Source organism: Pteronotus mesoamericanus, unplaced genomic scaffold (assembly GCF_021234165.1).
Source record: "Pteronotus mesoamericanus isolate MK-2021 breed Mesoamerican mustached bat unplaced genomic scaffold, CSHL_Meso_final contig_25, whole genome shotgun sequence".
Lineage (NCBI taxonomy): Eukaryota > Metazoa > Chordata > Mammalia > Chiroptera > Mormoopidae > Pteronotus > Pteronotus mesoamericanus.
This window is the reverse complement of record NW_026555105.1, coordinates 9,627,400-9,769,044: the sequence shown is the minus strand read 5'-3', so window position 1 is coordinate 9,769,044 and position 141,645 is coordinate 9,627,400. Positions and strand designations below refer to the sequence as shown.

At 53.4% G+C, this 141,645-nt stretch overlaps 1 protein-coding gene across 1 annotated transcript; it reads right to left on the bottom strand.

The window, feature by feature from the left end:
* Positions 1–32,117: 32,117 nt before the first annotated feature.
* On the bottom strand, positions 32,118–101,460 carry CDH22 (cadherin 22). The gene is made up of 11 exons (XM_054573655.1): positions 101,194–101,460; positions 91,697–91,991; positions 78,266–78,385; positions 69,797–69,964; positions 65,885–66,078; positions 62,850–63,103; positions 54,031–54,167; positions 42,822–42,943; positions 42,596–42,713; positions 36,134–36,385; positions 32,118–33,374 (listed from the first exon to the last, which is right to left on the bottom strand). The coding sequence occupies exons 1-11, from the start codon at positions 101,452–101,454 to the stop codon at positions 32,803–32,805; spliced, it is 2,493 nt and encodes an 830-aa protein (XP_054429630.1). The 5' UTR covers positions 101,455–101,460; the 3' UTR covers positions 32,118–32,802.
* Between the last annotated feature and the right edge of the window lie 40,185 nt (positions 101,461–141,645).

Sequence of the window (141,645 nt, the reverse complement as noted above, 5' to 3'; positions counted from 1 at the left end):
GGAGCGAAGGGCGGGGTTGGGTCTAGGGGTGGGGGCCACAGAGTCCGGGTCAGGACCACGTCCTGGGCGATACCCCACATCTTTAGTTACTCTCTAGCAGCCATGGCCAGGAACCGATCAGAAGGACCTCAGAGGGGCCGGGTCCCTGGAGGCACCCTGCTGGGCCGGGTGTAGATTCTTTAATTCCTGGAACGGAGGAGACAACCAGGGATGGGACCAGTGTGCTGGGGCCACTTGGAAAGCTTGGGGGAAAATACCACGTATCGACATGTTTGGAAGTACCTGTAGTTCGGTATTGTAACATCCTCTAGGGCAGGACTGGTGTGTTGCAGCTGAATCACAATCTTAGAGCAGGGCAAGGGGGTGGAGCAGCAGGTCCTAAAAGGCCTGGCATCCTTCTTCATCCCTTTTGGCCAGCAGTGTCTGGGTCCCCTCCCCAAAGACCCTGCCTGCCTAATGGCCTTTCAGCTGGTGAAGCAGGGCATGGCCCAGTGCTGATGGGCCCACAGGAGCTCACTGAGGCCAGAGGGGCACAGCCTCCCTGCCTCTCCTTCACCACCTCAGCCAGCTCTCAGGGGACCCGCGTCCACCCTGAGCACTGAGCTGGAAGTAGATGCGCGCAGCCAGCCGGTTGGGATGCAATTATTCAGCCCCCTGAACAAGGCCAGCCCTCGCCACAGGGAAACAAAGTTGGGGCTCTGCTGGGGTCACTGGGCAGGGTGAGCCCTCTCCAGCTCACTCTGGTCTTGTCCTGGGCTCCCCCGTGGGCTCCTCTTCCCAGGAAGAGGCGCAGTGACTTTGGGGTAATGATAAGGGCCAGACCACCAGGAGGGGTGGGGGGTGCTGGTGAGTGCGTGCAGCCCTGGGCTCGCCCAGAGGGGATGGGGTGGGAGCCAGACACAGACTCACTCTGGAAATGAGATTTGCCTTGTTATCTGCGTTCGCTCAGGCCAAGGTCTTGGGCATTAACTAATGCATCCAAGGAGTTAAGCAGTGGGGAGCTCCTGGAAGCAGGGGGCGGAGTAGGGGAGCTGAAACAGTCTGGATTGGGTAACCACCTGCTGGAATATGTGTGTGTGTGTGTGTGTGCGTGTGTGTGTGTGCATGTGTGTGTCCCTGGGTGGTTTGTATTTGTGCCTTTTTGTCTCCAGAAGTATGTGTGTGTTTTCCTGGTTAACGTGGATATCTTTTAAAAGAATGTGTGTGTGTTTTGCGTCCTGCTCCTGTGTTGATATTTCCCTTTAGAATGCGTGTGTGCACGTGCATGCGTACAATCACAGAGTCCTGATGGTTTTGTTTGACGTGGCCTCAGTCATGCCCCAGGCCCCTCAGATGCCTGCAGGCCTAGGCACAGGGGCAGAGCCAGGTGGGCAGGGACAGTCAGGGGCAGTCAGGGGCAAGCTGGGCCCTGGAGGTGGCATCAGCCTGGCAGGGAACAAAGGGGCAATCAATTGAGAGGCCACATGAGTACTGGCTGATTGAGGAAGAGAAATTAGCAAGGAGTCCCCTGGGGCCCTGCAGGAGGGTGGGGGGCAGTGGGGGCCCCTGGCATCTTGATTAGGAAGAAGTTGCAGCTGGGCTCACCTGAGCGGCAGGGGGGCCGACAGGGGAGGGGTGGAGGGTGAAGCCCAGGGATGGGTGGGGGGACAGACTGCAGCAGCGCTTGGGGCTGAGGGACCTGGAGTGATGACCTTGAAGGGAGGGGCTAGCGGTCCCAGGGAAGGAGGGGGTAGCCTCTACGGGGCAGATAACACCATCACCCTAGCAGCGCCCACCTGCCAGAGCTCACAGTGGGCCTGGAGACACGCTAAGCGTCCGCCACACCATCCTCACTACAGGGAGGCAGTTCTACCAGAGCCCTTCTTTTAACTCGTGTGCCACGATGCCACTTCCCGGCCCTCTGCTGCATTGCCAGCTGGGAGAAGTTACAGGGAGACAGATTGCAGGGACAGACAGAGAGGGATTTATGAATCAACCTGACCAGCAAAGCAGACTGACCTGGGAAGTAGTGAAATGCCCATCAGTAGAGGTATGCAAGGAGTGCTCACCGATGAAGGGCTTTCTTGCAGGATAGAAGGTTGGGTTCTGTTTTCTCCATCACTGTAAAACAGACTTGAGTCAGAACTCCTGGGTTGAAATTCTAGCCATACCACTTACTCATCGTGTGACGCTGGGCAGCTTGCTAGCCCTCTCTGTACTTCAGCTTTCTCATCTGCAAAATGGAAGGGTGCGAGAACTGAATGGGTGATACGTGTGAAGTACTTAGGACAGTGCCTGGCATATAGTAAGCACTCAGTAAAGTCTAACATGGTATAGGTCAGATGGGGCAGAGTGAAAATAGATGGAGGGTGGGGGGTGGGTCAGACAGACCTTGAAGAAGGGGAACTTGGGACGAACAGAAAGTAAGATGGAAACGCAGGGGCTGGCTCTGAGGCTTGAAGGGTTGACCAGGGGCTCAGCCTCCTCTGCTTCAGTCTAGACCTCACATCTGCCACCAGGATGGGTTCTCCTCCCTTCCCCCTGCTGTTCCTGCCTAGTCGCTCCTCCACCAGCCCATTTTACAATGGGCTCAATTTGACCAGGTTACCTCCTTTGTCCATAGCCTTCAATGACTCCCCATTGCCCACAGCAGTGGTTCTCCGAGGGCGCCAGGAGAGCCCAGGGGGCTGAGGGTAACCCAGGTGGTGTATAGCCTGGCGTCCCTTGGGACTTCCCAGTTCTCTTTCAATGCCAAGGAGGACATCTTGGTCTGGTGGCGGTTTGCCTTTCATAGCTCTAGCCTTGGGGAGATCAGACTTAGGTGCAGCCACCAGCACACAGCTGCCTCTGGTTAGAGTGCAGTAACACTGAGGTGTTTTAAAAGTAGATTTCTCCAACCTCTTCCTTCTTCTCAAACACCGTCTCCTCTTGGCTCAGTGCCGCGCTTTCTCGTTTGTGTCCCCATCGCCGGCCTCGTCTCCCCAGCTCCTGTTTGGGTTTTGCTCTGCATTTGGCCCTCTGAAGCTGGTGGGCCGTTGGGTTCTGCTGCAGGCCCCTCCTTGTCTGGGACTCTGTCCAGTCTCGTGGCCTTAAACACGGCCAGTGATTGTCCAGTGTATCCCTCCCGACTCAGAAATTTCCAGCTGCCTTCTTGGCACTTCCCCTTGGATGTCCAACAGAGCTCTCTACCTAAAAGTCCAAAATGGAGGTTGAGTTACTCCAGACCTTGACCTCCTCTCTTGTCTGCCATATCAGTGGGTGGTTGAACTTCGAGGAATTACCCCTGATTCCTCTCTCTTCCTTGCCTGAGCCATGCAATGTATCAGCCATGCCTGTCAACTTTACCTGCAAAACATAGCCTGAAATAGCCCCTTCCCTCCTCTGCTTCTCGCCCTGGTCCGAGCTAGCCCCACCCCACACCTGCGTGTGGCAGCTGCTGCTGTGCTGGCCTCGCTGTGTCCACCTTGCATGCTTACCATCCACCACACAGCAGCTGGAGGGGCTTTTAAAAACATGAATCAGATTATGTCACTCCACTGCTTAAGAGTCTCAAACGGCATTACCTGTGCTTACAGCAAATCCAAGCCCTTTGCTCTGGCTTACAAGGTCCTGGGTAACTGGGGTCTTCTTTTTTTTTTTTTCCTGTTTCTCCACTTCACCCCATAGGACTGTCCCCCTTGATTACTCTGTTCCAGTTACACTCAGCTCAGTTTTGTCCTATTCTCTCTCTTCTTTCCCCCTTGATCTTTGCATGTTTGGTACTTTCTCTTTCTTTAGCTGTTCCCTTGAAGGTCACCTGCTCACAGGGGCCTTACCTGACCATTCAATAGAAAAGTCACCCCCAGACATGACCGCACCTGCCTCTTCTATTAGCTTGTACTTAGCTTAGTAGTTAGTTCCTTTATTAGCTTAGTATTTATTGACTTAATAAATTACACTAATTTTTACAATCACTTTTGATTTATAATAGGTGTCACTGTTTTCCCATTTTAGACAGTGATATAAAGTTTCCTTTTAAGAATCAAGCCAAAAAAGATCTGATTAGAGACTTGTACCCAGAATGTATAAAGAACTCTTGTAACTCAACAATAAGAAGACAACACAATTAAAAATGGGTAAAGCTTTTGAATATAAATTTCTCCGAAGATGATATACAAAAAGCACATGAAAAGATGCTCAACATCAGTAGTCACTAGGGAAATGCAAATGAAGACCACAGTGAAATATCATTTCAAACCCGTTAATGACAGAATGGCTAAAATGAAAAAGGCAGACAATAACAAGTGTTAGCGAGGATGTGGAGAAACTGGAATCCTCATACGTTGCTGGTGGGATTGGAAAACAGTGCAGCTATGTCACAAGTAGTTTGGCAGTTCCTCAACAAGTTCAATATGGGGTTACCAGAAGACCCAGCAATCCCACGCCTAGGTATATACCCAAGAGGGAAACGTACACCCACACAAAAACTTGTATGTGGATGTTGAAACGTTATTCAAAATAGCTGAAAAGGGGAAACTTACATGTCCACTAAGTGAAGAACAGATAAACACAACATGGTATGGCTATACAATGGAATATTAGTCGGCAATAAAAAGGGACAAAGTAGTGATATACTTTACAACATGGCTGAATCTTAAAACCAGTGTGCTAATTGAAAAAAAAAAAGTCACAAAAGGCCAAACATTGTGTGATTCCATTCATATGAAATGCCCAGAATTGAGAAATCCATAGAAACAGAAAATACGGATTGGAAGGGGACGGGGGTGGGGGAATGGGAAGTGGTAGGTAATGGGCAAAGGAGTCTTTAAGGGGGATGAAAAAGTTCTAAACTTAGATAGTGGTGCTGGATGCACAACTCCACGCAGATGCTAAAAACCACTGCATCATACATTTTTAAAAGAAGGGTGGATTTTACGCTATGTGAATTATATCTCAATAAGGCTATTTATTAAAGAATAAATTTAAAAAAAAAGATACCTTAAAGAAAAAAAACTAAAGTAGTGCGGAGAAACATGAATCTCTGGCAAAATCATGGAAGAAGAATCTGAATGATTGAAGTTGGCTTATAGGCTTATTGGGATAAAGCCTAGACATCCTAGTTTAACATTCAAGGCTTACCTCCAGCTTTGTGCCTGCTCTTTTCCCTAATTCAGCCACACTGGGCTGCTCCCTTTCTCTGGAACACTTAGAAATCTTTCAAGCTCCCTTGTCTTTGCAGATCTTGACCTGTACCGGGATGTCCGTTCTCCTCTTCTCTACTCGGTTTAAGTCAGTCCAGCCACTATTGGTAGGATTGCTAGGTGAGGAGGCGTATGCCAGGCACCATCCATGGCGCTGGCAATGCAGGGCAGAGTCGCAAGACAGACCTGGCCTGGGCCCTGGGTGGGCTCCCAGATAGGCTGAGCGAGAGGCTGACTACCTGGCAACCACCAAGCTGGAAGAAGATTCTGGAATGCAGGGAGAGCTGGGACTGCAAGAATGCAGCAGAAAGACGTAACACAGTTTGTGGGACCCAGAGGGGACATAAGAGGACATTTCAGCTGAGGGGTTAACCAGGCAAAGACGAGGGGGAAGAGTGAGGTCGGCAGAGGGAACGGCGTGGGTGAAAGCCTCAAGACAGTGCCCAGCAGGCGGAGGAATCAACAGAAGGTGAATGTGGCTGCAATGCAGCCTGGGAGGTAGGGAGTGCGGAGAAATGATATGGGAGAGAAAGCCAGGTTTGATGATACGGGCCCTTGCAGGCCATGCCAAGGGACTCTGGATTTTTCCAGAATTCAATTACACCCCAAACTATACACAATGTTATGGTTATTTTTCTTCGAATCGCTGATCACTCCCATTGGCATACGTCCATCTGTTTATTTTTGTCCCTCCCCTACTAGAAAGGACACAGACCCTGTGCTGTTCACTGCTGTGTCCCCAACAACCTGAGCAGCGCCCAGCCCACTAGGCGTTCAATAAATACTTACCGAACACGTGAATTTACGCACCTGTCTCCTCGGCTTAACTGAGTCATTTAAAGCCAGGACACATTAATCATTGTGTTGTCGGGGCCTAGCAGAGAGCTTGGCATACACATACTGTTTAATAAATATTTAAAGAATAAGTGAATGAGTGAATGAATATCTTCCCCAATGGGCTACACGTTCCTGAAGGACAGTGACCATCCGATGTGTGTCCCCAGGGCCCAGCACATGACCCAGCCGGGGGAAGACAGTCAGTAAAGGTTTTCTGAACTAAACAAGAGTCTTCCCTGGGTGGGGGCTCCTGGCAGGCCTGCGGTGGAAGCTAAAACAAACATGTCTTCCACAATATTGCCTCCCAGGCAAGCAGGACAGGGAGATGCCCTGCCAGCAAAGGGCCTCAGGACGGAGGGCACCCACAGGATCAGCTTGGTGCGGTGGCCAGCAAGACAGAAATGCCCAGGAGGGCTTTCTGGGTGTCAGAGACCCTGTTCCTGTTCATCAGCGCCCATAGCCCCGCCCCCTGGCAACTGGCAGGCAGCTCCACCAATGAGGTGTGGGCGCAGCTGGGGGTGGTGGAGGGGTAGGACAGATGGTGGGAGACAAGGAAACCCCCATGTTCTCCTCCATCTGTTACATTTAATTGACTTCCCGCAGAAAGAAAAAAAATAAACCAGTTGCATGGATGAAATTGCTAATTAAAAGGCCCTCTGATTAGATAGACAAATATTTACCAATTATGCCTGACCCTGTCTGTCCCTCTTATGTCTGCAAACTCCCCCATCAGCACTGCAGCGGCATGACACCCAGCTGGTGGCTCTTCCACCAATCGCTGTCCTGGGCCTCAGACTGGCTGCGGGTGGAAAGGGTAGGGACAGGCAAATACCAGCAAATAGTCATTCAACAAACATTCAAAATGCCTATTGCTTGTTGAGGCTCGGAGCTGGGCCCCAGGGAGCCATGGCAGGATTTTTGCAGACAGTTCTTCAAGTTGTGTGCTGAATGAAGGCACATCCCTGGCAGAGTGGTGCTGTACTTGCCAACCTGGGACCCCTGGCGCCAGAGGAAGAGGGTTTTTCTTTGCATAACGGACCATTAGCTTGCCAAGCTGTATTTATGGGATTTTTGCCCACACACAACGGGTTGGTGGCAGCTCTACAGAGATTAATGTAATTCAGTTCCCCATCCAAAGGCTCTTGGCATAGCAGGGAAGAAAAATATGCCTACAAGGACTACACAGTCATTTAGTAAACATTTATTGAGCACCTAATGTTTGCCATGCTCTGAGCTGGAGGAGAGAGAGAGATAAGTCATATACATTTCCTGCCTTCCAGGAGCATAGACTACTTGGAAGAGACGAAGATACATATGTGGGTCTGCCCTTCCTTTTTCCTTTCCCTCCTTCCTTCCAAATAATTGTTAGGAGTACCTGGGAATAAGAGCTCTGGACTCACAGTGCTTGCATTGGATCCTGACTCTACCCTCCCTGGCTGTGTGAACTCGGACAAGTTATGGTCTCTCTCTATAGACCCGAGATGATAATGGTAACAGCATCTCAGGGTCATTACAATGATTACATAAGTTAATGCATGTAACTCATGTCTGACTCATAGTCAGTGCTCAGCAAAGGTTAGCTGTTGTTATTTCTTTTTAGTACCTATTATATGCCAGGCCCTTTCCTTTTGGAATGCCGAGCTGTACCAGTCCAGTTTCCTTGCTGTTTAGTACTGATGGTATGGAAAATGCACAGAGAGATCCATGAACTCACACAGACTCACTTACAATCAGGTTGTGCTCAAAGAAGTTTGCAGCAGCAGGTGTGGTTCTAGGATGAATGAGTCTTAGCTTAGGAGTCAGATGGGTTGGGGTTGTCCTCAGCCCAGGCTGGGGAAATGAAACAATTGCCTGGTAAGTTAGTGAGCTCTCTGTCACTAGAGGTATGCCAAAGTGTGAGGTTGCTAGAGGTGGGATCCAAGCAGTGGGAGGAAGGCAGGGCAAGTCCATCAGGTATCAGTTTGGGCTGCGACACGCCCCTCCTAGGACAGTGGGACCAGTGTCCCAGAATCAGCTGGGCAGACCCGTATAATCCTGGCATTTGTCAATGTCCCGGAAGTCTATTCCTCTAACAAAAGGACAGCCAAGCTTCCTGCCATGTCTGTCCATTCCCCAGGGCAAGGACTGAATGGTAGGACCATTGGTGGAGGCAAGAAAGTGGCAGCCTCCGACCTCTTTAGAAGGCCCAGGTTGCAGGGGGAGATAGTTGGGATGGCTCAGTCCCGGAAGGGTGACTTGGGCACCCACTGTTCTTGTGTAACCGCTCATCACTTACTGTCCCTCTCAGTTTCCCCACCTGTAAAATGGGAAGAGAATGGACCAGATAATATCAGTGCCCAGCCCTTATTTCCTTTTTCCTATTCCCAAATTACAGACAACATGCACTGAGCACTCACCACATGCCGAGCACTGGGCAAGGCTGTTGCATGTAGCATCTCATTTAACTCTCACAACAACCCAGGGGGCAGGCACTGTCATTGTCATGTCCACTTCACAGATAAGGAAACTGAGACCCTCAGAAGGAAAGTAAGTCATTCAAGTTCACCCAGCATGGAAATGACAGCGCCAGGTCTCAAATCCAAGTCTGGTTGTCTCTGAAACCTGGGATGCCAGCAACTCTGCCCCGCTGTGGGTCAGTCCCGCCAGGCTCTCTAGGGTAGCCCGCAGCCTGTGTGCATCCCTAGGACCACTCCCCCTGTCCCTCACTCCCTGTCCCCTTCCTGGGCTCATACCATGAAAACCCCATGCAGAGACTTTTCCTCTAGAGGGATATATATTATCTAAATTTGATAAGACAACTTAATTTCACTCCGTGTCTGTTACTGGCGATAAAACCAGGAGACTTTTATGACCCAGCATCCTCGGCAAGACTGTCAGGAACTTATTATACAAGGTCTAACTGGATTTCTCTCTGCAGATGGCTGGAAGCCATGGGCTGGAACGCAATTCAGCAACACATTTGGGGGAGTAAATGCAAAACGCTTGTTCCAAAGACTTAGATAAGGCAGCAGGCTTCCCCAAGAATCCGATCTGCTTTTCCTCGGCCCCGAAGGGTGATTTGGGAGGATTTGCTCTGTTAGGGGAGAAGGTGATGATGGGATCGCTCTCTCTTATTCCTTGATCCTCTTCTCCTCAGGGAAGGACTGGGGAGGTGCCTGAGACTTGGAGTTCAGAGCGGCAGCCCCTGGGGAGTCAGCCATTCACGGCAGAGGTGGGGGTGAGGAAGAGGGGCTGATGGGTGGTGAAGGGTGAGACCAAAGATATGAGAATTGCGTGCATGAAAAGAGGGGTGACAAACAAACAAAAGAGCGGGGAACAGGGCGGGGTTTCACTTGCTGCCTAGGAATCCCTCATGCTCCGGGGGGCCTGGCTCCTTCTTAAACATACCTCAGGGCTCGTGCTGACCCTCACACACAGGTCTAAACAGACCCCCACGCCTCAGATGCAGCCTGTCCACATATCTGGGCTCATGGATACCCTAGGACCTTGGGATTTGCTGTTAGCACACCCCGAATTCAGAGCTTACCTTGGATTCTGATATCTCTCAGGCTTGGGCTCATAGACAGACTTGGGGTTCAGCTCAGTCTTGATAATACCAAGTGTGAATCTGCAGACCCCAGAACCTAGGGCTTCACAACCAGGGACAGCCCTTGGCTTTGGGATCCCCAGCCTTGAGCCACCACCCAAGTGTGAGAGGTAACCTTCTGATTCGGGTGTCCCACCAAACAAGCTCATACGAGTCTTGGAGGTCCCTGCTGGGGACCAGCGCTCAGCCAGGTGCAGGGATGTGTGTTACTGGCAATGGCTGGGGAAGCCTCAGGTTGGCCCCTTGTACCCGGTCAGGGAGGCAGCTGACATAGTTTTATCTGACACAGGCCCCTCCGGTGCCTCTTATTTCTCCCTTTCAGTGGACTCAGGGCTCCATCAAGTGAAGTCTTGTCTCACCTTTTCAGCCTCCCTGCCTCTTCTTCCTTCTGGGACGCTCACCCTACCTGGGCCCTTCACCTCCTGGCATGGCTGTGGTCTCCTTGAACCTTCACCACAATCTTTCAAGCTCTTACACCCATTCTGCAGCTAGGGAAATGGAGGCACAGCGAGGTGAAGTCACTGGTCCAAAGGCACACAACCCAGGAAGGGGGGAGCTTTGTCTCTGCTGGAATCCTGCCCCAGGACCTGGAGTAGAGTTTGGGAGTGTCCTCAGGCTTTGGGGCTGGGCAGGGGGCTGTTGCCTGTGTGGGAGGCTAGTGGGGGCACTATTGTCACAGAGCCTCAGCTCGCAGTGTTTCCACACTGGCACAACCGTATTCTCAGTAGACAGGGGAATGGGGGGGTGGCATGGGCGTAGGGACACTGCAGTGAGATCCAGGTCACCGGTCACCGGGGCCAGCCACTGTTGGGGGTGGGGGCAGGAGCTGGCCTTCGCCAGGGCACAGAGATGAATGGGCTGGGTTCCCGCTGCAGGGTGTCAAAGGGCCAAGTGAGGTCCAGTTCCTGTGCGTGAGTCAGAAATCACCGCCACCCTGGACAAGCCAGGAGGGTGGACTACCCCACCTTGAGTGAAGGCCAGGAAATCCATCGGACGCCTGGAATAATAACAGCCTCAAGCAGGCTGTGCGGATGCAGCGGGCAGGTGAGAGCCCGCATAGGTCCCCATCCTCAGCTCTGCAGGTTCCCAGGGGACCAGGGTCTGGGGCTCAGCAGGAGCCTGGCTGCTGCTGGGAGCCCATGACTATTGGAACCAGGCCCTATCACTTCCCAGCTACGTGACCCCAGGCAAATCATTTCACCTCTCTGAGCCTCAGTTACAGGTGAACAGGTGCCATGTTGCTGATCCTCGGGGCTGGGAGGGTAGGAAGGCACACAGGGCATGCTCGTTCAGAAATGGAGCTTTGTATTTTAAAGGGGTTACCATGTGCACACCCCAAAAAGCAGGTCCCAAAAGGTGCCTCCAAGGGGATTATAGATCCCTCAGTGTAGAGTAATTTTATTTATTTTTTAAAAAAGAAACAAGTCATATAATCCTCAAAGGATTTTTCCCTCTTGGCTCTAAAAAAAAAAAAAAAAAATCTAATATCTTCATTTCCATTTCCCCTTTAAGGCTAATTTGTGGAAAATTAAAAAGGGGAACTCACAGAGGCTGGCATTTTAATTGGATCTCCCTAGGATTCCCTGATTAGCATCCTCCATTAAATCTTCCGCGCTCTGTGCTCCGTTTAGCCACGCTCCTGCTCTGGGCAGAGCCTGGGAGAGGTAGGGCCGCCGAGGGCCCAGGGGACTTCCGGTGCAGAGAAGGGAGCTTCAGGCTGGTGTCTCAGCCGCCCCGGAGGCTTTGGAGACAGAGTGGCTCAGCCTGGGATTTCGGCTCTGTTCCCTGGGTGGGTGACCTGTGCACAGCACCCTGCTGGCTGTACCCAGTCCTCGTCTGGTGACGGGGTTCACCCGAATGACATCACTGGGCACATACACAAGACTGATACTGGTGTTTCCTTCTTCAGCCCACCCCTAAGATGGGCGGACTTTCACAGAGTGGAAGAAGGCTGCCCCACCCCACCTGTATGCGCTGAGGACAGAGCTTTCTCCACATCCATCAACAAGCCATTCATAAACAAGGTTAAAAAGACAGGTCACTGCTTTTGGGGTAACAATGATGACAATGACATTGTCTTGAGTGCTTACTTCCTGTCAGACGTGTTACCTGTAGAATCTTATTTTATCCTCCTGACAACCCACGGCGGAAGGGACTGTAATTATCTGCCCATTTTATGGATGAAGGGACCGAAGCGGGGCAAGGTGAAGTTGCCACACAGCTCATGTAAATGGCAGAGCCAGAATTAGAATTCAGGAGGTCTGGACCTCGAGTCCCCTCAACCTGGCCTCAGTTTCCCAGTTTTGGATTAAAGTGCATTTCTTCCGGCCCTGGCTTCCCAGCGTGTCCCTCTCGGGCTCATATCCTGGCCCCCTGACAGCCAGCCTTCTCCAGTGGGTGAGAGGGAGCCCCGGGCAGGGCACTCCCCTGGCCCGGAGCCCCTGCCCAGAGATGGGTCTCCCTTCTCTGCGCCCGGCTAATTACTCAGCCCTGGGGAGGTGAGGGCGGCTGGGCGGGTTCCCGGCTTGCTCAGCGGGACACTGGCATAACACCCTCCCTTTCTGGGTCTGGGTTTCGCTGTCTACATGTGGACGTGGGTGAAGGCAGTAGGTCTTTAACTCTGAAGTGCAAGGGAAAGAGCCTCACAGCGGGTCTTAAGGACGCTAGCGTGGTTGCAGAGCTCCTGACCAGAGGAGTGGGCTCAGCCCAGCTGCCTGGCTTAACACCTGGCCCTGCTCTGAGCTGCTGGGGACAACTCTCGCTTCTCCTGTCCATTAAATGGGGAGAAGGTTCAAGTGCCTCCTTGAACCTTGAAATGATGGTTTCAAAGATTCAATATGGTACTTGGAATAGGAGCCCCTGGCATATTGTAAGTGCTCAGTAAGTGGCCTCAATGGTTAGGGAGCATTTTGCTTGCATTGTCTCTTCTAATTGTCAGAACAACTAGGTGAGGGAGGCCTGTGACTAGAGGAAACTGAGGCTCAGAGAGATGGAACTCCTTGCTTTGCGGAGCTGGCATTCATTCCTTCTTGGCATTCACTGAGTCCTTACCGTGCTCTGACCGCACTGCTAAGACAGGCAGTTCTCACCCTTAGGGCTTGTGTTCCAGCAACAGGAATTCCCACCCCTTGGCTCTTCCTGGGAGGGACCCCTCCCCGCCCACTTGTAGTAGCGGGGAGGAAATAAGAAGGCTCCCAATTAATGGATATCCTTGGGGTTTGGGTGCCTAATGAGCCCCCTTCTCCTCATAAACATCTCATGTAAATTTCTTTCATAATTACACCGAAAGCTATTTAACTATCTAATTTAATTTCTTTGCGAAAATAAATAGCTAACGTGGCCCTAGGTACTGGCATAAATACTTCAGGCAGAACTGTTGGAATTGCTGCTTGCATAGGCCTGACTGGCCGCAATATACACTTAGTAAGTGCACATTTATTGAACGTGTGTGTGTCCCCCCCTTTGGAAGAGGCAAGGATTCTGCTGACTCAGCTGGAGGAGAGGCAAGCGATGGTAGTAGTATGGGGTGAGGAGCGGGGGGAAATATGCTGGGTAGTTAATTATCCTTCTTTGTACATCCATAACTTTTTATTAAACAAATATGCAAATGCTGCCTAACCTGCTGCTTTCACCTGAGTCTACCTTGGGGACGTTAATCTTCAGCTGGCCATTGGGAGGAGACCTGTTGGCAAGATGGGCCGGGGCTGGGCCAGCCTCTCCTCTCCTGCCCCCTCATTTACTGGGGCGCCCCTGGTCCACAGGGACTGGAGTCAAGACTCAGATTAGCTTACCCAAGGCAGCAGACTGTGTCTTCACGTCACTGCTCAGTATTCGACTTCTCTTCCCCATGACCAGGGCCCAGCATCCGGCACCGCCCTCGTTTGTCTGGCTTCTGTCTACTTCTTCATTTCCTGTCCTTCTCCCTCTTGGCTACTATGCCTCAGCTGTCCTGGCCTCCAACCAAACATGCTTCACCTCAGGACCTTGACACTAGCTGTTTCTCAGCTTGGAATGCTCTATTCCCTTGACCAGTTCTTTCTGGTCATTCAGATTTAAGGTCAATGTGGCTACAGTGGTCGCTTTTGCTTTTATGCTACTCTGCTTAATTACATTTTTTTCATAGTATTAATCACTTTGATAGTTTTCTTTTACTTTTACTAGTCTTTTTTTTTTTTTTTGTAAAGATTTTATTTATTTATTTTTAGAGGGAAAGGGAGGGAGAACGAGAGGGAAACATCAACGTGTGATTGCCTCTCGCAATCCCCCCACTGGGGACCTGGCTTGCAACCCAGGCACGTGCCCTGACTAGGAATCGAACCAGCGGCCCTTTGCTTCACAGGCCAGCATTCAATCCACTGAGCCACACCAGCCAGGGCTGTTTATTAGTTTTATAAATTTATTTTTTCCCTTGCTGGAATGTGACTTTCAAGAGAGAACACCCTTGTGTTATTTATTTCTGTATCTCCAGTGCCTAGAACAACATGCATAGTTGGCCTTTGCTAGATGTACATGACCTGAATGAATTTACAAAAAAAAAAAAAAAAAAAAGAAGAATCTCCTCACTCCTCTCCTTGTCTCTAGCCAGCCGCTTCCACTTTCCACACCACTCAGGACAGTCTTTTAAAAACACAGATCTTACTGTGGACAACCTTCCATGGCTCCATAGTTCTTTGGAATAAAATGGAAGTTCTTTTACCTGCCCTTTTAAGGCACGGCCTCTGTTTAGCTCTCCATCTCTTCTCCATCCACCCAGCTCTCTTCTTCCCCGACACACACTGACCTTCACACAAAGCACCAGTGTTCCACGTGAGCCTTTGCACAGGTTGTTCCAGGTACCAAATTCTCTTCCATACCCCTCTTTGCTTGGCCACCTCTACCTTGTCACTTCTTGGAGGAGGTGACGCCTCCTCCATGAAGGCTTCCTGTTTATTGTGCTTTACCTTCCTGTGTTGATGTGCCTTTCACCCCACTCTTACTTTTTTGCTCTATCTCTAGATGAAGAGCTTCAGAAGGGCAGGGATGGTATTTAATGTTTCATTGTTCAGGCTACAGCTGTGGAACTGGGATATTAACCAGATTCTGGATTAAGAACATGGATTCTGGAGCCAGGCTTTCTGGCTTTATCCTCCAGCTCCACTATTTACTGGCTGAGCTAGATTCCCTCTATTATGGTGCCCAGTGAGGTGACAGAATCTTTTTTTTTTTTTTGCCTTTGTGTGGTAGCTTCCTCTTGGGTACGGGTGGGACCTCATTACTAGCTTCTAATATTGGGTTGGCCAAAAAGTTTTAGTTTTTTTCCATAAAATGAAAGACACATTTTTTAATTTTCATCAATGACTTTATTGATTTGGATAGTTTGAGTATATCGTCTATCTTCCATGTGATATAACGTTGATTGTTCTCAATTAATATCTTGATATGATCACTATCAGCTCCGACTGGTCAACCCAACTGTAGAGCATTGTCCAGGGAGAAATCTCCAGCACAAAACTTTGCAAGCCACTTTTGACGTGTTCGATCAGCCACAGCACCTTCTCCATGTACTGCACAAATCTTTTTTTGTGTTTCAGTTGCATTTTTACATTTCTTGAAATAATAAAGCATAATATGCCTAACATGTTGCTTATTTTCTTCCATCTTCATTATTTAAGTGGCTGCACAAAAATTCACCGATTTTGATAAGTTTTTTTTAGTTTTCTAATGCACATTGATATGACAGCTGTCACAATACAATCTAACAAAATCGTTTCAAATTAAGTTAAAGACAACTAAGTGCTACTAGAGCCATCTCATGGAGAAAAACCAAAGGAACTTTGTGGCCAACCCAATAAATACAATATAGCAGAAGTGACAGGGTGCTCCTTCTGGGAGTAGGTAAAACAAGACGGAGGCTTCCATCATGGGTACTCCCTCTCGCTTGCCGTCTGTGCTGTGACCTGCTTTGTGAGAGGTCCACATGGAAGAAATTGTGACTTCCAGCCCCAGGCAGTGAGGACCTGAAGCTCCCAGCTAAGCTGAGCCTGGCTTCCTGACCTACGGAAATGGGAGCTAATAAATGTTTAGTGCTTTAAGCCGCTAAACTTGGGGCTAATTTGTTACACAGCAGTAGAAAATGAAATACTAACTTGGTGATCATGGGCAAGTGATATGACCTTTCTGTGGCTCAGTTTCTGTACCTGTAAAAGGGGGATAATAATTATACCTATCTTGCCCTGGCCTGCGTGGCTCAGTTTGTTGGAGTGTTGTCCCGTAAACCAAAAGGTTGTGGGTTTGATTTCTGGTCAGGGCACATGCCTAGGTTGTGGGTTCAGTCCCCGGTTGGGGTGCTTAGGAGAGGCAACCAATCTGTTTCTCTTCCTCTCTCTCTCCTGCCCTTCCCCTCTCTCTAAAATCAATAAACATGTCCTTGGATGAGGATAAAAAAACAAATAATTATACCTATCTTGTAGGGTTGTTTTGGCGGATAAACGAGTTAGTACTTAGAACAGTGCCTAGCATATAATAAGTGCTGTGTAACTGTATCTATTATATTCTCAGCACATTGGGGGTACTTAACAAGAGTAGAAGAGCAATGAACACGGTAAGAATAATAGTTACTGATTATTGCTCTCTGGGTATGAAGTTTGGCTTCTCAAGATGGCACTCAAGACCTTAGGATCCCTCTGACTACTGCCAGCCCCAGGGCTGTGGTGCTGGCCACTGTGTTCAGCCCAACACATCTCCTCTCATTCTCCTAACTACCCTGTGGCTATATAGGGACTATTTTTTACACATGTAGAGACCTGGGTTCAGAGAGGTTAAGTAACTTGCTCAAGAGCACACAGCCAGGACTAGATTAAACTGGGATTTGAATCCAGGAGTGTCCAGCTTCTGGCTGAGCTTATTTGCAGTCCTCAGTGCCTCCATGGACCTGGCATGAAGTAGGAAGTGGGTACATGGTCCCCGAACGAGCGCCTGCCTGCCTGCCTGGATGAATATTGTCTCTGTCCCCCCACCCCTCCCATTTGTCAGGTGAAAAGCAGCAAAAAACCCTCACCCCTGCCAAGAGACTTGGGAGAAATGCTCACCCCAGAGGCCTGGCTCCAAGACGGGGGCCCGGGCATCAGCCCAGCGGCCCCGCTCCGTGGCTTGCTTTAGTAGAGGAGGGGGAGGCAGCGGGAGGGAGCCAGCAGGGAGAGCTGCCCATTAGCCCTAATTAGCAGCCGGTCTGGAAAAGAGCTTGGGCTGAAATTAAGATGCTGTCAGTGGGTCCCAGCTGGGTCGTATTGGAGTGGCAGCTGCAACATTTCCAGAGCCTGAGTTTGAAACACACATCTGGGAGGCCCTCTCTGCCTGATTCCACCTGGAACCAGTGGCCCCCGGGAGGCAACCAGATCATCTCTTAGCAAGGCAATGATCGCCGAGACCCCCGGCTATACCGGGGCTCTCGTGAAGCCGCCGCACCTTGGCTAACTCATGGGCCCTCCCACCCTCTGTCCTGGGAGATGACCCTCTACACCCATTTTGTGGAGGAAATAACAGTTTCTGTGAGGGTTTTAGTGGCATGCCCAAGGACGCACAGTCAGGAAGGGGCAGAGTCGGGGTGAGGGGCAGGGGCTCCTGAGCCAGCGACCTGAGTTCAAGCCTGTAGGGTGAGTAGGATAGAGAGGTCCAGAGGGACCCTGATTAAGGCTCGGGTTAGGGGAGACACTAAGAAGACAGGGGACAGTGCCTGATATCCAGGTCACCATTTCCATCCTCTCTTGCCACCCCCTGGGGTAAACAGAGGTGCCGGCGTGTCCCCCCGCCCCCCGCTTTGGGGGAAGAGACAAACTGTGCTAAGTAGTAGAGGTGGGGTGGCTTTGAGGGGAAGAACAGGAAAATCAACAGTCAGAAAGGGTCCCACCTGCCTCCAAATCTCCACTTCCTATTTTAAGGCACTAAGAATAAATCAGGATTTAAAGCCAAACTTTAAAAAAAATCACAAAAACCCTAAAGCTGCCTTCCAAGAAATCAATGGCTGTGATTTGTGCAGCAGATGTGCTGTAGGGGAAGCCCCAGCAGACATCAGGCTGGGCTGCAGGGCGGGAGGGGGGCCGGGCGGTGCCCGGGACCAGGGATGCCCAACCCCCACCCCGGAGAGTTGTCAATGTTGTCCTTTGTAATAGTAAGTACTGCGTTGAGGGCTTATTCTGAAATAGATAAGTACTGAGTGCTTTGTAGGGATTAACTCTTTAATCTCTACAATGAACTTTACAGGGATGGGCCCAGATCAGTCCTGGTGTTAGAGCTGAAGAAATAGGTGCAGAGAGTGAAGAACCTGTCCAGGATGCAGAGTGAGATTTCCAGTCCAGATCCTTTGGCCTCCTGAAACTCGTGTGTGCCTGGGTCACACGAGGCTGAAAGGGGTGGGTGGGGCTCAAAGACCCTTCCAGCTCGGAGCGGGTGCATGATTTTCACGTCAAAGCCTGACTTAGATCTTTCCCTCTGAGTATGTTTTGAAAGGGGAGGGGAGAGAGCAGGTGGGTTATGGCTGCCTGGAAGGCGTTGGGGGTGGGGTGGCTTCCTGCAGGGGGTGGCGCTTGGGCCTCACAGAGGACCCACACCTGACCAATTTCAGACTTTCCCTTGACCCTGGGACCTCTTTCATTCTTTTCGACCTAGACCAGGGGCTGGGAAACTAACAGCTCTGGGCCGGCCCTGTCTGTTTTTGTCACAATCTGCGCCCACTCATTTACAAAGCCAAAAACACTTACTGTCCCTTTACTGAAAAATTAGACAATAGAATCATCCCTTTTTAGATCTCAGAATTCTATAATATCAGAGCTGAAACTATCCATAGAGACATTCTGTCTGACAGATGCACAGAGAGGGGAAGGTTCTTGCCCAAAGACACACAGCAAATGGTGAAAGAATCAAAGGGAGAATCATCAGCTCTTGCAATGGACAGGTGCAGTGGCCAGGGGGGTCGACTCTAGGAAACCCCGGGAGTTAGCGTCAAGCCTGGTGCTTCCGAACTTGCGGTTCGCATGGCCCCAAGGACCCATAAATAGTATTAAATAACACTGAACTGACACAGTTAGACAGGTGACTCTTACTCAGTTGTCTTTCATTTTTCTGATTATGTGAAGGAGGAAGGGTGGGTTTGGTGCCAGTGGGTCTTTAACATCTCTCTCATACTGAGTCATCTTCCTCTGAAAGGGGTACAAGACCCAGAATGAAGCCTTCAGTATGCAAGGTTATCAGAACATGAATTGATATATACATTTTTTCTTTTTTTAAAAAAAGATTTTAGTTATTTATTTTCAGGGAGAGGGGAAGGAAAGGAGAAAGAGAAACATCAATGTACGAGAGACAGATCAATCTGTTGACCCCTGCACACCCCCAGCCGGGGACCTGGCTTCTGACCTGGCCCGAAGCCCAGGCATGTGCCCTGACTGGTAATCGAACCAGTGACCTTTTGGTTTGCATGAGACGTCCAATCTACTGAGCCACACCAGTCAGGGCAACATTTATTTTCCTGAGTGTGTTTCTTTCCATGTCACCATCTATGTCCTGTGTTACTGTTTTTCCGCTTAATGTGCTGATGTAAGTTTTGCTTTCAAAATAAAATTAAGTATAAAGGGGTTATTGGAAGAAAAATGTTCAGTAAATAATAGTCCAGGTGGTACCTGGATACAGCAGAAACCATGAATATGGTATCTAAATGGCTGACATTGGGAAAACAGATTGATTCAATAATATTTCTAGCCCTGGAGTTCCAAGATTCTGTGATTTAAGAGCAGAATCCTCTCAAAACAAGGATAGGGCTGCCATGCATGGTGGAGCAGGTTGGCCACTGCACAAGGTCGTCTAGCTCTCACCTGGATGAAAGCATCGCTTTTTTTTTTTTTTAAATCCTTACCTGAGGACAATTTTTCATTACTTTTAGAGAGAAAGGAAGGGAGAGAGAGAAACACTGATGAGAGGCAGAAGCATGGATCGGTTGCCTCCCATTTGCGCCCAGACCGGAGACCAAACCCACAACCCAGCCACGTGCTCTGATCGAGAATTGAACCTGCAACCTTCCCGTTACGGGATGACGCTCCAGCCAACTGAGACACCGGCCAGGGCGAAGGCATCACGCTTTCTAATTCGCATGAAGTTGTGCTTTGGGCAGGCTGCTCTCCACACAGGTCCCAGCGCCTTTTCCTTCTGGCTTGAGATATAAATTCCATGGGGCTGGGACATCCTTGGGGACAGCCAGGTGACTGGCTGAGGTCAGAGGTGAGATACTGCCGAGAGGGAGGCTACTCCCTGTTGCCACGCCGTCATCCCCGCCTGCGGTGAGGCTCTTCCCATCCTAACCTGCTGCGCGGCAATGCTGACCTTGGTGGCTTTGGGTGACCTGGGTTTGGAGGTGACCAACTGCCATGCATAGGAGCCAGGCTCTGGAGCCACATCAGCCTGGGCTCGGGTACTGACTCTGCCACATCCTCGCAATGTGACATTAGGCATCTTCCTTCACCTCTCTGAGCCTCAGTTTCCTCAGCCACAAAGTAGAACTCCTTGGTGATTGGACCTGACTCCCAGGGCTGTGCTGAGGGTGAAGATCAGGTGGTTCAGGGGAGTGAGCGGCACACAGTTGGTGTGGAATAAATGGCAGGTAGACTGAGTATTCCCCATCCGGAGGTGGCCCCCTGGGAGGTACTGGGTGGTCAGCCCCGCCAGAGGTCATGGCTGGGTCTCCAGAAAGCTGACTCCCCCAGCCACGTTCTCCTGCCTTGGCCTACCTCCCTGCCCGCCCTGCTGCCAGGCTGAGCTGGTGGCAACTGGCTTCCCCAACGGCAGGCCGCTCCTGACAGTTTTACGGGCAGATCACAGGCAATGAGCTTTCCCTCCAGGACCTGGGGACATTCTGGAAAATTGTATTTGGGTTGGAGAGTGAGAAGGGGAAAGTAGAGCCAGGAGGAGAGAGGCTCTCCCTGACCCTGCCCACCTCCAGCCCGGCCCCATGCCCCCTTCACGGGAGAGAATCAGGGGAAGCCAGCAGGCCCACATGGGGGCCCAGAGCGGCAGGGGAGGCGCAGCAGACAGGCTTCTCTTCTTTCTCCCGAAAAGGCAGTGTTACATTGTGCTGGACGCTGGTCTTGGAGGCTGTTTGCCTGGAATTACAAGTGGCACTAGCTATGCTCCCAAAGTCATCCTTTCTTCCTTCCACATATTCATCATGCAGGTATGCATGTGTGTGCGCATCCATCCATCCACCATCCATTCATCCATCCACTCGTCCATCCGTCTACCCACTCACTCACTCTCCCACCCAGCGCACAGCAATGGGGCTCTCTCCTTGGCCAGGCACTAGGTGAGGTTCTGACCACAGGACGGTAGGCTGGTGTGTCCTTGCCAAGAACATTTGCTCATTTATTCCTCTATTCAAAAGATGTTTCCTGAGCTCCTACTCTGTGCCAGGCACCATGGCTAGTGGAGATAGTGTGAGGACCGAAAGGGACACAGTCCCTACGCTCAAGGGGCATTGATAAGGATGCTGACCCAGGGCGTTGGGGGAGGCCACTGATGGGCATCCTGAGAATATGGGTGACGAACCTGCAAGGGCACCGGTGACGAGCCTGGACAGTGCCCTTTGGCTTGTCATTGATGAGCATGGTTGCCATCCTCAGGGTGTTGGTGCTAAGCGCTGATGTGTCCCCAAGGACATGGGTAATGGCCAGCGCTCGTGCTCCCAGGGCATGAAGGGCAGGCACTGGTGCTGAGCAGTAGTCTTGCTCTCGATGACACCAGTGATGGGCACTGGGAGGGACGGTCCTTTCCTTTTGCTGAAGATCTCAGTGCACGCTCCCTAATCGGCCTCCCTTCCCCCAATCAATTCAAGCTCCTGCAGGCAGACGGACCTCAGGATGACCCTGCAGCCCAGAATGTGATGTGATGGTGGCTGTCACACCCTCTGCCCCCAGAAAAGGGCTGGACCCCAGCTGGAGGCCAACTGACCTCCTTGTCTGGGATTCTCTCTGTGGCTCGGATGTCCTTTTCCATTAAAAACAAACAAACTTCTTCTTCTTCCTTTTTTTTTTTTTTTTTTTTTTTTAACAATTACAGAGAGAGAGAGGCAGAGTTGATTGCTACCCTGAGAAACTTAGGAATCATTTAGAGTAGAATAACATACTTAGAATAACTTCACTTTCTTTTGCCTTTTGGGAAGTTGGACTCCAAGTTATTTGAGATTAATTAGTTCATCAGAGAACCACAGAGTCTTCCTACCTCTCTTCTCTTTTTGGACAAGTTGGGACCATGTCATTTCCACCTTGCTTTCAAAATATCTGTTTCCTTATTTTTCCACCATTACTGCCCAGTTCATATAAGCAGGGTCCTCTGCAGGGCTCCTCTTTGGAGAATAGGTGGGCACATCTCTGGCTGCCGTTAGTTTACCCGGTTGGCTTTGTTGCCCAGATCTCAGTCTGGGCACAACCTCAGAGAAGGCTGAACCACCCCGAGCAAGTCTCTCCCATCCAAGCCCTGGCTCTCCGCAGCTGTCACATAGGAAGGGTCCAACCACTCCATCCACGAAAAGGCAGTGGCTCCCGGAGGCTTTTCTGTGAGGCTTGCAATTGATTCTGCAGATGTCGTCTTACCCATCCGCTCTGCGTTCCCAGGTGCAGCTCAGGCCCTCCGCCTCCCTTCCAGGAAGCCGTCCCAGACTGTGCCATCATTCTGGAAACACTGGTTCTGCTCAGAGAGGCAGTGAGAAGGGGACGCAAGAGGAGAGAAAGGAAGCCAGAGAGAGGAAGCGGAGGAGATAGGAAGGAAGAGAAAGACAGAAGCAGTGGGAGGCCTGGGGAGGGTTCGGCGTCTACCTGACTCCACGACACGCCTTACAAGTTCACCACCTGTGCAGGTGGGAAAAGGGCAGGTTCTGGAGCCAGACAGAATTGTGTTCAAATCTCAGCTCCAGCCTGTCCCTGCTGTGTGACCTTGGGCAAGTCACTTCACCTCTCTGAGCTTCAGGTCCCTCATCATTCAAATGGAGACGATAACCATTCCTACCTCACAAAGTTGTTACCATTGCAAATGAGGTCATGTATGCAACATGCTTAAAACTGGACCTGGTGCTTAGTAGGTGGTCTGGTAGCAGGTAGCTATTGCCTGGGCCCAAGACTTGATGAAGGGACTCCCAGCAGATCTTTGTCAGTGCCTTGGAGACTTCTATTCCTCCTTCCCATCCCCTGTCTCCACGTGCGGCAGCCAGCGCCCCCGGGGCTCGGGAAGGAGAGGCTGGAGAGCTCAGCTCTGGGAGAGCTGGGCTGGGAAACAGCTCCTTTTCAGAACATTGCGGGCCCTCGCTGCCTTCTCTCTGCCATTTCTCTCCTCTTCCAGGAAAAAGTTTGAAGTTGAATGGGTCCCGAGGTGGAATATTTTCCAAATGTCAGTGCAATCTGTGGTACATTACAGCTAAATGCGATCATCGCAGTGCCAGGCTCTGAATGTCAGCGCACCGGCCGTGATAGAGCTACAAGCAGGAGGTTGACAGGTGGGGCCCCCGCACCCTCTCTCCTGGGAAATTGCCCTGGCTCGTGAGGGAACTGCGCCATTGCTGGGTTTAGCGGGAGGGGTCTGTGGGCCTCTGTGGGGACACACAGCTGGCCGGTGAGGGGTTCTGTGTGTCCTGCGTGTGTGCATGTAGGTGTGCACCTGCTCCCGTGTTTCTGGGCCTGCACGCGTCTTCATCATCACTGCACACGCGGGTGTGCATGTGCTCAGACCCCCTGGGAGTGTGCTCGCTGAGTGCAGGTTGAGATCTGTGTGTGGCTGTTTATGTGTGTCCTCCATCTCCACATGTTGTCGTTTGTCTGTGTGTTCACACACATTGGTAGAGCTCCCAGAATGATGTACACACATTCGCAGTAACTGACGTGAGGCTGTGTTTATCTGTGTAGCTACAGATGCCATCCATCTCACGGTCTCCCTGTGCCTCTAGGTGTAGTGTGTGCAGGTGCGATTGTGTGGGGGTTTGTGTACTTGTGATTGTGTGTGTGTGTGTGTGCAATCCAGGACTTCAGCATGTGTGGGAGTGTCTTGGTTTGTAAGTCCCATCTCAACTACAAAAACAGAAGGGCAACCAGACTGGAAGGGGGGGCCCTGCCTCGCTGCCCTCCTGGTGGGGAGATTGTGATGGTCGCCTGTTCTGTGGGGCCTGTGATTGGCCAGCCGGGATGGGGATTAAATTGCCTCCAATTATCAGGGTGGGAATGGTGAGCCGTGAGGCCAGAGGGACGGTGTGTGCCTGCCAGGATCTGCCAAGCACAACGGGATTAAAAAGTCCTGGGCCTGCAGATGGCCCTGTGCGTGGGTCTGGTGTGTGCGCACGTGAAAGCCTGTGTCCGCGTGTTTTGTGTCTTTGCGTGAGGGTGTCCGGCCCGGGGACAATGCACAGGGGCAGATCTGCACCTTGTGTGGTGGTGGGGTTATACATGAGTCTCCGTGTGTCCACTGACGTGGCTGTCCTTGTGCCTGCGTGGGCGTGCGGGCATGTGTCTGCATGTCTGGAGAATGTGCGTGAGTTGTGGTCTGTGTCAGTACATGTCTCCATGGCTGTCAGCATGCGTATATATGTGTATGCATGTGTCTTTGTGTGTGTGCCTTCAGGTATAGGGGTGGGCCTTGGGGGTTTTCTCTAAATAGAGAGTGTGTGCATGTCGGGGGGTGTTAATGGTGAGGGTTTGAGGGAATCGGTGGGTATGGAGGAAAAGGGAGGAACCAATGCCCATCTTTACCCCGTCCCAGCTGGTGATCAGGGTCCTGAGACCTCCTCCCTCAGACTGTATAAGCTTCCACCAAGGGACGGAGGGACACATGCCACCCCAGGGAGGGAGGCTGGTGAGGGATCTGTGGTGGCAGCTGGTGCTGGGACTGAAATAGAGGATGTTATGGGCTGAGCTCTGTCCTTCTGAAATTCATGTTGAAGCCCTAACCTGCAATACTTCAGACCGAGACCTTATTGGGAGGTAGGGTTGCTGCAGACGCCGTTAGTTAAGATGAAGGCATGCTGGAGTTGGGCCCCTAGTCCAGTGTGACCGGTGTCCTAGAACGGGGAAATTTGGACAGAGAGGCAGACATAGAGGGAAGATGGCATGAAGAGACGCAGGGAGAAGATGGCCATTGACAAGTACAGAAGACAGGCCTGGAACGGGCCCTTCCCTCACAGCCCTCGGAAGGAGCCAACCCGGGGACCCCTGGATTTCAGACTTCTAGCCTCCAGGACTGTGAGATAATACATTTCTGTTGCTTAAACCACACAGCTTTGTTCCGGCAGCCCGAGCAGACTGGTGCAGGGAGTGTGGTGTGTTAAAGCACTTCTAGCTCCTTCCGCTCCCAGAAGGCCCATTGCACGGATGCCTGGGCTGTAATCAGTGGGCTGCGACATCTTCGCTGCGTCGGGTGGCATCTGCTCCGCTCCCTCCAACTTGAAGTGCTTGCTCTGCCCTCAAGACCTCAATCCGTCAGCCCCTCCTCTGGGCTAGACAACCCCGCCTTGGCCCCTTCTCCTGCCCCTCTCCTGTCCCTGAATCTTAACTTCCTCCAAACTGTCCTGGCAAGCCTGGGCTTTATCATCATTTCAAGAGTAAGCACATGTTCTCCCTTTTCTCCCTCTCCCCATCTGACTCTGTTCTGCATACAGCAGGCGCCCCCTAAAGGTCTTGGTGAGGGACCCCAGGCTCGCAGCCTCTGATCTGGGCTTGGGGTGGGGAAGAGGACCCACCCCCCACCCCTCCTTCCCTGCTGCCAAGTCCCCTCATCCATGACCTGACAGCTATCGTTTCTTTTGCTCTTACTCTATGCCGGCACTGAGCGAAAAGCTAGCTTGGGTCACTTTGTCCTGCAAACAAGCCCGTTGAGGTAGGCACTATTTTTAGCCCCATTTTTCAAAGGGGAAACTGAATCACAGAAAGGGGAAATAAGTAGTCTAAGATCACATCTCAAAATTCTTGAAAGTTTAATCAGGAAGAAACTTAAGGGTCAATTAGGTCGACCCCCTCACCTGCCCCCATTGTACACCTCCAGAAATGGAGGTCCTAGGGGCTCTATCCCCCCTACCTGCTCCTGAAGCTGCCTCAGCATCCATCCTTGACTCTCTGACCCCATCACTCTACTCTCCTTGGGCCTCCTTTGTTCTTATGATGTTAGCCACCCTGTCGATGAGGGTGACGAGCGAAGGCTTTTTGAGCTCCAGTCCTGAATTTCCATGTATTGTGCACGTGGCTGGCGGACCCCTCAAACTCAGCATGGCCCAAATCAAACTGACTTCCCATGGCCCCAGATTTGAGGTGGCTCCTGGGTTCCCTGGCTCATTACCAGCTTCACCATCCTTGTCACTCAAGTCTGGAAGCCTTTGACATTCTCTACCCACCATCCCCATATCCCGTCAATTGCCGACTCTTGCTGGGGCTTCCTCTTAAATATTTTGCAAATCCAGTGTTGCTGGCCCAGTCTAAGCCTGAACAACTCTCTCTCTCTCTCTCTGAGATTCCTGTGTCAGTTTCTCACATCAGTTTAGAATTAGGCTTGGCTGCTTGGGACAGAAAACCAAAATAACAGTGATTTCAACTGTTGGAAGTTTATTTCACTCTCATGTAAACCACGTGTGAATGTGGGCAGTTCAGGGCTCCATGAGACTGAAAGGAACCAAGTCTCTTCCCAGGTCACTGTTCGACCATCCACATGGTACAACCTTTACCCTCATGGTCCAAGGTGGCTGCTTGAGCTCCAGCCATCTCAGCTGTGTTCAACCAGCAAACAGGAGAAAGGAGCAGGAAAAGAGGCAAAAGACATAGGTCAACAGTCTTTTAAGGAGGTTTCCAAGAAGCTGCCACATGACAATTTTGCTTAGATTGTATTGGCTGGGACTCTGTCCAGGTAATACATAATTGTGGTAGAGGTTGGGAAATGTGGTCCTTGTAATACATGGCCATGTGCCCTCCTAAAATTTGGGGGTTCTCTGATTATAAAAGAAGGTGAGAATATGAACTTATCTCTTTACTGGTGTCTCTCCTCTCACTCTCTAATCTACCCTGGGCACAACAGCCAGCACGGTCTTTCCAAAATGCAAATCCACACATAAAGTTGCCAGATGTGACAAATAAAAATACAGGATTCCCAGTTAAATGTTCATTTCAGATAAATAATGACTTTGCGTTTCAGTACAAGTATGTCTGGGCAAAATTTAGGAGATACTCATGCTAAAACAATTATTCGTTATTTATCTGAAATTCAAATTTAACCAGGCACGCTGTATTTTATCTGTCAGCCCTATTCACATACCTTTCACAGTCCCTCATTTTCTTTGGAAAAGGTCCAAGTTCCTTGGAAGGGCTCACTGGGCCCTTGACAACCTGTCTTCCAACTGACCTGCCCCGGCTCAGTGTCTCCCGGACAAGCGCTGCTCTGCTATGGTGTCCCCGAGCCTTCAAGCCTTTGCTTGAGTTGTCTCAGCAGGCTGGGATGCCCTTCTCCACCTGAAAAGCCCCATGCATCCAGGAGGGACCACGGTCTCTGGATTCCTGTGCCATGGTAGGGGTGAGAGATCAGGTGAGGAATGAAATGACAAGCCCGAGCCTGCGCAGCGAACAAGGGGCAAGGTTGGAGTGGCCCCCTGGACTCCTGACTCCCTCCCCCAGGCTAGCCCACGTGGCCCAGGGCTGGGATCTATCTCCCCGGCCTACATTCTCCGCAGCCCACATCTGAGCGCGGCGCACCCGGCACACAGAGGGTTACGCCAGCCTTGGAGTGGGGAGCTGGAGCCCATGGAGTCCTTCCTGACAATAAAGCTAATGAATCTTCCTTGCCATTTTCTCTTGCACAATAACATTTAATCATCATTTGCACAGCAAATGAGAAGTTTGCAGCAGATGCAATTCTGCGTGAGTGGCGATTTCTGCGTGTGGGCACCGTTCCTGCTGTCCCCAGCACACCTGACAATCTGGGGCTGGGGCAGGCTGCACCCCGGGGGCCGTGCGTGCACGCCAGCGCCAGAGCTCTGACTGCGCACACGTGTGGGAGATAAGCTTCAGAGGCACGTGTCTGTTGGAGTACACGCTTATGTGTGGAGTTCTGCACATGTGACCTGGCTGTGGGTGAACCATGGGGGGGCCTGCCTGAAGGTGCACGTGGACGGAGGTGCTTAGGTGTGGAAGTACACACATAGACAAGCAGATGTACAGGGGTGTATGTCATTCATGTGTGTGCCAGCTTGGTACAGATCTGAGTGCTTGTTGGAGATGCCCGTTTGTTTAGATCCTTCTAAGTCATCATGTCTATTATGTACAGACAGGCCTCACATGTGCTCACATGTGCAAACACATCTATGGGCATCATGAACTTGAAATTAGAGTTTGTAATTGTTCCTGAGGCTACATATGCTTTCCTGTGCATGCATGAGTGTGTGTATACATTACAAATGTGTGCGTGGAGCTATGAGTTCATGTACACAAGCACATCTATGTGGGCACACGCATGTGTACTGTGTGCCTGTTTGGGAGTGTTTGGAACACATGCATGTTCACAAGTGCATGCCCAGATGGAAAATGTGTTGGCTCATGGAAACGTATCAGTGGACACACATGCACACACGTGTAAGAGAGCGCACCCCTATGGGAGGCATGCATATACTTGTGCAAATGCAAGCGTGCACGTGAGGGCCTGCCTCTGGTACAGGCATGGTGTGCAGGCGTGTGAGCACACTTGCAGACCTGCAGGGAGGGATATGCTCTGGTGCATGGCCGTGAGCATGCCTGTGTCTGCGCTGTGCACAAAGCAGGAACGTGCCTGAGGGAACACGTGTGCACGCACTGAGGCGTGACCCCTCTTGCCTCACGGCGAGGGCTGACAGGGTTACACTTTCCAAAGGCTCGGCGGCCAGTGACAGAGCTGGCCTGAGAGCGCTTGCTGGCAGGAGGTGAGTGGTGCTGCTGATTCGTGACCTGAGGGTGGGCGGCAGTGACGGCTGGCTGATGGATGCCGCCCCTTGAGACCGCAGCCAGCTCTCTCAGCGGCGTGGGCAGGAAGCGGGGGTTAGTTCTTGACCTGCGTGCTCCGCACTGGCTTCCCACTTCCATGGTGCATGCCCACGGCCACATGCAGGCACATGCACACGGGGACGCAACAGACACGCAGGCCCGGGCTTGGCCTGCGGCCCGGGCCCCACCTCCACCTTGCTCCTCAGTTCTGCCACCTGCCTGGAGGGCCTCCCCGGCTCACCAACGGCTTCTCTCTCTGTCCCACACTCGCGCAGAAACTCCACTCAGGAGCCGAGTCGTCCTGGGCCTGTGCAGACTCGTGTGGGGTGTCCTGGCCCTTACAAGCTTCATGCCCATGAGCAAGTCCTCATCTGTGAGCACTGGGTCCCTCATCTACAAAATAGGGCGCGTGGTCTGCCCGCTTAGATTAAACAAGGCAACTTGTGTAAAGCACTAAACACAATCACCATCAGCCCCACCCTCCACAGTTTTACCTGCTGAAAAATAATTATCGGCAGTGCTTAGAGCAGTGCCTGGCATGCAGTGAGCCCTGTGCAAATGTGCTGTCACCACCAACACCATTGTTACCATGTCATTGTCATTAGTATCGCTGGTTCTAAATTTTTGGCCAGCTATACATTAATTCTTGCTCATGACTCTGAATACTATTTTGTCCCATGATGATGGCGGTGATGGAGGTTTTTTTCTTTTCGCTTTCCCAGATGCCGCGTAAGGAGGGCAGGCATGGTTCAATGGGAGGAGGGTCTGTGTCCTCGGAGCTCCTGGGGAGAGCTGAGTGTGCCCAGGGGTGGCCGTGCTCTCTGCATAGCACAGGGAGGGGATTTGGAGCTTGTGGGGGAATTTGATGGACACCAACCAGACAGATGGCCAAAGTCTCTGTCTTCCACAAGACCCTTCTCTGTGACCCCAAACCATCAGAGAGGTAGACTGAGCCCGCAAAATGCTTGGCATCAGCGGGCAGCTTGTGGAACCCAGCGAAGGGGCTGGTCTCGCTGGATTTCACTGCTGGGTTGGTGAGGGCCCAGAGGAGAAGGCACGTGCAGGAGCTGGAGGCAAAGGGACCAGAGGAACATTATCTTTCCCTCTGTGTCTTACCCTGGGATTAGCAGAAAACGCGGAGATCCTTGAGGATGCCCGCAGGCTGTGGGACGTGGCAGTGAGCGGAGGAACAAGCTCTCCCAGGACACAGACAGTGACATCGGACATGCCCAGGCTACGTGTTCGGTGCTTGCCGTGTGCCAGACACTGTGTGTGCTGCTGAGGGTGCAGGCTCTGGGGGCCTGCATGCCCTGGCTCGATCCCGGGCAAGTTACTTAGTCTCTTCGTGCCTCAGTTTCCTCACCTTTAAAATAAGGGTCACCTCATTGGATTGTCGAAGGATTAAATGAGCAGTTCACGAGAAGTGCTTAGAGCAATGGCCGGCACGTGGGAAGCCCAGTGAGTGTCAGCGGTGATTTTGCAGTGTATCCTCACGACAGCCCTATGGAGGTGTTCTGAATGTGTGCATTTCTTGGATAAGAAAACAAAGACAGAGAGAGGGTTTGAAGCCACCTGTCTGAAGTCCACAGCTGGTAAATGGTTGAGCCCGAGGCTCAGGCGAAAAATCTGGATGAATAACGTTTTTTATTTCTGGCAAGATCTTTAATCCGGGGTGGCCTTGGGAAGGTCATCGCCCATGTGTGGGATTTGGACAAGATGTTCAAGTGTTCTGTGACTCTGTGTTTATATGTCCCTCTGGACACATAACCTGCCTGTGACCTCCTTTTTGGCAGGGTCAGAATCTGTCAAGGAGCAGGCACGTGTGGAAGGAACAGACTTGCAATCAGGCGTCCTCTGTTGTCCTAGCTCTGTCTCATGGGGCCAGTCGCTTTACTCCTCTAGGTCTTGATTTCTCCCTCTACAATGGAGATGTGATAGCCAAATTGTGGTTGGGATTCTGTATGTGAGAGCTGGGCACACATAGAGGGATGTGGGGCCCCCACATCGCCCCATCAGTCCCTGAGTTACCATACCCATTTGTAGCATTGAGCTATGGGAACCATGAGTTTAGGGTCCTGCACGGGACCAGGGTCCCAGTACCCCCCGACTTGAGCCTGCCACACAAACCTCATATCCCTAGCATTAACCACCCTCTGTGGACTTTAGGAGACATATTCAACTTGAACAAAGCACCAGTTTTTTGGGGGGGGGCCTGGCCTTCTTTCCCCAACCCCCCTTCAGCCGGCCTTTCCTGCCGCCCACCTCACCATTCCTCCACGCAGTGATCCAGCCCCTGCAACTGCACACCGCTCCGGAAGCCACCACATGCTTCTTGCTTGTCACCTGCCCCCAGCCTATGTGGACACTCTTCTCTCTGCTTGGCATGCTTTTGCTTGCTTGGCCATCTCATACATCTCTACTCATTCTTCAAGATCCAGCTGGAGTCACCTCCTCTGGGAAGCACTCCAGGAATTATTGAAGCTTTCTTCAGTGTTTCCAGGACCTTGTTCAGTTAATTCTGCGGCAGCTCTTACCAGATGCATTATAATTATTGACCACTTCTGCTCCCTGCCTCCTCGCCTTGCCCAGTTGGGCCTTGAGTTACTGGAAGGCAGGAAGGACTGACGATCTGTGTAACTTAGGTGGGTTATGGCTCCCTGAGCCTCAGGTTCCTCACCTGTGAACTGGGGCTGACAATATTTAATTTAGGTGAAATAGTACAGGCAAGGCACTCAGGACATAATGACCATCTCTGGATCTGTCACAGTGAACCCAGGCTAATGTGGAAGGAATGAATGAATGTTCCCTGGAAGGATAAAAAAATAAGGCTAATGAGTACTTATTGATCACTTTCAATATGTCAAGAAGGCAGTGAGAATAGAGCTTAACATTCATTATCTCCCTTAAGCCTCTTAACAATCCCTTAACGGAGGGACTGTCATCAGCCTAGTTCTACAGATGAGGAAACTGAGGCTTCAGTCGTTGAAGACCTTGATGAAGGATGCCCAGCTAGCATGAGCTGGGATTCACCAGCGATCAACGTGGAGACGATGAATCAGTTGAGAGTGGAGTGGGAAGACAAATAACCTGTATCTTATAACCCAATGGTTTTAGAGCTGGGGGCTTAGAGCTGACTTAGCCCCTGGGGCTCTTAATTTGGGGTCCATGAATGGGGAGGCTGATGGGTTCCAGGACCAGGCAGACTCTGCACTCAGTGGCTCCGGTCTCTCCATTTTCTGCCAACCCTCCCTCCTCATCCAAGTCCTGGAGCCGTCCAGCTTGTCTTCCTTGGCACTTCTGCCGCGTGTCCTATCCCAGCGTTGCCTGAGACTCTGGAAGGCTCCACAGTCCCTGGGAACGTCCCTGTTCCCTGTCAGGGCAGGAACAGGACTGGCAGTTGAGGTCATTTCCTCTTCCCTTGGAGATGCTGGGAAAAGGTGGAGGGCAACTGGGTCAAGGGAGACAGCTCAGACCTGGGAGGCAGACACGCCGGGCTTCTAATAACGACAAAGATAGTAATAGTATCAAAGGCTAACATTTATTGAACACCTACTATGTGCCAGGCACTGTCCTAACCCCTCGACCTGTGAACCCTTTTTATCCTCACAACTCTCCCAGGTAGGTTCTGTTATTAGCCTCGTTTGACAGTTGAGGAAACTGAAATCCAGAGAAGCAAGGTCATTGACTGGGTGTCCTTGGACAGGTCACAGCCACTTCTCTGGGTGGCTTTCTCCATCTGTTACCTGCAGGGCCCCACCTCACGGTTCCTGTGATGGCTAAGATTGTCTCTCTACAGTATCCCAGCACACAGTAGCTGCTTAGTAAATGAACAGCCCTTCTTTTCCTTTTAACTCTGAAGGGGGAATCCTGGGGGCTCTTTGCAGCATCCTCCCCCCAAGGGATTTTCCCCCCAAGCCAGGAGTGAATAACTGCCCCTTTTCCCCGCAGCAGCGACACCCAATTTCCCTTTCTAACCCAAATCCACGCAGTGCCTGGTCTCGCTGCTGTTTTAATGACGTTGGTCATCATCCCTGCACCTCTGGGCCGAAAGCTGCATCGCCCCTTCTTGGGGGGGCCTTCCGGGAGCCCTCCCCCCAAAAGTCCCCCTCCCGTCCGGCCACCCTGGGAGGGTAGGTGGGTTGGGGATGAGGGTGAGTGGGGGAAATGCTTTGTCCTTGGGCCCAGTAGGGTCCTGGATGGGGCGAGTGGCCGCGCCCGACGGCAGGGCGTGGGGCTAGGAGGCCTGGGCCTCGTCGTCTGCGCGGTGGCCTGCGTAGAGCGCGGCCAGGGGCCGGAAGCGCGGGCCCCAGCTGCTGAGATAGGTGAAATCCTGCTCGGAGCCCGACGAGCCGCTGTGCAGCGAGCTGAGCGAGGCGGCCGGCGAGTCCGCGCCTTCGAAGGCGTAGGTCTGGAAGGCGTCGTAGGGCGGCACCGACAGGTCCCCGTCCGCCAACGCCACCTTGCGGCTGATGAAGTCCCTGAACACCGAGAAGTCCGGCTCGGGGCTCGGTGGCCCCTGTGGGAGCGAGTGGCGCTCCGAGGGCAGGCGGGCCGGCGGGGGGCTGCCCACGCCCCCGCCCCCGCCTGGGCCGCCCCCGCCGCCCCCGCCCCCGCCCCCTTCGCCTCCCTTGAGCTCGCCAAAGTCGTAGAGGCTACGCAGTGCCGACATGTCGTAGGCCTCGGTGTCCTGCTCGCCTCCACCCTCGTCGTTGTATTTGATGACATTGTCTCGCATGTCCTCGTCCTCGTCGGAGCTCAGGTGGCTCTTGTGGTGGCGCCTGAGGGTGAGGATCAGCAGCACCAGCACTGCGTGGGAAAATGAGACAGGGCGAGTGAGGGCTGGGCCCCACCCACGTTTTCCTGCGTCCTCCCACCCCACGCCCAGTGGAGCCGGCCCAGCCTAGGAGAGGTAGTGAGCTCTCCATCTGGGAAGGTGTGCAAATTGGGGCCAAACCACCACCGTCACTGGGGGCACAGAGGGCAGCGTTCAGAAACTTCATGGGTGTTGAGGGCTGATCCCAGCCTCTGAGGTCTTCATCCTCAATTCCATCAAGAGATACACCCCTGAGGTCTGCAGGTAGTAGGGGGTTTGAAGGGAGCAGCTAAGGGCTGGAGGAGTGAGATATGACCCTGACCTTTTTGTGGCCCTTGCCCTCCTCTGGCCACTCCAGCAGTCCTGAACCCCCTCTTAGTCCTTGGAGCCTCCTGCAGGAGCCGCTCCCAGAGAGCTCCAGGCCAGGTTCAGTGCCATCACCTCCACGCTCCCTTGGTGAGCGGTTCCTTTCTCTATCACACCGCTTCTCAAACCTCGGCCCCTGGGTCAGCCGCATGGAGCACGTCCTGGGAGCTTGTTAGAAATGTGAATCCTCAGGTCCCACCCTAGATCTACAGGTTTGAGAGCCACCATTCCATCCTACCTCAGGCCCTGTCGTGTTAACACGGTGGCCTCCCCCCACCCCAAAATACACACTCTCCCCTACCCTCAAGGACCTGGGGCACGGTCCCTAGCTTGGTGGCTGGCGTGCAGCAAGCATGTGAAGCATGCTTGTTGAAGGAATGACCGAATGAAGAGTTGCGTGGAAACCTGGGTGAGCAAAAGGGTGGGTGAATGAATGAACCATCCCTTCCCGGCTTTCTTCCCTGGACGTCCAGCACTCCACATGCTCTGCCTCCTCCCACCGCTCTGAGCACTCGGTCGTCTAAGTAGGCTTTTCCTCTCCTCTCCGACTCCTTAACCTCAGCTGTCCCAGGTCTCGGTCCTTGGACCTTCACCCACAATCCCTCGCTTGGTGCTCTCCTTCACTCTCATGACTTTGAGCTCCAGGGAGAGGCTGACGACCCCTCTATTGCAACCTCCCCGCCCCTCCGGACAGCTCTCCTGAAATCTAGATGGTACATCCAGTTTCCTACGCAACAAGTCCTCTCTGGGTTGACCAAGAGGGTCTCATATTTAACATGTCCAAATTGGAGCTAATAATCTTTCCCCCTTCCCCACCCCGTCTGCTCCATCTCGGTGACGGCAACCCCAACTTTCCAGGTACTCAGGGCTTCTAGTCTCTTTCACTCACTGATGAGTCCCAGGGCCTAGAACAGTTTAGCAAAGAGGGGGAACTCAATGGATGGATAAATAAGGAACAGATGAATGAAGGGGAGAAATAAATGGATAGGTGGGTGGGTGAGTGGACAGTGTGCTGGGTACTATGCCAGGCCCTGGATTCTTCCTGCTGCTCCAAGCAGCTCCGGCGGGGCCAGCGGCCAGGGCCAGCTGCTAGGGCCATGGGGCAGGGCGCTGGCTCATGGTCTAACAAGGTGGCTCATGACAGGGCAGGGGTGGGGGCCAAGGACAGGTCCGGAGGGAGGGGAGGTGTCATGAGAGAAGTGGGGAAGATGGATGAACGGCTTTCGGAGCCGGAGGCGGGGAGCTGCGGAGGGGATGCCCATGAGAGCAGATGGTAGGGAGCGCAGGCGGTAGGCGACAGATGTGCCAGGCCTGATCAGCGATTCCGCCCGTCACCTTTAGAGCACTGATGTGCACTCTCTTCGTTTGTGGGCAATTAGGCAGAAATTTGTTTGCACTGCCTCGGAAAATGAAACCGCTGTAAAGTGCACCCTCTGGAAAAAGGGTTTCTGAGCCGTGGGCTGGGAGGGGAGAGAAGAGGGGGGGCAGGGCCTCCCAGCTAGAAGGAGCCTGCCCAGGGCCTCCGCAGGGACCTGAGGCGGTGCACCTTGGCCACAAGCAGGTCCTCAGGGGGCTGGGTGGTGGTAGGCAATGAGGAGTAGGGGGCAGCTGACACCTCACAGGGAACCGAGCAAGGCTGGCATCTGCAGCATGGACATCCCTCAACTTCCTCTAGTTCTGGCTGTTCTGTGAAGTCTAGTAGTTAAGCCTGAGATGAAGCCTTTTTGCTACCAGGGTGAGAGGTGGCATTATGCCACTTGAGTTCAGTTTAGCTCCTGGAACTTGACCTCTTCACTGGAACACGTTGGGCGTTCAATTGGCTGCTGGCGGACTCTAAATTCTTAAGATTTGCCCCAGCTGCTTCACTATTTTGCTCCCAGCGTAGGTTCAGAGCAGGCGCGATACAGCAGCCGGGAGCACAGGGTGTGAAGACCTGATTTCAGGGCTTTATGCAAACCACTTGACCGCTCTGAGCCTCGGTTTCCTCATCTGAAGAATGGGGATGGTCCTCCTGGCTGAGTGGTTGTGAGGTTTACAAGAGCCTTTTATTACAAGTCCTACACAGAGAAGAAAGTAGGACGATAGACATGGGAGAAGTTTTCAAAATAGGCTTGGTTTTAAAAAATTAGAGAGAGCCTGGACTGTGCAGAGGGTGGGGCAACATGATTTAGTCTCAGGTGGGGGTCGACACTCTTTGGGGTTGGTGGGGGTCTGCTCCTGAGAAGACTTCTCACGGGCGCTGCAGGTTAGGGCCTGGGGATCCTTCGAGCCGGCGTTTCCTTGTATGGAGAGAGACACTGAGGTTCCATAGGGACGACTAGGAAAGGAAATCCAGGGCCCCAGGATGGGGCTCATCGAGGAGGGGGGTGGCTCTCAGGGGACTCACCAACCAGAATGAGGACACAGACCAAGAGAGCGATGAGGGCGCCGGGGCTGAGCGAGGCGGCCATGACAAAGGCCGTGGTGTTGCAGGACTGGATGGCGCCGGAGCTGTCGCAGCCACAGATGCGGATGGTGAGGGTGCCCGTGCTGCTCAGCGTGGGCGGCCCGCTGTCCACCACCAGGATGGGTAGGAAGAACACATCCTGCTCCTGCCGGTTGAAGCCCAGGTGCTGCGTGTGCACCGCGGCTGTGTTGTCTGCCCCAGAAACAGGGAGAGGCGTGTGACTTGGGGTCCGGGGTCACCTTCCCGGCCCCCTCCTGTTTCCACCTCGGGATTTGCCTCCCTGTGCCGCAAGCTACAGCCTCCCAGCTGACCAATGGGCCTATTCCCCGATCTCCCAAAATTCCGTTACCACCTGACTCTAACTTCTGCTGCCAACCGCCGGAGGAGCCTGATTCCTGCTATGGAGCCCACAATTCTGTCCTTAGCTGTCCCAAGATACTCCCTGCTGTCTCAAGATTCTATTTTTTTATTCAAGCTATTCCAAGATTCCATCCCGAGCTGGGCCAAGGTCCTGTCCCTGGCTACGTCTTTTTTTTTTTTTTTTTTTTTTTTTTTTTTTTTTGGCCGTTTGTCTCAACAGCCTGTTTTTGTTCCAGATTCCACCCACGCTGCCCAATGCATCCTGACCCTGGAGACCAGTGGCCCTTGGGTTGTGGCTTGCTGAGCTCTGACAAGTCCTGGGTCACCGGAAGACTGGGGATGCTGGCTGGTGCCTGCCTTTGGCCAAAAAAGCTTTTTGTCAGGAGTCTAAAAGACTGAACCTAGAGCGCCGGGGCATGGCCCCCAGGGCCTGGTGAGGGGGTCCTATCGTGCCAAGGTTTCCTCACCCACCTCTTTCCTTTTTTAAAACCCACGTGGCCAGAGAGGATGGTGAACTAACATACATACTCACTGCCCTGCTGTAGCCTGTGGTTAGGAATGTCAGGCCGGACTCGGGGGTTGGGTGTCTGGTCTTGGAACAAGGGCGTATGCGGTGGGTGGTGCCCACTTGTCCCGGCCTTCCTGCCTCCTCTACACCTCTCCAGTATAGGCGGGGCCATCCCTGAGACTCGATCATTTCAATGGCTGCCAACATGGTTGAACAGAAGTGCTCAGAGTCCAGCTGGCCACTGTCCCCACCCTTCACAGCCAACTGCACGAGAGAGGCCCTGTCTCCCTGAATCCTCCTCCCTGCCCTTGAGGTCTTGCAGCTGGTCTCGCTGACCTCCGACTCGGGCAGCCTGGGACCTTTCCCCAGCTTTGGGGCGCCAGTTTACCCAGCCTCTCCTCTGCAGCACTCAATTCAGGGCCCCAGCCCTGGCCTTCTCCATAAAGGACACAATGCAAGAAAAAGAGCCCTTGGAGGGCTGTCTGTGACCTTGAGCACATCTAGGAAGTGGATTAGAGGTCCAGCTAAAACGAGATTGGCCATGGGTGGAAGCTCACGTGGTTCACTCACGAGGGTTCGTAATATTATTCTATCCACTTTGACACCCATTTGAAAATTTCCATAAAAATGTTAAAAATAATGCCAAGTGGACAATTTACGAGCTTGGGAAACTCAGCTTCTCTGGACATCAGTTTCCTAATCTGTGGCTGAGGAAAATAGAATCACGTAGGTGTGAGGATTAAATGGTAAAATTCATGCATAACCCTCAGAATACTTCCCGGCACATAAAAATTCACCGTAAGTGCTGGTTGTTCTTTTCTTTATGCCCCTCCCCGGTGCCTGGTGCTGCACCATATGCCTGCTCTCCGTCTAGGCTGCCCTGTCCTTTATTCGCGGAGTTCCTGCTATCTGGAACACTTTCTCCACTTCCTTGCCTGGGCAAATTCCTCATCCGTCATGCTCCAGCTAAATGTCACCTCCTTTCTGTGGCCTCCTTTCTCCGCTTCCCTGGGAAGGGAGGATTTATGGCTTCCCTCTCCTTGCTCTGACTATGCCGGCGCCATGCACACTTCTGTTACAGTGCTTGTCAGGTTGTGTTACGTTAGCGTGAGCCCGTCTCTTCCCTGGCATGGAGCCAGACTTGACGAACGATGCTTGAATGAACCACAACTTTGGGGGTAACTTTTGCGGTCCTTGGCGAGCTCCTCGAGCTCTGGCTGAACTCTAGCCCTCCTGTCAAAGGCTGAATCAGCCCCAGCTGTGAAAACATCTGCCTTCCCCTGGGGAGGAAAGCAGACCCAAGAGCGAGATGGGGAAGGGAGGGAATGGTGTGGGGCTCCTTTGCAGGTACTCACGCCTTCTATGTATCAAGGACCGTGTGGATACTTTAAATACATACTAATGTTTAATCCTTCCAACCAAGAGTTCTGACATCCGTCCCCATTTTATATATGTGGAAGTTGGTGACGTATCTGAACTTATTCAGTGAATTGTTCACATAGCTACCTTTTCTATCCACCCCAATCATCCATTCATGCATCCATCCATCCATCCATCCATCCATCCATCCATCCAGTAAATCTTTATTGAGTAACTACTATGAGGGGAGATCCCCCCAAACCCAGGATTTATCTATAAAAAATTGTGTATTTATTCTTACACGTTTAAACTTCAGTCACCTTCAAAGTGCTCTCCATTCGATGCAATATGCCTATTAAGATGTTTTTTCCACTGCTCAAAACAATTTTTTAACTCATGGGTTTTGATGCCTTTTAGTGCTGCTGCCATTTTTGTTACACCTCTTTCACATAGTCAAAATGTTTCCCTTTGAGGACTTTATTCATTGGGAAACAAACAAAAAATCACTTGGGGTGAGACTGGGTGAATGTGGATGGTGGGGCATGAGGGTCATGCAGTGTTTGGTTAAAAACTGCTGAACACTCAGCGTGGCATGGGCAGCCGTACTCATAAATCACCCATCATGAAACGGGCAAATGCACTGAGTCCTTCAAAAAAAAATTCACTGAAGCTGAATGCAGCCTCTCACAACAACGCCAGCTGGTACACTGATACAGGTAGGTTCTTAGAACACTCACCCGGGGGGGCAGCCTGTGCTACAGGGGGCCTGCCCTCCGGAAGGTAATTCCAGTTTTTGGAATCCCACCTTGTATGTGCCAGGCACCATGCCCATCACTTGGGGGGAAACCATGGAGAGCTAAACCAACAGTGCTGGATCTGAGTTTGTATTCTAATGTGAGACACCAGTATTAATCAAATAGACCCCAAATTTAGTCTATAATGACAAACCATGGTGGGGGCTAATGAGGAAAAGTATAGGAAATGCACCTAACAGAGGACCTGACCCAGTCTGGAAGGTCAGGAGGATCTTCTTGGAAGCAGCAATATTATTGCTGAGCGCTGAATGAAGAGCCCACACAAAGGCTCTGAGGTTGAAGAAACACAATACACTCAAGGAGCCCAAAGCAGTTCTTTGGGGCTGGACGAATGAGAGTGATGGCTAAAGTGAGTCACGATGAGGCTGGAGGGGGAGGCAGGGGCCCATCATGGAAAGTATTAGAGGGCATAGTAGAGAATTTGAATTATTTTCTTAAAAGCAATGGGAGCCGGGGCTGGTGTGGCTCAGTAGACTGAGTGTTGGCCTGTGAACTAAAGGTTCGCAGGTTTGATTCCCAGTCAGGGCCCATGCCTGGATTGTGGGCCAGGTCCCCAGTAGGGGGCGTGCAAGAGGCAACCACACACTGATGTTTCTCTCCCTCCCTTTCTCTCTCCTGTCCTCTCTCTCTAAAAATGAAGAAATAAAATTTTTAAAAAAGAGAGAGAAAACTGAGGCTTGGAGAGAAAGACAAGTCTAAGGTGACCCAGCTCAAAGTCCACTTCACTGTGAGTTCCAAGTGGGCAGAGATTGTATCTATTGTATCTATTGTATCCCTGCCCTTGCTGAGCCTATGTTCTAGACAAGGGAGCTTCCCATGAAAATGCAAGAGTGGATGCAGAAGACCAGTTAGGAAGCTATTGTGTGTTTTAGGTGTGAAATAATAGGGGTAATGGAGGTACAGAGAATTCGATTTGAAAAATGAGTGGCTGGCTCTGGCTCAGCCTCAAATTTCCAAGTAAGAACAGAGGAGAGAAGAATATCTGTTTGTCAGGGTTGCTGTCTTTGGCCATGCAGCCATATGTTTTGAGAGCTTTGGTCCCTGCCACTCCTTCACCACATAAGAGGGAATCCCTGGGCATCATCCCTGAACCCCTTCCCTGAGCTGCTCTCCTGGGCAGTGGTTGGTGTCAGCTGGGGAAGCCGCTGGCCAGCTCAGACCCTGCTCCAACCTCCTAGGTGGGATCTGTGCCCAGCGCCGCATGCATCCATCTGGCCTGACATATATCAGTGTCAATTCCTGGCTGCAAAAGCAATATTTATAAATCACGTTTCCAAACTGGCTACAAATTTGTATAAAGAAACAGATGGGTTGGGGTAGCCGTTTGTCTCCCCAGATATTTATATGGTGAGGAGGAGGGGGCTTGGCACACCAGGGAAGGGCCGTGGGGATGGGAGGAAGGGACCTTTCACGGCGGCGTTGACCTCAGCATGCTGCTGCCACCCTTGCTCCTCCCAGGGTTCATACCTGGTGGTCCCACCAGACGGAAGCTCTGGTGGCCTCTGGTTGAAGAGAGGCATTTGGGGCAGAAGCTCAGGCCCCGTGGGTTGAAAAGACTCATGAATTTGGAAAGGTCAAGCCAGGGCTATCCATGTCTCCCGAGGCCAGCTCCGGATACCACCGGAATAATGAGGAGACCGGGCTATCCTGGTTGTTTAAATATTGAAATACTTCCAAAAAGATTTAAAGAGCTGTGACCCTGAGCCCCCCAAGTCCTTCCCTGATGCCTCAGCCTCTTCCCCAGGTGCTGGTGGGCCAGGGGCTCGAGAGTCCTGCTCTGGGCTATTTACGATCAGTGTCTTTTCGGAAGTGTACTAGGTGTTAAACGTTTTCAATGACTCCTGGTGGGTCTGGCTTCAGAGGCCATGGAGGCCTCTCTCCCTTTGCAGAGGAGGGGTGTAAAGGTCTTGGGGGTGATCCCAGACCTATCCAGGGTCAGGACATCTCCTCCTTGTCCCCTTGCTCACTCCCTCCAACCGTGCAGGTGGCTCGTTCCCACCTCGGGGACTTTGCTGCTTTGTCCCCCTGGAGCATTCTTTGTCCAGCCATCGGCATGGCTCACTTCCTCATTTCCTTCAGGTCCCTACCCACTACCGACCCCTTCAGGTGGTCATCTCAGGCCATTGTATCTAAATTAGCTTCTACTCTTACCCTTGTTTGTTTAACACACTTTATTGAACACCTACTATGTGCCAGTCATTGCTGGAGGCACCCTGGGGGCCAAGCACTGAATAAAACAAAGTCCAGACCTGTGGCTGGCACATTATTCCTCCTACTCCCACAGCCACTCACCATCCCCAACATATTATTTATTTGGATCCTTTCCCCTCGCCGGAATGTAAATCCCAGAGGACAGGGATTCTGTTTTGTTTGCCACTGTTATTATCATGGCCTAGAACAGTGCCTGGCACAACTGCTCAATAAACAGTTGCTGAAGGAAGGCAATAACATATTCTAGGCACTAACAATACACCCTGCTGTCCTCTGTCTCCCTGGGGCCATGTAGCCACCTAGGGTGGCAGGCGTTTTCAGCCCCATTTCATAGATGGTGAACACTGAGGCTTAGAGATGCGCTAACCTTGCAGAGGTGCATAGAGAGCGACCCTCTGAGCTGGGACAGGGTCCCAGTTCCTTCACTCCCAGCCCACTGACCACCCCCTGCCCCCAGTCTATTCCTCAAAGGTCCAGACTTCAAGTTCTTGGAGAGCATGCCAGGGCCTGTCTCACAACGACATCAGCTCAGGCTGGGTGGGGCCATTTCCTTTCAAGGTAGGAAGTAGACTGGGCCTGAAACAGGCACGGGTTTGGATCCCAGCCTCACCAAGGACTCCCTATAGGGCTCTGGGCGGGTTCCTTATACTCTTACAGTCTCAATTTCATCACCTGGAAAATGGAGGGACGGGTAAGAAAACCATACCCCAGGGTGGCCATGAGGATGCAAAAAGCAACTGAGATAAAGTACCTTTTAAACTAAAGGGTGTGTGTGTGTGTGTGTGTGTGTGTGTGTGTGTGTGTGTCTCATTTCAACCTTCACTTAGGCCAGGGGCTCTTTCTGCCCTGGCCTCTGGCTCCCCCTCCCGGCTCCTCAGGGTTTGCCTCTCCATAGCTTTCCATCTACTTTTCTCTACCCTTGAGATGCCCCCTCTCTACTGGGCCAATGCACCCTCTGCTTGTTCTTCAGGGTTGGCCAGCGGGCTGGGTAACTGCTCCAGCTTGGCCGGGACTTCCTGTGTGATCTTAGGCCCAACACTAGCCTGCTGGGTGTCTCAGTCCCCAGCAATAATGCGGGAAGAGGAGGGCAGTTAAGTTAGGCTCCTCCCTCCATGCACCCTAGGATGTAGGGGCTCAGAGGTAACTCACCTTGAATGTCGAGCAGAGAGAAATGAGGGTTGCTGGGAGCTTCAGGCACCAGGCGGAAGTAGAAGCGGTGCCCACCCTGGGGCTCGTCTCTGTCCACCACGCTGATGGTCTGGATGAGCTAAGGGTGAGGAGGGGGCAGGTGGCTGATGTGACGGCCTGGGCCTGGGTAGAGGAGCCCCGGGCCAGTCCTGGCAGCACCCCACAGTCCCCAGCCCCTGGGTGATACCTGGCCAGGCTTGGCGTCCTCACACACGGCTGCCTCGTAGGGTGTGGCCAGCTCTGGGGGATTGTCGTTCACATCCAGGATTCGGATCCTTAGGGATGCCCGGGACAGCTGGGCATGATTGTCTGCAGCAAGAGCACAGGAGGAGGGTGAGAGGCGTCTGGTGTGAGACCTGGACAACCGCCCACCTCCTGCTGGACAAGGTCAGGCAGTGCGGTCACACCTAGAGATGCGTGGGTCGACCAAGCGGGTGCCAGGACCAGGACTGCAGACGGCTGGCACAGTGGGCTATCTATCATCACTGTCACCGTCGCCCCCAGCATTGCTATCACCATCACCACTGTTCGATTATCACCGTGGCCATCACCATTATTGTCCTTGGCATTATCATCACCGCTGCCGTTCGCATATGGCACCACTGACATTGGCATCACAACCTTCACCGCCACAGTCACCGGTGCCACCCACTGCCAGCACCGGCACCAGCACCATCTCCACCACGACTATGGTCATTCGTACCCCTCCGCCGTCACTCTTCCCACGGCCACCATTAAATCATTGCCGCCGCCGCCATTCGTATCATCATTGCCGCCTCTGCCACCACCACCACCCCTGTCCCTCTGACCACCCACAATGCCATCACCACGCCTGTTACCATCACTGGTAGGTCATCGCCGTCACTGCCATCACCGCCGGAATCATGGCTGCCGCCGCCACCGTTGTCACCTTTACCGTCATCGCAGACTCTAAGGCCAGCACTACCACCCCCCTCTCCGCCAACACCATCGCCACCTGTGTCACTGTCACATCACCGCCCCCACTCCCACCTCCAGCGGCACTGTCATCGCTGCTGCCGGCTCCGTCCCATCGCCACAGGGTGCAGAGAACGCGCCGGGAGCATTCGCGCCCTTTATTTCAGGCACCCTTGTAGAATTTGGGACAATTTATCCCTCCACATTGAAGAAGAGAAATGAAAGCACGGAAAAGGTTAAAGACTTGGCCAGCTGGCCACTGAACTCCCAAATTTCTGCTCTTTTAAGATCCACATCACAAGTCCACCGGAGGTGGGTCTTGGCCTGGGTCCTCGGCAAAACCACGCAGTCCCCGCTCCTCCAACTGTGATGTGTTTGAGGTCAAGGCCTCTGCTGCCCATTACTCCCTGGGTCCTCAATATTATGGGATATGGCACAAGCATTAGGTTCAAATACATTTGTTGCACAAATGGACGAAGCCGGGAAGGATTGAGATGAATTCCAGGCAGGGCTCTGTCCCTGACCCAGCGTTTGATCTTGAGGAAGACCTTTCCCTCTCTGATATTAGCGTCCACACCCGGCAAATGAGCAGAGCATAGTGATTAAGATCTAGAACTCTGGAGCCAAGTGGCTCCGATCCCAATTCCGTCACTTAGTAGCCGTGTGATCCATGCCAAATCCCTTGTCTTCTCTGTGCCTCAGTTTTCTCACTGGCAAAAGTGGGTTAGTCGTAATGGGTTGGTTGAGAGGATGGACTGAGTTACTATCTCGAAAGCCCTTGAAACTGCACATGCAACACTCAGCAAGGGCTACATAAGCATTTGTTGAATAAACAAACACCCTTCTAAGGGCTGTTCAGCAGTGACATCAAAGTGACTAGGATGTTGGGACACCTCACCCCAACCTCTCCTCTCTGAGCAACCCCCAGAATGTTGGCCCTTTCTAGCTGTGCCCCCAGACCTCTGGGTCTCACGGGTGCCTGGTCCTCAGCTGTCTCAGCCATGAGTTCATTACTGACATGCTCTTCAAGGACATCCTCTCGAGAGGAAACTACCCCCTTACAAGCAGTGGTTCGATGGCTGGGTGGCAGAGAACTATTCTGGGGACAGCCTGGGAGCTTCCAGGCAGCCAGGAACCCCATGAATTTGGGGAAGGGGCTGGCTGGCTGCCTCATCCTCTGAACGCAGGGCATCAGCTGCTTACTTGTTGATGGACAGGAATGGAGACTGGGAGGTGGTGCAGCCACCTCCTGGGGCGTCCAGGAAAGGAGGGGGTGGCAGGGTAAGTCTTCAATTAATTCAGACCCGACCCCTCTCTGGAGCTCCCCTTAGCCAGGGGCACCTTATCTTCTCAGCTCACCCAGATCTGCCGCTTCAGCGATTAGAGGGGGCCTTTCCAGGGGCGAGAGATGGGAGTCGTGACTGGGCATGCTGGGGAAGCCGTTATTTTTAAGAGTGTGGTGCTGGAGAACTTTGACAGACGGTGGGTGCTTTCTGGCGTTGGGAAGGGTGAGGCCCGCTGCCAGAGACAGGCACCTCCCTCCTTGGTGAAGCCAAGGGGGCGTGGCCAGGGCCCGAATGCCCTTCCTGGGCACCCTCCCCTGCAGTGGGGTGGAGCAGGGGCTAGCGGGAGAGGCAGAGTGCTGTGTGTGCGCAGAAAGGAGACCACAGGACAAGTCCTTCCCTCAGCGGGCTGCCACCCTGCTGGAGGGCTGGGTCCCCAACCGGAGAGATCCTCCTTTTTGGCACCATTTCTTTGGGTTCTGTTGGGTATTTCCTACGTCTTTTATAAACATTAATTCTAGCTTTCCTGGGATATAATTGTCATAGAACATGGTGTAAGTTTAAGGTGTACACAACATGTGACGATCTGATACATGTATATATTGTGAAATGTTACACAGTAAGGTTAGCTAACACGTCCTTTATCCCACTCAATTACCGTTTTGCTGTTGTTCTGCCTTCTCTTTTGAAGTGTCTCAGGTCACCTCTTGGGAAAGCCCCGAACCCTTGGGCATGAGCGAGGGCCTCAGATCTAAGAGGTGGGGCAGCTGGGTAAGCCCCAGAGAGGTGAACCTCTGCATCGCCAAAGTTACCATCTGCAAAGCTCACCCCAGGGACCCCTGAGCTGGGGGCTGGCCTGGAACCTCCCAAGCTTGTGGGCCGGCCCAAGTCAGGATCCAGTGGCCTTGACGTCGCGGCAGTCTCCGGCCAGGCTGCATATTGCAGCCTCCGGGGAAGCCTTCAAAGCCCACAGATGCCCAAAGCTTGGTCGCTGATGTTTTGTTTTGTTTTTTAACAGCTCCAGGAATCTAATGTGTAGCAAAGGTTGCCAAACACTACCCTGGGGTGACTGGCAGGTGGGGAGTCCAGACTGATGTCTCACCTCTAATCAACTTCCTCCAAACCCATCCTGATCACAGATAGCATCATTTGTAAGAATGGATAATAATAATTCATGCTTTTACCACTTTAAATGTTTCCGGTATAAAACAAGGAATCCATCCATTAATTCATCTTCACCTCTGCGCAGGACTTTCCAGTTTATAACAAACTTCCTGATCGGTGACCTCATTTTATCCAAGAAACAACCTGTTAAGGAGGTCTTGTTAAACCCATTATGGAGATGAGAAAACTGAGGCCCAGAAGCAAGTGGGACTTTGGCTAAGGCCCCAGACAAGTCAACGGCAGAGCGGGGTTGTGTTCTAGGCTTCCTGACTTTGAGTTTAGTGCTTGGTCTAGCTGCCCGGGTATTTGTCCGTCCAGCAGCAACCACCGCTTGGACCCAGGCGCACGCTGACCTCAGGCAGGGCCCAGCAGCAGGTGCCCTCTCTGGGGGCCAGATCCCCCATGATTCCAACCCCCACCCCCACCGGCATCTCAGTTCAGCTGACTGACATGCAAATTAGTTTAATTATTTCTTCTTCTAAAATAAATTATATTTTGCAGTAGCTGCAATATGTTGTGTCAGGCAAAATTACATTCAATATTTTTAAACTAATTGATGCAGCCTTGAGGAAGGCTGATTGACAGCCCAGAGCCGAGCAGGCCTGTAGCCTTAGCGATTCCTAAATTAAAATTAAACATGCTTCGGCCCGGTGCTTCTTCCCCATGCTGGCTCGCCATTAATCTGGGAGGTGGCAGGTGGTGCCTGGGGGAGGGGGCTGAGGGGCTGAGCAGGTCAGTGGGTGCTCCAGGAAGAGACCAGACTTGGGGCAGAGAACGGCCGTGCAGTGTGGGCAGATCTCTTCCACTTTGGGCCCCAGAGTTCCTTGGGGCCCCATAGACATAGTTCCTTATGTCTAACAGATGGAGGGTTGGAGGGAGCAATTTGGAGCTGAGACTTCTGGTTTGCACTGACAATTACGGATTGAGCACCCTCTTTGTACCAAGGACACAACAGGGAACAAGACCAACATGGTCTCTCAGTCTAGTGGCACAGACAGACGTTACTGCAGACTATGAAAAAAGTTGAGAGATAAAAAAGTTCAGAAGCTGTGAGGGCATGGAGCAGGGGGTTCCGCCCTGGCGGGGTGCAGGGATGTTTTCTCTGGAGTAAGTGACCTTTAGGCTAAGATCCAACTAGGAAGTAAAGGAAATAATGTGAAACCATTGTTAAACCAATCAAGTGAAGTGGGTGGGAGGGACGGTGCCCCAGGGAGTGGAAACAGCATGTGCAAAGGCCCTGTGGTGGGAGGAAGCTACAGCTAATGCACTGGATCCTTTCTGAGAGAGACCCCGACCCCCAGGCTGATACTCACCTCGTAGCTGAACTAAACTGAGTTTGAAGGGCTTGGGGCCACTGGGAAGGGAAGAAGAGATGGGACCTGGCCTGGTGACTCTGTTGGAGCACTCCTAGGAATGTGCTCCTTCCCAGAAGAACCTGAGCAAACACAGACTGAACACCTGCCGTGGTCCAGGGCCTGTGCTGCCTCATTTCACCCCGTCACAACTGTGGCAGGTAGAGACTGGAATTACTGCTGATCTCCTGATGAGAAGACCTGGCTCAAACAGGCAAAGACTTTGCCCAAGGTCTCATAAGGAACAATCCATGAAGCCAGGATTTGAACCTGGGCCTGGCTCTAAAGGGGGAGTTTACTGTCGTTAGCTGTAAGAGCCCGACTTGCCCTCTAGGACCCACAGACGTGTCCCTGCCTCCTCCTGGAAGCTTTCCTTGCCTGCCTCAGTCCTGGGCAATCAGCGTTAAATCAAAGTCTTACATGCCCACAAGGCCCCATGGGACCTTCTTGTCACCATGGCCCTGGCCTTGTCCTTCAGCCCTCTTTCCCCGTAGCTCTGCTCCGAGTTTGCTCCTTTTCCTCCTTCAGTTCGTTGCCCAGATGTCTTCCCAGGGAGACCTGCCCTGACGACCTTGTTTAAATGTACCCCTTGCCCCACCGCCAGACACGCTCTTGCCTGCTTTACTTCTGTCTGTGGCCCACAGCCAGCGCCCCCTGTGTTCACTTGCTTTATTTGCTCATCACCCACCTCCTCTGCTAGAAGGTCAGCAGAATTTTTCTCTTGTTTACTGCTGCATCCCCAGCGCCCACGTGCATGGCACACAGTAGGTGTTTAATAAAGACAGAACGAATGGATTTCCTAGTCCCTGACTATGCTGGGATGCTAGGGCGATGTCAAGGAGAGATCGAGACCGTCTTGGATGGACTAACTCTGTGGGGGTTGTACCCCCTTCAAGACCCCTCCATCGAGACACAGTCTGGCTGCACGACCCTGTTCTTGCCTCTCTCTCTGGACCAAGGTTTGCTCATCGGTAAAACCAATGGAGTTGGACTTGGAAGTTCTCTTTGGCTGTCAGAGAAAGGGAGAAGCCCAGGGAGAAGCCCAGAGAAAAGGAGACGGGAGGCTGCAGGAGCGGGGGCGAGGAGAGTTGAGGAGTGGGGAGATGAGGGAGGGGGCGTCTCCAAGGCACTCTCTCCCCGCCCCCTTGCTGCGGAGCAGAGCTCGACCCTCTTCTCCACCGTCTCCCAGCCCCTCCTCCTCCCAAAGGAATTAAATTGCCTGGGAACACCAGGCTCTGATTAGAGCTGGCCAGCTGGGCAGGAAGATTTATCATCCCAATTACCAGCCGGCCAGGACAAGCAGGCGGGGTGGTGAGGGGGGCTGGGTGAGCAGGTGGGAGTGCTCCGGGGGGAGGGTGGTGTCAAAGCTGTCACGAGTGGACTCCTTGCACTCCCTGCCCTGTCCCCACTCATGTCCGGTGGAAGCAAGAGGTTCGGGTGCCCTTCTCTGTCTCTCGGGGACTTCGATTATCTGTTTGGTTTTCCCAAGGAGATCGGAAGCTTTGACCTTGCTTGGGGGCTGGTCTTGTCCTCCAAAGGGTAGGAGAGGATTTCTGGGTGAAGCGGGGGCCCTGGAATCCGGGGTGCGGGGAAAGATTTTCTTCCCTAGAGCTGAGCTCTTCCTGATGTTCTGGGCTGTCCTAGGGAGACTCTGTGGAGGTCACAAAACCTCTGTTCCTCTTGGCATCTGCTGGGCAGCTGAGGTGGCAGAGGACCCCAGAAGTTACCCAGTCCAAGAGGAGCCCAGGCCTGATTCACACACCTCTGGTGACAGAGAGTTCATTGCCGCCCAGAGTGGCCCCTTCCATGCAGGGCGGTGACAAGCCTGTCCCCCACACTCAGCCGCTCTGACGCTTCTTTCACCTGTCCTGGCCCTGCCCAGCACGCCCAGCACGCCCAGCACACGGAAGCCTGGGTCTTCCTGGCAGCCTCCCATCTCTTCTCCAGCTCCAGGCCCGTCCCCGCCTGTCTGCCTGCCCCCATGGACCTGAGTGAATGTTGGTGACCGCACATCTGACTACGTCACTCTTCTGCTGAAAGTCCTGCACTAGTTCTCTGTCGTCTCCAGGAAATGGCCAGCTCCTCACAGGGCAGCCAGTGAGCTTCTGCGTGCTCGCCTCGCCTCGCCTCGCCTGCTCCAGCCTCCAGCTGCGCCCCGCCTGTCTGGTCTCAGAACCGGCAGTGGGCGGCCTGGGCCTCTGGACCTTTGCACACAGGGGCCTTTCTGTTGGGGGCCTCCAAGCTCCCTTTCTGCTCAGAATGGCTTCTTCAGCTTGGGAGACCCAACTCAGACGTGCCCTCCTCTGGGAGAGCTTTCCTGCCTCTTCCCCTCTGGCTGGGCAAGTCCTTCCCTGTGCCTCCGAAGGGCCTGCCGCCCCCTTCATTCCACTCACTGTTGACATGTCTATCCCCTGCCTACCTGTGGGCTGCCAAGGTCAGTGGCCCTGTTTACCTCCAGATCTCAGCGCCCAGCCCGGGCCAGGTGGGTGACAGGGGCCCTCAGAAAACACTGGTCGAGAGTAGACATGGGTGGGGGGGTTTGTCCCTGGAGGAAAAAGTCCTTTCTACCTCTCAAAACAACTGCAACCCCTCACCCCATCCCTGGTCCTCCCTCCAGCCCCCTCAGATCCCCCTCTGTTGTCCTCCTAAGGAACAGTGGACTGGGGGTCAGAAAGCCACCTCATTGGTGGATTTGGGCAAGTTACTTCCCTTTCTTGGGCTCAGTCTCCCCAGCTATGAAATGGGGTGGGGGCGGGGAGGCTGGGGTGCATGATCTCCAATGTGCTCTCTCCCCTCAGATTCTTTCTCTGGCCCCAAATAGCCCCTACTGTGTGTCAGGAACTGTGCTGGCACCTTACGTGCGTGATTTCTAATGTACACGACGTGAGGTGTTTTATATAAGGCACTCAGCATGATAGAAAACATTTAACATGACGCCTGGCATATTGGAAGCTTCAAATAAATAGAAACTGCTCTCAGTAATACTTATTACCGTTTCTGGCGTCCCATACAGCATCGTTCCATAGGCGAGAACAAGAAGGCAACGTGGGGGAGTGACCAGCCCGGACTCACAGAGCTGGAACTGGAGCCCGGCCACCCCACGCGCTCTGTCCTAGCCGGTGGGCAAGCCCCTTCAGCCACTCATTCAGTAACTATGGAAACATGCCTGCTATGTGCCTGGCCTGGTGTGAATGCCCTCGTGGAAGGTATAGTTTCCTGGGGAAGAGAGGTTAACTAAATATTCCCACGAACACATATAGAAGCCATAAAATATGCTCCGTGGTATGAAGGAAAAATCGGGGTGCCGAAAGAGGCGACTTGGCCTGGGGTGACCGCGACGGGGAAGCCCCCAGCTAATCTGGTCAGGCGTGGCGGCTCTGGGCATGGGTATCACTGTCCAGACGAGCTTCCGGGCTGCCGACCCTGGGGGCCGGAGCCGGATGCAGCCCCCCGCACCCCAACCCCAGAGCGGCTCCCCCACCCCCTGTCTCTCTGAAGACTGTCCCTTTACAACTGCCCTTTCCACCGAAGGATTCAGACGCAAATTGTACTTTAAATTCAATATCGGTCATTAATATTTCATGATTACAAAACGTTAAAGATAATGTCAGGGAAGGAGCGTCTGGACGGGCAGGATGGAGAGGGGCGACGGCATACTAAGTGGCCTGGGAGTCGTGAGGTAATTCAGTGTGACAGGCAGCGGCTCCCGCCTGCGTGCCGCGCTCTCCGCGGGACTCGCAAGGCTTCGTCGCTGTTTATAAATATTTCCCCTCTCATTCTTGTCACCTTATGTTTGTTACACCTGGAGTAAGAACAGCCAGGGCTGCGGTGACCCCCTGGGCATCCCCTGCTTCTGTACAAGTCAAACGGATGCTTGCGCCCCGCAGGTGCGGGAAGTGGGGGGTGGGGCGGGGGATGGGCAGACCCGCTGGCGTTGCACTTGGGGCTCAGGCTGGCCGCTGGGAGATGGGAGGTCGGGGTGGGCCCCTGGCCCTGCATGACTTGCTCTGTGACCCTGGGGCCATCGCTGCGACCCTGTTTCCTCATCTGTGGTTGGGGGCGGGGATAAGCATTTTGTCCTGGTCTCTTGGAGTGGGCAGATTCTTTGGGACACACCTGGCTTCGCGCCCAGCTGCGAGGGGTTATGAGTTGAGGGGCATCTGGGTGGCAGCGGGGCTCTGGAGCCAGACAGGCTGGGGCTGGAAGTTTGGACAACTGCCTTCACCTCTCTGAGTCTCAGTTTCCTCATCCACAGGGTGGGGAGAACAGCAGAACCGAGACCTCTTAGGTGGGAAGATTCAATGAGCACATCACTGTAAAGTGTCTGACATAGAGTTGGTACTTAAGTCAAGTGCAGACTCAAGATCCGTAGATACCAGTGACTGAGCACCTATTAAATACTAGGCCAGGTTCTTTCCGTGCATTTTCCTGTTAGAGGCCTAACCCTCCCACCAGCACCACGAAGTGGGGACCATTCATTTTCTCATTGATTAACATCCCTGTGAGGGCGGGTGGGGGTTGTGGACACAGCTCGGAGGTGGGGAGTGTCTCTAGCCCAGTGACCAGTCTTCCTCTTCCCCATGGTCAGTTGTTGGGGACTGGTGGGTGGGACAGGGCTGGGGCTCAGGGGGCAGCAAGTACCAGGGAAAGGATGCCCACACAGCAATGTTACAGTGGGGGGAACAGGGCAGACGTGGTCCAAGTCCCAGCTCTGCTACTGCACATCCTTGGGCAAGGCTCCTAACTCTCTGAGCCTTGATTTTTCCCAGCAGTAAAATGGGTGCTGATCTGTTACTGATTAGGATTTAAGAAAAGTATGTGCTAGAAAGCGACTAACCCAGAATATGTATTAGGTAAAGACTGTAGGATGTTTATGGGGGAGAGTCCCCCACGTTCTTTACCCTGTGAAATGGCAGCGTTGTAGACTTTGTATGCTCCTCTAGCTGCTTTCTGAAAGGGACCCACTGGGTAGAAGCACAACGCTTAACCCGGGAGGGGATGTGCTTGTGGCAGAAGCCAGGCCATGTGACAGGCTGCTGGAGGGGACTTATTTGTAGGTAGGGAGAGGAGGCATCTCGACCTGCCTGCCCAGGGAGCAGGTTCACGGAGGCAAGGAGGAGGGGCGCTCTCCCCCCCAGTCCAGCCACCCCTGCCTCTCCAGCCACCTTTGTTATCTCTCTTTCATGGAGTGGATTCAAAGGCTTGGGAGCAGCAGGCACTGAGGTTTAAGGCAGCTTTGTATTTTCTTTTAAACTGAAGTTGAAAGACACAAGGAACTTCAGCCTAGGGACTTCCTCGGCTCCAGCGCCTGGATGGGCTGGTGGTGGCTGCAAAGTGGTGGGGGGGGCGAGGCGGGGTCGGGGTGAGGAGGAGGGCTTGGGGCTGACTGGGGCGAACGGGAGTTTGAAAATCTCCCACCTGGGGCTCAGAGACTGGGTATTGCTGTTGTCATGACTGCTTTCGGGCTGCTCTGCTGGCCCCGGGGAGCTTGGCGAGCAGGTCCAGCCCTGCTGTGTGTGGTCCCGGAGGAGGTCCGGAGCCGCACCCTTCCCTGCCCTGGTGCTCCTGGAGCTCCACGGCCTAACTTATCTGAACCCCGTGTCTCACGCCTCCCCCGTTTCCTCTCCCAGTTCGCACTTCTCTCCAGCTGCACCAAAATGTGTCTGTGGCGCACACACGCGCACACACAACCCTGCCGTCGCTCTTCCAGACACTCAGGCCAAGCACCTTGCAGTCCTTCTGACCTCCCCGCATCTCTTTCATGTCCGCCCACCGGCAGGTCCTGTTGGCTCTCTCCTTACCCTGCGTCTCAAAGTCGATCACTTCTCACGTCCGCCATGGCTACTGCCCTGGGCCAGGCCACCAGTGCATCCTCCCAGCTGCACCATCACATTTGGCTTCCAGCTGAGCCCCTGCTCAGAGGTATCCTGTCAGCCATTGTCTCTCCTCTGCTCCACCCCCACGCTAGCGACTCCCGCCTCATTCGGAGTAAAGGCCAAGGACACTACAATGGCTGTCCCTGCTGCCCCTCTCTACACACTGGCCGCTGTGATGCTCCTCCAACAGGCAAACAGGCAAACTGCCCCCTCTGAGCCTTTGCACTGGCTGTTCCCTCTGCCTGGAGCACTCCTCCTGCAGACGTGGGCACGATTCCCTGAGGTTACTGACGTCTCCGTGGAGATGCCTCCTTTTCAGAGAGGCCTTCTCCTGAGAGAAACACCCCCTTGCTCCCCACCCACTTCGCTTGCTTTCTTCTTTCTCCTGACGTATGCACGCCCTTTCCCTCCGTTAGCTGATGGGCTAGCTTTCCCCCAGAAAAACAGATGTGTTTCTGTCCTCTTCAGGGCTGTATCCCCAGCCTCTAAAACAATGCTTGGTCATGGAAGCAGGAATAAAGAAACCAAAGTGTTTAGTAAATTAAACAACAACAACAACAACAAAATAAAACAGAGTTTGGTATGCAGTGGGTGCTCAATAAATGCTGAGGGAAGAAAACCAGCCTTAAGACAGGCCCTGCTCTTTTGATCTAGGATCCTTCCCATCTCTCTCTGTTCCTGCCCATTGGCTCTTGCCTCCCACCCGCCCTGCGGTATTTGCCCTGCCTCAGCCCTGCCCCCAGCCTTCACCCCTCCCTCCATACCTGCCCCTCCGCCCAGCTTACCTGCCTCCATGGCCAGCACCGTGATGTTGTGCCAGCCAGCAGTCTCGCGGTCCAGTCCCTTGCCCGTCACGATGGCGCCCGTGTCGGCATCGATATCAAAGATCTGGTCCAGATCTGAGTCTCGGTCAATGGCATACCTGGTGGAGGCAGGGCGGGGCTGATTGAAGGTGCCCTAGCACCAGATGGAACCGTGCCCATGTCCCCAACCCCATCCCACCCTACCCCTGTAGAGGACCCCTTGCCTGGCAGACACAAGGAGCAGAGGCCCTGTGCAACAGAGGAGGCGTGGAAAGGGATCTGGGTTTGCATCTCAGCTGCCCTGGCAGCCTCGACCTTTCTGGGTAATTGGGCTAATAATTCGCACCCTGCCGTTCTTGCATGGTTGCGAGGGCTGGAAGTGGGCAGAGTCGCTGACGCAGAGTTAGCCCTCTCTGCATAGTCAATTGTTATCTTTCCATAAGCAGTGACCCTGGACCCGGGCCTGAGAAGGGGGCGGGGCTGTTATCAGGCAGGGGGAACAGAAGATGCAAAGGCAGCCGGTGAGAATTATTCAGGGAATGGAAAATGGTGCAAGAAATGCTTAGAACTGGGACGTGGGGGAGAGTTAGGCTCCAGAACAGGCAGGCGCAAGATTCAGGGTTTGATATACATGGGCGAGGGGCAAGGGGAATTTTGAGCAGGAACAAAGGGGTGGGCTCTGGCATCATGAGCCTCCTTCCGGCTGCGTGGGTGTGGAGGCCCTAGGCCGGGACACGGGTTGAGTGATGCTATTTCTAGGGGACGTGGGGGAAAGGCCGCCAGTCCCCCCAGCCCCGCCTCCCCGCCTGCAGAGCACGCAGGAACTAATCTTCGGCTTTTCAGCTGCCCTGTGAAAAAGCCCTTTGTTCCGCCTTCTTCCCTGGCCTTTGTGCGGTGGCTCCGGGCCTGAAAGGGCTGTGTCCAACACATGTCTCTGACGGCTGCCCAGAGAGGTCCCACCAGCGCTGGCCACGGTTTCCTGCGCTGATAACGCAGGCGGGGGTGTCGTTAAGACGCATGGCCCACAAAGGCCTCGAAAGCCAAGCAAAGGCTCTTTGTGCAGCCAAACGAAGCAGCTGGGTGGGCAGAGCTTGGCCCAAGGCACGGGCCCCTCCCTCAGGCAGGAGCAACGCGGCCCTTTTCCCATCTCCGAGAGAAACTGAGGCTCAGAGAAGTGAGGACACCAGAAACACCCCTGCTGGGGACCCAAAGTCCTTTGGGGACATGACCCTTCAGTGGCGCCTCGGCTGCATCACCAAACTTCCTTGGGCCTCCGTTTCCCCATCTGTTGAATGGGGATAATGACACCCTGTGGGACCGCACAGGCCTGCGAGTAGTCCGCAGCTACTTATTCTACCCGTGTGACCTCCCACAAGTCACGGCGCCTCCTTGGCCTCTGCGTGCTTATCTGAAAGAGGGGGTGGCTCATGCTCACCTCCCCGTAGTGTGGGGCGCAGGAGGCGATTCATGGATCTGGGCGTAGGTAATAGCCCTTATTCTGTCTACATTTACTGTGGCAGTGGAGGTGAAGGCTGGTGGCACACTGCCAAGGCCTGTGCATGTGGCCAGAGTGGGCGTCATAGCCAGTCTCCTGAGTCCCCATTTCATGCGTTCTCCTGTCCCCAAGCTGCTAAGCTCACACCCTTCTTGCCCCTGACCCGCCGGGGTCCTCCTGGGCAACAGTGTGTGGGAAGGGTCAGACCAAGGTGATAATTCCTGCCACTAGCACGGCACTTAACAGTGTGTCGCTCGCTTGTCCTCTGGCCACCCCTCCCCTCGTTCCTCCATGCCCGCACATTCATCGAGTGCCTTCTCGGGGCTGCTCTGTGCTAGGCCCTTGGGGATAAAGGGGCCGACGAGACAGGTGAGGTCCCTGCCTAGCATCCCGTGAGGCTGACGCGATCCCCTCGTTTTGCAGATGAAGACACCGAGGCTCAGACAGGAAGCCTGCCAAGCGTCGGACGGCCAGGTACGGTCGTGCCGGTTGTGTCCTGCATGAAGGTACCGGGCTGAAGCGGGGAGTAGGGGTGAAGTCCAGCCAGCCCTGCTTACCAGGTCCTCACCCAGGGAGTGTCTTTTTAAAGGGTTTTTTTTTCTTATTGACATACAAGTGCCATAGGGCCCGGTGATGACCCTGTCCAAGGTTGCACAGGGACTGTCACAGACTGCAATTTGTACCCAAATTTGGGACTCTCTACCCAGAGTTCTTTCTATCTTGTTGACCTATCCAGAGTTGCAGCGCAGGAAGCCTCAGGAGGCCCCCTTGGCCCCAGCCTGGCCCCGTCAGAGGTTCGCATCCAGCGAAGGCAGAGCCAGACTCTGAGTGTGGGCTCAGCTGGGAGGAACCGCGGAGCCCTCCTCCGGATTTTCAGCAGGAGAACAGAGCCCAGGGGGACTGCCTGGGGCTCCTGATGACGGGGTCAGGGATGGGTGCAAGGCAGGGCTTGTGGGGGGGATGCTGACCACCTCCTAGCTTCCTCTCCCCTCTCTGCTCAGTTAGACTCTTTTCTCCCTCCTCTGAGTCCTCCTCCACCCAGCTTTCTCTTTTGTTCCCTCCCAGAGGGGAAGGGGGTGGGGGCTGGAATCTAAGTGGAGGCAGCTGTTCCCAAGGCCAAGGGGGAGGGGCTGCCTGCTATTAACCAGCTGAAGACTTGAGGCTGCAGGTCAGTGTGGCTGGCTGAGCCCAGGTGGTGGTGTTCCAACTCAGGGAGCCAGCAAGTGGGGGGTGGGGAAGGGGGGGATGGAGATGGGCAAGGCATGTGGCAGGGAGTGTGGCCTGGCAAATATCGGGGGGATCTGTGTTCTTTGCATATAGGTGCGTGAGTTGTGTGTGTGTCTGGTCTGCATTGTGGGTGGAAAGTGTGTGTGCATGTGCATGTGCGTGTATGTGTGAGATACTGCGGTGCAGTTGGAAGAACAAAGGCTTAAGAGGCAGCTGCTCAGCCCTGAGTCTGGATCCAGGTCCAGGGTGACCCGGGTGAGTTACTTCCATCTTTTGAGTCTAATTTTCAGCAAAATGAAGATGATAATCCTACTTTGCCAGTTACTGGGAGGATTAAATGCCCAGCTGGGGGATAAGGTACCTAGCTGAGTTCCAGGAAAATTATCTCATGAGTGAGAACTATTGTTACTCTAATTACTATTCAGAAATGTCTGGCGAGGAGTACACAGAAGTCCCTCCAACGAGTGGGTAGTCGGTGCGCCTGGGGGTGGGAGGCACTATATATGGACATCGGAGTATCGCCAAGTGGCCTGAGAAGGATAGGAGGCACAGGCAGGGCTAGAAGTTTCTGCTCAAATCTCATCGGTGCAGCCAGGCCTGGAGGACAGGAAGGGAACCGGAGCAGGTGAGGGAGGAAGAGCGCCGTGAGAGAATGTGATGTGTGTCAGTGTGTGTGTGCACGTGTGTAGGGGAGGCAGGGAGGAGCGGTCAGAAGAGCAAATCTGGTGCCCATCCGCGTAGCTTTGAAACCTAGCTGTGTGACCTTGGGCCGCTCACTTAATCTCTCCTTCAGTTTCCTCCTCTTAAAAATGGAGATGACGCTGTTGATGATGATGGTGGTGATGATGATGCCAGCTTCACAGGGTGGTTGTGAGATTACACAAGTGACTACCAATAAAACGCATAACAGCACCAGGCACCTGCCCCTTAATATACAAACTAGCCCCTATTTTTATTTGCCAAGCAAGACTGTGTGCCAGGCCTGCGCAAGGCCTCCACGTGCTTAAGCTCCTCAACCCCTTCCAGGTCCTGTCATCACCCCCATTTTACAGATGAGGGAACTGAGGCTCAGAGAATCCAGGTGCCTGACCTTGGGACAAAAGGGCTGGTTAGGGGCAGAGCCACGTTCCCAGGCCACGTCTGTCCAGAGCCCCGGCTCTAAGAGCACCCTCCTGAGGGCCAGCCAGGCACACCTGCCAGCTCCCACATGCTACACACCAAACCCTGCTGGTGCCCGGGTACGGGTGGGGGGTGGGGGAGGAGCACCGCTTCCTGGCTTGGGTGAGCACGCGGGCATGGATGGCTCATACATATGTGCACAGGCAGCGCACACAGGCGTAATAATCACGAAAGTCTGCAGGCCCCTGTGTGGACAGCCTCGGCGGTGCTCCTGCGTGCGGGCCCGTGGATGTAGACACGCAACAGGCTGTGCAATGCAGACCCTACCCGAGCTAGTAGTGCAGGGGGAACTCCTTAGATGTGGAAAGGCTGCCCCCCCAAATCAAATGATTTCTGCCTGCTCACTTCACCCCGTCTGTGATGCTTCCCCCCCGCTCCCCACGCCTTAAAGCGCACACTCAGAGACGGCACTTGCTGCCTAAAAATCCGTATGTGGCTACACTGGTGGCAGAATGAAGGGGAGAAACGGTGTCCAGACAACCGGGAAAAATGGTGATGTCTAAGCATAATCTCCCCTCCAGCCCTGGGGAGCAGCATCAAGCACACAACCTGGTACACAGTAGACATTTAACACCATTTTTTTGTTTTGAATGAATGAATGAATGAGGCAAGTACTATCATGATGCCCATTTTAAAGATGGGAAAACTGAGGCTTTGGGGCAGGTGCAGTGATTTTCCTACAATTCTACAGCTGAGCTGGGACTCACACCCAGGTCTTCTCTGATTCCAAAGCCCGCAAACATTCTGCCGCAGCCAGTGTGGAGTGCGGGGAGCACGCTTAGTGTTCTCTCCCTCTGGCCCAGCATGGGCTTCCCTGTTTCCAATGGTCAAAGGAGACTCACATGGCTGCCTGTTCCAGAGATTGGCCCATCTGACCACTCTCCTTCCTCCCTCGAAAGCCTTTCAAGGCTTCCCGCTGCCTAAAGATATAGTCCCACTCCTTCACCTGACATTTAAGGCCCGTCACAGCCTGTCCCCTCTGTCCTCACCTCCCAACCCCTCTCACGTGAGCTCACCCAGCTGATCTGCCTGCTCCTGAACTTAACCTCCCGGCTCCAGGAGGCTGCGCCTGCCACTGGCCCCTCACTGTCGCTCCGCCCTGGAGTGCCCTCCTCCTGATCCCTTTTGGCTCTGCGGGGCCCCCTGGCGGAAGCCTGTGTTCACGAGCAAGAGTACTTGCCCCTCCTCGGAGCTCCTTGTCCTAGAGCCCCTGGCTCAGCCCAAGCCCAGACTTAGGTCTGTCACCAGATTCGTTCCCAGGCTGGTCCAGTCTTCCCGTTGGCCCGTGTCTGACTCATGTCTGTGATTCTTGCACAGGGGCGGGCGCGGCACAAGTGTGTGCACTGCGCTAACTGCAAAGAGTGACAAGCAGGGGCGAAGTGGCGGGTGGGGCCTGGACTCAAGAAGCAGACCCTCAGGGGCTAAAGCCCGCTCCTCTCTCTTTCAGGACCAGTGACATTGGGCGAGTCACTTCTCCTCTCTGACCCTCAGTGTCCTCATCTGTAAAATGAGTACAGTAGCCTCTGAGGCACAAATGCAACACTATGTGGCATCTTCCACTCTCCCCAGTGCGGGGACCCAGAAAAATCTGTGCGTCTGCATCTGTCTATTTCCCAGGTGCCCACGGGGCTAGGCCAAACCTCCCAGGGTATGGCTTCAGTTCCAGGAACAGACCGAGCTTGCTCCTGCCTCAGGACCTTTGCCCCCGCCCTTCCCCAGAGTTTTGCATGGCTTGGCTCTCTCTTTATCACTATGATCTCAGCTCATTTGTCAACTCCTTGACCACTCAATCCAAAGTAGCCCCCTGTGGCCTCAGCCCTCCTTATCCTACCACCTTGTTTATTTTCATCATCGCTCTCATCAGCAGTGATCCCACTTAACCCCTCGTTGACTGTCTCCCCTCGGGAGAAGGCATAGTCCCTGTGGGCAGGGCCAGGGGCTTGTCACCAGTGTTCCCACATTTCCTGAACCGGTGCAGGACATGACTCCATTGGTACGTGTTGGCTGAGACCCTGACCTTGAGAACGAGGGAGCTGAGACAGAGAAGCCAGGCCGCTGGGCAGCCCGTGTCTGTCCCCCCCAGCCTCTCACTGGCCCCCCTTCCCACGTTTGTCTCTACAGACTGGGCACTCCTCTCCAGCTCTGCCCTTGGCTGAGTCATCTCGGAGGTGTCCCCAGGCCTGGCGCAGGGCCTGGCGAGGAGGAGGAGGAGTTGGGTAAATGTTTGTGGTGTTAAATTGGACCCATCTCGAGCTGCTCACCGCCTCCACATCTGAGGAGCCCCAGGGAAGGGCCAGTGAAAAGAGATGAAAGAAGGTTTCAAAGTTGGCCCTTTCAGTGCAGATAAAAGCAGGGGGGAAGGGACGGGGGAGGCAGGAGAGATCGAAGGGGTATGGAGAGCGATACTGCAGAGGAGGCGAGCAGGTGGACAGAGCCCGACCTGGGAGGCCGGGAGCGGGCTGCGGCTCCTGCTTCTTAACTCAAGGTGGGAGCCTGGGAAGCCGCCTCCCCTCTCGGGCCAGGGGCGAAAATGCCCACCCCACCCTCCCCAGAGATCTGGGGCCGAGCCAGAGGCTGAGGCGGAGGTGGAAAGACTGCCGACAGCCTGGGGTGGGTGGGGAAGGGGAAGTCGGTGGAGGAGTTCAAAGGCAGGCCAGTTTGGGCAGTGAGAAGGGTGCAGCCAGCCCAGGGACAGGGTCCGCGCTCCTCAGCCTGTCCTGGGGCCCGTCCGACTTCCCCTTTGCTGCTCACGCTGCGTCCACCACATCCATCCCAGGCACATCTACCACTCCTCTCATCGACGCATCTGCACAAGCTGCTCCTCGCCAGGAACACCCATCCCCTGCTATTTACACCTGATCACACCTGGCCACTCAGCTCAGTTCAATTCCTGCCTCCTCAAGGGTGGCTCTCCAGGCGCCTGAGGGCATCCGCGGTCTGGGAGCCCCTGGGCAGCTGAACAGGGTGGCGTCTTCCTGTCCTCACCCAGACCTGCCATGTAAGGGCATACAGGCCGTGCACTGGGCAACTCCAAGAGAGCCAGTCACACAGATGATGATGATGATGATGATGGGAATGCTGACGTCTGCAATTGTGTAACGCGGAGATCCTCAAACTCCCTCCCCTTCCCACTCTCCCCTGTGCTCAGGGAGAAAGCAGGGGGCTCGGAGACTCTTTCCCATCCGCCCAAGAGTAGCCATTGCTCCACCTTGATCTCCTCCTCTGGACCAGTTTCTCCTACAATCCTTTCCCCTTTCCATTCCATCTGACCACCTAACCGAAGCCACGGCCAGGGTGGGTTCCCCAGCCCCTGCAGCCCCCAAACCCTTCCAGAGACGCCAGCCCTCCCCTCTGCCCTGCTGTCTCCATCCCTGCTCTGCCTCTGTCTCTGCCCATGTCTGTTTCTCCATCGCCGGGTAGGTCCCTCTGTGTCTAAGTTACTCTCTCTCCTCTCTCAGATCTCAGCCTCTTATTCTTGGCCTCTCCACAGCTCCGCGAGCGCCTCTGTCTTTCTGTCTCTTTTCTCAGCCTGTTTTAACATTTCACGCACTCACCACGCAGCTAGTAAGGGACCCCTGGGGGTTAGGCATCGGGCAAGACCCTGAGGATGCAGTGATGGACACACAGACATAAACCCTTACCCTCATAGAGCTTATCTTTTCGTGGCAGAGGCAGACAAAGTAATTAGAAAACAGGTAGCGTGTTAGATGGTGAACAAGACTAGTGAGAACAAAGGAAAAGGAAGAAAGGGCATGTGCAGGGTTGGGGCTGGGGGTTGCGGGGGTTGCAATTTTAAAAAGGGTGGCCCAGAGAGGCCTCGCTGAGGGGGCCTCACTCTGGAGCAGACCTGGAGGAAGTGAGAGGACAAGCCATGGCCGTATTAAGGGGAGGAGAGCACTGGGCAGAGAGACCAGCAGTTGCAAAGGCCCTGTGGCAGCAGCAAGCTGTGTGTATCTATGGAGCTGTGAGGAGGCCGGTGTGGCCGAGTGGAGTGAAGCAGGGGAAGGGGGGTAGTGGGTGTGGGGTGGGGGGTCTGAGGGGTTTACAGCGGGTCCACAGCACACAGGGCCTGGGGGTCATTCTGAGGGCTTGCTCCTTTATTCTGAGCCCGAGAGGCGCCTTCGGAGGGCTTTGGACAGAGGGGGGCCCTGCTCTGATGTCCACGTGGGCATTTTCAGTCTGGCTCCTGTGCCGGTTCTCGATCGCAGCGGGGCGAGGGCAGAAGCGGGGAGCGCAGCAGGCCGTTGTGACAATGCATGCGAGGGACAGCGTGGCCTGACCCAGGGGGAGCATTGGAGGGGCTGAGATTCGGTCGGATTCTGGGTCTGTTTTTAAAGTGGATATGACAGAATTTGCTGATGGTCTGGAGGGAGGTGTGAAAGACTGGATTTCCCAACATTTTTGATAGAACAACTAGAAGAATGTGGTGGGTTTCTCTTTTCTTTCTTTTTTCTTTTCTTTTTTTTTGTGGAGTGACCAGGAGCCCAGCTCTGAACATGAATTAGAGGTGACTAGTGGCGACCCAGAGGCGCTGCTGAGAGGGACAGGTGGGGCAAACAGGGGTGCTGGGGAGTCAGGGGCGTATGGTGGATGGGCTGAGAGGACGGGAAAGCGCGCGTGGACAGAGAGGAGGAGTCAGTCTGAGCGCGTTCCCTCTGCAGCGTCTGTCACGCTTGGTTCTCTCTCCTTGTCCTGAGTCCCTCGTCTCTCTGTGACTGGTCTGGCATCTGCTTCCTTTGTCTCGGAACTCCAGCTGTGTCCATCTCTCTCTCTGCCCTCCCCCGAATCCTACTTTTCCTCCTTCCCTCCCTGCCCGGCCCCCTCCCCCTCTCCCGGTCTGTGCGCGAGGGCGGTGGCGGGAGAGCAGGCAGCAGGCGTCGGCCCCGGGCGGGGGTCTCACCGGACGGGCCGGTTGGCGGCGTCGGGGTCCCGCGCAGTCACCACGCCGACCAGGGAGCCCACCTGCGCGTCCTCCTGCACCTCCAGGAGGCCGGAGGGCGGCTGGAACTCGGGGGGCTCATCCACGTCGGTCACCGCCACGCGCACGATCGCCTGGTCGCGGAACGTGCCCAGGTCAGCGAAGCGGGGGTCCACGAACTTGTTGAGGGCCTCCAGGACCACGGTGTGTATGGGCTGGGACTCGAAGTCCAGGCGCTGGGGGAGGAAGCCGAGGGCCTGTGAGCAGGCGCGGGTCTGCTGGGACTGGGACACATCCCGAGGCTGCGAGGTGGATCCAGAGAGGGCAGGGCTGGCCCAAGGTCACTGGTAGGCTCCGACCAACCCTCTCTGGTTACAAGTGGAGAAAGTGAGACGCTGGGGACCGGCTGGCTTAGGGCTACCCTGCTAACTTAGGGCTGAACAGTACAGACATCCTGACTGCCGCTACTCAGCACAGGCCATTGAAGCATTTCATTAATTTACTAATTTACAAAGCACTTACTATGTGCCAGTGCCTCAAATATGTTAACTTGGCTAATTTTACAACACCTCAACCCAAGAGCCTTGTAGTATCTCATTTCACACATGAGGAAATGGAGGTCCAGAAGTCCGTAACTTGCCCAAGGTCACTGAACAGGTGGTCCCTGGCAGAGGCAGGACTCAAACCCACCTGGCGGGGCTCCGGAGCCCTCCTGGCCCTTCCCCAACAAGAGGAAGGGCCCCGCTGCTGACCGGCTGTGGGTTGGCGGGCAATCCCTGTAGCCTCTCTGGGCCTCCGCTGGGAGGATGAAATGCGATATTCCCTGGCGCGTGGGCAGCAGCCGCTAATGCGCGTTGAGCCCTATAAGTGCAGCTGCCTTAGAGCTTTCCTGGAGATCTGGTTAAATCCACGCTGAGCCGTGCTTCTCATCAGGGAGAGCTAATGGGCGACCCTCTGACAAATGAGCTCCGTGGCCCTGGATTGGCTCTGGCCTTCTAAAGACAATGCCTTCGAGCAGCGATTTTCAACCGGGGAGCCGCAAGAATTTTTTAAAACATGCAATACCTGGCTATTGAGTCGGGGGCACTGACCTCTTTTTCCTTAAATTGTCAAATAAAAAAAAAATGACAACAGGCAACATAACAGCAGGGGTCCGGTGTGAATGAATCAAAATTATACCTTTATTTTTTTTTGTCAGCTCAGCAAAAAATATATTTTTTTGGTGTGCCGCAGAATTTTTGTAATTAGTTTGCATGTGCCATGAGATGGAAATGGTTGAAAATAGCTGCCTTGCAGCAAAAAGAAATCGCCACGGAGGGGCTGCAGGCACCCCCCCGTTGTGCGGTGCGGGGGCTCTCCCAGTACCAGGGTGACCTTCCCTGTGTGTAGGGACCCTCTGTTCTGCTCAGAACCTCCCACCCCCACCTTTTCCAGCAGTAAAAACTGCCCCCTCCTCCCCTTCAGTCCTGTTGCCGGGGAAATCAGGATGCGGGGAGGCAGGCCGGGGCCTGGCCTGGGAGTGAGCGATGGGCTTTGGAGCTGGGTCATCCATCAGGCAGGGCTCTGGCTCCACGGAGACACCTTAGGCGCCAGTGCTGGAGCTCGTGGGGGGGGGGGGTTGCGGGGGGAGGGAGGAGGAGAGGGGCAGCACTCAGGGTGAGAGCAGGCAAGTGCTCGGCTGGAGTCCCAAGGCTGGGGATGGAGCCTGATTCTACGGCTCTGTGATGCTGTGCCGCTCTGCGCCTTTAATTTCGCATCTGTGAAATGGGCTTATCTGGCAGGATGCTCACTCTACAGGGAGATCGGAAGACTGAAAACCACCTAATGCCTAAAAAGGTGGATTCTGGAGCCAGGCTGCCTGGGCCCACAGCCCTATTCTGTTCTGCAAGATGCATGACCTGGATGCAAATGATTGAACTTCTTGGGGCCTAGGAAGTGGACAGGAATCGTACCTCAGGGAGTTGTTGTAGGGATGGAATGAGTTAATACATGGAAAGCAGTTGAAGGGTGCTTGGCACATTGTAGATACTTTATTATGAGTATCAGTTATCATATCATTGTCCTCTGGGAAGTAGTTGGAGAAACTGGCAGTTTTCTCTATCCTCACGCCCTCAAGGCCAGGTACGAAGTGGGTCCTAATTTGCTTATTGAGTGAATGAAGGGTCTTCGGGGTCAGATGTTTCAGTGGGTTCCCAAGACAGAGCCCAGGCTGATAGGAACAGGATTAGGGAGACAGGTTCTGGCTAAATGGGAGGAGGAAGAGCTGGACAATGACAGGGAATGAGCATCCTGTCCCCGAAGGTGTACAAAGGTCTACAAGTCCCGTGCAGGGGACTTAGACCTCCCACGGGAGACCAGGGTTGGAGCGTTCAGTCTCAAGGGCTTCACAGCCCTGAGTCACCAAAGCATGTCCAAGTCCTGGAAAATGGATTTTGCCTCTTTATTTGACCTCCATCTTCTTTCTCTAGGAATCACTGAGTTTGCAACTTTTGGCTTCTGGTTTCTGGACAAGCCAGTGAAGGCTGTTAGACTCAGGAACGAGAGAACTTGGAGTCACCAGACCTGGGTTCGAATCCCAACTCTGCCCCTTAGAGGTGTGACCTAGGGCAAGCCCCTTTGTGAGCCTGTTTTCTCACTTGTGAAAATGAGCATCATGATGTCTCCTCTAGAGGGAAAGGTAAGGATTAGAGGAAATGATACAGGTAGAGGTCCTGGTATGGACTTGAAGCAATAGCTCATTGTAGTGATTAAAAGCACTGATTCAAATCTGGATTGAATCCTGGCTCTGACACCTAACTGTGCCACCTTGGGAATGTCACTTAACCTCACTGTGCCTCATTTTCTCATTTGTAACATGGGAGTGAAACCACCAGCCTTTTCCCAGGTTGCTCCTGGGTCTCTGGAAAGACCTAATCCCTGGAGTGGAGTGGAGTGGGGTGGGAGTATCTGGCTGTCAGAGGCTCCCTGACTCCACCCCCTAGGGCCTGCCTCCCCCACCCCTCCTGGGGTAGCTGTACCTTCTGCAGGAGGATGATGGCCTCCTGAGTGTCGCTGTCCGTGGTCACCTTGAACACATGGCCACCGGTGCCGCTCTCCTCCTTGAGGTGGTATGTCATGTCCGTGTTCTCGCCCACATCCGAGTCCTCGGCCTTCACACGTCCCACGGCTGTGCCGATGGGAGCGGACTCCTGAATGCTGAACTGGTACATCTCTGTGGGGGATACGGCTGTGAGCCAGGATGGGGCCAGCCCATGCCCCAGCTTCCAGCAGCTCTAGGGGAGAGGAGAGGGGGGCTGAGGTGGGCTCCAGGGAGATAAGTATCTGCAAGGGGTCCCCAGCTTGGCCAGGAAGGTGCTGGGAGAGGCATACCCTCTGCAGAAATGTGGGAGATGGTGCAAAGAGCAGGGTACAAGATCTGACCCTGCACTCATTTGCTAATTAATTTGGGAATGTGCATGCAATTTTTTGGGCCTCAGCTTCCCCATCTGCCCAGTGAGGATGACAGAGGAGAACCGTGGTCAAGGCTAAAGGCCTGGAGTCAGTCCTGGCTGTGTAATCCTGAGCCTGGAATGCCTCCTCTGTAGAATGGGAATAATAATAGTGTCTTCCTAACCGCACTGTGATCATGATTAACTTAGATGACGATGCCTTTAAAATTTTGAGTACAGTGCCTGGCACGTGGTAGCTACTCAACAAAATGGACCAAATTGTATTAAAATGGTGGAGCTTTATGTTGACTTTTCTGTTGGCATTGATTCCTTCATTTCTGCTTATTTATTGAGCAGCTACAATGTCCCAGATGCAATTTTAGGCCCTGGGTACAGCAACAAGCAAAACAGATCAAAGTCCTAGTTCTCCCAGGGCTTTCCCCTCTTTATGGAAAGAGAGAGACACTAGACAATCACAGCAGGAAGACATGCAGTATGTCAGACAGTGATGGGTACTTTGGAGAAAAATGAAGCAGGGCATAGGGATGGGGTTGCTGAGGAAGGTGTGTGTGATCAAGAAAGGCCTCTCATGAACAAAATAAACTAACGAGCAAAACAGAACCAGAGACATGGAAACATGAAACAGACTGACAGCTGCCAGAGGAAAGGGGGGCGGGGGGAATGGTTGGATAAGGGGAAGGAATTAGCCAAAGAACACGTATGCATGACCTGTGGACATGGACAATGGTGTGGGGGTTGGCTGGGAGAGGGCGGTGGGCTGGGTGGAGGAGAGCAAAGGGGAAAAATTGGGACACCTGTAATAGAATAAACAAAAAAAAGAAAAAAGAAAAAAAAGAGAGAAAGGCCTCTCTGAGAAGATGACATTTTTGCAAAAGACTGAGTCAGGTAGATATTTGGGAAAGAGAATTCCAGACAGAGGAAACAGCAGGTGCAAAGGCCCTGAGGTGGGTACGATGTCTGGCGTGTTTGCAGAATGGCAGGATGACCGTTGCGGCTACAGGTGCGAAACAGAAGGAAAACCAGAAGGAATGAGGTCAGATGGAACGCAAACAGCACCCTGCCCTCCTCCCAGAGCTGAGGGGAAGAGAGGGTGATTTGCAGATGAAGCAGGGGCTGTGGAGGTGGGGACTGTCCCCTGAAGTCCCCACACAGGTCTGGCTACCCTTGTGTGGGCTGGGTGCCTCCGATTCACTCTCACACAGCAGCTAGGGCTACTCTCTCTGATCGATCGTACGACCCCCTGCTGTAATCTCTTGTGGGCTCCCCACTGCCCTTGGGATGGAGATCTCTAAGCCCCTTGGCCGGCCCTGCAAGGAGCTTGCTGCCGGGCTCCTGCTGGCATCTGCAGCCTCATCCCCCTCTCACCCCCCACTTCCCTGCCCCACTCTGGCTTCAGCCAGGCTGAGGTTCTTGTAGTTCCTTAAATATGACTTGCTCTGTCTCACCCGCAGGCATTCCCCTCTGTATTCTGCTTCCTGCCTTTGCCTCCTCAATTCCCACTCCCTCTTTAGGCTCACAGAATGTGACCTTCTCTAGGGAACCTTCCCAGACCTCCAGGCTCCGCTCCTGTGGGCCCAGGGCCCCCTGCGTATGAGGATTACCGCAGTTCCCTGTTACATTTTATTCTCTGTTTATTCCCATCCATCCATTTATTCTCATTCTCTCACTTTCTCTCCGCCCCCCTCTCCTGGAAGGCAGGGACCACATCTCTTATTCATCGGGCATCATCAGTGCCTGGCAGAACACCAGACTGTCACATAAATGAAACGTGTGAGTGACCAGTGAGTGTGTGAATGAAAAGCAGCATGAGTTACCAGAATACACTCACCTGATTAACACAAATGAAAGAATCGGACAATACCAAGTGCTAGCGAGGATGTGGTACAACGGACACGTGCATGTCTGTATGGGGGAAGACAGTCTGGCTCTATTTAGTAAAGCTGAAGATATCTCATGAGCCAGCTGTTCGGCTTCACTGTATACACACAGAGAAATGTGTGCAAAATGGCACTAGGAGATGTGCGACAATGTTCCCAGCTGCACCCTCCCCAACAACCTCAAATGGGGAACCTCCGGAATGCCCACCAACAGCGGAATAATGACAGCATGGACTGCTATACAGCAATGAAAATGAATGAATTACAGCTGCCAGCAGCAACATAGGATTTTACAAACATCGTGTTGAGAGGCAAGAAAGCAAGACAAATACTTCATATGGTATGAATCCACTTATAGAAGATTAAAAACAGATGAAACGAAACTCTAACGTGAGGTGATGCACACCTGGGTGCATCAACCGAGGAAAAGTGAGGAGGTGAAGATCACAGGAGCAGATTCCGGTTAATTCGTGAGGGAGCGTCGGGGAGCAGGTATGATCAGGACAGGGCATGTGGGCCACTTCCGGGGTCCCGACTGGTGGTTAAAGGAGTGTTTGCTTTACACTGATCTTTTATACCCATCTGTTTGTATGCCATATTTTACAATAAAGAAATGCTAGAAACAAATAAAGAATGAATAAACAGTTTTCCCGGGGCCCTGGTGCCTCTTCTCTTGTCTGTCCCACACCTCCCAGCTCAGAGCTGACCCAGAGCCTGGCTCAACCGGGCAGAAAACTGGGTGCTCCCACTTCCTGACCTCGTGCTTTGAAGCTTCCCCACAGCGGGGAGGGCCGAGGTGGGGGAGGGGCGGAGGGCTGGCTTCTGTGCCAGGCTCCCTGGTGCCGTGGAGCCAGCTGTCGGGCTCTGCCTGCCCAGCTCAGTGTCTGGGCCGAGGCGCTAGGCTTCTATGATGCTGCGCTCTCAGCTAAGGGATTGGATTCCCTTATCTCGAGGGGGTCAGTCCCCTGTGGCGGGGCCTAATGTGAGAGCAGCAGACCTTGAGTAATGACTCGCCTGATAGGAATCAGCCCAGCTCCCCGCGGCATTTAGTCTCTGCCAGCCTCAGCGGCTTCCCCTGCACAGCTCTGGGTCTGAGAGGGGCTGGCTGGGCCAACGGGGAGGCGGGGCACCGGGTCCCATAATGCCCACCTGCTGCGGTGCCAGGAGAGGCAGAGAGTGGGGACACCTCATGATTCAGAAGCACAGAATCCTGCGCTCCAGGCTCAGAGCGGGAGGGAAAGTCCTGCCACTCTGGACCTTGCTTCGCCAGGCTTTGCTGGGGTGTGTGCAAGGGCCGTGAGGGGTTGGGGAGGTGGGCAGACAGGACTCACCATCGGCAGGAAGCAAGGTGAGGGGCGGGGAGGTAGCCATGTTACTTGGGTGTATGGAAAGCCAGACAACTCTGGGGCCCTCTCCTGCAAGACGCATGATTGGAAGGGACCTGGGGGTAGGGGGCTGGCTTGGGTGGGTAGACAGACAGGCAGATGGGAGGCCCTCTTTCAGTGGGGAGCCAACAGGGGACTTGGGGTCAGTGTCTGGCTTGGAGGGGCTCACGGACAGACACGTGGATGTTGCTTCCTTCTCCTGGGAAGGGCTCACTCACTCTGGGGGAAACGGGGCGGGTTGTCGTTGACGTCGGTGACCACGATGGTGACGGTCGTGGAGCCCGAGAGGCCGCCCAGCTGGCCCGCCATGTCTGTGGCCTGGATCACCACCTCGTAGCGCTCCTGGCTCTCGCGGTCAAGGTCAGGCACAGCTGTCCGAATCACACCTGCGGGTGAGGGAGGGGGAGGCCCAGGATGCCCACATCAGCGGCCAGCAGATAGGAGACCCCCTCCACAGGCAGAGGCTGGCTCATCCAAGTTCAGGAGGGGACTGGAGACGACACAGTCATGGCCACGGCACCACCGGTGGGGGGCGCTCAGCAGCCACTGCCCATACTCCCGTACTCACACCGCGCTCATAGATATGCTCACAGGCTCACACAGGTAACTCACACAGGTAACTCACACAGGTAACTCACACAGTACTCCTCACACTCGCACACAATACTCTATCACACATACACGCAGCTCTCAGATTCATACACACTTTCAAACATACATACACACACACAATGTATAGAGACATACTAATACACGCCTTTTAGACACACACATTTTCAAAAACACACTCTCACACATACAAGCATACTCACTTATTCACATACTCACACACAACACGAAATCAACAGAGTGGACTCTTTGGTTTACTAAAAAGAAGGTAGGGACTAGAACCTGCCCCTGGGCAACCTGTCCCACTTTTGAGGCCTCAGTTTCCCCAGGTGAGGGCGAGCCCTGATGTTCCCTGAGGGAGCCTGGCCCGTATCTGTCCGATCGCCCCTGTCAGTGGCACTCGGCCCTGAGCCTGGCACGGAGCAGCCACTTGGTGAGTGTTTAACAAGGTGTGGGAATCACCCCCACACTCAGGGACACTCGCTATGGACTCACGCTCACTTGTACACACACTAGGTAAGTCTCATACACTTACGTGCTGCATACATAAGCACACACATGTATTTACGTGCACTCAGGCACACTAACATGCTCATTCTCACACACACCCCCCTCCACGATTACATCATCCCCTGGCCCGCAGAGTCCCGGCCCCTGGCCCCCAGCCTGGCCAGATTCTCTGTCCAGGCACCAGCTAATGGCTGAACAGACAATCCTTCAAGCTGTTAATGGATGCGGGGGTGGACGGGCCACAGGAATGGGGTGACTGCAAGATGAATTCTGCTGAGGGGAAGGCTGCGTTTCTTGTCTCTCTGCCAGGGGGAGACGAAGGCGGAGCGGGGAGTTGATGAGGCATTCAGAGCCTCCCCCCATGACTCACTCCAACCTGCCGAGCACCAGGTGGTGACAGGTGGTACCCAGGGCCTGAGCACCAGGTGGAGTCATGCACCAGCAGCCCCTTGATGCGCCCCATAAAACCCAATCTCTGAGTCCTGATGTCCTCAAGCAGCCTCCAGACTCCAATAAAGGCCATGGAATGGGAGAAGAGGCTGCAGTGTGTGTGTGTGTGTGTGTGTGCGCGCGCGCGCGTATAGTTGGGGAGCCAGGGGCACCAAGGGGGTGGCCATGCTTTTGTGGGACCACATGGAGAAATGGCGTGTGTACTTTTCCCTAACAAGAGTCACACAGACCCTCCATCAGTGGCCTTCAGGGTTTCTCAGTAGGTCCCCTGCAGACCCCGCTTCTGCCAGAACAGGTCTCCACAAGGAGAGGGGAGTCTTGGCAGCAGATGGGCTTGGGAATCAATCCCAGGTCACCATTTGGGGGTCGTGTGACTTGAGTATATCCCTTCACCTCTCTGAAACTCAGTTTTCTCACCTGTAAAATGGGACAACCACTATACTTCCCCAAGGAGCAGGGTTTCACAACCTCATCAGCACACTGGACACTGCGGCAGGATAATTCCACCTGCTAAACTCCAGCAGCAGCGCCCGCCCACCAACCCCTGTTCCAAAAATGTCCTCAGACATTGTCAAATGGCCTGAGAGCAAAATTGGTTGAGAGTCACCAGGGCGGAGTTTCACCTCATGAGGACTACGTGTGACAGCGCCGGTCACCAACCCTGATGTGCCCGTACTCTGCACCTGGCGCTCGGCGGGGTGCCTAAGTGAGCTGTCTCATTTAATCCTCTTACCACCCCACGAGGAAAGTTCTGTGATTATCCCCACTTCACAGATGGGGACGCGGAGGCACAGAGAGGTTAAGTACTTGCCCGAGGTCTCACGCGCATAAAGGGCAGAGCCAGGAACCAAGCAGACACTCTGGGGCAGAGTTGCGCTGCGCTGCTGGGTGTAAGGGCTCCAGGAGGGTCCCTACCTGGCCTGCTTGTGTCCCCTGCCTCGCCCACCACCTGGTCCGAGGGCAGAGCCGGGGCCTCTGACAGAGGGGTGCCATTTATGTGGTCCTGTCTCAGCCCCCGGAATATTCTTCTTGCTCTTCGCAGTCCTAGTCAGGCAAACCATCTTTCCAATCGTGCAGCAGGTCCTTCTTGACATACCCCCCACATCCTGCCCCTCGACACTGTGATTGTGAGGGGCACCCTTCTGGGGATGGGGCAGGGCCCAGGGTCTGCTAGCTGCTGAGTGTTTGCAGCTGGCCTCTTAGCTGTTGCAGCCTCGGACAGCGGGGATGTTCTGGGAAGTGGGCATGTTGGGTCCTCTGCCTCAGGGCGAGGGGTGTGGAAGGAGGGAAAGAGCAGAAGGGACAAAGTAGGAGAAGATAAAGGATGAAGGTGACAGAGAAGAAGAGAGAGAGAGAGAAGGAAAGGGAAACTGGGGAAAGAGACAGACAGAAACCTAGTGAGAGGCGGGAAAGAGACAAGAGGAGAGAGATGTGCATGTGGAGACAGAGGTAGAGGAAGGGGAGGTGAGAGACACAGAGGGAGGGAGACCTGGAGAGACAGAAGAAGAGAGAAGGGATGAGGAGAGTGGTAAAGCCAGAGAGAAATCTACACACAGAGGAGACAGGAAGAGAGACAGAGCAACAGACAGACAGAGACCTGGAGAGAGACAAACAGTGAAATAAATGTTCTCACAGACAACAGAGAGGCAGAGGGATGGAAGGGTGAACAAAGGTGGGGGCAGGGAGGAAAGGAGAGGGCAGATGGACAGACTGACAGCAGAGTGGCCACCAGGCCGGAGGGATGGAGGCGAGGGTGGGAGCGGGGGGCGGGGCCTGAGTGAACCAGGCAGAAAGATGTGGGGGAGCTGACCGGCGGAGCACTTCCTGAGGGCTAAGCTTTGTGCTTGTCACTTTAAATCTGGGGCCTCACGGGATGTGGAGGAGTTGACGGTGGGATTTGGGGCCACTGTGCCTCTATGAGCTTGTTTATGGAAAGCTCAGCAGCCCCAGCCCTGAGTGGGGCTTGGAGCAGGGGTCTGGCTGAGGTCCACGCCTGTGGTGAGGAGCCATGTTCAAGAGCCTGACCTCCTTGCTGGCCCTGCCATTTCCAGCTCCAGAGGAACTGGGGACACTGAACTCTCCTCATTTAGCAACTGGAGATGAAGCCTAGAGTGCATGATCAGGTGCCCTCTCTGGGTGGCTGTGGGGTGGGTACCCGGAGGCCATGTCGCATCTGGGCCCTGCCTCAGGGTTACACTTGGGTTAGGTTGCTATGGTAACAGCTCCCAATGAACCACATCCCCCGGAATCCATGCCATGGGTCATCTCCTCCCACACTGACTCTAGCCTGGGCCATGCTACTTGCTTTGGCCAATGGGACATCAGCAAGAGCGATTAAAAAAAAGCGAGGTTGCCAAGCCCTTGTGTGCTGGGGACCTGTCCTCTTGGAACCCTGAGACCATCATGCTGTGAAGAAGCCCAGAATGAGAGGCTATGGAGGGAGAGGGCCAGCCATGCCAGCTGTCCTAGCTGACTTGCCAGCTGACTGTCACCATGTGCTGACCCCAGCAAACCCATAGAATTATGACAAATAAGAAATTATTGCTGTGTTAAGCCACCACGTTTTGGGTTTGTTGTGTAGCAGTAGATATCTGTCAGAGAAACTGAGTTCCCGGGCCCGTTCCCCTCTGGGGCACACTCATGCAGCTGCATTTAGCAGGGGTCAGCCGGCTGGAGGGCCCGCGATGGCCTAATGCGCATGGCTGGCAGTTGACCCTGGCTGTCGCTAGGCCTTCGCTCATCCCCCAGCAGGCTGAGCTGGCTTCCTTATATGGCAGTCTCAGGACCATGAGAAAGGATGCTCCTTTCATGTTCCAGCTGAGAACGTGAAAGCTTCAAGGTCTCTTAAGGCCTAATCTGGAAATTTACAGAACATCACTTCTGCTACATTCTATTGGCCAAAGCGGCCACAAGGCCGGCCCGGATTTAAGGGGTGGGAGGAATGGCAAAGTCACTTTACTTTGAGGCCAGTTTAGGGATGGGGCAGGGGGATGTTGACAACATATTTTTCCATCTACTCCCCACTCTGCCTCCTGGTGCTGGGAGAAGCGTCCTGGAGGCTGGTGCCCTTCTGAGGGGCTGGGGTAAAATTCCCAAATCAGCCCATGAAGTTGTTCTTGAAAGCTTCTGGCTCTGCAAATTCATTTATTCATTTGTTAATCCCTTAAAGAGGGCCTACTATGTGAAGGGGCTACAGAATCAAATCTCAGGCAGTGCAAAAAGGAAGGACTTTGGAGTCAGACAGATAGAGTTCAAGACTTCTTTCTATCGTTTGCATGCTGTCTGACCTTGGGGCAAGTTCTTGAGTCTCTTTGAGCCTCATTTTCCTATTCTGTAAAATGGGGATACCCAGTTGATTGGGCTGTTGGGAAGATGAAATGAGATAAAGCTTTTGGCCGCAGGTCTCACATTTTAGAGATGGTTCGCTGATCCCCCCTCAAGTCTTGGGTTGGATGTCCCATCAGTAAGTTCCATGAGGGCAGAGATCCATGTTGGTCTTGTTCATCATCTTATCTATAGGGTCTGGCACCTAGTTGGTATTCAATAAACACTTTCGACTGCCTGACTTTCTGCCACAGCTCCTTTGATGCTCAGCAAAGGTTAGTTTCATTCTCTCCCAGGAAAATGGACATCTCTGGCCCAGGTGAGAATTTTCAGTGGATACCTTGAAGTCTCTGCGCAAGTCTTTCTATTCTTGCTGGGGTGGCAGTGGGTGGGGCTGGTAATCAGAACCTGGCCTTGGCGGCCCCCTGCGGCCTTCTCCTCACACATCACCCCCAGTTCCACCTCTTGTCCTCATCACCTCTGCTGTCCCCTCCAAATGCTGCAGAAGGGGCCCTGGAGCCCAAGTGAGGCCTCATTAGCCCGCAAATGCCATCCCTGTCGCCCCTGTGGGGGGCTTGCTGGCAGGCCTGGCCTTTAAAATACACACATTAATTCCTCCTCTGGCACTGGGCCTCGTGGCAGCCCACCCCTTCCTGTCCTTCACACCTTCCTCTCAGGCCCTGGCCGGGCTCCGCTCCCTGCTATCTGCACAGCGAGAACAGGCTGTACCTCGCAGTAGCTGCTAAATATAGCCCCACATCAACGGAATATTCCTGGCTGGGGAAAGAGAGCTGGGGCTGGGAAACGCACCGGGTGGCTCCTGCAGGGGTGCTGAAGGCAAGCGGAGGAAAGATGTGGTCCTTCCTAGGAAATGTCAGCAAAGACCCCTTCAGGCTAAGAAAGCCGAGGGACCCCATTGCCACCTTTGCCTGCCTTGCCTGGTGCCCTCTCTGGCTTCTTGGGAACTAACTCTTTCTGCCCTTTCTGGCTCCTTGGCTCCCCGGCTCCCCCCTTGCGCCCTTCCCCTAGACCCTCTGCAGTGGGGGGTGCGCGTCCTTGGAACCAGGTTGTCTTTCTCACTCTCTCGGAGGCTGATTCCTTATCTGCCCACCCCTGCCACATCCCGGACTCGGTCCTGGGCCTTCCCTTATTTCTATGTTTTGTCTTCTCCTTTCCTCCCCACTGGAAGCTGATCAACTCTAAGGGCCCCACTTCCTCAGGCTGCATCATCATTATCGTCTTCTTCATGCCTTTGGTTTCCATTTAGGTACCAAGAATTGCACTGAACACTTCACACACTACAGTTTCCTTGGCCTAAAAGCTCTCTCCTAGATACAGACGGGCTTCCACCCTCACTTCCTGTAGGTCCGTGCCCCAAGGTCTGCTCCCCAGAAAGGCCTGTCCTCAGGTTTTTTGTTTTTTTTTTCTCTTTTTTTTTTTTTTTTTTTTTCTTTTTTTTTTTTTTTTTTTTTTTTTTTTTATTTTTTTTTTTTTTTTTTTTTTTTTTTTTTTTTTTTTGTTTTTTTTTTTTTTTTTTTTTTTTTTTTTTTTTTGTTGTTGTGGGCGCTTTTTTTTTTTTTTTTTTTTTTTTTTTTTTTTTTTTTTGTTTTGTTTTCAGGGCTCTCTGCTGGGCACCCCGGATGTCCGGGTCTCCTGGAATGCAACCCCTGCCTCTGAGCCATGCTATACAGCAGCCGCCTGAGGGATCTTGTTAAAATGAAAACCTGAGCATGTCACTTCCCTGCTTCAAAGTCATCAATGAACCCAATGTGCTGGCGAGGAGGAGGGGCACCCAGCGCCCTCGTACGTGGCTCTCAGGAGTGCAAGCTGGTACACGCTGGCATTATCTATCTAGATCCCAAGTAAATGTGTGTGCCCTTTGATCCAGCCTTTCCACTTCCTGAAAATTATCCTGCAGATCTACTCCCACATACACACCGAGTGATGTATGTACGAGGTTATTCACTGTAGCATTGTTCGTTGTAGCAAAAGATTGGAAAGAGCATAAGTGTCCATCAACAGGGGACTGGTGAAACAAATTTTTGTGTATCCACCACAGCTGTTGAATAAAAGAATGAGAAAGCTCTGTATGTACTGACATGAAATAATCTTCAAGATGTATTGGTAAGCAAAAAAGGCAAGCAGTGTGTATGGTGTGTTATAGCTACCATTTGTATAAAAAAAATAAAACAAATCCATATACTTCTTTTCTTGTACATGCATAGAATAGCTCTGGAAAGATACACAAGAAAATTACATTGGTTGCCTTGGAGACACAGACTGGGTGACTGGGTGACTGGAAGGGGTAAAGAATTTCCACTAAACGCCTGTTTGGACTTCTTGAATTTTGAACCTTGAAATATATTTTCTATTTACAAAATAACTTAGTTTTCAAATGAGTGAGTCCACGATCTTTTAGGATATATATATATATATATATTTAGGAGTGGCTATCTTTGGAGTTGCAATTACTGGGGGTGGAGGTAGGAAGCATTTCCTTTCTTTCTCCTTTGAACACTTGTTTCATGTTTGAATGTTCTCTAAAATGTATTAGTTTTGCAAGGAGAAAAAAATAATAATCTATGTAAGAAAATATAATTATAACTGTGCTAATAGATTGGACTCCTGAACCCCTCTCCAAACAAAACAAAACAAAACAAACACACAGACAAAAACCCAGAACGCAGCTCCATCAAATACCCCTCGCTGCCCCATTACCCCGAGAATAAAATCCACGCTCTTGGCCCTCCCTTCCCCTGGGCAAAGCAGGCCCTTGCCAGCCGCTCCGCATCGCTTCTCAACGCGCCCGCTTCCCCAGTCCCGAGTTGCTTACAATTCCCCTCAGGCCTCCGGACGTTCTCGGCCTCCAAGGTTGCCTGCACCACGCCCTCCGCCTGGAATGCCCTTCTCTGAATCTCTGTCTGGCCAAGTCCTTCTTATCCTTTGGAGACACTGCTACCGCCGAAAACCGTGCATCTTAAATCTTAATTGCCCGTGCACATGCCTGACCCCCTCCCCGCACCCGACTGTGAGCCCCATTAGAGCACTTGTCCCTTCCTCTCCCGGGGACCACGAGAGCACCAACCCTGCCAGCGGCAGCCCCTTGCAGCCGTGCGACCTCCAGCCGGCCACTTCACTTCTCTGAGCCTCAGTCTCCTCCTTCTGTCCCCTCTGCCACTCTGGCAAGGCCCCTCCGAGACTACCCAGGTTCTAACCTCGGAGCGAAGTGGGGCCCCGTGGGTGGGGGCGCTGCAGCGTCGTTTGGTGGCGTTGGGGGAGGGCAAATAAGCCAAGAACTTTCTTCCTTAACAGTCTGTGTTTCCGTCTTCCCGTTGGAATTTGAACGGAGCTCTCACGACTGCTGAAAAGGTGCCCTTCACTAGCCGGCCTCCCCCAAAGTGCACTGATGGCCCGCCTGCCTCCGTTTAGGTCCAAGGAGAGGGCCTCCCAAGTCCTTTCGGGGCGCCCTTAGTGGCCGCCTCCTGCCTTTGTCTTTCTGCCAGTCTTGCGGGGGCCGCCACCGCGTTGTTTTCTCTGTCTCAGTCCTCCCCTCTTCCTGCCTGGCTCGACCTTTGGGTCTGTCTCCTGGAGCGTCAAAATGCTTCCCTGTGCTCTGTCCTACCCTCAGCGCCACGTGGTTGGAAGGCTGACCGCAGACATGTGGCTGCTGTCCTCGGTCCACAGCCCACCCCCTCCGACCCTGCCCCTCATTCCACGCCCCTGATTTCGCCCAGGCCCCGCCCACAGCCCCGCCCCCGCGCCCCCCTCCCCTCGTGGCCGGCCCCGCCCCTCACCGGTCTTGGGGTCCACCGTGAAGTGGTTCTCTCCATCCAGCACGCTGTAAACCAGTCGAGCGCTGCTGCCATAGGTCGGGTCATCCGCATCCGAGGCCATCACCTGCATCACCGATGTGCCTGGGCCCGGGGGACCAAGCAACACAGGGGTCACCTGGGGCCGCCAAGCTCGTCCTCCCCACCTCTCCCTACCCCTGAGGAAACTGGGAGAGGAGCCCCAGGCTGGAGGCCATCGAAGCCAATCTTTTCACAGTCCCCATCCCCTAACGAGTCCCACCCAACCTGCTTCCTGACCAGGGGCCTTCCTAGAGCCTGGCGCAAGAACGATCCTGAAATCAGGTCTGGAACCAAGCCCCCCCTCCCTCCCAAGCCACCCAGCTGTAGGGCGCAGCCATGGAGAGCAGCTTCTCTGGACCTCAGTTTCCTCTTCGCCAAAATGCGGAACATCCTAGTCCTGCGTTCCTGAGGGATGCCCTCTGGACTCCCAGGGCAGAGCGGGCTTAGAGCAGCCTCTCGGCGGGCGGTGCCCGTGGCCACTTACGGTCGGGACAGCCAGCGTTAGAGCCAGGACTGGAGACCAGGCACCCGAGTCCCAAAGCAGGAGCCTTCCTACCCACCCCAGCCCCTCTGGAATTCTCAGGGGAATTCTGCCTCCTTCCTCTGCGCAACTCTCACCACCCCCATCCTGCCCTGGGACGGGGCAGTGGGGGCTGAGGGGGCAGCCCGAAGCATAACCAAGTTCACTGGGGCTCAGGGGCCAGTGTCCCTGCTCCCGGGGAAGGGAGATGGCGGTGCCCAGCTCCCGCTTTGGGAAGTAGCTGGCTGTGGGCCCTGGTGCCCTCCTCGCCCCTCCCCACCCCCGGCCCAGATGGTCCCTGCCCCACAGACACACAGCTTCTCCTCATGCTCTGCACGCAGGCTGCTGGGGAGAGTATAAATTGGATAAAAGTCCATCAAAGAGCGGCAATTAAGTTATTGATTTTCGACGCTGCCTCATTAAACTGGGAGCTTCTCTCGGCCTGTCCCAGAGATGGCTCTAATTTGACATCATGTTCAATTTGACAAAAGCAGAGCTTGGGACGTGAGGCTGGACAGGATGGGGGTGAGCGTCGGGGTGGGGGAGGGGTTGAATGGGGCAGAGGGGGTGGGGGCAGGCAGGAAAGCCAGGTGGTCTATCTGAACCTTTTCAGAAAGAAGGGGGCCAGGTGAAAGACCCAACAGGGAGCCCAGCGGCTCAGGATATGACCTAAGGGGATAAGACTCAGACCTCACTTCGAGGAGGCGCTCTCTTCTGAGTGCCCTGCTGGTGAGAGGGCGGGCCCAGGCGTGCTGAGGTTCTGAGTAGCGCCCTCTTGGGCCTGGGTCAGGCTCTCCAGGGCAGCAGGGCAGCATGCGGGGAGGGAAGACCAGCTCACTGCCTGGCTAATGAGTGAGGCTTTGGAAATGCTACTGCAGCAATTCTGCTAAGCCGGCCTGCCGCCCGCCTCTCCCGCCTCCAGCCTGGGGCCCTCGATCATTCCAGACAGACACATGTATTTATTTTTCACTCTTTTGCATTTCTCATTTCCCTCTGGTGTCCTCCCTCCCATCACGAGCCTCCTAAACCTGCCCTGCAATGCGCCTTTCTCTTTGGTGGCTCCAGCTCCATGTCAACCAGAGTTTCCAGGAGAAGCTGGGGAAGGGTTTGGGTAAGCCACCTCCCTCCTGATGCTTGGTGCCCAGGGTCTCCTGTTCAGGGCCAAGGGAGTGATCCCAGGTGCCTCCACCCCATTATACAGAGAGAGGAGAAAGGAATGAACTATTGAATGTCCTTTACATGCCTGGCTTCATCAGGCACTTAAATTCATCATCTCTAATCCTCATAGCATCCCTGAGAGGCAGAATGGGCCCCTTCTAATTACAGGTGAGGAAACAGGTAAAAGAGTAGAAATGGCTTGACTGCGGGCACAGACTGAGGAAGTGGTGGGATTTGAACTCAGGACTCTCTGAGGCCAAAGTCCTTCTGGGTGCCAGAGTCAGTATAGGTGCGGTGACTCTGGGGATGTACTGAATCACAATCAGTATGACTTTGCCACTTCTTTCCAGTTTGACCTTGGGTATAGCACAAACCCCCTTGTCCCTCAATTTTCTCATTTGTGAAATTAGGGTGATAGTACTACCAAACTCTTGGTAGTATGGGCTTGAGAATTCAAATAGATTTCCATTTTCAGCTCCGAGGACAGTGTCTAACCCTTGCTAAAGACTCAATAAATGCAGGTTGCTGTCAAAATCTGGAGGTGCTGCCTGCCAGTATACAATGGCACAATCATGCCTCTCTCACAGACATACTGATTTGGAAGAAGAAAGATACATAAAGCATCAGGCTCATGGTGGGTGCTCCATAAACAGTGGCTGTTGTAACTGTTGTGAGAGAGGATCTCCCTCTCACCCCCGCTCTGTGGGTTTCCCTCCACCCTCTGAGCAAGACACAATACTGGACTGAGTGATGCCACAGGGATATGGCTGACCTTCCTCTCTCTCCCTCCCCGCCCCGCACTGTATCCCAGGGACTCTCTCGGGGATGATGGAGTCATTTCCCCAATCTGGGATTCTTTATTGCAGCCATTACAGTTAATGCCAACACGTGGGGATGGTGAAGGGTCAGTGATTCACAACTGGTTCCCCAGGACCCACACCCCTTCCGCCTTCTTCACAAGTCAGCAACGCCCCAGAATGGACAGACAGAATGGGGCCAAGCTTGAGGTTGCTGGGGGATCCCCTTGAGGTCACCCCTCCTAGGTTCAGCAGTTTGCGCTTTACAATGTGCTGTCACGTCCATTCCCTCCTTCAGTCCTCGTGCCATCCCTGCGATGTGACGCTGTGGTGTGCTGGTACATGTTTAGCCATCAGCTCCAGGGGCTGGAGCAGCAGGGAGGAATGCCCGGCTTTGTAGTGTTTGCTGAATTCCGCGGTGTAAATACTCCTACCATGGCCAATTTCAAGCTACCAATGTGGTATCAAGAGGCTCACAAGGCTCCTGAAAATCAATGCTGGCTCTTGTGAGCTGATACGAGATAATTCCAGTAGAATTATTCCCATTTTACAGATGAGGAAACTGCTATGTATAGTGAAGAGTGGAACTGTGGATTAATGATAAGTAATAATGAAACTTATCATTGTATATCATTGTATATCATTGTTCCATGGTAATGATAGATTGTGTTTATTCAATGATGACTTGTGTTGGATATTGATAAGCCCTTTATGTATAGTTTCTTATGGAATTTATATAATAAAGCCTTGAAGTCAGCTCTATTAAGAGTTCCACTTTACATATGAGGAGCATGAGCAAAGTAATGAAACACTTTGTGCCTTAATTTCCTCCTTTGCACAATGAGGGCGCTAGTATACCGAACTCTTGGGACTGTTGTGAGGGGTGGGGGTTGGGGGGTGGATTTTTACGTTCAGAACCAAGGACAGAGCTTGGCTAAATTCTCCTGGCAAGGAAATGGGAAGGGTAAGATTCAAACCCAGGTGGACCTGACGTCAAAACCCACATGGATAAGATGGGTCAATACGAGTAGGAGTAAAAGTAGACTGAAAGCCAGAGAGGGAAGATTCAGAGAAAGGAGAGGGAGGGAAGAGGAGGGGAATGGCAAGGAGTTGTACTGAGCATTCTCCCTCCCCAACAACTTGTTCAAGCCCAGACTTCCAGAGCTGGGACAAGCTGTTCACTGTCCATGGTGCTGCAAGCCAGCCCTTCTGCTACCTGAGGTTAGGAGCCAAAGTCCAGGCTGGCATAGGAAGGCTTGCCCAAATGATTCTTGGACAAATAGGATCTCAGAGCCCAGGGCTCCATGTGGGATGTTAGATATGGAAAGGCTGGTCCTGGGAGAGCACAGAAACCAGTGGTTCTCAGCCTGGCTGCACATTAGAATCTCTGAGGAGCTATAAAATAAAACTGATGCTGAGCCCCATCCCCGACCAATTCAATAGGACTCTCTTGGGGTAGAGCACAAGCAAGGGTATTTTTAAAAGCTCCTGCAGTGATTCTAACATGCATCCCAGGCTAAGAACTGATGCCCTAGACACAGCATCTGATTGAACTGGTGAGGACTGAGCCACAGAGCGGTCGAATGACTTTCCCAAAGCTACATCATTAATACATGACAGGAAAAGATTCAAACCAAGGTCTGTGTAGCCAGCGTGTCACCCACCAGGACTCACTGTACCTGTGCTGAGAATGACACCGGAAGGAAGCAGCAAGGGTGATGCAGGAGAAGTTGGACATCCTGAGAGGAGATGCCCTTCACACCTCTATGGACATTATGTGGGCTTTGGCATCAGAAAGCCCTGGGTTCAAATCCCACCACTTCTCTCTGTACCTTGGTCAAGTCTTTCCTCCCGTTTGACCTATTTCCTTGTCTGAAATATGGAGGGGCCCATTCTGCTTCTCAGAGATGCTAGCGGATTAGAGATGATGGATTTAAGAAGCCAGACATGTAGTTGGCACTGCACCAGCGTTATTCCTTTCTCCTCTCTGTATGGTCAGAAGATCTCTGGGCCCATGTCCTGGGCCATTAATAGGAGATCCTTGGGCAACAGTATCTCAAGGGAGGGGCCTTGCCCACCCCTTGTCTCTGGTTTACTGGGTGGTTCGGACATGGCTCATCATGGAGCCAGAATTGGAACCCACATTTTGGCTCCCAGACCAGAATTCTTTCCTTTCTTGTCCCTTGTCCCTTGCTCTATGTGGGGTCCAACTGATGCCCACATTTGGGCTCCAGGGCCCCCAGGAGAAGCCCCACTTGGCTCAGGGAGGGGGTGGTGCCACGGGGAGTGGCACTCAGGGATTGAAGACAGGAATTCTCATTCCAGCCCTGCCCTTGGTTATGGGGAAACTGACCTGACTGGGCCTCAGTTCCCCTCCTGTGAAATGGAGATAAAGCTTTATCTTCCCTGCCTCATTGGGTGAGGGAGGCGCCTTAATGAGATGAAAGAGATGAAACACTTCGGAAAAGAACAGAGTCCTCAACCGAGGTGACCAAGTGTCATTATTATGAAGATGTTTGTAATTATGATTATCCTGCCTCTTCCCTCCCTCCCTGCGCTGCCCTGCTGGGCCTGGGAAACCCTCAGCTCACATTTAGCTTCTCAAACATTTATAAAAAATGAGTCCCACCCCCTGCTGTTGCCAGAGCTGCTCGGAATGCTTTCTATTAAAAATTAAAAACCACTTGTCGAGTCCCTGGGAATGCTCAGATTACACAGGAAACAAGTCCCTTCTCCAACTCCCCCCTCACGGCCCCCACCAACTCCCTCTTTGATCATCACTTATAATGCGCTTGCTGGGCTGGCCTCCACCCCACTTCCGCAGCCCGGCCAGGGCAGCCTAATGTAGATGGATGATGCCCCGGAGGTGCAGGCAAGTGGCTGCATGGGAGGGGCAGGTCGCAGGATGGGGGGAGGAGGCAGTCCCAGCGCCGAGTGACGAAGGTGGCACGGAAAGAAGGGGCAAGGAAGTGGGTCAGAGACAGAGAGACAAAGGACAGAGGGACAGAGATCGACAGAGGTGGGCAGAGAGACAGTGGGGAGACAGAGATATGCAGACACACAGGGAGAAATGAGGACAGAGACAGAGACATACGGGTGGGAGAGGCAGGGACACATGGAGACAGAAAAGAAGTGGGACAGAGACAATGTGACCCAGGGAGGGAGAAATACAGAATTGAAGCTGGAAAGTAAAGTTATACAGAAACGGAGACAGATGGACACACCTAAAACGCAAGAGGGCGGGAGAGAGCGGGGGTGGGGGACAAGGAGGAGGAAGGCGATTTGGGCTTGGCGGGCTCAGGGCCCCGCTACGCCACAAACACCTCCCCAAAGTCTCAGGGACTCCGGGACACCGTCCCCTCACTCTTCCTCCGCTCATGGACCCAGCCAAGGACTCAGGCGCGCAGGCAGCTGTTGAGTGTGTGGGTGGATCCAACCCGTCCCCCTGCCACGCGAAATGGAGTCCCATATGCCCTCCCATTCTCCCCACATTTAAACAGGGTGCTCTGGTAAGTTGTCAGGTCACCTAGTTTGTTTGGGCCAGCAGCATTTTAAGCGTCTGCAAGAGTGTCCCTCCGCCAGTTGCAGAAAGCAAAATTTTTTTGCTTATAATTCAGTTCCATTCCATCACCCAGCATCTACAGAGCACCCTCTATGTGCTAGACCCTTGAAAGCAGGATGGCGGCTTTGTCACCTTTGTACCCCCTGCCACAGTGGGCACAGGGCCTGGCACAGAGAGTGTGCTCATGTGAGTTGAGTGATTTGTTGATGAAAAAGACAAAGAAAGACACAGGTACATTCCTTCCTGTTCAGAGCACCTGGGCTGTGGGGTGCTCCTGGGGGCCAGAGCCTCTGCTCCTCTCTGCTACCTCTTCCCACCAGAAATCTCCTGTCCCGTCCCCCCATCCCCACCCAGGGTGGCGAGAGCCAGTGCCGTTGCTAGGCAAGGAGATATTGCACATATAGATCTTCCTGGACTTTAATTAAAAACATCTTTAGAAGTTGTCTCTGCAGAGGCCAGCGATTGATTCCTGGCTTGGGCCTGAGGGCTGCTGAGCTACACTCTCTCTGGCTGCAGGTGGGACAATCAGAGGCTCCCGGCCTGCTGCTGCCCTACCCAAATGGGACCCTTGGGGACGCACTGCCTCCTGCCTTCCTCCCTTCCCCTCTGCCCCTGCCAGCCCAGCACTGGATTTAGCAATCAGATAGCATGCTCTCCCAATTGCATTTCTCTTCCCCTCCAGAACCTCAGTTTCCTCAGCTGTAAAATGGGGGTGTCAACATTTAATCCAAGAGATTTCCTGGGACGATGGAATGCAATGAGGGATATGAAAGTGCTTTGCAAGCTGTAGGGTCTTGCACCAGCTAAAAGAATGGTTGTGACTATTCTCCAAGAGTTCTGAGACAAGTAGCTTGGGATCTGGGTCTGATTCTGGCTCTATCTTACTCCGGAACCTCAGGCAAATCACTTTCTCTCTCTCCCTCTCTGAATTTATTTCCTCCTCAGCAAAATGAGAACAGTAATATCTGCCCTGCTTATTCTCCAGGATCATGATAATAAAGGGAAATATCTCCATGAAAGCAGTGTTGGCTGGTAACTATTATTTAGTGAATATCCCAATGCAAACTCTACTATAAAACAGTCTTTCTCCATCTATTAAAGATACTGCTAACAGAGGGATTGGAATACATGGGAAAGTGGCTTTGGCAGAGCCTCTGCCCATTTCCAGTCTGTTGAGACACAATTCCACAGTCCAGCAATGCCCATCCTATGGCATATAAGCTACCACATTCTCCTGCCTTTGCTCAAGCAGACATCACTAATCAATTATGGTTTTCTTTTCCGTTGAGCCTGAATGAAACCTCAGACTCCTTAAGACAGCCCTAAAATCACTACCAATTAGAGTTGACACCAGAAATAAAACTGATCTGCCACCACGTGGAGGTCAGGAGTCGAATCTTGCTAATCTTTGCATCCCCACACGGTAGGTATGGATCTGTTTATTGAAGTGAAAGCAACTGCTTACTTTTTACACCCTTGGGGCTATAGATAAAGTAGGTGCTAATAAATGTTTGCTAAGTTGGGTGACTCATCTTTGCAACCCCTACAGGGCCAAGTACACGGGAGGCCTTGTATATAATGGGTGCTAATAAACATTCATGGATTTAATTCAATTACTTATCCTTATATCCCTTGCAGTGCTCAGAATAAAGTAGTGGCTAAGAGATGTGTGTTGGATTGAACTTCTCATTTCTGTATCCTCAACAGTGCCAAGTATATTGTCTTATACATAACTGGCATTAATGAATAGGTAGAGTTGAGCTGCACACAGGAGCCCTGTGAGGTCCTCTTGCTGTACCCTGGGCGGATACTAACACCCCAGGGAAGAGGTCTGGCTCCCCTACATCAAGGGGTTATCTAGTCCAACTCTTCTCTAACACAACATACTCCCTTGTTGATTTCATCCAGCCCCAAGCCTTAAAATTCCTCCGAGAGTGGATGGCTTCCAAAATTGTATTTCTAGCCCGATCTCGCGCCTGACCATCAGACTCAGAGATCCAACTGCCCCCGTGACAACTCCACCTGGATTTCTAGTAGACATCTCATTCTCAGTCTGTCTCATAATGGATCCTTAATTCTGCGTGGCAAACTTGCTCTTCCTGGAGCATTCTCAATCTCAGCAAAGCAGCTGCAGCCACCCAGTTGCTCAGGCCAAAAACTTCAGCATCGTCCTCATTTCATCTCTTATGCCCCGCATTCAATCCCTCGCAAGCCCTGTAGGCTCTACCTTCAACATACAGCTCGATCCCATCTCTTCTTACCACCTACATTGGTCCAAGTCCCCGTCACCTCTTGTCCACATGGCTGAAATTGCCCTCTCCCTCATCTTCCTGCTTCCAGCCTTGCCCCCTACAGTCTATTTTCAACATGGGGGCCAACAGTCATCCTTTAAAAATATAAGTTGGATCATGTCCCTTCTCTACTACGAAGTCCTAAGTGATCTTGCCTCTGGTACCTCCTCCGATCTCATTGGACACTCTCCCCTTCACTCCTCTCTTCACCCACACTGACCTTCTTGCTAGTCCTCAAACATGACAAACACATTGTGCCTCAGGACCTTTGCACTTGCTGTTCCCTCTGCCTGGAACATATTCCTCCAGCATAGTGGTTCTCCAAGTGTGGTCCCTAGACCAGTGGCATCAGCATCACCTTGGAACTTGTTAAAAATGCAAACATTTCTAGTAGCCTAGACCCAGCCTAGACCCACTGAATCAGAAACCCTGGTGGGCGGTGGGGAGGGGAGGAGGCAGCCGTCTGTGTTTTAACAAGCCCTGCAGGTATGGGGATGCACAATAAAGTATGAAAACCACTGTGTCACATAGCTCCTTGGCTCACTCCCTTGGTTCCTTCAGATCTTTGTTCAAATGTCACCGTATGAAAAGAAAGACCTTCCCTGCCCTGACCAGTGCGGCTCAGTTCAATTCCTGATCAGGGCACATGACTAGGTTAGGGGTTCAGTCCCTGGTTGGAGCACAAATGGTTGGGGCGTGTATGAGAGGAAGGAGAGGCAGCGGATCGCTGTTTCTCTCCCTCTCTTCCCCTTTCTCTCTCACTTCCCCCTCTCCATAAATAAATAAATAAATAAATAATCTTTAAAAAAACAGCACTCCTCCAAAATAAGATGGGGCAAAACTGGGTTTATAGCTTTGAGTATGTGAAACCCAGAGTTTACTCTTGTTTTATTATTTATGAATCATTGTATTATTTTCCATGCAAACAGCTGTAAACCCCCTTTTGCCCCACCCGTATAATTCCCAATTCACCATCCTTCACAGCACTTACACCTGGGTGTATAATATATCGGCTTGTTTATTTCTTTCCTGTCTCTCAACCTGCTCTATACATAGGCTTCCTAATAACCCCCAATACGTGGAACAGTGCGTGGCCCCTAGTAGGCATGCAATAAATACCTGTTGCAAGCCCTGACTGGTGTGGTTCAGTGGGTTGGGCATCGTCCCACAAACCAAAAGGTCACCAGTTTGATTCCCCTTCAGGGCACATGCCTGGGTTGTAGGCCAGGTCCCCGGTTTGATGTTTCTCTCCCTCTCTTTCTCCCTCCCTTCCCCTTGCTCTAAAAATACATAAATAAAATCTTTTTCAAAAAATGTCTGTTGCATGAATGAAACCCCCTCAGTGCTCAGAAGGGAACATGGGGCCCAGAGAGAGGCAGGGACTTGGCCAAGGTCACGGGGGGAGCCAGGCCTCCCGTCAGCTGCAGGACGTGTCAGCAGCGGGTGCCCCTCCTTGGAAGTGTGGCTCACCGGAGGCCCTGGCACACTTCCCTTCGCTTTTAAGCCGTGAGTGGTTTAATTTGCGAGTGCTGCTGCCTTTCATGTCCCAAGCTGCGTCCCTGCTCCCTCTGATCTCCAAAGCTGCCCAGAACCGGGTGCGCTTGTCGGCCCCGCCCCCCTCAGCCCGGATCAGGAGGCTCAGTAATTGTGACTGATGTTCAAAGCCGCCTGGAGTCTCCGTGAGCACCCTGGTGTCGATTTTGCTTCCCCTTCAAAAAGTTGCTCAAATGAAATAAACTAATTTAATTTCTGCTTCCTCCTCCCTCTCCTGGGTTGCCTGGCTTGTCTAAGCTGAGTCTGCTTGCCTGACTTTTTCCTGAGTGGAATGTCAGAGTGAGCAGGCCGGAGAGGGAGGTGAGGCAGGGGCGAGACTCCTCAGGCTGGTGCCCGTGAAGCTGGAGGCTGGCCCTGCCTCTTACTTGCTGGGTGACCTTGAATGAGTCCTTGCCCTTCTCTTGGTATCAGTTTCCCCACCTGTGACACAAGGACCCTTGCCACTGCAACAGCCTGGGAGCCCCGCTCAGCGACTTGCTCCGGCACTGACTTGCCATGTGACTGCAAGTACAGTTTCGCCTCTCTGAGCCTCGGTGTCCCCATCTGTCCAATGGGGACGCTACCATCAGTCCTGCGCCTCTCAGAGTCAAAGCGTGAGTGAAGCAATGATGCATGAGCCGCGGGCCACGCAGACGGATGTGGGGCTCCCTCTGCAGCCCCCACCCTGACCATCCCCACCCATCCTGCATACAGCAGCAGGGGGCGCTGTCTCAAACGCAAGTCTTCCCACATCACTCCCTTGCTTAAGCCTTCCCAGACTCCAGGCTTCCCTCAGGTCCTTCGGTTCCTTCTCCAGCCTCCTCTCTGGCCTTTTCCATGTGGAAACATGCAGGTTGGTTTTGAGTGAAGAGAGACAGGGCCGCATCTTCTTAGGCCAGAGTCTGAGTCTAGGAGCAGGGGCTGCTGGGCCTGGGAAGTCAGGGGCCTGAGCTACCTCTGACTTGCTGCGTGACCTTGGACATATCACCGGCCCTCTCAGCCTCAGTCTCCCCCATTTGCAAAACTGATTTCTAAGTACTCATTGGGCTCTGAAAGTCCAGGCAGTCTTTGAAACTAACAACTTCCAAATTCCTGTCTCCAGCCCAGGCTTCTCCACTGAGCCTGCATATTGAAATACCTTTTTCCAGATGTTCACTTGGCTGGCTAATCAGCACTTCCAACTTTGCATGTCTGACACCAAGCTCCTGATTTCCCTCCCTCCCCAGAATCTGCTCCTCCCATCTCAGCAAATGGAAATCCCATCTCTTTAATGGTCCGGGTCAAAGTCTTGGTAGTCATCCTTGAATTTCCTTCCTCTCACACCCCACATCCAATCCATTAGCAAATGCTTTCAGCTCTACTTTTGAAATCAGTCCATGAGTCGACCTCTTTTCAGCACCCTCACCGGGACCACCTTGTTCCACACCACTATCATTTCCTGCCGAGGTAATTGCAATATTCTCCTCAATGGGCAATCTGTCTCTGCCCTCGCCCCTTCCCTCCTTGCCTACCACCTAATTGTCACACAACAGCCAGGGGATCCTGTTAAAACTAAGTTGCATCATGTCACTCTTCTGGACAAGCCCATAGATTGAGTTCCCAGCTTGCCCAGCATAAAAGGCAAAGCCCTGACTGTGGTCCGCATGCCTCCAAGATCTGGCTGCCCCTCCACTTCCCGTCAGGGGCTTTCCATGCACCGTTCCCTCTGCCTGGAATGCTCTTCCCCCGTGGCCCTTGTCTTCGCACCCTTCAGGTCTCTGCTTCAACGCCATCTCCTCAGAGAAACCTTTCCAGGTCAAAGATCTGTTTGTTTACTTGCTGACAGCAGAGAGGTTTGCCTGCCCTTTCATGGCTGTGTCCCCAGTGCCTAGCACATAGTACGTCCGCGTACGTGTTTCTTAAGTGAATGAATGCACTCAAATAGACACATAGCATGTCACATGGGCACACAGGCCTTAACGTGCCATTTGACCAGCCACAGATGTGCCCACCAGGCATACGCATGGACCTGTGTGTGTGCATGCCAGTGGCACCCACATTCACACCCTCACTTCTCTGCTCTCCCACCCTCCCTTGGTGCCCACTATTTTCTCCTGCCCACTCCTTCCTCTTCAGTTCCTGGCTGCCTGCTCATCACCTGCCAATCTGCCAGTTTAGCTCAGTCTGGGGGAGCTGGGGCTGACTGCAATTTCCCCCAAGAACCCAGAGAACCCTGGCATCTGGCACACACCCGTGAGGCTGGAGGGCCTAGAGGGAAGCGGTGCTGAGCCCTCGGCTAGGGTGCAATAGCAGTGGGGCGTGCTCCCCGTCCAGCCTGGCTGATAGGTGCTTAGGTTAACGTGGTGAGGAAGGAGACACAGCTCCTGGCTTTACCAGGAGCCCCAGCCCAAGTGGGGCCTGGCGGCCAGCCAGCTGGATGTGGGCCCCACGGAGGGGGAGGGCGGATTCTCCCGACCGTTGGCTTCAGTGTTCCCTGCTGGGCGAACGCTGTGAGTTTCTGAGTGTGGCCATGTCTGAGGTCTTCTTGCAGACAGGACCTTCCCTGTGCATGCTCCCTTTTCCACGTGTCTCCAGGGTCCCTGGGTGTTAGCAGCATGCCTGGGTACATGCACCTGAATCTATGCCTAGGGACTCAGCTGTCTCTCTGAACCTCTGTCCCAGGGTTACTGGATCTGGTGCATTGAAGCTTCCTGATGGCCATGAGTGAAGCTGCCTCAGTGTCGCTGCGCCTGGCTGTGCCCAGACCCGCCTACAGCCACATTCTGGTGGAGCCTGGCCCCAGGATGGTGATTCTTGGTGTGGCTGTTTCTTGTGTGTGTGTGTGTAGGTGGCTGTGCACATGCTCTGTCTGAGTAAGGGCTGTTTCCTGGGCGGCCTTGTACGTGGCTGTGTTGGGCATGAGGCTGTGTCTGGTTGTGGGCTTGGGCCTTGTCTTGGATGTGTCCCACTCTAGTGGTCTTTGGTTGCAGGCGTATGCGTCTTGTTTTGCCTGACCTGCGTGGGGACTGTGGCCAAGATGGAGCTGAACTCTGGTGCAGGGCTGCGTCAAGGCGCGCACCTGAGCCTGTGTGTGTGGCCGTGCGATGTTGCTGGCACGCGGGGCTGTGCCTGAATGGGGCTGTGTATGGGTGGACAGCTGAGCTGGCATGTGAGGCTAGGCTTGTGTGTGTGACTGCGTGTAGGTGTAAGACAATGTCCGAGTGTATCTCTGTGTCCACAGGTAGACCCATGTTCTTGTGGGGACTCTGTCCGTGTATGTGCCCGAGGTCACGTGTATGCCTCTGTCCACGTGCACAGCTGTGACTGTGTCTAGGACTGTGCCTGAGCTCGTGTGGGCACCTGGGCTCATGCCTGTTCCCTCTGCCCTGGGGTAGCATTTCCTGTCTCTCCTGCCTCCCGCCCCAGAGTATTGGTCACACCGGCCGCAGATGCCCTCAAAATCTAGCAGCTCCCCTTCCTCGTCGCCCTGGCCCGCCCTGGCCCAGCCCATCCCCCCAGGACCCCGCAGCCCACCTGTGGGCGAGAGCTCGGCCACGCTGCCAATGTAGGGGCCGTGCAGGAAGCGGGGCTCGCTGTCGTTGATGTCCTGCACCTTGATGATGAACTCCGACTCGGGCTCCAGAAGGCGGTTGGTGGCGCGGTCCCGAGCCTGGGCCCGGAGCGTGTAGAAGGTTTTCTGCTCACGGTCCAGCCGCTCCATGGCGTGGATGTCGCCTGTCAGCTCATCGATCAGGAAGATGGTGCCTGCGCCCTCGCCCGAGATGGTGTACTTGATGGCCCCATCACCCTCGTCTGAGTCCGAGTGGATCTGGAGAGGCGGGGAGGAAGATGGGGTGCGGGGTGGGAGGGAGCTCCTCTCGGCTTCCCCTCCTTGAGTCCCACTGGGTGCCTATTCCTAATGAAGTCTCCTCTTTGACATACCCGCTCTTGTGTCAAAACACAGAGGCCTGGGGAACCTTGCCGCACCTGTCGGGGCCTCATTGTCGGGCCTGGGGAGTTCCGCCAGCCCTCCATGGCTCTGCCTGCTCCAGCCCTGCCCTGTAAGCTACCTCTCCCTCTGCGGCCGGAGCTCTCAGCCTCAGAGGCAGATCTGAATCCCACTTGTGACTCTTCCATGGCTCCCTACTGCCTTTACAAAGAAGTCCAGAGCCACCTCCCCACCAGTCGGTCCCTGCTGTGAGCACCCTGTTCACTGCCTAGTGAAACTCCAATCATCCCGCAGGCTCAGTTCAGATGCCACCTCTTCCTCCCACTTTTTCTGAAGCTCCGTTCCCCAGTCCCCTCCAGGATCTCTGCAGCACATCAAGGCCTCATCATCCCGTTCAGCTTGTTGGATGGCTGTAGCCAGCGCTCCTCCAGCCTCTTGTCCACGCACTTCACCTGAGGATCTTGTTATGATGCAGATTCCAACTCAATAGGTCTGGGAATGGGACCTCAGTTTGCACATCTGACAAGGTTCCAAGCCACTCCCCAGTCTCCCTAGACTCTGAGCCCCCAGAGCTCAGGGCTGTATCTTACTCATCTGGGTATCTGGAGAGCCAGCCCCAGGGCTTGGCACAGGAGCGGGACAGGGCATGAAGGGAGAGGAGAAAAGGGAATGCAAATTGAAGGAGCGCTTACTATGTGCCAGACACTGTGCTAAGCAATTTACGTATTTATCTAGTTCAGTGTTCTTTATTTAAAAGGAAGTATTAGAGGAGGCTTTGCTACTGATTTTATAGATTGTCTTTTTTCAGTTTCCTCCTAAGGATTAGAGAAGTGGGATGATTTGCTGCATGGAGGAAACAGCCTCGTCCACAGCCTGGACTTCTCACTCCATCCCTCCAGCCTCCCCAGAGGAGCCCGGGGGGAGGAGGAGGTGTCACAGCCTGGCCTGGGCTGCAGCATTGTCTCCCTGTGTGTCCGCTGCACCTCTCTGGGCCTCAGCCGCCATTTCTGTAATACATGGATCATAACAGCACCTCCCTCCTGGGGGTGCTGGGGGATAATTGAGTTGAAATTACACAGGGCCCTTAGCACCTGCCTGGCACCACATGACACAGCATTTAACAGCTGGCATGGCATGGCACTGTCCACAGAGTGGGACCACAGCAGGGCCACCTTGTGGCTGCCAGCTCACAGAGAGCTCCGAGGGGCTGAGGGAGTTGGGGCAAGGGAGCGCAGAGAGACTATTTACCGCAGGTAGAGAGCTTTTTCACTGTCTCAACAACCGGCACAACCACACCGGTAAGTACAAGCTGAAAATCAGCCCTGCCTGAGACATAAGTGCCCAACAAATGGTAGCTATCGCACTGTTATATTCTTGCTAAATGTTGGCTATATATAACTGGGATTTAATTGAGGCACTCGCAGGCTCCAGATCCCGGCTGTTGTCACTGTCCAGAGATCTCTTGGGCAAGGAAGGCAGCAGACTGTTCTTCCAAACAGAAACATCTAAGCCCGTATCCTCCGATGCTCGAATCTCCGAGGCAGCTCTGAGCAGAGGAAAATGCATCCAATGAAGCTGGCGACCTTGGGTTGAGTCCCCGCTCCTCTCTAAGCTTCCAGAGAGATGGGGTGTGAATGAGAGAGTCCCCAAGTTCCATTTCTGGCCAGGATCCTGTGTTCCCCAGCCTGCTCGGCAGGATAACAGGTGCCAACAAAGTCGTCACAAACAGGGACGAAAGCCCACCGCCTGCCATACAGGGGGAGCTGGGGAATAAATTCTGCTGGTGGAACTTTGTGTCTGAAAGGTGGATTATAGAAGTGCCATTTGGAAGATTGAATGGCCCATAAACATTTTCATATTTCATTAGCCGATTAATGGGCATCTCTCTCTTTTTGGCGAGTCTGCTGATTCTCAGCAGAAATTGCGGGGAGTAAATGGAGGCGTCTGGTGGAACCTTTCTGGGTCCCCGTTCTGTTATAGATTGCCCCAATTAATGCCTGTCCTGGGCTCCAGCAAGAAGCCTTCTTCCTGTCCAGTTACTGTTAATAGATTTCTCATAAGTGGCTGGATTGTAAAAACCTCATAACTCAGTTTAATGCCCCCAATAAAATTATCTCAGAACGGCAGCCCTGAATCATTGGCAGTGCCGGGGGGTGAGGAGACCTGTCTCTCTTGTTTGCTGTTTATGCTTTTCCACCACGTTTGCCCGCGGGTCGTGGCAATAGAAAAGGGTGGACCTGATCCCTTTTAGAAGCGCCTGTGCCCACTTTCCAATCAGACCTGCCCTCTGCTTACTTCATCGGCAAGCACTTCTGAGCAGTGGGTGGGATATAGGCAAACCTCCGAGACGTGGTGGGTTTGGTTCCAGACACCGCAATAAAGCGTGTCATAATCTTTTTTTGCTGTTGGAGGGTCTTGCTTTCAATTTGTAAACACACAAACAAATAAACAACCACATCTGTGGAGCACAATACAGCCAAGCGCAATAAAACAAGTGCCTGTAGTTACCATGTAGGGGGATGCTTAAGAGCTATAATATTAGAATTCGTCACTGCCACGTGGACCACTATTATTCTTCCTTTTCTCTGATGGGAAAACTGAGGCACAAAGAGGGGAAGTCATTTGCTTTGCCACACAGCTGCATGGGGGAAGCCAGCTCCTGACCCCGTGACTCACGAAACTTGTGACCACAGGCTTGTTCATTTTACCTCTCTGAGTCCATTTCCCCACTGGGGAAATCAGATCAAGCCCTACTCGGTGCAGGCGTGGTGAGGATTAAAGGAGAACAGCAAGGACCTAAACGCCCTGTGAATGGGTGTTTCCTTCTCTTTCCTCCTCCTGGGTCTCCTTCCTGTCCCTGCAGCTGTTGACATTTTAACTCAGACCCTGGACAGGAATCGCTTATGAGTGAGGAGTGGGGAGGAGGGAGTGGAACCCAGGGGTGATGTCATCAATGTTTTCTGTGAAGAATGACACAGAGGTCGTGCTGGGGCCCAGTGGCTTCCCACTGGGGACTGTGGCATCAGACAGGGCCGGTCAGCCTGCGGAGGAGCTGGGAGCTGAGGATTCGGGCTGGGCTGGGGCTGCCGGCCCTGCTCGCCCCGGCCCTGGCTCCGGAGTGGAGAGGGCGGGCGTGTGGCCCTATCGTAGGAGGACATTTCTCGAGCCGTTCAGCTATGAGTGGAGGCAGGAGGACGGTGCTCTCATTTACCAATCACCTGGCACAGGGGGGTCCAACCTGCGGGCCCGCAGGCTGCATGCAGCCCTGGATGGCTATGAATGCGGCTCAACACAACACTGGAAATTTACTTAAAACATTATGAGATTTTTTTTTGGGGATTACGTGTCGCAATGTATTTAACGGGTGGCCCAAGACAACTCTTCTTCCAGTGCGGACCAGGGACGCCCACAGGTTGGGCAGCCTGTATCACACATATGTCACAGGCCTCCGCAGAAATCTGATTTCATTTCAGGGTACACATACGCGTATCCCCATTTTCCAGGTGAAGAGGCTGAGAAGGGCCCCGATCTGTTTGACTCCTCTGCACGGGTGGTCCCTCTGCAGCCTCTGGGGACACGGTTAGTGCACTTACAGTGTTTCTGGCTGAGGGGGCGGAGGAGGAGGGGCGGACTGTGGGGTTGTCACTGGACCGCACGGCTCAGGGCGAGGCCGAACACGAGTTGTCGGCGGCCTCTTCAGCCGCAGCCTCTATTTCATCATTTGGAAAGGACATCAAATCCCAAATCAGGGAAGGGACAGGCTTTGGCTTCAGGAGCATCTAGGTTCCATCTTTAGCTCTGTCACTGGCCTGTCACGGGGCCCTCAGCATGAGGCAACCCTTCTCTGAGCCTCAGCTTTCCGATCTGGAGATCGGGCTGGAGTTATTTCCCATAAATTTTAAAGATCTCCGAGATCATATGTGGAAGCTCTTGACACATGGTAGGCGCTCAATGCAGATTCACCTCCTCTGCCTTCCCCACCTGAGCTAGTCTCAGGAGAGGTTGGGGGTCACTCAGATCCTGGTCCGTTGGAGACAGAGAGGCCATCGTCCAGTATCTGCTTGGGGTCTTCTAAACTCAGCGTGTTTCCTCCTCTGGGAAGCCCTGTGGATGCCCTCCCACCTGGTTGAAAGGCCTTCACCCTGCTCAGTCCTCCTGCCCCATGCCCACCCCCCGTAGCCCCTCAATGCTGCACGTCTGTCCCCCCGGCTGCCTTGGGCCTCATGGGCCGGGACGAACTTCGGTTACTCTTTTGTCTGAACTCCCCAAGCGTGGCGCACCCTCGCACCCTGACAACGCCTGCAGATGCAGAGAAAAGACGGGGGAATGGGAGAGCTGAATGTGTGTGTGTGTGTGTGTGTGTGTGAGTGTGCACGCACATGAGAGTGTGAGGTCATGAGCTCCTTGAGGACCAAGCATATGGCTTTGTTTCCATCTCCCCAGCATCCAGCACGGGCACAGCACCAAACACATTGAATAAATGAATAATGAAATACACAGCTGTCATTAGAATTCCCCAGTGTCTTCGGGGGTTTCTGGACGATCTAGCCATTCTGTTAAATCCCAGGGATGCACGAATTAAGACAGGAGAGGAGTCACTGGGCAGGCGTCCAGACTCTTCGCGCGACCTTGTTGATATCTCATAGTGATCTGGGGATTATTCTCTCCCTGTTGTACAGGTTGGCAAACAGAAGCTCAGAGAGGGCCCATATCCTGCCTAAAGTCACACAGCTAACAAGGGGAGGCCCCAAGGCCTGTCTGACCGCGCACCCTGGGGTCCCTCCACTGCATCAACGTGCGGGCAGCTTTGGAGGAGACGCACCTCCCCCCACACAAGCCCCAGCCCTAGATCATAAACAACATGAAAAACACAGGAGTGAGGGCTTCTCACCCGGGGGGCCGAAAACCAGGATTTATGAGGCCATTAATTACTTCCTCCTAATTAAATCAAAATTAAATGGGAACAGAGGTACGTTTTCCTTATTAAAGACAATTAAACGGACAGCGTGGCAACGCAAATAAAACGAGTCCAGGATTTAAACGGAAAGCAAATCAAATAAAAAGCCTCTCCCCGAATAAGGGGTCTGTTCATGCCTGTGCTACTCGTAAACCAGGAGTTCATCAATTTTCTTTAAATATTAGCAACTTAATTAAATCTGCTCCCTCCCCACTTTAATCCTGCTGTATATCTAAAATAGATCTCACCGCCCACAGGAGTTGGTCATGAGTGCTGACCCCATATAATTCTAGCTTTTCTTAAAAAAAAAAAAAAGAATTAAAAATCCTACAAAATCCACAACCAGTTGACAGAAGCCTCCGGGGAAATTACAGTTCAGGAAAGGGGATTAGTCTACGTACCCAGATTGTATGGAAATGTTGGGAGGTTGCTTTAAGGGTGGGCCTTGTGAGGTGAGGGGAAGAGGTGGGCCCGGCCGCGGAGGCGACAGGACAGCGGAGGGAGCCGCTGGCGTGGGACCTTGGTGTCAACCCCTGGGCCCAGAGGTTCCTGCGGGTGCTGACAGGAAGGAGCCTGGCGGTGAGCGATGGAGGAGGCGGTGGTAAAATAGGTTACCGTTGAGGCTGGGGTTCACTGGAGATGCTGCTGTTGCTAAGCTACCTTTGGAATTCGACAAGGACAGATGCTCCCTCCCAGTGGCTCCCTGGGGCAGGGGACCCAGAAGCAGTGAATTAACTGAAACCGTAGAGAAGTCCTTTCTCCCTGAAGAGCGAAAGAGCGCAGTATGAGTGTGTGTGTGCGCGTGCACGTGCACGCACAACCAGCTGTACAAAAATGGGATTCCACTAGAAAGGGGACAAGTGGTTTTTAAAAGCCCAGGCTCATATTCCTGGAGTGAAGGGAGGGCTAGAGACCACCCCACACACACATTGTGGAGAAAAATTAGGACATCAGGTTGCCAAGAGGCTTTCTGGGTTCAGAGCAGGGTTTGCTGTGTTCGTGTAGATGGTATTCTCACGGTGCTGGAAGTACCAGGCGAGACCTATAATTATAAAAACTAATACTGAGCACATGCCCAGCGCTCTTCTAGGGTCCTGACATATGCTGACTCATTGAATCCTCATCACAACCCTTTGAGGAGGTGCTAGGAACAGCCTCACTCAACAGAAAAGGAAACCGAGGCACAGAGACGTTCAATAACGTGCCCAGGGTCAGAGAAAACAAGCAGCAGAGCTGGGATTCGAGCCCTGGCCGCCTGGCTCCAGTGGGCCCCCCTGAACCACACGCCATGCCGCCCTTATGAGAAAATGTGCTTTGGGCAAATGTTTGCAAAGAGATGCTCACTTGTCTTTCCTCCCTGCACGGAGCCCTTTCCTGGATGTGGCCTTGAAAGCAGGCGAGGAGGGGCAGTGGGTGCAGATGATGAAGGGGGAGGGTGACACAGTCAGGACAGCACTGGGGATGTGGAGGGAGGTTGCTGTGACAAGAAAGACCACTGGGCTGGGCGCAACGCTTCCGTCACAGCGGACGCTCAAACAGGATGCACGGCATTGGGCCGGAGGTGGGTGTCAGGGGATCCGATCAATGGGTTGACCATGTTGCCGGGGTCTTGGCATGATGTTCTCTGCCTCTGGCCTCAGTTGCCCCACCTTATAATGAAGGAATTTACTGGGGCTCTGCCACCACGGACAGACTGTGGTTCTAACAGGTGGCGGGGGTTCACCTCGGGTGGCTGAGGTGGCAGTGGCTGGACAGAGGCAGACAACAGTGGTGAGTCAGCGGATTCTCGGATCTTCTCAGCACAGAGGAGGCTGGGGAGGCCTTCCCTGAGCCCTAGCTGCTGGGTGGACCACAGGGCTGGGGTGCCTGAGGCCACCACAGCCATTTAGGCAGAGATGTCAGAGCCCTTCCCTGTCTCTCAGGGGTTTTCCAAAGTCCTTCTCCCTGGCCTGGAAGTTTCAGAAAAGTTTGAAGAATCAGGCTGGGATAGGCCTCCAGCACCCACAGGTTCAAATCCTGGCCAAGCACTTGGCCCCGCTACGATTTTGCCTTCTCTGAACCTCAGTTTCCTTGTCTACAAAAGGGAAGAATGATTTCTATTTTGCAGTTTAAGTGTTAAGTGCTTCAATAGGAATGATGAGAAAACAACACACAACAAGCAACCAGGCTGCAGGCAGAACACTGTATGTGCTCACTTTTCTTTAATCCTTTTACCAGCCAGGTAAAAGGGAATGATCTCTCTTAGCCCCACTTGTACAGATGAAGAGACTGAGGTTCAGAGAGATGCAGTGACTTGTTTAAGGTAGTATGGTTAATGGGTTAGCAGAGCCAGGCCTCCAAACCAGGTGTGTCTGGCCCCAAAGCATCCTCAGCTACCTCGCCATTAGCTATTGTCTAGCTGGGGGGCACTGGTTCCTCCTTCCCACCCCCTTACCCCGTTCTACCAGGCCCACCCTCTCACTGCCCTGGCTGGGAGTCAGCGGTCTTAGGTTCTGCCACTAGTTTGCTCGAGCAAGGACATGAACCAATCTGAGCACAACCTGTGAAATCCTCACTTGGCTCAGCTGCGGGGATCAACTTCAGCCACATGTATGGAGGGGAAAAGTAGCCAAAAACCAGGGGTGACTATGTCTAGATGAGATAAAATCTGGGTTTCCTGCCAGGAAAATGGAAAGTTTAACATTAAAGCTTTCCTCCCGTCCTTGTTTAGGATCCTGAGCCCTGAGCCCTGAACTCAGCAGCTAGGCCAGGCTCCCAATTTTCAGACCCAGACCTCAGCATGCAGGAAACCCCAGAGCTGGTCTCTCCCCAGCTCTGCTGACCGAAGCTCCCTGGAATGCTGATTGGCTTTAGCAGAAGCCACAGGACTCTCCCTGGGCACCACCCTGCTTCTCAGGCCCTACAAACTACCTCCACCTCAACACCCCAACTACTGACAAGTCTCCAAATAAGCCGGGCTCCTTCAGTACTCCAAGTCTTTGCATAGGTTACGCCCTCTTTCCCAGTAGGCTGATGAACTCCTACCTGTACATCAAAACCCAGCTCAGGTGTTTTCTCTCTATGAAGCCAGCCAACAGATACCATTCATTAACGCCTACTTCAGTGCCGGGGGCTGACCTGTGAAGTTTTTTGTGCACCAGGGCATCTTTGCCACTCTGGGGAGCTCCCAAATGGCAGAGGCTGGGTCTTACTCGCCTCTGCCTCTCCAGCATCACAACCAAGAGAGGCTCAGGGAGTGAATGGATGAACAAAAGACCTCAGGTTCCTTACACTCCCGAGGGCACAGATCTTCGGCCACGTTGACCATCAGAGTTTCAGAAAGGAGCTTTCATTCATTCATTCATTCATTCCTTCCTTCAATGAAGAGTTTGTGAGCAATGTCTGCCTTAGGTACTGGGGATTTATGGTGAGCAAAACAAACTCAGTCTAAGAGGAAAGATGCACATTAAATGCATAATCAAACAAACGCATGCATAATTAAGTGTTATGGAGGAAAGACGGCACACCTAGGAGAGCACATGACAGGGAGGGATGGCCACACCCAGGGATCTCTCCCAGCCTGGTGTGGCAGGGACAGCTTCTCCAACCAAGTGGCAAGGGAGCAGAGACCTGGCTGTGAGTATAAAGTAATCGGTAAGAGCTGGATGGAGCAGTTGTGGGGGGCGGGGACAACCTAGGCAAAGGGTTGGTGACCATCATGCTTGGAGCATGGGGGAGGGGCAGTGAGAGGGCACCAGGGCCCTGTACAGAGTGGGGAGCTGGGTCTTTGGAGGCAATGGGATGGCATCTGGTTTGTCCCCAAGTGCATGGGAAGGTACGGAAGGATTTTAAGCAGGGTGGGGACAGCGTGTGGGGGGCACGTTCAGATGCGCACGTTTGTTTCTACGTTCCAGATACATCTAGCTACAAGATGGACTGAGCTGACGACCTAGCACCCTGTTGTAAAAAGACAGGAGAAGGGCTAGAGAGGGCTTGAGACCAGGAACAAAGCCGAGCGCAGGACCCTGGTGGCTGGCCCTGGCCAGCCCTGGCACTTGCCGGGTAAGGGAACTGGGGCCCCTCGCATCTACAATGGGTGTGTCCAGGGTCCTGGGCACGGGAAAGTGGGTGCGGGTCCCTCTTTACCTTGCCCACGTACAGGGGCTCGGTGCCCGTGTACTCCTCCACCACGAAGAACTGATTCCACACCCAGCCGCGCTTCACGCGTCCCGCGCTCAGCGCGCCGTCCTGCAGAGCTCCAGGCGCTGCCAGCGCTGGCGTGCCCGCCGCCCACAGGCGTCCCAGCGGCTGGGGCGGCGCTGGCAGCAGCAGCAGCAACAGCAGCAGCAGCAGCGCGGGCGACAGCGCGGCTCCTGCCAGCCCCCGACCGGCGGGCCGCGGCCTCATGCTTGGCCTGCGCGAGGACCCGGGCGCAGGGACGGGAGGCACCAGGGAGTCGCCGCTCGGGTGGCACCACGGAGCGGCGCCACGTCACATGGTGGCCTCAGCACAGCCACCGGGGCGCCGCTCCAGACGGGGCACCCGGACAGGCCCGCGCCCCGGAACGCCGCCCAGCCGCGGGCGCGCCCGGCTGGAGGGGAAGGGGGCGCGGCCGCACCCCGGGCATGGACGGCCCTGGGGTCCCCGCCCGCGCCCCCCGCGAGCCTCCGCGGCCGGATCACCAGGCAGTGCCTCCGCAGCTCCCGCGTCTGGTGTGCGCCATGGTCCCTGCGCAGAGGGGCGCTGCTTGGGGCCCGCAGATCCTTTGATCCTTACAGGTCCAGGGGGGGTCCAGACCAGGAGCCTGCAAGAGAAACAAGAGAACATCAGAGCAGGTTCCCCGTGAGGGCAGAGCTGGCTGAGCCTCTATGTTGCCGGTAATTACTAATTAAACACCTACTGTGTGCCTGGCACTGTGCAGGGTGGGGCGAACACAACACGACAATGACCCCTAACGGTCCCTGCCTTCTAGGGACCGTAGTGAAGTGGTCCCGTCTCCTCCCTGACATGCCCGGCCCTGAGTCCTTCCTTTCAACTCCGTCACACACCCCTCTCCCCCGCCCTCTCCCAGCCCCCTCACGCAGCTCCTTCTCAGGGGTCCTCCACCAGCCCACAGGAGCAGGGACCTTAGGAGCTGCTTCCCCTGCCCCTGGGCCACCGTCTCTCCAGCGCAGCCCACCCCCTAGAAGGCCCTCGCCCTGGAGGAGAAGCAGGCCCTTCTGGAAGGGGTCTTCAAGAGCTCCCAGGGCCCAGGCCTCCTGGGCGCCCAGAGTCCGACACCCAGCCCACCACCCACCACTCATGTCCCCAACAGCAGCACAGAGAGTCATTCTGTCCAAAGGAGTAGCACAGGGAAGGCCCCTGGGTCTCCCGCTCGGCCCTCTGCACCCCCTTCCAGGGGCGGGGCACCCGAGTTCCAGAGGGCCTTGCTTGCAGGTGCCCCGTGGGACCTCGGTAGGGTCACAACACCTCTGAACTTGCCTTTGGTGCCTCCACATTCCCCCAGAACACGTTCCCTTCCCAGAGCCTGAGCCACCCCTCCTCCCCTTTCCTGGACCAGCACGCAGTTCCCAGATCAATCCATCTCTCTCCTCCCCGCCCTCCGTAAGATCCTGCTTTCGGCAAGAAAGGATCTGAGGGACTAACTCCTACTCAAGCAATAATGATGAATAATAGCTTAATGTGGGTGTTTACAGGGGACAGCAATGCTGCTTTCACAGAGGAATTTCAGGCACCGGGAACAGTGAATAGAGGTGAGGGGCCCAATCCCCACTCCTCCTCTCCACGAGCCAGTTCAGCTCGGTTCAACTACTTAGTTCCTCTGTGTTTCGACTCCATGCCCGGCTCGGGCAGGACGCTAGGTCAGAGATACAGAAGCTCCGTCTAATGGGGTGGGAGACAAGACCCCAATAACAACTTAAATGCCAGGTGGCGAGTGATCAGGGCTATCAAAGCGGGTGTAACCTGAGACCTACAGGGAGTGGGCCCAGGTGTCCGGAAGAGGCAGGTGGGTGGGAGGGAATCAGGGATACTTCTTGGAGGAGGGGACATCTAAGCAGGTGGGATGGGCGCTCCAGCAGAGGCACGTGCAGGCAGGCTGGGGGAGGTCTGGCGCATTTGGGGAGTTAGGCTGGGAATACCAGGTGTGTGGCTGGCTGGGCAGAGGAGGTGGGAGGGACTGAAGGAAGTCTGTGGACAAAGGAAGTGGCTGGAATGTGGGGGGCGGGCGGAAGAAATGCTGATCACCTCCTTTGATGGGAGGCCACAAGGGGCAATTCCCTTGCTTTTATTTTAACTCGGGAACTCATGTTGAGTCACAAATGAAAGTTGTGTCTTACACCCATTTTGCTTGACTACTCAGGGCTCTTTCCCAGCAGTGGCTCCAGAATTTCCTTATGGAAGGGGTTTTGGGGTCGGGAGTCACCTGTTGGAAGGGGAGGGGGTTAAACCTGCATTTCAGGGCAACGGCAATGAGAAAACACCGAGTCCACAGGGGAGAACGAGGAGAGGCATCCCAAGTATCCTGTCCCCTCCTTCCCTCCAGGCCCCTAAACTAATGGGGGTCCGGACCACCCGGGACCCTCCTGCGAACATCCCCAGGACCCCCGTCTCAGTCCCCTCCGCCACTCTGTGGGGCCTGGGCAGGACGGCAGAGCCCAGGGATGTCGGCAGGCCCTCCCCCACCTTGGTGGCCGTGACCGCAGTCCCGGAGCCGTGCTGCTGCCTCTGGGGATCCGGCTCTGATTCTCCACATTATGGCCTGAGCTGGTTGTAATGAGGCTGGAGTTATGGGTGAGGAGGAGGCACTGCTCCGGAGCCTTCATTTCCTGGAGCTTATGACTTCCCTGCGTGCAGCGGGAACTGTTCCCCTGACTCTGTCAGGCAGTTCCAGGGCTCATCACAGCCCTGCAGGGGTGCAGGGGGGCAGCAGGAGGGGTGCACAGGGGTGGGAGCAAGAGGAGCCCCCCAGGGCTTGCAGGTACCCGTTGTTCTCTCACTAAGAGTCAATCATTCATTCATTCGTCAAGCATCAGCCTCTTCTGCAAGTGGGGAGACAGAAGTGCATTTCATTCATTCATTCAACACTCTTTAAAAATAATTTCTCTGGGTAAGACAGCAAGATGCAATAAGCTTTATACCAGGAGAGAGATGCATTTCTTGTGGTTATTCATTTACTCTTTCTTCAAATAGTTACCAGCATCTCCCTGACGCCAGCCCCTGTGCTGGGCACTGGGGACACAGCAAAATAAAGTCCTGGCCCTCATGGAGCTGAGCTTCTGGTAATAAAGAAATGAAATCTACAGTGTAATTTCAGGGAGTAATAAATGTTAAGAAGCAACATAAAGCAGGAAAAAGGGAGGAGGAGAATGATGAAAGGACCGTGGTAGGTGTGACGTTACAGGTAGGGTATCAGGGAGGGCCTCTCAGAGGAGGTGACATTTGGCAGATCTGGAAGGCTGAGAAGGAGCTGGGCACCAGATGGTTCCACATACAGAGGGGACAGCAGGGCCAAAGGCCCAGGGGCTGGAACAAGCTGAGGAATAGTAGGGAGGCCTCTGTGGCTGGTGCGGAGCAAGGGGGTGGCAGAAGGTGAGGCAGGAGACAGGGGTCTGGGCCAGATCAGGCAGGACATGGAGGAGGAAAAGCAGTTTCCATTGTATCCTGAGTGTTTAGAGAAGCCATTGGAGGAATTTTGTACAATAAAAACTACAAGAGACTGAAATGGTCCACGGCCATAAGGGACGTTTAGGATGTGAGCCATTAACCCCTGAGGGCCAAGCGCAGAGGCTTGCAGAGCAGGGATGGCATCACAGAGAAGGTGGTGCTTGAAGAGGAAGCACAGGAAGGATTTGGACACATGGAATGTGGGGTGCTGGGGAGGAGAGGGGGCTGGCTGTGGAAGGGCTGCCTGGGGCAAAGGCTTGAGGTCAGATCCCACTCTAGAAAGGGGCAAAGCCCAAGAGTGTTGTCCAAGGTTGCAGGGCATCCTTGGTGATAGGGCTAAACCTCGAACCCTGGACTTGGGTCCCCCACGGCGTGGGGGACCTTTGGGGAATGATAAAAGACGCCTTTCCGAGAGAATGCAGCCTGGCGCCAGAGGGACACGCTTGGCAGGGCGAGGGTGGCTGCCTCTCAGCCCCCGCCTGCCCCCTTGGCCAGGCACCCGAGCACAGGGTTGTCCTGCCCTCACAGGTCCCGTCTCTCCTTCCCACTCGGGCTTTCATACCTCAGCCCACCAGGTCCTCCCTCGGGCGCGTTGGCCAGGTTTCCTGGCCGTTTGCCAACGCATCGCCGCTCTGCACAGCTCTGCCGCAGACACGTTGGCCTCCTCCCTCCCTCCTTTCCCCCCTTCCCTGCTCCAGCTGCTTTTCCTGAGTGGGTGTCAATGCCAGGACCCTACCCTGGCATTCAGAGTCGTTCGGGGAGGCGGCTGTGGAGCCCTGGGGCTGCTTTTGGCTCTGCCTGGGCCTCGCCATGAGACCTGGGCACGTTGGGGGCGTCCTCTGGGCCGCAGGTCTCAACCTACCACACAGTCGTTTAATCCCAAATGGGATTAAAAACCAAGCCCCAGCTAAAGCCAGTACACGTCGGTTTTCCCTTGCCCACTCTGCAGCCTCACGTTCTATCATCCGTGTGCCCTCAGGTCCACCCACGTGCCTGTGGCTCCTATGTGTGTGCTGGCGTGTGCCTGCAATCATAGATGTCAGTGCACGCACACGTGTGTGCCTGGTGCACATTCACTCATTCCACAGATATTTGTGAGTTTCCACTCTGTGCTGTTCTAGGCACCGAGAGAAGAAACAGGTAGACCCTTGAACTCACAGGTCCAGAGAGGGACACAGACCATAAACAAATAAATAAATGACATGTCAGTGACTGCTGAGTGCTATGGAGAAAAACAAAGAGGGGTAGGGGGCATAGGGAAGCCGGGGCTGGGCGGGGGCTGGGGGGCGATCTCAATAATTCAGGCGAGAAGTAATGGTGGCTTGGACCAAGGGGGATCAGGGGAGGGGCTGAGAACTGAGGCAGAACCGAAGGATACGTTGATGGGTCAGGCAACCACGCCTGCAGCCTGAGCAATGGGAATGAGAGGGTTTCCTTGTGCCCAGCTGAAGGCAACCGTGGGGAGAGCAGACTGGAGGAGACTGGGGACTCGCTGGGTCACCGGGTCGCTGGGTCATGTTACAATCAGGTTTTGGACACATAACATAAGAATGCCTATTAGGCATCCGCTGGAGATGTCAAGCAGGCAACGGCACCTACAGCTGGGAGCTCGGCGGGCGGGGGAGGTCCCGGCTGCAGAGGTGCACCTGGGGTTGGGACCATATTTAGAGCTGACACCGGCTGAGCTCACCAAGGAGTGAGCATAGCCGGAGAAGAGGTGTGGCAGCGCGACTTCCAGAGATCGGGGAGGTGAGGAGGAAACAGAGAAGGAGACCTGAAAAGACAGGAAAGGAGGCGAGGGGGACGGGAGGAGAGAGGGCATATCCTGGAAGCCAGCAGCATTCAGGGCCATCAGCTGCGTTGGGCGTTCTGCTAGGTGCGCGCCCAGGTGTCCAGCTTTGCCTGTGACAGTTTCACTTTGCATCTGTTGTCCTGGCATAACAATTAATAGTGCCCCACCCCCTTTCCCTCCCAGTTAGGATGATAAATGATACGGTCATGCTCCTGAGACATCGAGTCAGGTGCGGACTTCGAGCTGACCATTGGATTTCGCAGCACGGAGGCAGTCGGTGCGCGGCGGAAGCTTCTTCATTGGATCCATGTTGAGTGCAGTGGATCAAGAGGGGCTGGGAGGAGAGTGGGTTGAGGCATATGTGGGGGTGGGGGAGAGCCCCTCCAGGGATTTGTGAGGAAGGCTGGCTTTGCCTGCTTGTCTGGCCCCCACCTCTGCCCAGCAGTGGGGACTCAGGACAGAGGCTCAGGACATGCACTGGTGTCCCAGGAATGCCACCAGGGCAGCTTCAGGGACATTCGATGAGTCAGCGAGACCCTGCCTCTGAACCCCTTCCTCCACCCTCCTCCTGGCTCCTGCCTCAGAGCTTGGCCAGGCTCACCCATTCATGTCTAGGTGTGAGAGAGCTGCCACCGTTCACCAAAGATCACTGTTCCCTGAGTCCCCAACCAGAACAGGCGAGGTTCTGCCCCGACCCAGGCTCCTGTTACTGACTCAGCCGAGCCTCTCTGTCGTGCCTGAAGCTGAATTTCGCTAGTGGTTCTGGGAGGCAGGGATCAGCTTAACCCCCGACCCCACTGCCGCCCCGCGATGTGCTCTCCTGCTTTCCAGCTCGCGCAGCAGCCCGGGGGAGGATTCCCTACAGCGTCGGTCTTCAGGAAGTCCTCATCACCTGCCGTGCTCTGGGCCCCACGGAGGCTCTGTCACTGTGGCGGGTACACAGCGTGGGCAGGGACAACATGGCCAACGGCTGACAGCGCAGCATGGACACCAGAGCCCGTGGCTGCAGAAGCAGGTTTGAGAGGCCCCCCCCACTGAGCCAGGCATGACCCCTTCGGGTGCTGAGACATGGGGAGGACAAGGGGTCCCTGTGGCAGGGGCTTGGGAGACCAGGGTGGGGTGGACTTTGGGGCGCTGGGGCAGCACCTCCTTAGCCGCTAGTGATGACGCATTTCCACAGGCATGGCAGCCATGCCGCGTGTAAGCGCTGCTCTGCAGCTGGGGAAGCAGTCCAGATGTGACCCCGGCTCGCAGGGTGCTCACGGCCGATGGGGGAGACATTCATTCATGCCCTCATTCCCTCCACAGACCCTTACAGTGTCCACTCTGGGCCGGACAAGGTGTCGCATACTCTGGGGGAGGCAAAGACATAAAGACAGAATCCCTCCCTCTCGGAGCTGACCATCTAGAGAGTGGCAACATTCATTTAGGATTTACAGCACACCTGATGTGTGCCATTTATTCATTTATGTATTCAATTAACATTTATAGAGCTCCTACTGTGTGCCAAGCCCTGTGCAGAGCCCTTGGCAGGTTTGGTGCATTAATACGCCAAGGTCCCTGCCCTGCTCTTAACAGGCTTGTAGCCAAGTCACCAGATTCTAATGAGAGAAATCTCTTCAGTCACTCATTTATCCAGTGAACCAACATCCAGTGAAGACTAACTATGTGCCAGGCCATGTGAATTAAATACACATACTCACAGATGAATGAGAGAAGCCCGTATTTAAAAACAAGCTAACTGATGTAAAGCATGAACACATGGAAAGTATAGGGAAACCATGCACAGACATAAAGGTTCAGAGGAGCTCACCTCCAGCTGGGTAACCATGGTGGGCTGCCTGGAAGAGGCATATAAGAGGTGATCCTTGAAAGGTGAGGAGAATTTGGACATGGGGAGATGAGGTGGGGGATTACATGAAGAAGGCAGAGCATAAGCAGAGGAAACCCCAGGGCATGCACGGGAGACGCTGGAGAGTGCATGCAGCCTGAAGAATGATGGGAAATGTAAGAGATGGCAAATGCCCAACTCACTCCCCAATTCTTCTTCCTTGTTTCAGTTCATCCCACCTCAGCTCGGTCACGTGCTCAGCCCCTCCCTTGTAAAGAGTTAGTCTAAACCAGCAAGAGCCATGTCCTCCCCCCAGTATCATGTGACACAGTTTTGGCCAAAGAAATATAAAAGGATACTTGTTGGGGAGCTTCTGGGTAAGTTTTTTACTTTTTAAAATGAGATGCCTCGAGAAGAAAGTTTTTGTTTTTTGCATGTGTGAGGAGGTGACAGCTGGAGCTACAGCAGCCCTTTGGGGCCAATGAGGGGAGCCAATCCAAGAAGCCAAAGGAACCTACTAAGAAAAGATGGAACGATCTGTGTTCTTGATGATGCCGTTGAACAACTGCAATTACCCGCTCTGGGCCTGGATGATTAAGTCCCAGCACCCACTTCCCACAGACTCTTATTCTCTTTCTCCGGAGCGGCCTCAGCCCCAGCTGGGTCTTCGCCTGAGTTCTGGTGTCATCTGGGGTGGCAGGCTTCTGGGGACGAAGACCATGCCTGTGTCTTCCACCTCTCCCCGCTTCCTCCTACAAATGCCTCACAGAGCTGGGACCTGTGAGGGACTCCGGACAGTCTTGCCTCAGACCGGTTTGGGGAGCTGCGTGGGCAACATGGCTTTCCTGTGCACTGAGAAGCCGCCAGCCTTGCCGATATGCTGTGGCCCTGCCTATGCCCTGGGCATCACCGCCACTGCCCACGCCGTGTCCTTCCAGAGTCTGAGCTGCATGGCCAGCATGTCCTTTCTTAATTTCTCAGTGCCCTGGTACCATCGCTGCCAAGGCTGTGTGACTGCCAACTCAGTGGCTCCAGGCCCTCCTTTGTCACTTGGCTGTCTCCCTGGGGACAAAGGAAGGGCTTCTTATCCTATCCATCCCACATTTGTCTCCCAGCCTCTCTCTCTGCCAAGACCAAGAAGAGGGGCTGGGCACAGGAACCGTGGGGGAGGACAAAGCAGGGGCGATGTTACGATGTAGCCTGGGGCTTCTCACCCCCACCTCCTCCGCTGACGTTCCTGATACTCTTCCTAACCCGGATCTCTGGGGCAGAATTTAACATTGAGGGGACCTAAGACCATGGGATGGGGTCCGAAGTCAGTCCAGGGTTTGAGTCCAGGTTCATTGCTTGACTGTATGTGTGATCTTGGTAACTGGCTCCATCTCTCTGAGCCTCAGTTTTCTCATCTGAAAAATGGGGATAATCGTGCTTACTGCCTAGAGCCAATGTGAGAACTAAAGGAGGTGATGCCTATAAAGGGATCTTCCGCGTTTGGCGATCAATGTTAGCTACTGGCATGATAATGACTATTGTTATTATTACTATTTCTGGTCACAAATACTACTGGATACTAGGTACAAAGTATTTTGATCAGGTAAAAGGGACTCACAACTATTTGTCTACCCAGTCATTGATTGAGTCACGCGTGTACTTATTTAACAACTGCAATGAGAGGTACCTCACCCTAGAAAGAGTGAAAGAATGTCCAGGGCTTGCCCTGTGGTTGCCTCCTGCCCTGGTGCTAAGCTGGTTCCTAGGGGAAGGGTGAAGCAGGAAGAGGCAGCTCATTCATTTGTTCGGTCACTCCCTCCGCCCTGCACGCTGGCTTGGCATGTACGTGTCATGTCTCCACGCCCACCTGGCTCCCGGGTCTGCCAGTGGGAGCTGTGCCGGGCAGTCTGGCTCCAGCCTGCCCTGTCCAGGCCCCAGGGGCATTGTGCCTGCTGGACCCTGAGCCCAGAGCTCTCTCCATTTGGCTGCTGCTGCCTTCTGCCGGGGGTGGGGTGGGGTGGGGTGGGGTGGGTAATTATTTCCACGAGCTCAGTGCTCTCCCTACAGGCCAGGGTGGACCCCCGCGTGATGCAGGAGCTCTTGAGGTAGGGTGGGATGCTGGGCAGGGTCACCTGTCTCTGCTCACCTCTCACCGCCCGGCCGCTAGGTGGGAGGCACAGGAGAGCAGGCCAGTTACGGCCGCGTTGTACAGGCACGGCACGTGCGTGCCTGAGCGCGTGTGTGCCTTTGCATCGTTAGTGATGTGTTCACTGTGCGCTATATCCCAGCACCTAGAACAACTCCCTGCACATGGTAGGCGCTCAGGAAGTGTAGAATGAGAATCTGCTTGGGGGCCTGCTCTGTATGGGCTCGTGGGGTTTACATCTGAGTGTGTTTGTGGGTGGGGTCAGGGCATATATGCCAAGGCTCTGGGTTTGGTAGCTGGACCCCAACCCAGGGAGGCAAAGGTGGGAGGTCAGGGGACAGGGGACGAGCAGAACGGGGGCCGTACATGCCCCCTGTTCACGGTCACGCCATCTGCAAAGGCTGGTCCCAGTCTCCCGTCTTGCCCCCGTCTATGCTGAGCATGCTGCCAGGTGTGCCTTCATGAAGCCCGGCTCAATCTGGAATGTTCTCCTGCTTAAAACCTTCCCCAGCTCCCTTTCACCTTAAGATAAGGTCCAGATTTGGGCCCGGCTCATTAGCTGCCATTCAGAGCAACACAAGGTGTTTCATGCTCAGTGACTCCACGTGCAATCGTTTGAGGTGGGTACAGTAATTTGCCCTCATTTTGTAGATGAGGAAACTGAGGCACAAAGACTTCATGTGACTTGTCCAAGGTCACACGACTAGTATGTTGTGGAGCTGGGATTTGAACCCTGGGCTGTGGGTTCCAAAGCCTGTATTTTAATCACTACCCACATGGCTGCTCAAGGCCCTGAGAAGTGTGGACCTGCCCAGTGTACGTTATTGTCACAGCATCTTCTCGTGGACACATCTCTCTGGGCAGATGAACCCTCCCTGTGCCGTGTTTACTGCTCATGCCCCTGGGCCTTAGCTCCTGCCGTCCCTCTGCCAGGAATGCCCTTCTCCCATGTCGCCCCACCTCCACCTCCGACCCTCAGGGCCTGAGCAGGCTGCCCTCTCCTCCGTGTGGTCTCTCGGCCTCCTCCCCTGGCCCCAGTGAGCTCACTCATCGGAGCCACGGCTGCAGACCGGGCTCTCCCTTGGCCTGGTCTCAGCACCGGCCTGTGGGCTGCGTGCACCTCCACGCTGCTCTCTGCCCTTCAGCTCCTACGTCCCTGCCGCGCTCAGGGCGGGCACTACTCAATGTGTGAGTGACACACGAAAGGATGGACGGGCGAACGAACGGAGGCCAGGTGACGGAGCCGCCTGGTTACTGCCCCGCGTCTTCCCCGGAACGCCTTCCTGGGCTATCGTTTCCTCCTGCTTGTTCCATTTATTGGTTCATCAAATATTTATCGAGCCCCTACTCTACGCCGGCACTGTGCTGGAGGCTGAGGATGCAGGGGTGGGCACATCAAAGCCCCTGCCCCCAAGGCTTTCCATTCCGTGTGTACATGTGTGGAAGAGGGGAATACATTTATTAATCCAATCATATCACTAGTAAATGTACAATTACCAAGGGGGTCAAGTTCCGCCAGGAGAGAGCACAGGGGACCCCAGCCCTGGCAGGAGGCACAGCCTTGCTAGGGAAGAGCAGCAGTGGTCAGCAAGGGGCAGGTTCCTGAGAAAAGGGCTTTCGAGCTGGAAGCAGAAGGATGAGAGACACGCGGGAGCACAGGTGATAGAATGTGCAAAGCCGCACTCAGGGGACTGCAAGTTCAGGGGCCAGAGCACAGAGTGCGGGAGGCGGGGGAGCGGCTGCTTACAAAGGGGCTTAAAGAGTTTAGATTTTGGCTCGAGAGCCATGGGAAGGCACTGAAGGGTTTCAGCAAAGGAGATGCAATCAGATTTGCGTTTCTAAAGAAACGTTTCTAAAAAGATCACTGAGTTTGCCACTTAAAGAACAAACGGGACGTGCAGGGCTGGTAGCGGGGCACCTGCGAGTGGAGTCGGGGGCAGTGTCTGGTGGAGAGAGATGGTGGCGGCGGCTCAGACCGCGGAGGCCGTGATGGGACGGAGAAGAGGTGGCAGATTGGATGTTTTTAGGAAGAAAAATGGACAGGACTTGGTGATAGACGAGACGCAGGGAATGAGAGGGGAAGCCATCGAGAACGACTCCCCGGTTTTGGTCTGGGTTTTGGTTTCAGCTGACGTGTATTGATCACCTCCTAAGAGGCAGGTGCTGTTTTAGCACTTTATGTGCATTACCTTGTTTATTCCTTACAGTTCTGCCCCTGCAAGGGAAGTCATCGTCAGCCCCGTCACAATGTCATTTCATTCAGGTAGGAATGCTGAGGCAATGGGACACCGTGGGGCTTGTCCCAAGCTTTGTTCCTTTGGGGAACAGCCTTGGCAGATCAAAGGAATAGAGGACGAGGAAAGGGAGGCAGGTTGCATAGACTGAGCTGACTCTGAGTCAGTGAGAATGATGATAACATTTATAGTGCTTTTTACCCTGTGCCAGGCATGGTGCCATCCAATTAGCTAATAATAAGAGGTAACATTTAGTTCCGTGGAGGGTACTTTATATCAAAGATCTGATTGAGTTCGCACTACAGTTCTTTTTCAAATTTCTATTACAGAAGAAGGGACAGTGGCTCAGAGAGGTTGCGGGACTCACCCAAGGTCACACAGCTCTTTAGCGGCGGATGTGAAATCCAAACAGGCTGTGGCAGGAGGAGGGCAATGAGGATAAGCAAAGAGGTGTTGCGCTGCTGCTGGGAAGGAAGGCGGGATCTGCATTTGGCCATGAGCATGAACCACGTCCCTCCCGCAACACCTCTTGGCACTGCTAACTTGGGGTCTGAGTCCCTCCTCAAGGCCTGGCCCCCCCATGCAAATTATGAACACACACGTGTATATGGATACTGACACATGTATGCACGCAACACACATCCCTTGGCTGCCACTGCCCACCTGCCCGGGGCGTTCCGCCTGGAACCCCCCACCCCACGTGCCCCCAGCCTGCACCTGCCTCCTTGCCCTGCCCCCGCCCTGCCCGCCTGCTGGTGCCGCAGGCAGAGCCCGCTGTACATCATGTTGACAGTAGAAATTACATCCGGAGCTGCTGTTTTACACCGCACCCTGTCAGAACTCACCGCAGCCCAGTGATCAGGACAAATTGAATACCATCCTGGCCGTGTCAATATTTATTCCATTTTACAAACGTGGCCAAATGGGGGGCAGGGCCCGCTGTGTTGCCAGCCAAGCAGAGCCCCAGGAGGCCCTTCTCCCTCTCACACCCTCCTCCCCTTCCTCTCCTCCTCTTTGTCGACTTTTTTGTAATCAGTTAAAATTGTGAAATTCAACATTCATAACAAAAAGTGCATAAATCATAAATGCAGAGTTTGACAAAAAAAATTATAGAATGAACCCCATGGACCCAGCCTTTGATCAAAACACTGCAAATCACCCCTTCTTCAGAAGTGCCCCACTATGTTCCGTCTTGACCATAATCCATTGCTTCCCTCCACCCTGGCTTTCATGATAACCAGTGCCTTGTGTACCTTTATAGTTTACTGCCTAATTACACATTGCTAAAGTCTTAATTTAGTTTTGCTTGTGTGAGAGCTAATAGAGCTGGAGTCATATTGCATACACTCCGTTGCATCTTGTTTGCATTATGTTTTTGAGATTTGGCTTTGTCCTTGCATGCATTCCTATTCACTGCTGTATAGTACTCCATTGCATGAATGTACCACAATGCACATATCCATTGTATCCATTCTAGTTCTTCCGCTTCTTTCCCTTTTTATCCTGCTTTTATCCCCAGTCTCTTCTTTTTCTTCCATCATCTTCTCCCCTGTTCTGCCTCCTTGGCTGCCTGCCTCCCATTGTTCTGTCTGTTATATCTGCTCACATAGCTCGCACACACACACACACACACACACACACACACACACACACTCAGTTCCCTCCTATCAGGGTCTTGGGTATCCTCTCTGAGTTTCTTCCTGTCCTCGGCTCCTGCAATACATCGCTCTGGCTAGAGAGATGATGCCCCAGACCTGAGTCTATTAAAGCTGATCTGTGCAGAGGACCCCTGGGGACAGAGATCGGGGGTCATCAGCAGAGTCCTTTGCCTCTGTGTATCCAGCTGCTGCGCTAGCCACTGCGCAGAGGAGGCTGCACCTCTCAGCCTTACCCAGGCAGTAAAACACTGCCTTCTGGGCTGGAGTGAGAACTGAACTGGCCCCATGCGCCCTGCAGCTGTCTGCAGGATGCGCGAGTGGGTGGGGAGGAACCCCACCCCCAGCTCTGCTCGCTCAGAGTCTCGTGGAGCACCCACCCTGTGCCTAGCCTCAGGTCCCAGCCAGCCCGCAGCAGAGAACTCCAGCAGGCTGGCAGGGGTCCTCACAGGCCGGGAGCCCTCCACAGAGTCATTAGAGAGCCCGCTTGGATTCCCCAGGAGCACCTGTGACACATTTCATTTGTCTCCCTTTGTCCCTTCTCTGTCTTGGAGCTGCATTGATGATGCCCATATTCAGGGTAGTTAATTTTTATTGCAACCTGAGCAGATGACATTAAAGAACCTGTCCCTTTGCTGTACAGGAGGAAGCTCTCTAGGCCAGAAGGCAAGGAGAATAGGCTGAAGTTTGGCTTTGATCCAGCCCTGCTGGGTGACCTTGGGCAAAACCCCTCCCGCTCTGGGCTGCTGTACAACCGGAGGTCAAATTGTGATTCCTGGAGATTGTCAGAGGACCAGGGTCATGCTGGCAGCACAACAAGGGGGACTTGTTCAAAGCACATGTCCCCAGGCCCCAGAGCATCTGATCAGTAGCAATGATAATACTAATAGGCAACATTTATAGGATGCTTCTGTGTGTCAGGACTTAGGCATGTGATGAGCTCAAAATAAGAAGCTGTGTTTAGTAAGCACGGTACTAAACACTTTACATGAGTTACTTTGTTTCCTCTGTGTCACAGTCTGTTTTCTTATTCTTATTTTACGGATGAAGAAACTGGGGTACAGAGAGGTAAAGTAACTTGTCCAAGGTTACGGCCAGGAAGTGGGAACCCAGGACCTGAACTAGGAAAGTCTGGCTCCAGAGCCTGTCCCAAAGTCTGGAAGAGCTCCCTGGCGGATTCTCAGGCTGGCTGGGGAGTCCCTAGACCAGGTGGTCAGGAAGTTGTGTAATGGAGATCATGCATTGGGCACCTACTATGAAGAGTATGTTTTCATAGCAATTCATCAGGATGTATGTGAAGTGCTCCTGTCCACACACAGCCGGGGAGAGGTCTCATGTCAGCATTTTAGGCCACCCTCACGCCATCCTCCTGAGATGGGCTTTAGTCTCTCCAGTTACTGATGGAAAATAGAAGCAGCACCAAGAAGAGGTGGCTCGCTCACGACCACATGCCTGGGCTCCAACTCCAAAGCTGTGAGCTTCCACCCCACATCACTGCCCCATTCCCCTACTCTGCCCTGTACCTCGTAATAGATGCTGAGCCACCACCACCCCCGTGCCTCCGCCTTCCCATCTGTAAAATGGAGGAGTTGGGCCAGTGGGCCAGCATCTGGCATCCCAGCCTCACACCATGGGCTCTTGGGTAAGGTTCTTCTCACTCTGGGCCTCAGTCTTCCCATCTGGAAAGAAGGCTCCGTGACCCCATCCCAACATGACACACAAATGCTGCTTTAAAACAAGCCTCCTGGTGATGGAAGGCCTTAGGTCCTGCTCCCTGGAAACAGGCTCCAGGACAGAGATTTGCCTGTGGGAGGTTTACTGGGAGGAGTTCTGGGGAAGGACGAGGGAGGCAAGGCCGTGCGAGGGAGAAGTTGAGCTGCGATGCTGCAACGGAGCGCTCTGCGGCTGAGATGCTCCGAGTTGAGGCGAGGGGCCAGCCTTTGAATCCTGCAGCTACCAGACCCATCCAGGGGGCGTGACCTTGAGGGAGACAGCTCCCTTTGGCTGAGGGCAATCTCTGAGAAGGGGCTCGGCTGAGGGCTGTCAGCGGCCACTGTCACGGCCGTCTTGGGCGGTATGTTCCATTACAGAAAACTCTGCTGAAAAACCAGGGCCTGACCTCGGCTCCAGAGATGACAGCAGACAAGACGAGGCCTGAGCCCCGGGCTTAGCCAGCCAGGCCCTGGCCCTGCTCTGAGCCCTGTGCCCCTGTCCGCCACCTGCTGTGATCACCACGGGATCAGTGCCCCGGATCTCGTTTAAAGCCACCAAGGCCTGCCTTGCAGCTCATCTCCCGAAGTTCCCCGAGGTCCAAACGATTATGCCACTGAAAATTCTGCTTTCACGTTGTCAACCTCGCAGTAAATTACAGGCCTGGGAAGGCGTGGGCCTCCTCCTTAAACAAGATTCAATTCCACTTAGCTGCCCCACTTCCACCCCACACAGGTTCTCTCCCTCCCGCCACCCCAGGCTCAGGATTTATGGCCTCTCCTTGCAGGCAGCTGGTAACCATGGCAAGCTCCTTAGGGAGGATTCTGGCTGCAGCCACGTCAGCCCCAGACTCCAGGGCAGCCCCTTCCTCCTAGGACCAGAGAGGGGAGAGGCCAAGACAGTGGAAGGGGTTTCCAGCGGCAGAGAGGGAATAGCAACCCCAGCAACAATGGGCACATCGATGCAGCCACACCTGTTCCTCACACTCACCACGATGCAGACACTGTCCTCAGCCCCATTTTAGAGATGGACAGACTGGGGTCAAGGTCAACCGCCAAGGTCGCACATGGAGGAAGCAGCTAGCTTCAGGGCTGGAGCACTTAAGTCCCACTGAAGCCGCTGCGTCTTCCTCCAGCTGCTGCTTTGAAAGGGTTTTAGGGTTTCTCAGAGGCTTTTGGGCTCCTTAAGTCCTTGGCCTACCCATCTGATGTCTGAATTCTCTCTTAGAACTCAGCCTCCACTCGCACTCCCCCAGTGATGGGGAGATCACTGCCTCTCTAGGGACCCATTATCTCTCTAATGGCTGGACACAGTCTGTAAATAATTGATTAAGCCCTGTCATCCCTTAGAAGCATTGTTTTGGCATTTAAGGTCCTCGGTGATCCAGCTGCTAACTCTCTTCTGCACACTGACCTTTCATGGCTCACCTACACTGCAGGCTGGTCAGGGGTCCCCTCCCTGCTCTGCGCCCAGCTCTGCCCCTGAGTCTTATGTCATTTCCCACCCCGTTCATTCCTATCCCAGAATATCGGAGCTGGAAATCTACTGCTTTCCTCATTTCCTGATGGAGACAGACAGGCGCAGAGAGGGAATGAATTTTCCGAGCACACAGCGGAGCTGATAATGGGCCCAAAGCTTCTGCCAATTAAATTAATAAATAGTAATGAAATGGCTAACGCCTATCGAGTGCTTGATACCAACATTCTGAGCATCTCACACGCGTAATCCACTTACTTCGTGAGCAACCCCAAGGAGGCAGGTCTATTTCTACGAACATCTGCGGAGGGGGTGAGGCACGGAGATGTCACGTGACTTGCACGATGTCACCTGGACAGTCTGATATCAGAGCCTGGTTCCCGACTCGGGGCTCCCCGCCGCTCCCCGCCACTCCCCACCGCTCCCTCCTGCCTCTCTCCACTCCACGTGGCTTGTTTAGTCGTGCGGACAGAAGGCGCCCAAGACAAGTTAACCTGCCACGGAGAAGCCAGCACAGCTGCTCTGGCAGGGAAACTGCCCGTCACCTATGTTCTTGGGTCTGGGGCCTGAGGCCAATGCTCGCTCTGCCCTGAGCCTGACCATCAGGAGTTGTCTCTTCCCATTTCCTTGGTGGCTTCCCTCCATATCCCCAGGGACCCCTGGCTTTGTCATGTCTTCCTACTGGATCGCAACCCTGGACATCTGGTGCCAGGGCCAGGATCCAATGCATCTCTATGCCCCAGAGCCTAATCCAGGGACCAGCACATAGTAGCTGCTCAGCAGAAGCTTGACTTTATCTAAGGGAGTCAAAGTGGGCTTGCTGCAGCAGGTGACATTTGAACTGCCCCTTGAAGAAGAAGCAGGTGCTCCCCACGGAGAGCAAGGGGAAAAGGGGTGCCGGGTGGAGGGGATGGCCTGAGCAAAGTTTTGAAGGAAGGAACAGTCAAGCAGGGGGAATGGGGTGAGACGGGGCAAGGGAGATGGGGAAGAGGTAAAATGTAGCGCGTGGCCAGGTCAAGCACCTTGGTTAGGGGCTGGGTCTTACCCTGGAGGTGGGAACACTCATTATGACCTATTTTTGCCTGAAACAGACGGGAGAACGGAGGGAGAGAATTCTCTTAGGGGTCTTCCATTCCTAGGTCAGAGCTGCTGGGGCTGCAAGCTGCAAACCCCTTTGGCCAAATCGCGCCCCCCCAGACTAGAAGCAGGTCCCCCTCTGGGGTGACAGATACGCAGCACCGCCGGCAGGCCTTTATTCTCTCTCCTGGCAAAGCGATGGAGCTGGCAAACAGAGCATCTTCTTCCCTAATCTCCCATCTCAGGCTGGACCAGAAAGCAAGCACCTTGTTCAAACCTTAATCCACTCCTTTCTGAATTTAAAACCATAGCTTCTTGTCTTGGATCCCCACACCATTTATCCAAGACACTGCAAATATCAAGAAAAATGGAGTTCACATACAAGGCTTCACTGTGTGGGTCTCACAGGGAGTGGGGGCCCCAAATCTGTGTCCAGCTTTAGGAGCGGGCAGGAGTTGGCATGGGCAGGGGGTAGACTTGGGAGTGGGAGCTGGACTGGACTTCCGATTCTCCTGCTACCAGCTGTGTGACCTTGGGCAAGTCTCTTCACCTCTCTGAGCCTCAGTGTTCTAGTCCATAAGACGGGGGAAACAGATCTTCCCAGGTTTGTTGTGAGGCAGGGGTAGATGATGAATATAAAAGTAATCCTCCGGAAAGAGTCAAGCGATGAAACCAGGTGAGGCTTGGTTATTATTCTCCACAAGCCAGAGTGGATCAGAGTCCTCAGAATGAGCGGTAATAGCAGCTGCTGTTTGTAGAGCTCTTACCATCTGTGATTATCACCCTGGGCTGAGCCCATTATCAGCATCCATTCATCGAGTCCCCACCCCCACCCCGACGCACGCACTATTATTTTCCTCATTTTATAGATGAGAAAACACATCTGTGTCTGTCCCCTCTATCCTTGCCCTTTGCAATGGAAGAAATGTCCCTCCTCTTGTCTGAGAACAGTTCCCTGGTCAGGGCTCAGAGGCCCACTTGCCCCTTCCTGGCATCTGAGGAAACTTACACCATAGATGGTTGCTTCTCCTGCGTTAACTTTGCCTCTCTCTCATGAGCTCGTGGCCAGCAGCCCTTCCATGTGCTCTAGTAGACGCCATCTTTAAAAACAAAACAACGTAGGAAGGCAGCACAGACCTTCTGACGCCTCTCAGCCCCCGCCCCCTTAAGAGCAGGACTCCCCTGAAGACCGGCCGTACTCAGCACCGCCTTTACCGGCCCCCCAGTCTCTTCTCAGCGCACTGCCACCGGCTTTCTTCCCCGGCACTGCGCCAGGATGGCTCACAGGGTCACCGGGGACCGCCGTCCTGCTACGCCAAGGGTTGTTCTCCACTCTTCCTTTTACTCGACCTCTGAGCAGCATTCAAAACACAAACCTAGACAACTCAGTTTTTCCCGCTGCTCTAATAGCGCCTTCCGGAGCGCTGGCTCCTCCTCCTCTATCCCACCTACGTACTCCCCGCTTTTCCTGGGCAATCTCAGCCATGCCCATGGCTCCAATTACCCTCAATACCGTGATAACTCCCAAATGCAGTCTCACCCTCCCTTCTGAAGTCCAGGCGTTGCCCTCTCAACACCTCCACTTAGATGCCTCTGGGAAACCTCAAACCCAACATGGCCAAAGCCAAACATAAGGCTCTTCATCAAAACGTGCCTTTCTCCAGGAGACCCCGTCTCAAGGAATGGCACCCATATCTGTCAGAGGATTCCACCAGAAGGCAGGAAGTTATGCTTGACAGCTCTGAACCCTGTACTCCCAAATGTCAAGCTATTCCTAAGCCTGGTTCACTTTAATTCCTAAATAACTCTCCACATTGACCACTCTGCACCCTGTCTGTCACCATCCTCATTCAAACCAGGGATTCAGGATGACTCGTAGATTTTTGGTTTGACACTGCACAGTGTGACACTAATCACGATGGAGTGAATGAAGGAAGAGTTGGGGGAGGAAACAAGAGTATCTTTTCCGGTAAGTTATGTTTAAGACATTCATGAGACACGAACGTCGGGATGTGCAGCAGGATACAGTGGGACAGAATAGTCTGGAATTCCAAGGAGAGGGGACATAAATCTGAGGTTCATTAGCACGTAGGTGATATTTAAGGCTGAGGAAATGAATGAGATCACTTGGAGAGAGGTAGAGGGCAGGCCCAGGAGTGACCTTGGGGGCACTCCCATGCCAGAGATGAAATAGAGGAGGAGAAGGAAGCAGAAAGACTGAGAGGAAACTGCCAGTGAGGTTGGAGGCCATCCAAGTCTGCGGTGTCATGGAAACCAAAAGCAGAACTAGAGGTCAGCGTGTTGTATGCTGCTGAGAGGCAAAGTAAACTAAGGACAGAGAAGTGACTCCGCTGGGCAACACAGAGGTTCTTAGTGGCCTGGACAAGAGTTTTGATGTTTGTTCTTCCCTGCTGGGCTGTAAGCCTCATGAGGCAAGGGATGTCATTTGTCTGCTTACAATGTACCTCTAGTGCTTAGCTCATTAGCATTGTTTTCTGGCATGTCTGGTTATCTTTGACTGTGTGTTGGCCATTGTTATTGGATTTTTTTTTCTCTTTTTAGGAAGACTTTTTAGGAAGCATTTCAAGCCTAGGATTAAAGTATTTTCTTCTGACAAGGATTTGCATTTGGCTGTGGGGCTACCGTTCTGAGCTTGCTTTAAACAAATTCATGATTGAAGGTGAAAACAGACATTCAAGGATTGAGGTTCCCTGGCATCCAATTCGTGTGGCTGAGGCTCCCAACCCATGATTCAAGGCTGGGTTACCTTTGGTTCGCCCTTACCCCAAGGGTGAAGCCCTCTGGGGTCCCCGCGTATTTCACTGAGGGTCTCCTACTTGATGGCACACGTTTTTTAGGCCAGAGACTTTGATTTAAATTCTCTTTGTGCTGTGAGATCATCAAAAAACAAATTCAGAATTTCTGAGATCAGCAAATGCCCTCAGGACAAAAGCCGATTTTATGTTCTCTAACTTCTCCGGGTTTCTGTTTTCCCTTCAGTTTTGACCTAATAATTCCTGGTAATTCCTTACAAAGAGCTTACTTGTCAGCTCTTTGATGCTTTAATAAGATGCTTTTTCTATTTCATCCAGCAGCCTTAGCTCTTTTCAGCTGAAGGGTTGGTCCAAAAAACCTAGCCTCCTATTTCTGAACGCAGAAATCACTAATCCCTAGGGCTTAGCAAATGCATGGCACATTATAATGGCTCAATCAATATTTGTTGATTGAATGAATGAAGTGCACCCAGGTCTACAACACCTCTCCTCTTTCTATTGCTTTGGCCATCATATTCCCAGGCCAAGATACTAACAGAGAGCACTGTGGTCTGAGCTCAGTGAACTGTGCAGAGAAGCTGGACTGCGAGCTCAGAGGACAGAGAGATCCCTGGGAGATGGGAAGGAACGATGGCAGGGGATAGTGCGGAGGACCAGGCTGAGCACGAAGGTGGACTTGCATCTTAGCAGAGGAGCCACTGGGTTGCGGAAGAAGGACTCATAGGAAGTTATTATTAATAAGTATGTGTGTGAAGTGAAGGCTGGAGCGTAGGAGGGATCCGAGAGCTAAGAGTGGGCAGAGAAACAAGGACTAGCCAGGGAAGAGTTTTTGAAGGCCAAGGGAGGCCCCTGCGCCCTCTGTGAATGCAGAAGCAAAGTCCAGGCAGGGGCCGTTCCCTGCAGCCACCAAGGGGGAGGGAGGAGACGCTGCTCTGGTTGGAATGCACAGATGGTGATTGCTGAGAAGACTATTTCCCCTGGTTTAAAAGGCTTTCTTTTCTGCATTTCCCTGGGTCCCAGTTTCAAAGGAATTTTAATTGCAAAGAAAATTTTGTCATCTCCCTGGGGGGAGAGGGCTCAGTAGCTTTGAACGGTCATGCCTGATGCTGAAGCTTCTCCAAACTGGGGATTGTCACGCTCTGGCTGCGTGGAAGCTGTCTGGGGATTGGGCGGGGCAGAGGGTGGGGTTGGGGTGAGACGGCCTCGGAGCCCTTCTGGAGCCGGGAAGGCTGGGCTCGCAGGTGGCGGTTCCTCGGCTCGGGTTCTCCATGAAGGTCTTTCGTGCCGGCCTGGTGACAGTCCTAACTCCTTTCTCCTCGAACCCAGTGGGCTGATTTAACTAATTATATTCTTGAAACAACTCGTCTCTCGGCTTCCATTCTTGCTCCACCACAGACCACCCTCCACACGGCTGCCCATTTGGAAAACAGTTTGGTAGTTTCTTTCAAAGTGAAACATAAATTTACCATATGATCCAGCAATTCCACTCCTAGGTATCTACCCAAGAGAAATGAAAACATATGTCCACACAATGGAATACTATTAAGCAATAAAAAGGAACACACTGCTGATATATGCTATAATCTGAACATATCGGAAAAACCATTATGCTCAACAAAAGAAGCCAGATGGAAATAAAATACGTATTCTATGACTTGGTTTATGTAAAATGTCCAGAAAAGGCAGATCTATAGAGACAGAAAGCAGATTAGTGGTTGGCTGGGGCCGGCGGCAGGAACGGGGACGGATGGCAGCTGGGCATGAAGGATCTTTCTGGGGTAAGATAAACATGAAAACCGGGTAGCGGCGGTGGTTGCACCACTCTGCAATTTACTAAAAATCATTGAATTGTCTGCTTAGGACGAATGAATTTTACAGTATGTAAATTATACCTCAGTAAAGCTGTGGGGGGAAAAATGGCTCCCACTTCTTGCAGAATAAAAGCCAGAGTTTCTGCAAGGCCCTGTGTGATCTGTGCCCCCGGCCTCTCTGACCTCATCCCCTCCCCGCTGCTACTCTCCTTTCCTCCCCCCGCGCCCCCCGCTCCAGCCCGCTGACCTTCTGGGTTTCCCTTGAACGTAGCCGACGAGCTCCCGCCTGATAGTCTTTGCATTGGCTGTTCCTTCTGCCTGGAATGTTCTTCCCCTAGGTAGCTGCAGAGCTGCCTCCCTGACTGTTGGAATGTCTTTGTTCAACTACCATCTTTTTGGTGGAAAGTAACCTGAGCACCCTGTCTAAAATCGCAGCCCCTCTCCAAGGCTCTGCCGGTTCCCTTTTCCCGCCTCCTGCTTTTCCACAGCGTTTTATCACTTTCTAACATATGATTTTCTTATTTATTATGCTTATTGTTGGTCTCTCTCCCTCTTCACCGGCACATACGCTTCACTGGGATAGGAATTCCTGTCGGCTTGATTCACTGATGTACCTGGCACAGAAAGGTGTTCGACAAATAGTTGTTGAGCGGATGAATGAATAAATGATTCAACAAATGTTTTCTGAGTGCCCTCTTCTGTGCCAGGAGCCGAGCACACAGCAGCAAACGCGGGGCACAGATCTCTCGCCCCCCAGATGGCTTGCATTTAAGTGGTAGAGAAACCATAAGCAAGAATGGAGTTTAAGCCAGACTGGGAGAGAATCCCCCGAAGCCCCGTCACCAAGAAACCACGAAGGTGATAAACTCGGCAAAAGGCTGTTATGGAAGCGGGAGGAGGGAGGGTCCTTTTGGAGAGCGACCCGACCCATACGTAGGAACTGGTCAGGCGGGGAGGAGGGAAAGAGAGTTTCTGGCCCAGGAACAGCATGTGTGAAGGCCCAGAGGTCAGAGAGAAGGTGTGCCCTGCATGGCGACATGTAAGATGTTGGCTCCAGTTGAAACATGAACCATAACGGGACCAAAGAGAGACGGGGTTGGTGAGGCGGCTGGTGGCAGACTGCACAGAAGCTCAGGCCCATCAGAAACATGCACTGGCCAGTTCAGGTGGGCACCAACCCACCAGAGAAGACACTGGCCATAAACAGCGGGTACACTCCTGCTGGCTCCCTGCTGTGCCCTAAGCCACAGGGGTGACCCTGGAGTTGCCACGCTGGGATCACTGAACAGGGGAACGGCAGCGTACATTTAGGGTCAGTCCAGATACAGGAGCAGAACAGCTTGGAGGGGCTGGTGATGCCTGGGGCAGGCTAGGCAGGAGGCTGCAGGCCAGTTGGGCTGAGAGAATGGACAAGCGCAGGTGACTGATTGGACGTAGGAGGTTGGAAAAGGGAGGGGTCACGGACAATAATAACAGCCACAGGCAGCATTTACTGAGCAGGCACTGTGTCAGGAAATGTTCTGGCCACCGGGCAGGTACTTTCACTCAACGCAACAGGAACACGCCAAGAATCTGGATCACAGGGCGGCTCCACGGCCTGAGGGTGCGTCCCAGACTCAGACACAGACCACACACAACATCAAGCTTTCGGGGTGTCTCTCTCCCCGCTTTCTGGTTTGGGTGAGTGATAGAGCCTTTTGGGAAGACGGAGGTAGGCAGGGCCATGGGAAGTAAGAGGGGGAGCCTTCCCTCTCAATACTTGTGATGGAAGATGCAAGACCCACAAAACGTGTGAGGCTCTGGGCTCCCTCCAAGTGGAAACGCCAACTGGGCACCCAGAGAAGAAATGAAAGCTGGCAAGAAGTGATTTGGGCGTTACGCCCACAAAGCCTCCGCCATGGCTCGAGACAAGAGTGGGGAATCCAGAAAGGGTGTTCGTATGGTCCCTTTGGGGTAAATAAAAAGAACATAAACACATATGTGCTGGAGTCGGGACAAAACATTTTTCTAGAGGCAATTACGAGAAATCGTGAGCAGGGTTTACCTCTGGAGAGCAGCTGGCAGGGCGGGTGAGGGCCCTGGGAGTCTGTGCACACAGCACATGTGGGTCACGTGCCACATTTGTTTCTTAAAAAAAAGTCAGTGGGGGAATAATTGGTTAGTGAGACCAAAATGAACATGTGTGCTCATGTTTCTCTCAATGTTTCTTTGTATTTTTTTTTTTTAACTTAACGTTTTTAAACAAATGAAGGGGTAGGGCAGAGGAGGGCACGGCAGCGGTGAAGGAGAAGGAGCCATCAGAGAAGCAGGAGAGAGTGGGGGTCGCGGAGGTCAGAGGAGGGGGCTTTGGAGCACGGTGTGGCCCTGGGGTGTCCGATATTGTAAGAGACCAAGCGTGGTGACCTGAGAGCGCAGGGATCAGAGATGAGGAACAGAAGCATCGTGGTGTAGAACAGCACCCGGGGGGCCATGGGGGAAGGGGGAGGGGCTGAGAGAGTTGTAATAGGGAGGGAGGTTAACACCAGATTGGCGTCAGGCTGAGAAGGGAGTGGGAGGGAGTGAAAAGGAAACAGTTTGATAAGTTGGGCTGAGGAGGGAAGAGGGGAAGGACAGAGGGCGTATAGCCCAAGAGGAATGTGGGGGTGAGGGGGGACTTTTAAAGGGGAGAGCGAGTGTGATCAGCGCTGATGGGAAGGAGCCGGCATGGTGGGAGAAGCTGATGAGCCGAAGGAAGCGGAGGGCGGAAGCAGCGGGCAGGGGTCTGGGGCCCAAGCAGAGAGGGGACCAGGGTGGCTCTCCTGCCATAACAGGTGGCGAGGACAAGAGGATGGCTGCAGCTGGGAGCAGCAGCCAGGCCTCGGCTCCCTGAAGACATCCCCTTCCGCTCTTTCCTGTTTGGTTGGGGCCTTCGGGGACAGTTCCTGGCTTTGCTTCTCATGTTGGCCTCTAACCCTGGACCGGGCGTCCAGGCTCTTCTGCTCGATTGCTCAGGACACTGGACTGGGCAAGGCAGCCTCCTGACTCTGCGCATTCTCTGGCTGACTGCATGGCCCCTGGCGAGCCTCCCCCATCCCACCTCTACCCGACCCTGGGATTCAGTTTCTCCTCATAGGTAGTCAAGCTCAGGACCCTAAGATTCCCTGGGTCCATGTCCCCTGCCAACCCCTGCCTCTGCCGCCTCAGCCTCTGGTGTCTGTCATAAGGAAAATTCAAGAGGTGCAGGTGGTCCTCCCAGCTGACAAGATGACTCTCCTGGCCCAAAGGTGACCTGGACATCTTTCATATTCCCAGAAGACACATGCCACTTGGAATTTACGGGTTCTGGGCTCTGGGTCCAGAATGGCCCAGGTAGTTTTTGCAGATATTCTTGCTCTAAACCCCCATGACCAGAGGAAGATAGCACTGTTGGGGTAGAGGGTGTGCTGGGCTGAGAAAAAGTCAGGTCCAGACTCCACCCAAGCCTGCTGTGTGGCTCTAAGTGAATCCTGCATGTCTCTGGGCCTTAGCTCTCTCATCAGAAAATTGGACATGGTCATAGCTCCCACGTGGTTTTTCTGAGAGGGTTAAATGAGATAATGCACGTGATGCTCCCAGAAGACACCCAAAGCTCCATATACGATAACTATTATCATTATTAATAAGCCCCACCCTGATCTAGTACGTGACTGCCCATGACCCGGAAATCTCTGCTAGAGAAACATCGGCCCGTGTTCCAGGAGAGGTGTATGTACGTAGACAGTCAACATGACGCTGCTGGAAACAAGGGGAAAGGGAGTGGACACATAAAAATGCAGTATGTTCATACGATGGAATACAGCCACTTAAATGGAATGAACCAGAGCTATATATATCAACATGATAGCTTTCAAAAACATTGTTGGAGAGAAAAAAGCAACTTGCAGAGTGATGATACATCTAGTACGAATCCATTTACATGAGAAAAAAAAAACAATGCTGCTTATTTTCAGTGGGTACATGTAATGTATGCTCAAGTATAAAAATGGTATGCAATCATGCACACCAAGGCTCATCACTGAGTGGCTTCTGAGGAAGCGGGGGAGAGACCAGGTCGCAGATGGTGGTAAAGGGGACTGAAGCTTCACTGAAAAGTGTCCCATTAATTTCTTACAAGAAATCAGCTTTAAAAAAACTCCTGCCTTGCCTATGTTGCTGGTTGGGAGGGCTGAATTACATGGGCATAGAGAATGTATAATTCATTTTCTAGTTGACAGAACATTTTTTACCCACGTGACCTTACTCCATCCTCTCAATGAGACTTTGAGGGATGGATTATAATTTCAGTTCTGTTGAGGAGGAAACCAGGGTGCAGAGGTGTGAAGCTATTTTCCAGGTCACTCGTGTGGCATATGGGCACAGAATGGGTTTGCACCTGGGCCTGTCTGGATCAGCAGCCCAGGCCTCTCTGAGCTCTTTGAAACTCTCTCCGGGCCGCTGTTGTCATTAGGATGGAGGGGACAGGCTCTTGGTCTAGAGGTGCCGGGAGGAGCTTGGGTTTCCCAGCACATACCCCTTGGCCCGACTTGAGCAGTCCTCTCTCTTGAGACCCTCACCCACTCATTTCTGGGAGGTAGTATGCTGCTAGGGATAAACCTTGGATGCCAGCTGGTGACCTTGAGCAAGCCACTTCCTCATTCTGCAAAATAATACCCATTGTCAGGTTGCTGAGGGCAGAGCGTGCACAGGGAGCACTCCATGGATGTTGGTGCCTGCCCTTGCCCATCCCACAGCTTTTGGACTCTAAGCAGGGGACAGACTCAACCCGGAACCCTGTGCCAGGCACGGTGCCCCACATAAAGCAGGTGCCAGAAAAGTCTTGGCTTAAGTGATCAGTAGGGTTAAGTTATCAATAACAACAGGAAGAATCGCCACAATCTAACAGGGGTGGCAGACCCCATTCACAAGCCAGGGTCCTCCTGATCCCAACTGGTTTCTGGGGTAAGTTCTCTGGGGCCATCTTGAACTTGACCTTGAGGGCAGTGGGGCGCCATTGAAGGTTTGATCAGGAGAGCGACATAGTTAGATAGGTCTTAGAACATGCTGCATGAAAGGGCGGCCGGGAGGCCGGTGCTGAGGCTGTGGTGAATAGCTCAGGTGGCAGACGGGGCCCGGAGGCCCCTCCTACTCTAGTGAGATAATTGGGAAACTGGAGAAAACCAGGGAAAAGCTTGGGTGGCTGGATTGGATTTTGAAAGGTGTGAGGAATTTACAGATGGACATAAAACATAGGAGGCATATAAGAGTGTGTTTCCTAAACAAACCAACCAACAAAAAGAAATCGCATCTACCCAGCGTGACGCTCTCAGCATCGTCGTCCCAGCCTTCCTCGGACGTCCAATATCCCTGCCCCTTTGTATGCAGGGAGCATTGACACAGGTCTCAAGTTCATTCCCAGCTCACCTGAATCACTCGGCAGAAACAAGTTTTCCTGTCAACTCACAGACCGACCCGTGTAAGCCCTCTGACAAGCACAGGCCGTTACTGCGAAAGCAGGTTGCCAGCAAACGGAAGGGCCGGGTCTTCCTTTCCTTGTCTGTCACGGACATATCTGTTGACCTACATCTGGCACCGAAGACGATATCCTATGGGCCCCAAAACTTCAGGATCAAGGCAGAAGCGGGAAGGGCAGGTGGGAATATGGACAGTGTGAGAGAGGGGGATTTTTATCTCAGAAATCACAGCTGCCATTTTTTGAATACGTACTGCATGCTAGGCACCTGCACTCATTCTTGTATTAATCTCTGACAGGGGCGCTGCTTTTACAGACGCCTTTTACAGACGAGGGAATGAATGAAGACCGAGGGAACTGAAGTAGCTTGTCCAAATTCACACAGCTGGTAAGTGGCAGAGCCGGGGCTTCAGGCTTGTCTAGCTCTGAGGTCCACTGTGACAACCTCTTCTCATCACCAGACTTGACAAATGCCAATACTTTCCTTTTTGTCCCCCAAGACACTGACACTGATGATTTTAATGACGCTTCACCACTTACTCATTCACGAAATAATTATTGAGTGCGTATTCTATGCTTGGCAATGAGAAAGAAGGCTGGAAGGGGAAGGGCAGGTGCAGAGGTCGGGAGGCAGGGATGTGTGCACCCAGAAGACCCTGGACTTGGCAGTTAGACCCAGAGCAGATTCGCCTGGGGGGTGGGGAGCAGTTCTGAGGAGCGAGGGGTCTATAAACAGTGGGCAGAGATGCTCCGAGAGAGCAGAGAAGGAGTCTTGCTTCCTTATTTATTACCTCTGGGCTCTCGAATGCAAGACTACCAGGCAGAAGTGACAAAATAAAAAGGGAAAGGAAAAAATGCCAGCTACCGCCAGAATAAAATCAGGGCAAATAGAATAAAACCTGACAGCCAAGTATAAATAAATATTCGTAAAAGAGTTAAAGGACAGATTAAAATAAAAACACCAAATGCAATTCTTACCCCTTGACAAATGCAGTGCGAATTGGGTTCTTTTAATCAAATGTTTGGCAGGTGTATGAATTATTTATAATTCAATACTGGGTGGTTAAATGGAAAATGGAAGATGTTCCCTTCGTCTTTTCGAGCTTATCTGCTTCCCCCAATGAGGTCTCCCCACCCCCAGAGAGGGTGGGTGACGGCCCCTCCCCCACACCAGGTTTCCAGGCCTGGACTCTGGAGCCAGTAATCCTTGCCTGGCTCTGGGCGTCGCCATTTGTTAACTTGCTCCCTTGTCACAAGCCTTCGTGTCTCCCAAGGCCTTGTTCAGGAGGGAGGCAGTTCTGTGCTGAGGACAGGAGTGGGGACAGCTGGCCGGGTGCAGGGGAGCTGGGCGTCCAGATACCCGGGCTCTTGTCCCTGGCTTCCACAGACACAGACTCCACGCATGCTCTGTGCCAGTCACTGCCCCTCCCTGGGTCTTCCTCCCTCACGTGAACTTCCGAGGGGGCCCTCCTTTCTTTGCCGCCTCACTTCCGATCACGCTCAGAGCGCGTTCCACAAGTGGGCCTCAACACACCCATCCAGGGCGGGAAGCATGATACCTGTCCCCAGCTTACAGAGGAGAAAACTGAGGCTCAGAGAGACGCCGGGATGTGCCCCGGTCACACCGTGGGTGTGAGCTCCAGTTGGGGTTAGAGCCCAGGGCTTCGGACTCCGCCTTCCTCGGGACTGCCATCTCAGGGGCACTCGCTTGCCCGCAGAAGCTTGTCACCCAACCTGTGCTGTGGGAGCAGTGCTAACCGGAACAGCCACCCTCGGGGCTGGTGTCCGCACAGTGCCCGGCCTGCACGAGAGCAGGGCACCGCTGTTCCCAAGAACTTACCAGAAGAAATCACTCTCAATGTACTGACCAGAAAACCGAGGCCCAAAGAGACAAAGTGACTTCCCTGAAGTCATTCTGTGAGTCAGCACAGGGACTTCAGGTCCCTGGGAGCTTGTCAGGACCTGTCGTTGGCGCATGTCCACACCCCCCAGGAACCCACCCACTCCTGGCTCTGAATCAGATCCCTCCCCATGGGCGTTCTGCTGTGGTCTCTCCCCCAACCCCCATCTGTCATTTCTCTCTCTCTCTCTCTCTCTCTCTCTCTCACACACACACACACACACAGAGGCCCTGTGAATGGACATAGGAGCAGGGAACCCGCTGCCCACAGCCCAGTACGGGCTGACTTCCCTGATCTGCAGATGAATGAGTCCTCTCAGCTAACAAACGGCTGTCGGAAAGGTGGGAGAATGAAGGTAATTAGTCCCCTTAATGCCAATTTCAGACTAATCTTTCACACTTAAGGAAATTGTTCCAATGATTTTCTTATTTTCAGGGGAACTCGTTAAGTAAGAATTAGAAAAGTAGATATGGTAGGAGATAAAGAAAATAGATTTTGTAATGACAAGCTGCCTAAACACATGGAGAGGGGGCTGGGCTGAGCCAGGATGGAAAGACAGATCCAGGTCCCTCTGGGATGGGTGATAGTTGGGTGTTTCGGGGACCCTGGGCAGGACGAAGACGCTGGAGGCGAGGATCCTGGGCCCTTCGCCTCAGCTCTGGGCCTCTGCAGAGCGTTTCTCAATGGATGCTGAGTGTGGCTGATGCATTGGGTTGGCCAAAAAGTCTGTTTACTTTTCCATAAAATAAAAGGCACCTTTTTTTTTTTTTTTAGAGAGAGAGAGAAAGGAAGGGAGGGAAAGAAACTTCAGTGTGTGGTTGCCTCTCGCGCGCCTCCTACTGGGGACCTGGCCTGCAACCCAGGCATGTGCCCTTACTGGGAATCAAATGGGTGACCCTTTGGTTTGCAGGCTGGCACTCAATCCACTGAGCCACACCAGCCAGGGCAAAAGACACATTAAATTTTCACCAATAACTTTATTGATTTGGATAGTTTGAGTATGTCAGCTATCTCCTGCGTGGTATGTTGATTGTTCTCAATTAATTTCTCAATTTGATCGCTATCAACTTCAACTGGTCTACCGGACCCTGGAGCATCATCCAGCGAGAAATCTCCAGCACAAAACTTCGCAAACTACTTTTGACACATTTGATCAGCCACAGCACCTTCCCCATACACTGCACAAATCTTTTTTTGCATTTCAGTTGTGTTTTTACCTTTCTTGAATAAAGCATAATATGCCGAAAATGTTGTGTATTTTCTTCCATCTTTCATATTAAAATGGCTACACAAAAACTCACCAATTTTGGTAAGTTGTTTTAAATTTTGCATGTCGATGTGACAGCTGTCACAATACAATGTAACAAAGTTGTTTTGAATGAAATTAAAGACATTGAAGCCCTCCTAGAGCCATCATACGGGAAAAACCAAATGAACTTTTTGGTCAACCCAATATCTGGGTCCCGTGCGTCTTTATCAGCCTCTGCGCTCCTAAGTCCTGGCCGGGGCAGGTCGCTCATCAGACAACTTTCCTCAACCTCTGGGGAGAGAGAAGTCTTTTCTGAGATCCAGAGTCCACCGCAGGGAATTCAGACCTCAGCACCTTCGGAATGCTCTGGGGAAGTTACAGAACATTTCCTGATTGCCTGCAGCATGCAGGTTGCTGTGCTGGGTACTTTCCTGCCATTTCACCCCCTAGCCCCACAGGGTAGATGTGACCGTTGCCATTTTTGTAGATAGAGGCTCCGAGCAGGGCTGCCCCAGCTCGGCCGGCCCTATTGGTTGTTTTCAGATGTCGTCTCTTCAGACCTGTCAGTGCCTGTGCGGTTCCCTTGTTAACGGTTTTGAATATCACCCTCGGTCATGTGACCTGGCCAAGGCCACAGGCTGTTAAATTCCGGTTTGCAGTTGGAGCCCAAGGTGTCGCACGCCGGCGCACACGCCATTCCTGCCCCGCAGGCTGCCTCTGTGTCATCAGTCTCCATGGGAAGGAGGGGTAAAGGGAATGATGTGGAGCCAGAAGAAACTGTGTCCCCTCTGGAAAACAGGTGGCTTCTCCAGGGGGGAATGTGGGAGGGGGAGCCTCCTGGAGAAGGTAGGCTGTCCTGGTGTCTACCTTCTGGAACAAGCACGGGCCATTTTTTTCCTCACGTCTGCCTCCCATCTTTGCTTTGGCAGCACCTGCCCCAGACCTGCCTATTGCTTTCTCTTTTCTTTCCAAATCATCCCGAGTGTCCCTGGAGGCCAGCCCTGATCACTCCTGGCCTTCACTCCAAACAGCCTCAGATCTCTCCCTCACCTCTGAACCCCGTAGAGACCCAGCAGTCCCTGCTTTTAGCTGCAGTGCATTCTGGGAAGCTTCACCTTGCATGTCCAGTGACCTTCCGTGTGCAGACCCGGTCAGCGCCCTCAGCAGAAGCTGCCAGGTGATCAGCTCTGGCAAGGAGAAGAATTGCTCACCAAGGGGGGAAATGTGACTGTGAAAATGTCAATACGACATTTCTCCTTGGGTCACAGGCCAGGTCATGCATTCAGGCTTCGTCTGCTCCCTACGTCCAACCATGACAGAAACCTCTGCTGTGCAGAATCTCTGCACTGTTTGGAGGGAGCTCCTAGAGCAGTGGTTCTCAGCTGGGGAGATTTTGCTCCCTTCACAGCACATTTGGCAATGTCTGACATTTTTTGCTTGTCGCCGCTGGGAGAATGCTATTAGCAACTAGTGGGTGGAGGCCAGGGATGCTACCGAATATCCTACTGTACACGTGGTGCCCCCAACAGAGAATTATCCGACCCAAGATGTCCATAGTGCCACACTGAGAAACCCTCTCAAGGGTCATCTGACCCAATATCCCCACTTAACCGACCTAAGGGCTGGGGTAGGACCCTGCTCTTCTGACTGTGTCTGTCCTTGGGATTTAACAGTGGAAAGGGCATTAGGCTTCCAAGTCCAAGTCTGGGCTCTGACGCTCTTTGTTTTTAATTCAATAAACACGTACTGTGCTCCTATTATGTGTCAGGTACTGTGGAAGGTGCTGGGTATTCAGTAGTAGACAAAAAGGATACAATTCCTGCCCATTTGGAACTCGCAGTGAAGTGGACTTTGAGCTGGGTCGCCTTAGACTTGTCTTTCTCTCCAAGCCTCAGTTTTCTCTCTTTATTTTTTAAAGATTTTACTTATTTATTTTTAGACAGAGGGGAAAGGAGGGAAAAAGAGAGGGAAACATCAATGTGTGGTTGCCTCTCATGCGCCCCCTACTGGGGACCTGGCCTGCAACCCAGGCCTGTGCCCTGACTGGGTTGCAGGTTGGCACTCAGTCCACTGAGCCCCAGTTGCCAGGGCCAAGTCTCAGTTTTCTCATCTCTAAAATGGGCCCATTGCTATGTCTCTCTCTCTCTGTGTCTCTCTCTCTCTGCATTGTTGTGAGGCCTTCAAAAATTTAAATGTTAAGTACAACTGCAGAGCCCTGGCTGATGTGGCTTAGTGGATCGAGCACCGGCTTGTGAACTGAAGGGTTGCTAGTTCGATTCCCAGTCAGGGCCAGGTTCCCAGCTGAGGGCATATGAGTGTGAGAGGCAACCGATGGATGTTTCTCTCATGCATTGTTTCTTACCCTCTCCTTCTCCTTCTCTTCCCCTCTCTCTAGAAATAAATAAAATCTTTAAGAAAAAACAATAAATACAACTGCAGATCCTCAATAACATGTGTGTGGCTTGGATGCTTCTTTTTGGAGAGGGCTAGGCAGGTGGTGGGAACAATTTTTCATTGAGAAAAGAGAAAGGGAGAAAACTAAGACACTATTGAGCATTTCCTGAATGCTTCTCAGGGACCTGCCCATCAACCCTGCAATGCAGGTGTTCTTTCACTCAGAGTGCAGGTGAGGAAACTGAGGCTCAGAGGGGAGAGAGATGCCTAAGCTGGCCAAGGGGAACTGCTGGGATTTGGGCCCGACTCCTCGGGCTCTCTCTGCTTCCTCCTTTTTGCTATCTCTACTGCTTTTTAAAGGAGTTGAGGTCTGAGGCTGACCAGGCCTGGCCCTCAAGCCTCATTCCCCAGCATCCCCTGGGGTCTTGGTCTCACCCCATTAGCGCTATTTTAAAAAGTGCGGACCGACCTGGGCGCATTATTGCCCACATAAATCAGCCAGCTCTGAGTACAGAACACCTTTAAACAAACAGCTGATGGGAGTGAAGTTCCAGGATCATTATTAATAGCTTTTCATTTCGGTGGCCGCTGTGCTGTGACATGCCTTCCCAGCAGAAGCCCAGCGAAGCCAGCCTCCGATCGGCTGATCCCCCGAGTCCACCAGTCAGAATGAATGACTGTACCTTTGTGTTAATTGTGGAGCCCAAGCCACATGCGGAATGCTAATAGGGCCAAGTGGGAGGGGGCAGGTGCCAGTCTTGCCTGGCTGCTGGGCAGGGAAGGACCCCACCTCTGCCCCTCCCCCACAGCAGCCAGTGGCAGGATCTTTGTAACACACCTCTCGGAGATCCACCCTCCTCTCTCAGGAAAGCCCCATGCCTGTGGCCCAGGGCCAGGTCTGGGCTCATTTGGCTGCCACTCAGGATCTTTTATGTCTCATCCTACCACTCCAGTCCCCTTGCTTGCATCCCCAGCCCTGTACTGCTCGAACTCCATTCATTCATTCATTCATTCATTCATTCATTCTTTACTAAGCCTTCTGAAAGATGCAGGGGACGAAGCTGTGAATAAGATAGACATGGTCCCTAGTTCCATGGGACTTAACACCAGGGGGAAAAGACAGATGGGTGTGGGCCCTGAGCCAGGCTGCCCCGGTCCACCTCCTGGTCAGGCTCTCCATCTGTGTGACCTTGTGTGCAAGGCCTAACCTCTTCTCGACCTCAGTTTCCTCCTCTGTAGAATGGGAATAATAGCAGTGTCTATCTCAACATAAGGTTGTGTGAGGAATCAGAAGGCTAAAAATATGTAACAACATGTAATAGAATTACTATCACTTACTATTGAGCACAAAATACTCAATAACCATTAGCTTTAGCTATTACTATCATTAACTCATGTCTTCATTAAAAACGTATGATAATGACCACAGAAGAAAGGACCAGGGAGCAAGGGCAGCATTAAACAGGGGGGCTGGCCAGTCTGGGGCTCTGGGAAGGGTTCCCTGAGGAAGTCCGATCCTCTCAGGCCGGGGCAGGGGCGGGGCATGAGTGGGTGTTAACTGAAGCAGAGAAGTTGGGGAGGGGTGGGGGGAGAGTGTCAGGTGGAGGGAACAGCATGGGCCAAGGCCCTGGGGCTGGACGGGCTGCAGAGCCGAGGAGCCTGAAAAGTGGCAGGAGGCTGGTGGTCAGAAGTGGTGGGGGAGGGGGCCTGAGATGAGAGTGGAGGCGCGGGCAGTGGGCCGCACCACGCAGGGCCCCGCGGGCCTTGTTAAATTTTGAATCTCGTCCTGAGAGCCATGGGAAGCCGCTGCAAGCTTCTGAAGCGGAGAAGCGGCATGAACCTCATTTTGTTTTTAAACTCACCCGGGCCACTGTGTGTGTGAAGCAGATGGATGCCCCTCATTGCACTAGGGCCCTCACGGGGAGGCTGAGAGAGAAACAGGATGGGAGAAGAGGCTGTTGTCCGGGTGAGGGGTCCCTGTGGCCGAGGCCAGGGTAGGGCACTGGGGGTGGACAGGAGAGAGCTGTCCCTAGAGATCTGCTGGAGGCAGAATCCTCAGGGGACAGTGGGAGTGTGCCGGGAGGTGAGGGAGAGGGAGCTGTTGGGGAGGATGCCAAGCTGGCCCCATTGGTGGTGTGGGGGACAGAGCAGGAGTAGCAGGTTTGGAGGGTCGGGGACCACGAGCTCGGTTTGCATGCCCTGGTGGTCATAGGCTTCTGAGGCTTTGCATGTGCTGTTCCTTCTCCCTGAAATGCTTTTCCTGATCTTGTATGATGGGGGACTTTTTTTATGAATCGCTTAAATGTGATTCCAGGCTCTAATGTCACCTCCCACATGTGTAGCCTCTCTTGGCTATTCCAGATTTGGTCTCTCTCCCTTCTCTGTATCAGCTTCTCTGTGTTAACTCACGACTTATTAAAAGGTACGGTAAAGACTGCAAACAAACAAAGGGACACAGGGCGCAAGGGGAGCGTCCCATGCCCACCCAGCATCCTGCACCTCGCTGACCCCGCAGCTCCTTCAGCCTCTTTTGCTGTTTCCACCTCATCTCCTTCCATATGTTGGACGGCCCCAGAGCTTAGTCCGTAAGTCACTTTTCTTTCCTGTCTACACTCACTCCCTAGGCGACCGCATGCAATCCCGTCCGTCCATTGGCTGGCGACGCCCAGGGTGTAGGTTTCACCCTGCAACCGCAACTCCTATGTCTACTGGCTTGTTCGGCATCTGCACTTGGGTGTCTGAAACGCACTTCAAACTCACCGTGGCCAAAACTGAACTCCTGACTCCTGCATCTCCCCGTGCCGCAACACACACAGATAATAATAAAATACACTTAAGACTGCTCCTCTTCCAGCTTTCCCCATTTCAGTAACTAGCATTTCTGTGATCCCAGCTGCTTCCGCCTAAAGCCTTGGAGTCATCCTTGACTTCTCCCTCTCTGACACCCTGCATCAGATCCGCCAGCAAATCCCGCCGGCTCCGACTTAAAATAGATCCAGAATCTGACCATTCTCGCCACCTTCATTGTTAACAGCCCGGTCTGAGCCAGTACCATCTCTCACCTGGGTATTGCAGTAGGTTCCTCACTGGGCTCCCTGCTTCTGCCTTTGCCCCCTACAGAATGTTCTCACTTATGGTGTTAAAACATAAATCAGATCATAACATGCTTCCTCCCCAAATCCTTGCAGCTTCTCGTTTTACTCAGAGTAAAATGGCTCACAAGACCCAAAGTGATCTGGCCTCTCATTACCTTTCTGACCTCTCCCTCCCGCCTCCCTCTTTCCAGCCACACTGGCTTCTGGCTGTTCTCTAAATGTAACAGGCATGTTCCCACCGCAGGGCCTTTGCATTTGCTGGTCCTCTTGCCCCTGACACCTGCCTGCCTCCCCCTCTCCCTTCCTTCGGAGGTCGGCGCAAACGGCTGAGCGCAGTGAGGCTTTCCCTGACAACCGAAGATAGGACAGCCCCCCATCCGCTGGGTCCTCCCTTCCCATCAGCCCTTCCCCTGTAGAACCCATCACTGTCTGATATGGCACGCGTGTACTTATTTATTATTGCCTCCTTGCCCTTCAGTGGAAGCTCTGTGTGCAGGAGCTTGTCTTCTGTGTTCAGCGCTGTATCATCAGCACTTAGAACAGTGCTCAGCATATAACAGCTGCTCAGAGGCTACTTCTCAAACAACTCTGAAAGCATTGTTTGTAAGTATCTGTCTACCTGTCTCTTTCTCTGTCTCGTCCAGTAGACTATAAGCAGCAACTGGGCCCCATTCTCAACTGCTTTTCTGGTGCCCAACACAGAGCCTCACAGAGGGGGTGCTCATTCAATGTCTGAATGAACACTTGAATGAACGACGGGACCTCCAGTGGGTTGCCCGCGGTGGCGTGAGGGAGGGGTGACGAGACAGACCGAGGGGCCCTTCCTGCATCACCACCCTCCCCCGCCGGGGACCTGGGGCTGCCTTGAACAGGAGGAGGCAGGAATCCTGAGCCAAGGAATCTCCAGAGACCAGAAGGGACAGGGATGGAGATGAGGGGCTGGTACTGGAAGGATCTGGAAGTATAGGTTTCCTTTGGGGCTAATCTTTGGATTTAGAATACTGCTTGAGGTTAAGGAACCTGAAGTTTTGAAACAAGTCGAGGGTTTAGGATTAGGATTTGAAGTAAGGCTTGGGGTTTGGGGAAGGAATTGGCATTTTGCATTGAAGGGTAAGCTTCAGGGTTTTGGGCTAGGGCTGAGAGCTTGGGATTTAGGCCTGATGCCTGTGGCCGACTGGTTTGGAGGATGGGCCAGAGGGTTGGAACTCTCATAGGAAGTGGAGGGTAGCATCAGGGGGGCCCAGCTTGAGGGCATCCATTAGGTTTTAAAAGCTCCTCTGCCAGGACACCACGGGACAAAAACACTGTATCACAGAGTTCTAGAACAGCGCTTCTCCACCAGGAGCAGTTTTGCCCCCGGGGGCCATTTGGCAATGTCTGGACACAGTTTAGGGTCGTGCAGCTGGAGGAGAGGAGCCCTTGGTGTCCGGCGGGTAGGACCAGAGAAGCTAGTAAACACCCTGCGATGCACAGGACAGCCCTCCTCAGCAAAGAATTATGCGGGCCCAAGTGTCAATGGAGCTGAGGTTGGGAAGCCCTGTGCTGCAGAATTCATCTGTTCTCTGAGGGGTTAGCCAAGGGCTAATCCGGGTGGGCCAGGGTTCAAGATGTGAGTGTTCGGGGCTGAGGCTGGTGTGATGAGTCATGGGTAACAGAGTGAGGGGCCCTCCAGCTCGGGCAGACTCTGTGGGAGAGGGTGGAGATGGAATGCATGAAGGTGTGGCCAGGGGTGGGCAGAGGACTGTAGAGAGATGGCAACTGGGGAGGCCAGTGTCTCAGACACCCTCTGCAGCTTGTGTGAGTGCCTTGCTCAAGACAGAATCCTAATAATGATAATTAATAATAATAATAATAACAATGGCAGTGGTAGGAGTAGCTAACATTTGCAGAGCACTTACTCAGTGCCACTCTAAGCACCTTGCCTCTGTTAACTCATTTAACACCTTCCCACCAAGTCTATATGATAGGTGCTATTTGTAATACACGTGAGAAATTGAGGCACATTGAGGTTAAGTACATTGTCTAAGATGCAGTAGATCTGAGTCGCGGAGCTGGCTCTGGGGCTCGTGCTTAAAGGCTTTGCCTTTGCAGCAGAGGGGCTCTTGGTGGAGGTCCTCGGATTTCCTGTGTTGCTGTCTTGTTCTCCATCTGCTTATGTGATACCTCACCACCTCCTCTCAAGGTCTCCTGAGATGGGTGCTATTATTATTGCCCTGTTCCAGTGACGAAGCAACCGAAACTCCGAGAGGTTAAATACCTCTCAACACAGCCAGGTCTGCCTGACATCAAGGCCGCTCTGCTTCTCTACGGTGCAGCACCAGAGGGCTGCATCGCTGCACAGCCCTCGTTTGATCTCAGGCTGCCAGGCCTCCCCTCCTCAGCGCTGTTGACAACTGGAACTGGATAATTCTGTGTGGGTGGCCTGTCCTGTACATTGCAGGAGGTTCAGCAGCAACCCTGGCCTCTACCCACTCAAAGCCAGTAGCATACCTGTCCCCCAATTGTGACAACCCACACTGTGTCAAGACACTGCCAGATGTCCCCCGGGGGCCAAAACCATCCCCACCACCAACACCATTGAGGACAACTGCCCCCGAGAGTAGGCAAGGAAGAGCCTCCTATGATACAGATGGCCGTGGAAACTGAGGCCTGAAAAGGGTAAGTCTTGCCCAAGGTCGCTCAGAGAATGGAGGGCAGGACTGTGAGCAGGACTCAGGTCCACTCCAGCCAAGAGGAAGCCTTGCTGCTGAGCTTCCCTGCTGGAGCCGGGCTCCTCCAGGGCAAGCGCCGAGTGCCAACGGAGTGACAGGAAGCTGGCCCGGGCGGCCTCTCCCGCCTCCTGTACTGGTCCCGCTGGGGCAGCCTGTCCTTGTCTGAGCCCTCTGCTCTCCAGGTCACCCTGTTCCCAGCGTTGGTGCTGAGAAGACAGTTCAGGCTCTGATATCAGATTGACCAGGTTTCAAATGCCGCTGCATGACATCCTTACTGTGGGACCCCAGGCACAGCGCCGAAGGGCTCTGGCCCTCGGCTTCCCATCTGAAAAGCGGGCAGTTTGGACTAGAAAGAAATCTCTCTGATTTAAATTTTTAAAAATGTTGATTAAAAAATTTTCCGACTTGACGACACAGTTAGCTCTCTTGTGTTTTAGACCTGACTCTGCCACAACCCAAGGTGCCACTTTGAGCTGGTTATTGTCCGTCTCCAGAACCCAGGCTCCTCAGAGGCACATGCAGAACTTCTCACTGTTCTCTGGCCGTGAACACTTCCCCATCTTTGCTTTGCTTACACCGATCCCTCTGAAGTGCTATCCTCCCCCTTTATCCACCGAGAGAACTCGTAGCGGTCCTTCAAGACTGAGCCCAAGCCATTTGTCCCAGGAGGTCTTCCTTATTCCTGCAGGGAGACACAGCGCTCCCTCCCTGTCCTCCCTTGGAACCTACCACCCTCTAACCCCCTGTTAAAACTGCTGGTCCCTGCGTGCGCGTCCCCCTCTAGACTGGAAGAGTCCTTGAAGATAGAGACCAGGTCTCCCTCGTCCTCATATCCTCATGACCCAGAGAGTGCCTGGCAGCGAGTAGGTGCTCAATAAATCTTGAATAAATAAGAATGAACGGGGTGGTGGGGGAGGAGTACATGACTGCCAAGACCTGTGGACCCTGAGTGGTTCCAACACTCTAGAATCCAGGGAAAGAAGCCAACCTCTCGCTATCACCGAGTCTCACATTGAAAGGACTGGTCCCATCCCCAATCCCAGCAAGTGCATGCCGCCCTAGCCACCCACGCAATCAGTGCACCCAGAGAGTACCTTGGACAGCAACCAGGCAGTTTTTAAAGGCTGCTTTTATCCTCCGTGGAGCTGCCACTCCAGGGAGTTGCCTGGGCAGACCTGCACTTCCACGGGCGCAGGGAGACATGTACTTATGGGCGAGGCCTTGCTTCTTTCAGCCTCTCGTAGGAGACGGACGGGGCCGGGATCTGCACTGTTCACATTCATGCTTCTGAAGATGCAGCCTCCGCCCCAAGCCAGCGGGGGACGGGGCCAGGGCTTTGGAATGCCCTCCCTCTCCTATCTCCTCCAGGAATCCTTCTCCCCCTTTCTGTGAGCCACATGCCCTCCAGCTGCCCTCAACCCCCTCTTCCAGGAAGTCTTCTGAAGAGACCAGCTCTCAGTTCCCGGCTGGAGAACAGGGGGCGTGAAGGGAGGAAAACGGTGCTCTCTGCTCTTTGAGATCCATCCGTTCAACAGGTATTTTCAGAGCCATTGTAAAAACACGTGCATTAGATTTAATTTCTTGGGGCCTCAGTTTATTCACCTCTAAAATGGGGGCGG

Coding starts and splice junctions, on each gene's coding strand:
- CDH22 (XM_054573655.1), bottom strand. CDS start 101,454: ATGAGGCCGCGGCCCGCCGGTCGGGGGCTGGCAGGAGCCGCGCTGTCG. Junction 78,386..91,696: donor GGCCGAGCTCTCGCCCACAG/GTGGGCTGCGGG, acceptor CCCCGGGCCCAG/GCACATCGGTGATGCAGGTG. Junction 63,104..65,884: donor CCATCATCCTCCTGCAGAAG/GTACAGCTACCC, acceptor TTCCTCCCCCAG/CGCCTGGACTTCGAGTCCCA.